Below are 144,179 nucleotides of genomic sequence, written 5' to 3'. Positions count from 1 at the left end.
GTATTTTAATTTCTTGGGTTTGACAAATAAACCCCCAGTTTTCCAGGAGAGATCTGTTTGTGCGTGATTTGTTAGAGTATATCCTATCAAAATATTCTAAGGCCAATGTCAACAATCCTCGAGTTTACGAGACGCTGAGTTTACAAGACAAGGTCTGTGGGAGAATCTGGAGAGCTGCCTCTTTGTGGAGGACCCTGAAAGATGGGTGTTCCCAGCTTTGTCAGCCCCGTTTTTGTTAGTCCCCCCACACACAAAAAAGCACCCAGGATCATAAATTTAAAGCTACAAGGAAAGTCAGAGGTCATCTCATCCAACCCTCTCCTTTTATGGGTGAGGAAACTGAAGCCCATGGTAGGAGGTACCAAAGACACTTTTAACACAGATCCTTAACTCTAGAGTCAGAAGCCTTTTCATTGTGCCACACTGTCACTTCCAATACAAACACCCAGCTTGCAAATTATCATCACCAAAGCAAAACACTGGGATGCCTCCCCCTTCCTCCAAGTACCACTCAAAATCTCCAGTGTTGACTCCTTTTGCCCTTCAAGGCTGAATTTGAACTCGACATCCATCATAGCTTGATTTCACCTGGATACAAATGTTGAGAAGAAGTGATTAGGTTTAGGGACACAGTAATCAACATTTAACTTAGAGGTCTATAGCCCATGGGAACTGCTCTGGCCACGGCATCCCATAGACAGTGACTAAGATGGCTGAAATTTCAATTCTGAGATCTGAAGGCAAACTGTCTGAAAGGATCCTATTGTCTATGATTAAATACAGGAGAAACAGAATTGAAACAGGAGGGGGACCTTCTTTCCCAAACCTTGGAAAAGGGCTGCTTGGATTTAGAACTATAATAATAATAATAACAATAATAATAATAATAATAAACATTTATTAAATGCCTAACATGTGCTAGGTACCATATATCATAATAAATTATGATGATGATATTATATGATTAATAATTGTTTATATTATATAATATATAATATAATTAATGATTATTTATATAATATATAATTATATATAATTAATGATTATTTATATATTATATAATTATATGTTATCTTTATTATAATACTATTATAGGTAATATATTCTATTTAATGATGATGATTAGTATTTTTATAGAATTATAAGGCTTTTGAAGGACTTTACAAATATCTAATTTTATGTGACAACTATGTATCAAAAGTTACTAAACTCTGCGTACCCATTGACACAACAATGCCACTGCTAGGTCTATAACCCAAAGAGATCATAGAAAGAGGATAAGGACCCATATATACAAAAATATTTTTAGCAACAGTTTTTTTAGTAACAAAGAATTAGAAACTAAAGGGGTATCTATCAAATGGGGAATGGCTGAACGAAGAGGCACAGTGCAGAGAGCCCTAAGAAGAGAGTTAGGAAGACCTGAGTTCAAATCTAGCTTCAGGCACTTACTAGCTATATGACCCTGGACAAGTCACTTAACCTCTGTCTCAGTTTCCTCAACTGTAAAATGGGGATCATAACAGCACCAACCTCCCAGAGTTGTTTTGAGGATCAAATAAGATGATACAGAGCAGGAACTTAATAAATGCTTGTTTCCTTTCTTTTTACACAAATGTAACGGAATACTATTGTGCTCAAAGAAATCATAAAAAAAAGATGGTTTCAGAGAAACCTGGGAAGACTTGTATGAACTGATGCTGAGCAAAGTTGAGCAGAACCAAGAGGATATTTTTTGCAATAAAAACAACATTGTAGAGGCAAGCAACTTTGAAAGACTTAAGAACTCTGATGAATGTAATTACCAACTATGATTCGAGGGGACCATCGGTAAACATGTTTGACTTTTGTCCTGCCGTTGTAGAGCGCTTGGAGCTTGGTCAGGCATCCAAGACGCCAATGTCATCAACTGCATCCTGGGCCATCATCAGTAGTCCTGACTTGTGTCTTGCCACTGGACTTTAATGACTCTGGAAGAGAGAGTGAGGCTAATGACTTTTAGAAGCTCTGCCTCACTTAAATCCAATTCTCTCACGAGTCAATACATCACCCTGTGATGTCATTGGTCCTCTTCAAAAACGACGGACAAACAACAGAATAGATTATTATTAAAGTTCCAAATCTAAGCAGCCCTTTCCCAGGGGCTTTTAGAATGAGAAGTTTGTTTAAAACTCCTGTTTATTCTAGATTTCAGTATTCCAGGCATCGTTTTTACAGGACCATAATTTTCTGTTGCATTCAGTCTCTATTACTTGCCCTTGCTTCTATCTTCCACCAGGTATAACTGAGTTGACTAAGGGGTTCCTCATGTGACCACATCCTCTTTAAACAACTCTATCTTTTCTTCCTCATTAGAATATTTTAGAATTGGAAGGAACCTCAAAAGAAATCATTTTATAGTTAACCTTTTGTGGTTTTCTATTTCCAAGCGTGAAGATTATTCTCCTTAGCAGAAAAAACAGTAGCAAAATGATAATCAAATATTTGTCTTCTCTCTGTTGTCCCATAGCATTATACCATCCACCCTGAGCAGTCCTATTCTTTCATCTTTCTCTTGCCCCCAACATATCTAACAAAGTCCTTTTATTCTTAGCATTCATTTAAAACTTCTGTTCATTCTAGGTTTTTGGTATTCCTGACATTATTCTTACAGAACCTTAATTTTCTTTTGTATTCACTCTCTGTTACTTGCCCTTGCTTCCATCTTCTATCACATATAACATCTGAGTTGATTAAAGTGTTCCCTATGCAGTCACATCCTCTTTAAGCAATTCCATCTCTTCTTCCTCATTAGAATAATTTGTGGGGATGGAGAAGTCCAGAGAACAAGTTTCACCAGGAGGTCACAAACATTACTACTTCAACTCTGGGTCAGTCATTTTCAAGACACTGATTTTCAAGGTAGTCTTTTCAAAGGAAGAATCTAATGGAGAGTGTTTCAAAAAAAAAAGAAAGAAAAACATCAGGGAAAAAGAAACAGAGAAGACATTGACATAGAAGAACCCTTCAACCTACTTTCTCATATTCATAAATCTAAGGTATTATTATCAACATCGGTTTTATTATTATTTATATAATGACCAATGTATTAGAAGAACTGACATATTCATATTAACATTTTCTTGATAAATGAACACAGAAGATAAAAGGAAGTTGCAGTCAAATGTAAGGATGGCCCCCTCGAGGAGACGAAGGTGTGGACAAAGCTGATTTCGCTGATCACCCAAAGGTAATAAGAAACATCATTTCATGGGACACTTGGTTATCTTGTCTTGCAATGCTCATGATAAACATACAGGAAAAAACACCATGAAGATAACTGTAGCTTAGGCACGAATATCTGGTATAGAGGATGGAAAAGTGAATAAAACGAATGATGAACTTGACAAGGTTCTCTAAACCAAGATAGCATGTATTTTGATATTCAATGATTTCAATGCAGAGATGGACACAGGGGAAAATGACAACTAGAATGTTAGAAAATATGAATCAGGTTTCAATGGAAGAGGCCAAAGGCTTATAGGCTACTCTAAAATCTCATACCTATATATAAGGAATGCTTTCTTCAAGATTAGATCAAGAATCAGGTGTAAGACATAATCAATATTGAAAAATATCCCCCAAAATGAAATTTACTCTATCTTAACAACAGGAAACAACTGCCAGAATCATAACAGAAATCAGCTTTCCAGTGGGTAAACCATTAACTAGTTTCGATTGGAGATCAAAATCAATTATTATATTTTAAAAATGGACAAAGATAAGAAGGCACCATACAGTAACAGCAATATTGTTCAAAGAACAACTGTGAACGACTAAGTTGTTTTGAATATTAAAAATACTGAAATCAATTACAAAGGAAAATGTTATCCACCTCCAGAGAAAGAACTGAGAAGTATGCTTACTATGGGTTTTTTTTTGTGTGTGTATATATATATATATGTATGTATGTATATGTATATGTATACACACATATATGTGTATATATGTATGTGTGTATATATGTATGTATTATGTATATACATGTGTATACACACATATATGTATATGTGTGTGTATATATGCATATATGTGTATATGTATATATATGTGAATGCATTTATACACACACACACACACACACATACTTGTGTCAAATGTTGGCCTCCTCTGGTTTGGGGATCAGAAGGAGGAAAACAGTTCAGAACTTAAAATGTAACCCCCAAAATTAAATTAAAAAGAAAGAAAAGAGAAAAAAAAATTTAAAGATAAGAAGGCATTGAACGTAGTTGTGACAGTTTCAACTTTACCTATCCAAGAAAACCACCAATCCTGAAAAAATGAGAAAAGGCAAAGATAAAGACTGATTATCACCATTTCCTACAGAAGATTAATAAATGGAAGGAGCCCAGAAACCACATCAGTCAGCAAACACTTGATCTGTTTCCTTAGGCAAAAGACACGGCAGCCAAAGGCAACACCAGTTTAGAACATAAACTCATTGGTGAAATACAGCAGATGAAGATGATAGATTACAAGCGGCACTACCTCAAGAAAACAGTAAAAAACAGAGGAGAGAAAAACACACCTATGTGAATCTTGGCATCAGACCCAAATAATATCGTTCCAAGAGTATTTATAAATGAAATTGGAAGGGTAACAAATAGATGGAAAATGGAACAAATCTACTAGCATTTCTATAACAATTCATTCTTATAATAAATGCCAGTGGAACAACCACATTTGGACTCTTAACAACTTCATCCTCGATACTCTATATGGGAAAGTAGAAAGGAGATACAGAAGTTATGATACGGTCCCTACCATCAGGGAGCTTACCTTCTCTGGGGAGGTACTCCAGTCATCCCGATGAATATCTGGCCACTGGACTCAGATAGCTCTGGAGGAGACAGTGAGGCTGGTGACCTTGCACAGCCCTCCCTCACTCAAATCAAAGTCAACTGCAAGTCGTGTCATCATTTCCCTGATGTCATGGTCCTCTTCAAGAAAGGACAAATACAACAACAACAACAAATGTGTAAGAATTCAATATAGCTTATTTCCCAGTTTCTTATTGTTCTGCATCAGAGGTTCTCAACTTATTGGTCTCAAGACCCCTTTAAATCTTAAAAATTATTGAGGACACCCCCCCCTTAAAGAGCTTTTGTTTATGTGGGTTATATCTATGAATATAACCTGCAGAATCTTTTAGAAATTAAAACATCTTGGTATTATTATGAAAAAAGTTTTGCATTGCTGGGCCCCATGAAAGGGTCTCAGAGACCCCGGGCCATCCTTTGAGAATTGTTGTTTTACATTATGGCTTGATCAGAGGCAGAACTACGAAGTAGGCAGAATTTGTCTCTGGTACCTTCGCTTTCACTCCTGTGCCTTCTCCCCCATCATTAAATGAGCACCCCAGTTCTTCCAAGTGTCCTGGGATCCTTCTAGACAAAGGAGGCATAAAAAACTTGCTCAAAGGGAGATATTAGTGACCGAATGCATTACCTTTCCCTTAGGCATCTTAAAAGAGGAGCCCTAAACAGGACAATGCTTAATCTAAAGGAATGGATCTCTAAGAGTGACATTTCAAACATCAATGAGAATCATAGATTGGATTTAAGTCTGAGACAGACCTTTGAGATCATGTAGTCCAGGTACTCATGAATTTTTTTGATATTGTAAACCCCTTTGGCAGTCTGGGGAAGCCTATGGACTCCTCGGGTAATGTTTTTAAGTGTATAAAATAAGATTCATAGGATTATAAAGGAAGCCAATGATATTGAAATAAAGATGTGTTTTTTTTCCCTATCGAAGTTCATGGACCCCCTTGAAAACTATCCATGGACCAGACTTCTAGTTAAGAAACCTTAATCTAGACCATTTCATAGGTGGGGAAACTGAGACCCAGAAAAAATTACAGTAAGTGATCTGCCCAAGGTCAAACTGCTAGTGTCAGAGTTAGGATCTGAACTCAGGTCCTCTGGCTCCAAATGAGGTACTTTTTTCTGCCACAGCATGATTTTGAAGCAATGAGCCCTTCCTGGATCTACTCAAATCCCAGCAATGTGAGATCAGTCCTGACTCTTCATGGCACATAGACCACATAAGACTCACAGTTTCATAATGCTTATTTTAAGACATTTAAAACACAGAACCACCAGGTGTTGGAGCTAGAAGCACCCCTGGAGATCATTCAGTCTAACTCTATCATTTAAGGTACCATACACAACTTCTGATACTATTGATGTTTCTTGCTCTTTGCTGATGTCTCATTAAAAATGGCCTCGTTTATAGGATTGGGGGTTCTCTTGAAATGGCAAATAAAAGCAAGTGGGAGTTGAGGAATACTTGCCACCCCATCCCAAGTATTTTTCCAGACTGAAAATATTGGACAACAGATGGGGGGGGCGGTGAATTCAAAACAGAGTATACACCAATTGTATGGGTGGGGAGGAGGGTCAAACAACTTCTGTGGTTTACCAAACAAATTCCCAAAAGGCCAAATTAATGGGGAGAGCTTTAGGGGCTTGGCTAGGGATGGGTTTAGTGCTGCCCTTCAGTGATATCACTAAGGGGCCTTTTATGCTTCAGGTTAGGCCACCAGGCATCTTCCCAAATGGTCTCTGCAGTAATTGCTCCCAAGTACCACAGGCCACATTATGTAGCACCAGTGCTGAGAAGGAGCAAAATCCAGGTGTGTGCCTCCAGGTGCGTACCAATACAGGTGGGTACCAATGCAGATGTGTACATAGTGGGCAGGTGAGGTCCAAAAAGTTGGCAGAGTCAGGTGAACACTGGAAAGCTATCACCAACATCGTAGAATGCCCTACGTACAGAAGAAGGCTTTAGAAATGAGTACACAGGAGAGTTCTCAATGACAGGCTATATAGGATCATGAGATACAGGTCTAGAAGAGACTTTTATAATCTAGGGCTTAGATCATAGGCCAGCCTTCTCATTTCACGCATAAGAAAACTGACAATCAAAGAAAGTGAGACTCAAAGATTGCTCAAGTAGGAAGGAATAGGTAGGAAGCCAGCACTGGAATCCGGGACCTTCAACCTCAAATTCAGGGTTCACTCTGTGACACTCCCCTTGGTGGCCTCACGCTCCCCCTTGCCTGGAAACAGCCAGGCCTGGCTTACTTCCAGCACTTGGCACTTTCTGTCCAGTTCCTTGCCACTCTGGGACCAATGAATACTGGGGCAGCTCTTTGATGCCAAACCGAAGGCCAAGGGGCCAAGCACCCTAGCCCCACGTCCTCTTCCTCCTGCCCCCTCTATCGATGATATGCTCAGAATTGCCATTCCCTGCCCTCCAGGCCACAGTGACAGAGATAAACTTTGGCACTGGGTTTGAATCTCCTAGACAGGGCCCCCTTCTTCACCCTGCCCCAACCCCCAGAGGAACAATTTACCTTTCGGAGCAGGTCCAAGATATTAATTAAGATAAATCTACCTCAATTTTGAGATTCTCTTATCATGTAATTTATCAAAATTATGTTAATTATTTCTGTAGGGCAGCAAAATTATTACCTCTTCCGTGTCTGATTTGTATTAATATTCATAATTTAATAATTCAGCATCCTGGCCATCTGGTTCGGGGAGCACCGATCCTTCCTCTCCCTCTGTCTGAGCCAGAACATCTCAGGCTCTCCCGGCTGGCCCACTCCAGTCAAGAGGGTCCCCCATGGCTGGCTCAGGAAGCAAAGCCACAATCCTCCTTTCTTTCACTCCTCTCCCCACTTCTCCTTCCTTTCTTCCTCTCCATCCTCTTCCTTTCTGTCCTCCTCTCCATCTTCCTCCTTTCTTCCCTCCTCCTTTCTTTCCTCCTCTCCATCCTCCTCCTTTCTTTCCTCCCTCCTCCTTTCTTTCCTCCCTCCTCCTTTCTTTCTTTTTCTCCTCCCTCCCCCTTTCTTTCCTCCTCTCCACCCTCCTTTCTTCCTCTCCCCACTTCTCCTTTCTTTCCTCCTCTCCATCCTCCTCCTTTCTTCCTCTCCACCCTCCTCCTTTCTTTCCTCCTTCCCTCTTTCTTTCCTCCTCTCCTCCCTCCCCCTTTCCTTCCTCCTTCCCTCTTTCTTTCCTCCTCTCCTCCCTCCCCCTTTCCTTCCTCCTCTCCACCGTCCTCCTTTCTTTCCTCCCTCCCCCTTTCTTTCCTCCTCTCCTCCCTCCCCCTTTCCTTCCTCCTCTCCACCGTCCTCCTTTCTTTCCTCCTTCCCCCTTTCTTTCCTCCTCTCCATCCTCCCCCTTTCCTTCCTCCTCTCCACCCTCCTCCTTTCTTTCCTCCCTCCCCCTTTCTTTCCTCCTCTCCTCCCTCCCCCTTTCCTTCCTCCTCTCCACCCTCCTCCTTTCTTTCCTCCTTCCCTCTTTCTTTCCTCCTCTCCTCCCTCCCCCTTTCCTTCCTCCTCTCCACCGTCCTCCTTTCTTTCCTCCCTCCCCCTTTCTTTCCTCCTCTCCTCCCTCCCCCTTTCCTTCCTCCTCTCCACCCTCCTCCTTTCTTTCCTCCTTCCCCCTTTCTTTCCTCCTCTCCTCCCTCCCCCTTTCTTTCCTCCTCTCCACCGTCCTCCTTTCTTTCCTCCCTCCTCCTTTCTTTCTTTTTCTCCTCCCTCCCCCTTTCTTTCCTCCTCTCCACCCTCCTTTCTTCCTCTCCCCACTTCTCCTTTCTTTCCTTCTCTCCACCCTCCTCCTTTCTTTCCTCCTTCCCCCTTTCTTTCCTCCTCTCCTCCCTCCCCCTTTCCTTCCTCCTCTCCACCCTCCTCCTTTCTTTCCTCCTCCTTTCTTCCTCCTTCCCCCTTTCTTTCCTCCTCTCCTCCCCCATCTCTCCCTCTGCCGCCCCTCTGCTCCCATTGGAAAGCCCGAGGGGGCGGGGAGAGCTCCCTGCACCTGTAGGATGGGCTTCCACCTCCTCCCACCCGCTCACCTTTGCAACGAGCAACACCCCATGCACACGCACACACACGCGCGCACACACACGCGCACACACTGAGCTTGGCAGGTGAGTGGAGCTGAATTGACATTTTCCACACTTTGTGATTTTTACACTGTAATTTGACATAATTAATGCCTACATTACTGTTGATAATTTAGCTAGTTAATTAAACTCCGAGGAGATAATTAAGGAGAGGCTACTGCTTGGATTGCTAATTGTTTTTGTCATTATTTCAGGGGGCCGACAGCTGCCGGCTGAGTCATCCTGTTTTGTCAGCTGACGGGTCATGTGACGGCAGGGGTCCCCGAGGCCCCCCAGCTCAGGCTGGGCTCGGGTGGAGCTGCCCCGCCGGTCCGCTCCGGGTTGTGGGCAGCAGCGCACGATCTCCCTGCGTGCTGCGGCCGCTGCTGCGGGACCGTCCGCTGGGAGGGCGCCCGGGCCTCTGCGCGCTCAGGCGGGCTCTCTGGCCTCCCCTGGAGGTGAGCCCCGCGAACTGCAGTGTGCCTGGACCGGGGAACCGGGGAGGCTCACCTTTGAGACACACCTGCGGGTGTGAGGTGTAAGAGAGCGAGAGAGTTAGGGTTTGTCAGCACGCCCCCGTGCCCCGAATGACGTCCTGAAGCCCGAGCTCCTTAATCAGACATCTCACCTTGCAGGGGATCCTCTCGCCAAACCCCTCCGTTTTACAGATGAGGGGACCGACGCCCCAGAGAGCCTGAGTGCCTTGTGCAAGGTCACCCAGGTAGACGTCTGCAAAGACTGGACTTGATCCCGTGCCCTTTGCCTGCTAAACCACCGTTCTTTCCACCTCACCCAGGCCGTATTTTGTGCAAGCCTGGCCTAATTAGTGGAAAGAGTGCTAGATCTGGAGTCAGGAGACCTGGTTCTTTGGGCCCTCGGAAAGATTACTAACCCTTTCCAGCCCCAGTCTCCTTATCTGCAAAACGACAGAGGTGGACTAGATGCCCTCCGAGGTCCTCTAAATCTATGACTTTCAGCTCTAAATCTGTGACAGATTTTTTTTAAAGATCTCACTGAGGATCAGAGCTGCAGAGAGCCAGCTGGTGTAGGTAGGGAGCCCTGGATTCGGAATCAGGAAAGTCCGGTTCAAATCCCTGCCCTGCTGCTCACGAGCTGAATGACTTTAAGAAGTCTGCATCTATCTCTCCGGACCTTCGACACCTCCAACTAAAGGCACTGGGTTAGGGGGTCTCCCTGGTTCCATCTCACTCAAAGTCATATAACTTCTACACCCCCGTTAAGACATGAGACGGGATGGAAGAAACCCCTGGTAGAGCCATAGCTATATTCACTCCTGGACAAATTGGCCCTTAAAGAAAATCTTAAGATTTCAAAATTGCTGAAAATTATAGGAGAAAAAGAAAGGAGACATACGTATAATACATATTGGTGTACTTTTCCATATATGTGGAATACATATTTCTATACATATGCATTTACATGTGCATGCCATTCATATATGTGTATTCTGCACATATATACATTCCATATATGTGTGTATATGCACACATATATGACATATTTTGCAGTGGTGTTTTCCAGTCGTGTCAGACTCTTCATGACCCCATTTGGGGTTTTCTTGGCAAAGACACTAGAGTGGTTTGCCATTTCCTTCTCCAGCTCGTTTTACAGATGAGGAAACTGAGGCAAACAGGATTAAGTGACTTGCCCAGAGTCACACAGGGAGTGTCTGAGGCCAGATTTGAACTCAGGTATGTGTGAGTGTGTGTATATGTTTATATACACACATGCATATACATGTAAAATTACACTAGTCAATTCCTAGCTATATCTCACTTTCCACTGTCCACATGGTGGCAGGTACCTCGATTACAAGTGTTAGATTTGGAGGAAATAAATAGCCACGCGCATTAATAATAATAACTTATATAGCATTTAGGATTTGCAAAACACTTTACATACATTATCTCATTTAATCCTCACAACAGCTCTGAGAGATAGAATCTGCTGTTATGTCCATTTTTAAGGATGAGGCAACAGAGTCTGACAGGTCAAGTGACTTGCCCGGGGTCACACAGCTAAGGAGACATATATACTAAACAATAATGCTGGTACATACAATAGCTTAAATCCCTCTGGGCTCCAAGGTTTTCAAAGCACTTTCTTCATGCTATCCCTAGGAGGTAGGTAGTACGGATATTATCCCCATTTTTACAGTTAAAGAAACTGAGGCACAGAAAAATGAAACAGTTTGTTCAAGGTCATACTGGTAAGGGATAAACTTGTGAAACTCAAACTTATAAAATGCAGGCAAATATGGAAGAGAAAAAGATAAACATTCATTTCCTGGAGAAATCTTAGAACAGGGAGGCCACAACCAATTTTTTTTCTTTTTTCTTTTTTTTTGACATTTAAAATGGTCTTGAGACAATGGGAAGGGCTAGATGACATCTGGAAGCTCCTTAACAGGCTTAGAATTCCAAAGAACTATTTTAGGCTGGAGGAAGTTCACTTCATCTTCAAGGCACTACCAAGTGCAGCCCAAACCCAACTAAAATGTAATTGGTAAATACTTAACAAAATAAATAAAACTACAATGCAACATAGGTAATAACACATTTAAAACTAAGTCTATATGCCACATGCAGGGATACCTATGTTTGGATTTTTTATTGTTCAATCGTGTCCAGCTTTCCTTGACCCCATTTGGGGTTTTCTGGGCAAAGATACTAGAGTAATTTGCCATTTCCTCCTCCAGCTCATTTTACTAATGAGGAAACTGAAGCAAACAGGGTGAAGTGACTTGCCCAGGGTCACACAGCTAGTGTCTGAGGTCAGATTTGAATTCCTGATTCCAAGCCCAATACTCTACCCACTTTGCCACCTTGCTGGATGGTGGGCCCCCATTTCTCTTTGATTTTGACATCACTGATCTGGACAACAGGCTCTGGAAAGGTGGAGGTCTTCTGTATTGTAGATCTTTGTTGAATGAATGCTGCCTCCAATCTCTGATGAACTTCCTATGAGCTGTCCTTCACACCATTATCAAACTAGTCTTCCTAATAAATTTCTTATCAAGTACCTGAGTAACTTTAGGCAAGTCACTTAATCTCTTCTGCCCTTTCTTTCCTTATCTATAAAATGAGGGAGTTGGATCTGGTAGCCTTTAAAGTCTCTTCCAACTTTAAAGCTATGATCCTATGAATATTGCTCCTGCTCAAAAACCTTCATTAGCTCCCTATCACCTACAATATAAAGCAGAAATGTTTAATCCTAGGTTTCAAAGCCCTCTATCATCTGATTCCACTTTCCCTTTGTAGCCTTTTTTGATTCTAATTCATTCACAAAACCTATACCAGTGGTGTCAAACTCAAATAAAAACAGGGACCATTAATCCATATATAAAGATCCTTCCGGGCCCTATATTGGTTTAGCTTTAAATATATCATATCATCTATATTTTTTTGTATTTTTATTTATTTTGTTAAATATTTCCCAATTACATTTTCATTCGATTCAGGCCACCCTGGGGAATGTTGCCAACCCTATATTTGACACTTCTAGTCTTCACTGCAGCCCAACTATAGGGGTAGTCATAACCCTCTTCTGCCCCGTGTATCCCTCCCTTGTATGGGCAACAAGAGATTCCCTCCACATCTCTGCCTCTTGAAATACTTCTCTTCCTGCAAGGTCCAGCTCTGCTGTCACCTTACCCATAAAACTTTCCATGAGGATGCGTCCACTTCCACCCCCACCTCATTAAAGTTATATCTCATTCCAAAATTTTTTCATATTTTCTAATTAAATTTTCAAATTCAAATTTGCCTGAATTCTTGTTTGCACTTATTACATCCTTATATCGCACTAACTGACTTACATATCTAATCTTCCTTTTTAGATTTTAAGCACCTTGAGGGCAGGGACTACATTCTATTTTTAAGCCAGTCCTGTGGTTTTACAGGAATAGGAAACTTTCTCAAAGTAAATCAGCACTGACTTAAAGTCTAAGAGAATTGCCTGTGGCACTGAGAGGTTAAATAGCTATCATTTTTTTCATCTTTATAGCCCCAATCCTAGGACTTACAAAGTAAGCATATAATTTTTTTTCTTGTTAAACTAAACTAAATCCAGTTGAACAAAATATCCCATACTAATGGAAGAAAGAATAATCCCCAAATAATAAATCCATTAGTCAACTAATGCTATTAATTGAGCCCTTACTGTGTACTAGGTACTTTGGGTGCACAAGAGACTATATAGTTCCTACCCTCAAGGAGTTTACATGTATTTGGGAAATTAAGACATGCATGAAAGGTAATTGACAAATGAAAGGCAATTACCAACTAAAGGGAACGTAGGCAAAGTGCCAAATGAGTGGTGCAGCTAATAAGGCGTATCGTTGGGGATTGGGGAAGAAGAGAGATCATTATGGACAGGGAAAATTTCATGGAGGTTGTGTGGTTTGGGTTGAGCCTGGAAGGATGGATGACATTTGAATAGGGGGGCACCTGGGTTAGAGGAAAAGGTGTATTTGTATCCATTTATGTAGCATGACTGGATAGGTAGCAAATGGATAATTATATCCATTCGTGTAGCATGTTAAGGTTGTACGAAGCTCTTAACTCACCGCAACCCTCTGGGATAAGTATTCTCTTCATCCTAATAACTAACGTTCACAGGATTGAAAGGACTTAGTTCATAAAGATTAGACCCAGAACTCGAACCCAGGTCTTTCCACCACACAATACTTCTTTAGCAAAAGCAGAGGGATAAAAAGTACAAGCCATGGCTGGGGATAACAGGTCGAAGCAGAGTGTTGAGTGTCAAGGAGCTGGGGAGAGATAAAGGCTGCAAAAGTAGGCGTCAAGTTATAGAGGACCTTGAATATAAAAGCAACCATATAGACTGAAATCAAAGATGACAGATAATCCGAAAGAAATAGAAGCCCAAATTTCATTACAACAAAAAAAAATCTCCATATAACAAAAGGGTGGGTAACCTTCCATTAATGACCTTGCCCCTTATTTCAAACAATGGTCAATATATGAACATCCAAACAAAATAAAAGAACAAGGACAGGCTAGAGAAGTGCTGTCTTCTAGCTAGAGATGTGCTGTTCAAAACAGCAAAAGAGCTAATTGTTAAATTTTCACTTTAAGCATTTACACCTTGGAAATTAGCAATAGCTACAAATGGAGGCTTGATTTATTGTTTTGTTGATTGTCTAACCTTAGGAAAATGATGGAGAAAATGCCAATAATGCAGATTAAATTTACAAGTGTGTCCTGAGTATATTTATTTTCCCCCAGAGAGCCAATTCTTAAATATTTACCAGTATGAGAAACTCCCAGCCATAAACAACAGTGACCATGGCTTCCAGCAGAGAGACGAGAAAAAAGCGGCATCCATTGGGTCTTCTCCTGGCACCTCAGTTTTTCTATCCAGTCAATGAGAAATTTAACCCATGACTCCATTGGAGCCTTTCTGGGACCTTTTTAATGGAACACCTTCTGCCAGCCCTTCCCCCACCTCAGCATGGTGATCCCCGAAGAGGCACAGATAAAGGCTGAATTAACCCTGTCAGTGGGTTGTAAGAATGTAGAATCATAGATTCAGAGCTGGTAGAGATTTTAGAGGACATTTTAGTCCAACCCCTTCATTTTACAGGTGAGGAAACCGAGGTCACTTGCCCAAGGTCACCCATATAGTTAGTCAGTAAGAGAGCCAGTATTTCAACCCAGATGTCCTGACTGCAAATTTATTGTTCTTTTCACTGTAACACTCTGATAGCTCCTGGGATTGTAGAACTCAACCACTTAGAACTTACCTCAAACCGGGGGAACATCGTACACAGTAACAGCAACATTGTGCAAAGATTAGCTAGGAATGACTAAGCCCTTCTCAGCACTACGGTGATCCAAGACAATTCCAAAGGACTCATGATGGAAAATGCCATCCCCATCCAGAGAAAGAACTATGGAGTCTGAATGCAGACTGAAGCAGACTATTTTCACTTTCTTTGTTTTTTTTTTTTAGTGTTTTTTGTTCTTTTGTCCTGTTTCTTTCTTCCCAACATGACTAAAGTGGAAATATATTTTACATGATTGCACATGTATAACCTATATCAGATTGCTCACCATCTTGGGGAGGGGGGAGAAGAGGGAAAAAAAATTGGAACTCAAAATCTTATAAAAAATGAATATTGAAAATTGTCTTTACATGTAATTGGAAAAAATAAAATACCATTTGGAAAGAAAGAAACAAACAGCTTTGTGTAGTAGCCAAGAAATGAAACAAAGTAGATGGTCATTGGTTAGGGAATGTAATAGAATATTATAACACTGTAAATAATGATAATGAATATGAAGAATACAGAGAAGAATTAGAAGACTTACATGAACTGATGCAAAGGGAAGTAAGCAGAAAAAAATGCACAGTGACTGCAACAGTAAATTAAAAGAATGACAACAACATTGAATGTTGTGATGATAATATCCAAGCTTGGCCTCAAGTAAGAAAGGAAACAAATATTTATCAAGTATCTATGGTGTCAGGCAGTGTGCTAAGCACTTTACAAATATTATCTCATTTGATCTTCACAACAACCCTGAGAGGAAGGTGTTGCTGTTATCCCCATTTTACAGTTGAGGAAACTGAGTCAGACCAAGGTTAAGTGACTTGCCCGGGGTCACACACACAGCTAGTAAGTATCTAAGACAGTATTTGAACTCAGGAAGATGAGTTTTCCTTAATTCAGACCAGCACTCTATCCACTGCACCACCCAGCTGCCCCATAGTAGACACTTAATAAGTGTTTATTGACTGACTATCTCCCCCTGCTCTAATCCATCATCCATTTAGCCACCAAAGTGATTTTCCTAATGTGCAGGTCCCATCATGTCACCTCCCCCAACTCAAGAAACTCCAATGGCTCTCTATTGTCTCCAGGATCAAATACAAAATTCTCTGTTTGGAATTTGGAAATTTGCTCTTCATAGCCTAGCACCCCCTCCTACCTTCTCAGTTTTCTTACTTACCCCACCCACCCACCATGCATACTCTTTGATCTATCAACCCTGGCTTCTGGGCTGTTCTACAAACAAGGCATTCCATCTCTTGGCTCAAGGCATTGTCTCTACCTGTTCCCCATGTCTGAGATCCCCTCCCTCCTCCTCTCTGACTGCTGACCTTCCTGACTTCCTTTAAGTCAATCCCTCTTAATTCTAATGCCTTCCCTCTGTTATTTCCTATTTATTTTATATGCAACTTTCTTTGTATTTATTTGTTTGTAAGTTGTCTCCTTCATTAGATTGTAAGCTCCTTGAGGTCAGTGACTGTCTTTTGCCCTTTTTTGGTATCCCTATCACTTAGCACAGTGCCTGACACATAGTAGGTGCTTAATAAATGTTTATTGATTGACTGACTGTTTAAACTTAAGATCCTGTGACTTTAAGTGGCAAAGCCAAGACTCAAAACAAGATCTTCTGACATCAAGTTGGGTACTCTATCTGTTATCCCATGACCTCCCTGAATCAACAGTCCAGCTACATCATAATTAACTCCCTCCTATTCTAGTGGGAAGAGTATCTGGAGAGAGGCTAATTCAAGCATCCTTATTCATCACCTCACATGTCAACATGATCTGAGGGTGGTGAAGAAGACAAAATATTCAAATCTCAAATTAATTTCTCAAAGGATGACTGTGGGAAGGGGCAAGAAGCTATTTAGAGCATAGGAGTCCCAGGTCTGGCATTGTACCACCTAAGGGGAAGAGGTATCATAAGATCCAGTTCTTAGAATCAGAACTTAAGTCCCATCTCCCCCCACCCATCCCATCCAAGTCCACCCACCTCTCTCCCTCAGCAGCTTCCAGCACTACCACCACCACCACCACCCTCACCCTGGATCACCATTGATTTTTAAAAGAAGGATGACAGGTAGAAATGACTAAAGACAAATTTGATCATTGACCAAATCAATCATAGCTTTGTGTAATGAAAAGAACTCTGGGATTGGAATCAGAAGACTGGGCTGGAGGCCAATCCTGTCATTTCCTAGTTGTGTGACCATGAACAAATTATTTCTCCTCTACGAGTCTCAGTTGCCTTATTTGTAAAATGAGGGAGTTGTACCAGATGATCTCAAACATCCTTTCCAGCTCTAATGGTCTATGAATTATCATTTTTAAGAGTCAGAAACCATTTCAAAGTTATAATTCCACTTATTAATCCAACAGTGTATTACAAAACAATCAATACTAAGAGTACTGGAGAATAACAAAACAAAATGCTACATGAGATCAAAGGGAGAGAGTTGTTACCACCTAGGCAGATTAACAAAATAGAAAATAAATACATAAAGTATTTAAACTTATTTCCCAGAACCCCAGACTCCGAGTTTGTATAACAACTAGAATTTATATAGTACTTTAAGATTTGCAAAATCAAAAAATATTATCTCATTCAAGACTCGTAGCAGTGCTATGAGTTATTTGCTATTATTATCCCCATTTTACAGATGAGGAAACTGAGTCATAAAACAGTTAAGTGACTTGTCCAAGGTCACACAGATAATGAGTATCTGAGGCAGGATTTTAACTTAGAACTTCCTGACTCCAGGTCCAGTACTCTACCCACTACACCACATGAACCTGGTACATCTTGAAGTCTTCTCCAAAAATCCTATTTCCTTGGTTTATTTTTCTTCCGCCCAGAATATTCTCCAAGAAGTCTGTAGTGTGATTCATAGCGAGGTTTCTATGATGTAGGTAAAAAACACCCAGCTTCTCTGCAAGCATTTAAGGTAACAATGCATATCCAGTATTGGACAGCCTTTCTTATACCGCAGAGATTAAAATAAAATAAAATAATTTAGTATAGCATAAAATGAAAAATGACTGACTAGAACATAAACAGTCAATCTAATTCTTTTCCCTAGGGTGAATCCTACCCCTTCCCTCTCTCCCACCCCCCCAAAATTTCTACAGTTTTTCAAACTTGTGGTACCATCCTATGGTTTAGTCCCATCAAAAGGGAAATGAAATTGGAATTGCTGGAGAGGCAACCCCCCCTTTCCCACTAGTGTTCAGGTTGTTGCATATATATATACATATACATATACATATACATATACATATACATATACATATACATATACATATACATATACATATACATATACATATACATATACATATACACACATATATAGGATTACAAAGGAAACCAATTATATTGAAATGTGACAATTATCAAAATACTAAAAAATAAAAAACTAGCCCCAACTGTTCACCTCTTTATTGCTCCTCCAGCTCCAGGGCCATAGGCTCAATACTCAGTGTGAGAATTCCTGATATTTCTCCAGAAGTCTAGAGTTCAGAAATTTCTACCAATTGGACACATGGCTCTTTCTTCCATGGTTGCCATTTTATGAGTGCAGTGTTTAGTTAAAGATCCATCGCATCTGCACCCAACTGACCTCTCCATTAGCTGCCATTTCTGGGACTGAGAGGGAATGCCAAGTCTCTGAAGGGTTGTGCCGATGAAGAGGCCTCATCTCCTCACACACACTCACCCCAGGACTGAAAGTCTGTGCTCAAGTCTCTGTTCTCAGATCTCCCCACAAACGTCTGCAGGTATGATTTTTGTATATAAAATTTATATATAAATTTTATAGATAAAGCCAGTGCAGAGAGGTGGTTCTAACCACCCAACCGCCCAGGCAATCACAATCATCCTCATTCATTGAGAACTAGCCATTCCTCTGCAATGTGATGTAGTGGACAGGGCTCTGACATTATAGTCAGGAAGACCTCCATCCAGATCTTATCTCAACATGTACCAGTTGTATGACTATGGGCAATCCACCAAATGTCCCTGAATCTGTCTCCTTATTTGTAAACTATGGGTGATAATAAATGTAGCACCTACCTCACCAAGTTCTTGTGAGACTCAATCATAAAAGTGAAATACTACAGTTATGATTATTTTCAGTGAAATGGGAATGATTGGTCAATAGGTATGATGCCAAGGAGAGGGCATCAATCCTCTCAGGTGCCAATGGCTATGTCCCCATAGGAAGATATACTTAAACTGCCAATAAAATTTTACTTCTCTATAAATTTGTCAAGTTTGCAATTCTATTAAGATGGAAGCATTTGACTGTATAGATAAGTACCATAACCATTTAAATAATTTAATATAAAACTTCATTTTGTATCCAAAGTACAGTAAAACTTTTTAAACCAAAATATTCATGAAACGTGGCATTATGGGTAATTACATTTTTCTACATAGCTGAGATTGAACAGAAAACCCTTTTTGTTCCAAGCCTGCCTGTTGAAAAATCTCCAAAATGCATTAGCTTTCTTTCTGGCTTCCGTGTCTTTGTTCATTATTGTTTGGGATTTGAGCAAATTGTTTCCATCTCCAATTGAAGGCCTTGGAGATAATGAATGGGGAGGTTTGGAACTCTGGGAATTTGAATCTTCCATCATCAGCTGTATCATCTGGAATGTCTTTCCCTCTCCTTTTGTAATTAAACAAATCGTATCCTTTGAGGTCCCCCTGAAGTCCTATATTCTCTGTGAAGCCTCTATCAAGTACTCTGATCCACAGGGATGAGTCCTTTAGTGAGACCAGCCTTGTGAATACAACTGAATCTTTTTTCTGATTTAATTAATTCCAATTCAATAAGTATTTATAGAGCATCTATTATGTGCCAAGCACCTTGCTAGGCTTTGAAGATATAAAGACAAAAATGAAATAGTCCCTCCCTTCAAGAAGCTTACATATACTACTGGAGGCAACACAAAATATATACAAAGTGAATGCAAATTATTTTCAACAGGAAGGAACAGATTACAAATCTGAGGATCAGCTGCAGAGAGATTTCAATTGAACTTATGGGAGCAGATGAGATCACAAAGAGAGAGATTTTAGCATGCAGATAGGGAAGGGAACTCAGAGTTCATGCAGTACAGGAGTTCTTAGCTTTTTTTGTGGCATAGACCCATTTAGTAAAGCCTGAGAAGCCCTTCTCGGAATGATATTTTTAAATGCGTAAAATAAATACCTAGGATTACCAAGGCAACCGATTATATCGAAATGCTAAATATCAAAATATTAGGAAATAAAAAACTAGCTCATAGACTCCATGTTAAGATCCCCGATAAAGTGACTAGATGCTAGTCCAACCCCCTCATTTTACAAATGAAGAAACTGAGACCCAGGGAGATGATGAAACTTCCCCCAAATCACACAAGTAGTAAATAGGCAGAGGGGTAAGCCAGATGTTCACAATGCTGACCCTGAGAACCTGTAAGAGCCTCAATCATTAATTATTAGGGACTGAGACTAGGTGAGGGCAGCTAGGTGGTACAGTGGACAGACTACACAGCCTGGAGTCAGGAAGACTCATCTTCATGAATTCCAATCAGGCCTCGGACACTCAGTAGCTGTGTGGCCCTGGTCCAGTCACCTAGTCCTGTGTGCCTCAGTTTCCTCATCTGGAAAATGAGCTGGAAGAGGAAATGGCAAACTACTCCAGTATCTTTGCCAAGAAAACCCCAAATGAGGTCACAAAGAGTCAAATGATAACACAACTATGAGACTAGATGAATCAATTACGGAGGATTTATGGAGTATTTACAGTTGTGTTCTGCCAGGTACCAGTTCCTGCCTTCAAGGAGTTTACAGTCTAGTTTAAGGGACAATATGAACACACAAAAAAGAAGTAGCAAACAGTAGAAAACAGGCTGCTAAACTGCACAGATATTAGCACTATTAGTGCTCAGGGAAAAGCTTCATCATTGAGGACAAGAGCAGTCAGGGAAGGCTTTGGAGAGGAGACTCGAGCTGGACCCAAGCAGACGGGTTGGAGTCATCCAGTTTGGTAGCACAGCAGGAAAGCAATGCAAGGGAACTTGGAGAACACTGGGAAGTTCCTCCTGTGCTTCTGATTTATTCGTGGCTATAATCAGCCTGGGCACTGAGAGAAATGGGCTTTGCTGGTGGTAGACCCTTTGATCTTGAGACTGGCCCTGTGAGTCTTCCCTTGTTGCAAAATGAAACAATTATCGGAGAGTGGGAAAAGGGTCTAAGAAGGCCTGAGCAGGGACTCTAGGCCAGGACTTGTTAAGCTTTTTCCACTTAAGACCCTTCTTTGGGTTTCAACAATGTTTGTTGGCTTTGTGTGGCCTTAGGGCATATGCAGTGTAAAGTGCTAATGCTTTGTGTTTAGAACAACGCTGCAGTGAAGTTGCGATGCAACATGAGCAAGGGCTACCAGAAACACCTGGGATTCATTACACATTTGATTTTTAATTAATTTTTGGTCATTGTGTGTTCAGAAAACTTTTACTGTTGCCAAACCTTTTGTGACCCCACATGGGGTTGCTACCCACAGTTTAAGAAAAGCTGCTCTAGGCCACGGCGGTCTGTGAGTTTTCAGTTGGCTTTTGTACCCTAATATGCAGCTGCTCCTCTGTGGAATGCTCTAGGCAGACAAACTGAGACCTGGGAAAGAACTGAATTTAGAAAGGGCAAGGTTCCCCATTGCATCCTGGGCCATCACCAGCATCTTGACCTTTGTCCTGCCACTGGACTTCAGTGGGTCTGGAGGAGAGAGTGAAGCTGAGGACTTTGTACAGCTCCGCCTCACATATCCAAATCACTCAAAAATCGATGGTATTGGTCCTCTTCAAGAATGAAGGACCAATAACAACAAGAACAAGGTAGGACGTATGGTACAGTGGGAGGAGCCTTGTCTGAGTGAGCAGATCTGCCTTCCTTCAAGACTAAGCTTGAAAAAGAAAGAAAAAAAGGCAGCTCGGTAAAACTAACCAACAGATCGGTAAAGTCTGACAGTGTTCCCCTACTTCTGTAAGGAAGGGAGGCCCATCTTCTCATTAGGGCCCGGCTTGACTTCTTCAAGTCCCACTGTAAGCAAGGTGGATTTTAGTGTGTGTAAAGTGGATTTTTGCTATTATTTCTTAGAATTCAGTTTCCCAGGATCCATAGCCATAAGAATCTCTTGCTCCCGTTTTTTGGATATGAGTTCCCACAATTATGGTTGAAAACATCTCCATCACGCTTGTGTAATGCTATATAATGATAAATAACATAAACATTTGTGCTTAAATTGTAAACATCCACAGTGACTGCGCAGTGAGATACAGGGATGAGATGATATAAACTTGTGAGACTATTGTTGGCATAATGCCTTCTTTGTCTGCTGCCCTATAAAGCAGGTGGGCACTGGTCAGTGAATGGGGAGGCTTTAGGGTTGAATTCACAAGCTGGAATGCTGTGTGTGCCTTGATTGGCCCCCATCAAGGCTTGGGGGGCGGGGAATATGTGTTTGCCTCAACTGGCCCCCATTGAGGCTTGAGGGGATTTAGGGGAATGCATAAGTTGTGCCTGTCTCAATTGACCCCCTCTAGATGTAGGGGTAGTTTCCCGCCCCCACTCCTTCTCACCAGTCCCTTCGAGAAGGGTGATTAAGGAATGCTATAGGAGTTGTGCTCCCATTACCAGAAACCCTTAAGAGAAGACTAGACTAGAATAAAGTAAGATTATTAACCCCTTTGGAGCTCTCTTTCCTGTCCGGCCAGACCAAGAGTGAACTTGTGCTAGCAGCCCCCCTGTGTGCTACTGTTATCTGTTTGTATCCCCCTTCTATAAGAAGTCTTTCTCAGTCTTGCTAACTTTAGTTAGCCTTCCCTCTGAGACTGCCCCCAATTTATCCTGTCTGTATCTTGTTTGCGGATAGTTGTTTGCATATTGTCTTCCCCATTAGATTGTGAGCTCCTTGAGGGCAGGGACTGTTTTTTGCCTCTGTTTCCCCATCACTTAGCACAGTGCCTGGCACATAGCAGTAGGAAATGCTAGTTAACTGATTGACTGACTGGCTATAGGACCTTAGGTAAATCCCCAGACTTCATTGGACCTTCTCTTCATAGTTTCCTTCTCTTGAGAAAATTGAAATATATGAACTCCAAAGGTCTTTTCCAACACTAAAATTCCAATACTGGAGTTCTATGTATATCTGCTCCTTTCTTCTTCCTCTCTCCAGGAAATCTGGGCTGGAACTGGTTGAAAAGTTTGGGAAAGTTTTCCCACTGGTTGGGAAATGGGAAAGAAAGAAAAAGAAAGGAAAGAAGGAAGGAAGGAGGGAGGGAGGGAGGAATGGAAGGAAGGAAGGAAGGAGGGAGGGAGGGAAGGAAAGAAAAAGAAGGAAAGAGGAAGGAAGAGAGAGGAAGAAAAAACATGATGGCTAGATAATAAAATGGTGATCCATGAATGTACTAGAATATTACTGTGCTCTAAGAAATTATCTTTTTTAATAATTCAGAGAAGTATGGGAAGAAGTATGTGAAAGAAAACAAACAAAAAAACAATATACATATTGCAATATTATGCATACACATACTATAATCTGTTCTGTTTTGTTTTTATCCAGCCTGGCCCTCATGAGAAAATATGCCTCCCTTCTTTGCAGAAGTAGGGGACTATATGTGTTGAACACTGTCAGATTCTACTGATGTGTTGATAAGTTTTACTGAGTTGGCTTTTTTTGTTTTTCTTTTTTATCCTATGTTACAAGGGATGACTCCCTGGGTAGGGAAGGGAAAGAAATATATTTAGATATAAAAGTGATGTCATTCAGTCATTACTTCAGTTGTTTTCGACTCTTCGTGACCCCATTTGGAGTATTCTTGGCAAAGATACTGGAGTGGTTTGTCATTTCCTTCTCCATCTCATTTTATAGGAGCTGAGGAACTGAGGCAAACACGGTTATGCAACTTGCCCAGGGTCACCCAGCTAGTAGTGTCTGAAGCTGGATTTGAACTCAGGAAGATAAGTCTTCCTGACTCCGGACCCAGCACTCTATCAACTGTGCCACAAAAGTGATGTAAAAACAATTATCTATCTATATATCTATCTTGTGTATATGTGTATTGAGGATCATTTAATACCATTTGATTTCATTTTTTGTAATTTCAGTAAGGGCCAGAGCCTGAATTAATGATCAACTAGAAGAAGAGCTGAACCTAAGTTTCTTTGTTCTCTGAAGTTTACTCAGAGAATACCTTTTCCTCTGTCAACAAGGCCACATCGGGCTGACCTAAGAACATTCTTTTCCCTATTAGCCATTAAAGGACAAGACCCGAATCCCGAGAAACTATCTTGCTTAATATTTTATGGGAATATACTATGTTATGGAATGTTAATGGCAAATTAAACACAGAAACGCTGGGTTGTAGTTTCAACTGACCCTTGTCAACACTCTTATCTTATTGTATTTACAACTTATTCCATTAAGGAAAATCCTTGTCTTGTATCATGGTTAAACATACATGGGGATCATAAAATTGAGTAACCCAGGTATGCTGAATTGCAACTGTTCTAAAATGTATTTAAGTTTTCCCATTCTTTTGTTGAGCAGTCAGATTTTGTCAGGCTCCATACATGCATGTATGTCCGCTAACTTAAGGGAATAAATGAATAAGTAATATAAATTTTTCTGTCACCTAGCTTGTTTGCCTCCTTTAACCAAACTCTCAGGTCGACAGTATACATACACATGTATATGTATATGTACATGTGCATATAATTTATATTAAACATTACATTGTGTTATATTTAATTATATTTATTGGCATTGATTATTACATTAAATTATATTAAATATATATAAATAACAGTTTGGGGCCTTGCTCAGGGAGAATACCCAAGAGGAAACCCCCAAATTTGACTTTAGATCATAAAGTCAGCCAAAGCTAAAGTTTCTGAGTTCTTTGTCCTGGAGGCCAGGTCTGTATCTGAAATAGAAGTATTAAAGAAGAGTAGGAAAGTATTCCAGGTGGGAAGCATTCAAAGTAAAGGTACAGTTCCTCTCAACAACCCTGAGAAATGGGTGCTATTATTATCCCCATTTTACCGCAGAGGAAATTGAAATTCAGAAAGGTTAGGTGATTTGACCTGAGTCACACAGATTGTAAGTGTCTGAAGCAGGATTTGAACTCAGGTCTTCCTGAATCCAGGCTCAGGGCACTACCCACTACACCACCTAGAACTTCTAGGTAAGAGAGATAAAATACAAACTCCTCTTGGCATTTGAAGCCTTGTCAGTAAGGTGAATTTTAGTGTAAGTAAGGTAGATTTTAGTGTGTGTAAAGTGGATTTTTATTATTATTTCTCAGAGTTCAGTTTCCCAGGATACATGGCCATAACAACCTCAGTTTCCCAGGATCTGCGGCCATAACAATCTCTGTTTCCCAGGTGTTAGGTATGAGTTCCCAGGCTCATGGTTCAAAACATCTCCACCACACTTGCACAGCAATATATAAGGATGAATAATATAAACATGTGTGCTGAAGCTGTAAGCATCCACTGCGACTGCGCAGTGAGATATAGGGATGAGGTGATGTAAACTTGTGAGGCTGTTGATGGCAATATGCCTTCTTTGTCTGATGCCCTATGAAATAGGTGGTAAGTGGTCAGTGGGTTGGGAAACCTTTATGGTTGAATGCACAAGCTGGAATGCTGTGTGCCTTGACTGGCCCCCATCAAGGCTTGGGAGAGAGGAATCTGTGTTTCCCTCAACCAGCCCCCATTGAGGCTTGAGGGGATTTAGGGGAACCCTTTAGGGTTGAATGCACAAGTTGTTCCTGTCTTGACTGGCCCCCTCTAGATGTAGGGGAGTGCCCCGCCTCCTTCTCAGCGGCACATGGGAGAAGGGTGATTAGGGAATACTGTAGGAGTTTGTGGTGCTTCCATTATCAGCCATACTGTGTTAGAGAAGACTAGACTAGAATAAAGTGTATTATTAACCCCTCTGAAGCTGTCTTTCCTGTCTGACCAGATCAAGAGTGAACCTGTTAGAGGCTGGAGTCCAAGCCTCCAGTGCCTCCCGCGTGTTATTTGTCTAACAAGCCCTTATCAATCTGACCCTGCTTCTATTTCCAACTTACATCTATTATTCCTCCGCACACTCAGTGTTCCAGCCAAACCATGCTACTTAGTGTTCCCTGCATAAAACATTCCATTTCCCATCTCCAAGGCTTTGCCCAGGCTGCTGGCCCCCATACCTGGTGTGCTGTTCATTCTCATCTAAGCCCCTTGAAATCCCTAAACTCCTTTAAGCCTGCGTTCCTGATCCCTTCCCTTGTCAGGGCTCTCTCTGCCTAGAGATGGCTCCGCGTTTGCATTGTGTGTGTGTGTGTCTATACACACACATATATATTATTGATTTATCTGTTTACATGTTGTTTACTCCCATTAGGATCTAAGCTCACTGAGGGCAGGGACTTCGTGGTTTTGTTTTTGTATCCCCAGTTCCAGGCCTGGCACACAGTAGGTGACTAAGAAAGGCTTCCTAAATTTAACTTAATAAATAGGCTGGAAAGAAGTAGAAGTGGGGAAGGTTGAGGGAACGGTGACAACAATGTTAGGGCCTGGAGGATCCCCAAATCCCCAATAAATGTCCCAGTAGCACCAGGCCTGGAGTCAGGAAGTTGTTGTTCAGTCATGTCTGACTCTTTATGACCCCATTTGGGATTTTCTTACCATTTATTTCTCCAGCTCATTTTACAGATAAGGAAACAAGGCAAATGGGGATAAAATGACTTACCTAGGGTCACACATGTAGCAAGTGTTTGAAGCTGGATTTGAACTCAGGAAGATGAGTCTTCCCAACTAAAGGCTCAGCATTCTATCCGCTAAGCCAGGTAGCAACCCTAAGGGCATCAGGAAGACCTGGGTTTAACTGTTTACTTCAGTTTCGTCATCTGTAAAATAAAGATAATAATAACACTTATCTCCTGAGATAGTTGTGACAATCAGATGAGATCATAATTGTAAGCCCTTAGCATAGTGCCTGGCACATAGTAGGTGCTACATAAAAATATGAGCTATTATAAGTCAGGATTGTTAGAAGGTGAAGAGAACACCCAGAAGAGGAGGCACAGCACCCAGGCAGGGCTCAGGTATCTCCTCTCAAACTGCAGAAAGAGCAACACCTACTCCTCCATCCCCTACCCCAATGCACAGCAAGAGCAGGACGAGAAGAGCATCCAGAAAGCCCATGGTTGAGCAAGAGAAAGGATCAGGGCAGCACCTGGGAAGCAAAACACATGGGATCTTACAGAAGGTCTGCTACCAACACAACCAGCAACATCTGGGGCCAGTCAGGCTCATTGCCAGGGAGGGAGACAGCTCTGTTTTGGATCTGTGCACAGAGAAGCAGCCAAGGCCAGAACCCCAGGTGAATCACTGGGAGCTGGATCCCAAACCCAGAAATTGCTGGGGTCTAATCTTAGCCACCCACATCCAGCACTAAGCAGGGCCTGCCTGCTTCATCTGAGAGAGAGAGAGAGAGAGAGAGAGAGAGAGAGAGAGAGAGAGAGAGCAGAGTACAATCCAAACACAAAGCCTTGAGACTGAGGCTGGAGACAGGAGTGAGTAACTAGTCAAAAATGGAGGTCCAAGAAAGCCACGGAAGAATTTAGACTATCGGCAATAAGGAGGCATGGTAGGTTCTTGGGAAGGAAGGGAACTTGATCAGAACTGTGCATTAAGAAAATGAATCTGACAGTCCATGCAAAATGAATTGAGAGTAGGAGAGGAGATGAAGACATAATAGCAGTGGAGAGATTAGTGGGCAGGATGCCTTCTAGGAGAGAGATGATGAAGGCATGAACCAATGTGGGGGCAATTCAGGAGACTGGATCTAATGGCTACTGAGCCCATCTGGGTATATTAGGCACCAGTTAAAGGAACCCATTAATCTCAGATTGAATGTATCAACATAGATGCAACCTTGAAATCTTTGGATTGATGGACACTGACTGGGATGTAGAGAAACAATGCACGTGCCATCTCATGTGGTCTGGGATGCAGGAATGTTTTTATGGTAATATTTGTCTCTACTCCCCACCTACTTTAAGTAGATGCTTCTTGAGAACAGAACCATCACACTCTCCTTATTCAGTGGCTCTCCATTGTACTCTAGAGAGTCAAACACACTCAGGGAAGGAAGCTCTGGTGATACTTCTGATCACCTTAAATGTCTCTCTGTCACCTTTGGGACAAAGTCCAAACTGTTTAGGATGGTATAAAAGAATCTTCCTCCTCCTCCTGACCCCCTCAAAATCTACACACACACACACACACACACACACACACACACACACACACACACAGCCTGGTACTTGTCTCAGAGAGGGAAAAAAGAGGAAGAGAAGGAAAGAATTTGAAACTCAAAATTTTAAAAAAACAAATGTTAAAAATTGTTTGCAAATAGGAAAAAATAAAATATTATTTTTAAAAAATGTTTAAATTTGGTACTATCCTAACTTTTCAGGCATATCCAAACTGATCTGCCACTTAGCAGTCCTCAAGCTTACTTATGGTTTCCCAGACTGCAGCTTTGTAAATTTGCCCCACTTGGAATGCCTATCCTGGTCTTTTGCCCTTCTTTGAATCTCATCTATTTCCAAGCCAAGTTCTAGTCTCATCTCTTCTATGAAGCCATCCCTGGCCACCTCCTGCCACCATGATCTCTTCCTCCTCCAAATTCCTAGCCACCTGCTGTCCAAGTCACTCATTTTGGCCCCTCCTGTACCCTTAATTTTTTTTAATTAAAGAGCATTTATTTTCTCTCCCTCCCACTCACCCACCCACCTCCTATTGAGAAAGAAACAAAAAAAATCCTTCTAACAAATATACAGTCAAGCAAAACAAATTCCCACATTGACTATGTCCAAGATTGTACGTGTCCTTCCACACCAAGAGCCCATTCGCTCTATGTCAGGAGGTGCATTTAATTTGATTACAAAAAACATTTCAGTGACTCTGTGTGCAGGGTACTATGATAGGCATTGGAGCCACAAAGACAGCAAAAAATGGTCTCTGTCCTCAAGAATCTTATATTCTACTGGTAGGGGGAGGGATACACAGATAGATGAATACTGGATAATACGAGGAGAGGGCACCAACAATAGGGGTTGGGGAGGTACCGAAGGAGACATCCTCGAGGAGGGCCCATCAGAGTTGACACACATTGCCTTGTGTTGTTATTTACTTTTTTTGTATATGGATGTGTTGTATCCCAGGTAGATCATAAGTACCTAGAGGTGGGGATGTTGGCTTACTCATCTTGGTATTTTCCCAGTGCTTTGCTCAATAAATGTGGATTGATTGATAGAAGATTATCAATTATCCTCCTGGTTGGCTGAGTATCTCTCCAAGCTCTCCCAGCACCCCTGAGCTAGCCTCATCATGCTCACCCTTCCCAGGCCCATCACGGTCTCCTTCTTTCTTTTCCTTCTCATCCTCTGCCACATGCTCGGAGTAGAGTCAAATGTGGATAGATAAGGATGGAGAAGGGACAAGCAGCACATTAGGTGGAAGGAGAGCCTGGCTCCTCCAGGCCAGATAACACCATAAATAATCAATCAATCTTTGCTTGATCCTTAAGTGCTTGATGTATCCTCCAACAAATTGAATCACCTCCTCTACCAGGAAGTTCTCTCTTGTAAATAAATGAGAACAGAAATGGCCCATATTGAAAAATAATGTTGTTAAAGCTGCTGATTAAGTTTTACACAAGCATATGAGAGCAAACTAAAAGGTTTTAGCTTTTTAATTTAAGAAATGAGGAATATGATATAATTTCAATTTGTGATGAGATAAGATGTTCTCGATATTGTGGTTTCAATTGGATTACATCCTAATGTACTTTATAAAGTGTCAGGCTAGCTGCAGATTAAGGTATGTGTGTAATATTCTTTATTAACAATTTAATGGACTGGCTTTCACTCTATCTATCTTAATCAGTGTTTCTAGCCCACCTGGGAGGCCTCGTTAGTGCAGAACCTGAAACTCCAACCTGATGAAAGAGGGAACAGAATGATCCATCAGTGTCAGGGATGAGAGGGGGGCATCATAGCTTGGGCCCAACGCTGATGGCTACGACATCACCTCCAGCTTCTGGCAGCTGAGTCTGCGTCTCATAGAGTGAGGATTCCCAGCAAGGGTTCAAGGCCTTTCTTCATGCTCATCCCCAGGCCTGCTTATAGGATCATAGATTTAGACCCGGAAGGGACGGGAGAGATCACTGAATACAAGATCCTCATCTTAGAGATAAGGGAACAGAGGCCAGCGGAGGTTAAATGACTTGCCGCGGGTCATGCAGCTAGTAAGTTTCTGAGGTAGTATTCATGCTCACCAGCTTTGATTGGTATATGGGAGCACAGCTAAAGGAGGAAGAATGGGAACTAGGAGATACAGTTGTTGGAGGAAAATTGGCCTTCAGAAGGTGCTGTCCTTCATGGGAGTCCTTTTCAAGGTGCTAGAGACTAGAGAGGATAACAAAGAGATTCAGTGGCTAAGAAAGGGCTTAGGATCATAGATCTAGAATTGGAAGTAGTCAAGTCTAACGGCTTCATTTTACAGATAAGGAAATTGAGACTCAGAGTGATTAGGTTGCTCAAGGTCACATAGGTAGTACCCATCAGAAGCAGGATTTGAACCCAGGTTTTAGTGCTCTTTCACTTATACCAGCAGTAGCCTTGAACCATGAAAGAGAGCACAGGATTTAGAGATGTAAGAATAGAATCAATAATTGTCCCCACCACTAACTATGTGTATGACCTTGGGAAAGACACTTCTATCCCTTGGAAACTCTCAGATTCCTCATGTGTAAAATGAAGAGACTGGGCTAAATAAGCCTAAGGTTCTTTCCACCTCTAAATTCTATGATCTTCTGAGAAAAAAGAAAGGACCCATCTGTACAAAAGTATTTATAGTATCTCTTTTTGTGGTGGCAAAGAAGTGGAAACTAAGAAGGTATGCATCCATCGAGGAATGGTTGAAAAAATTATAGAATGCAATGGAATAATGTTGTACCATGAAAAAGGAGTGTATGGGGTGCTCTGGGAGGACCCACACCTCTGGTATGAGGGCTTCATAAGCTCTTTTCAGGGCTGCTCAGCCACCTTTGGTGTCCACCTTTCACCCAACTCTCACCTGTGGCTCCAAGAAGCTATAGCACACAGGGCCATACCCCAGTAGAACAACAATGCTGCTTGCAGCTACTGTGGCTGTGCAAGGCCAAATACCAGCACACAGGAGGGCTGCTAGCACAGGTTCTTTGATCTGCTTTTCTAAGGAAAGCAACTTTAAAGGGTTAGCAATCTCACTTTAATTAAACATACATACATCATTCACTTAGCTCAGGGGGAAAAGTTAGCACCCTGAACTTCAGAGAGAATACAAACAGAAATTACAAGCAGAGATTATATAAACAGAGCAAAATAGCACAAATCAACAGACAGGCTTCTGTCTGTCTGACCATAACAATACATACACAGTTACCAGAGAGAGAAGCACCAACACCTGGGTTTTCAAAGCCAGGGGCTCCTTAACAGCTACCCAGAGTCTCCATACCAACAGTCTTTCAATGAGTGAACCCCCAAAGCAAAACCTCACCTCCCGCAGTTCTGAGAGTTCTCTATTCTCAATTCATGATTCTGAGTTCAATGGCTATCCTCTGGGTATGCATACCATTTTCCAGGCCCCGAAGGCTTCATACCTATCAAGGGCTCAATGCCTCTCATGACCTAATTAGCAAAAGGGTGCCGGCCTTCCTACAAACAAAGGCAAGACTCAATCAAAGGTACTTGATTGCCTTAGTGCCGAGAAGCACTCCCAAAGAAAAAACAGTAAAAAGCCCCACTTTGCTTCCCTTTACACCCAGTAAACCATCTTGGCAGAAGATTGGCTAAACCAGGTTAAGGGTAACCGAGGGGTCTCACACCCATCAGTGAGTTAGGGGGAGCGTCTACCCTAAGCACATGAAGACTTCCCCCAGACGAGAACAATTTGCTCCAATGGCCAAGAAGGTAGCAAAAGCAGGGATTGTGGAGCACTTAGAAATTATTAAGAAATCAAAGATGCCAAGGTTATCCACTGCATCCCAGGCCATCTCCAGTCATCTTGACTTTTGTCCTAACACTAGACTTGGATGACTCTGGAAGACGGTGAGTCTGAAGATTGTGTAATTCTGCTTCACTTAAATATAATTCATGCTTGAGCCAAGACATTACCCATGATCCTATTGGTCCTCTTCCAAAACGAAACACAAACAACAACTATAAGAAATCATGAAAGGAACAATTTCAGAGGAATTTGGGAAGACTTGTATGAACTGACACGCAGGGAAGTGAATAGAACCAGGAAAACACTTTTTAACAATAGCAACAATATTACAGACCCAAACAACTTTAAAAGACTTAAGAACTTTGACCAATTAAATGGTCAAAGGATTCCAGGATTCCAGAGGACTGATAAAGTAATGTGCCACCCAATTCCTGACAGAGAGGTTATGGATTCAAGGCACAGAATAAGCCATACATTTTTGGACATAGCCAGTGAGGGAATTTATTTTGCTTGGCTTTGCATACTTATTATAAGGGTTTTGTTTTTCTTTCTTTTTTTAATGGGGAGTGGGAAGAGGGTGGGGAATTGGGAAAGGGATAAAATAAATGTTTGTTAATTGAAAAAATACAATAAAAATTTTAAAAGAACATCAAATGATCTATGATCTAGAGGCCTAGATTAATATAATTCAAGATAATAAGAAGCAAAGTAAAGCATGGCAAATTAAAACAGTCACAGTGTCAAGGGAGACAAGAAGCAAAGCAGTAACAGAGATAGTTCTTCATAAATTATTGTCTCAGAGTTTATGAGGTCTTGTATTTTAGGTAGCTCAGAATTAAAGGTTGACTATGCCCTTGGGGTTGGGGGGTTGGTTCACCAACTAGTTATGGTGGGTTCTTACTTCCCTTAGAAAAAAGTCTTATGAGTAAGTCCAGGTGTCTTCATTGTTCTTGTCTGAAACCAAATGGAAGGCTTCACAGAGTGGTCCAGAACTGTAGGGAGTCCCCAGGAGGCCAGATCTTTGTTTTTTCCTTTGAAGACTCTCCCCTGGAAGGTTCTCTTCTGAGCATAAAGTCACAACAGAATGTTTTCTCTCTCAATTTTTGAAAGTAATTTTTGCAGCATAGGTGTTAATTGTTCTTTAAACATCTGATAAAATTCATCTGTAAATCCATCTGGACCAAGTTTCTACTCTGCCTCTCCCCAATTCCTTTACTGCTAATTCAATTTTCTTTTCTGAAAATGGATTGTATAAGAACTCTCTTTCATGTTGTTATAATTTGGCTATTTTATATTTTGTATTTACAGTTTATTTGTATTTAGATTTTTATAATCCTGAATTTCTTTTAAATTTTCAGTTTTGCTGGCATATAATTATATACCATTGTAAGTGCTGAAGCATCATAGATTTAGATCTGCCAAGCACCTTAGGTTTTCTAGTACAGTAGTGCCAAATTCAAATTGAAATGAATCTCTACAGGCAGCATATTGACTTAGAAAACAACAAATTAACATCATCTATGTTGTATTGTGTTCTTATTTATTTCATTAGACATTTCTCAATTACATTTTAATTGGGTTAATGCCTCACTAGGGAGGAATCCTGATTTGGACACCTCTGATCTGGGAGATGGAAGAGGAAGCATCTCACCCATAAAGGTGGGATGACTTGACCAAGGTCACATGGGAAATATTTGGCAAATGGGGAATTTGAACTCCAATCCTTCGGCTCCATGACTAGAATTCCTTCCATGGTATCCTACTGCTCTTCTTCACTCAGGGTTCTCTGAACCTGAGGTAGAATCTGAAAACCTCTGGAAATGGGAGACAGATCCTAGGAACAGAGGCAGAGCTGGAATAGATCAATGATGATGATTGATAGCAATGATACCTATCTCTTGTATCGTGCTTTAAAGTTTGCAAAACACTTTACGAATATTATCTCCTTTGACCCACACAAGCAACCCTGTGAGATAGGTGCTATTATTCTCCCATTTTACAGATGGAGAAACAGAGGCAGACAGAAGTTAAGTGATTTGCCCAAAGTCCCACAGACAATAAGTGTCTGAGGTTAGATTTGAATGATGGTCTGCCTGACTCTGGGTCCAGCTGTACTATCTAGCTGCCTACTGTGGTACCGTGTAATCCAAATCCTCATTTTGAAAAGAAAGAAACAGAGACCCAGAAAGGTGGTTGTCGTTGGTGGTGGTGGTGGTGTTCCTTCATTTTCAAAAAGGACCAGTGACATCATAGGGTGATGTCTTGACGTGTGTAAATTGGATTTAAGTGAGGCAGAGTTGCACAAAGTCATCTCTCTCTTACAGAGTCATTGACGTCCAGTGGCAGAACAAAAGTCAGGACCACTGGTGATGGCCTGGGATGGTTATGACTTGCCTGAAACCATACCAGATAGTAAACATGGAGATGAGATTTGAATGTGGGACCCTTACCACCTCTGATTCTAGCTCTCTCTCTCTCTCTCTCTCTCTCTCTCTCTCTGTCTGTCTCTCTCTCTCCCCCTTCTTTTTATTGTAATAAGAATTTGGCTAGCAACTACTGTGGCTACGTAAAACCAACAACAACCAGCACACAGAAGGCTGCTAACACAGGTTCTTTGATCTGCTTTACTAAGGAAAGTAACGTTAAGGGGCTAACAATCTTACTTTAATCACGCATACAAATATAACTCACACAGTTTAGGAGGAAAAGCCAGCAACCTGGACTTCAGAGCAAATAAAAACAAATTACAAACGTACACAATATAAACAGACTAAATCACAATTCGTAGTTACCAGGAAAGCATCAACATGTAGATAGATAAGCCAGGGAGCTCTTAACAACAGCTTGCCCAGAGTCCCACGCCACTCTTCGAGTGACTGAGAGCCCCAAGGGAGACCGCCAACCTCTGGGTCAAAGGTTCAGGGTCAAAGGTGACCTAAAAGCATCACAAACATGTAACTTAAACCCACGTGGCCTAAAAGCTTCTGACATCACAAATATGTGACTCAGATCCATGTAAACTAGGCTTTTCCTTGTGGCAAGGAGGTCATCAAAGACTCCTAATTTAGTCAAAGAAACAAAGGGCAAGCTCTTCAAGGGCACTTGATTAAATAAGTGCTAAAAGCCCACCTTAATTACTGATACATTTATATAGACATTGTTTGTGAAAATGTTAAAAAAAAAGAGTGGGTAAACATATGATTCTAAAGAGTATAGTGGAACAAGGAATATAGGAGTATGAAGTGAAGGAAATTGAAGGAAGAAGAGCCCCTGAGTTCCAAATACAATAAACTCTGTAATCCACAGTTTCATAAACTGCAAAGAATTTTCCAAATCACAAGCATCATAATTAATGCTATTTCGGAATTATTGAAATTGTTAGGCTCATCTTCAAGTCAAGCAACAAGCATCCGTTAAACACCTAGATTTTCTTGGAGCCAAGGTGAGAGTTTGATGACGAGCGAGCGGACGTCAAAGGTGGAGGGAGCATTTGTTCCAATGGCCCTGAAGGTGGCTGAAACAGGGGCTGGGGGGCCCTTAGAGCCTGGTCAGACGCCAAAGACACCAAGGTCACCCACCATATCCTGGGCCGTTGCCAGTCTTCTTGACTTTTGTCTTGCCACTGGACTTCAATGCTTCCAGAAGAGAGGATGAGGCTGATGACTTTGCACAATTCTTCCTCACTTAAATCCGATTCACGTGCAAGTCAAGACATCACCCCGTGCTGTCATCGGTCTCCTTCGAAAATGAGGGATGAGAAACTTCAACGGTCCGTGCTAGACACTGTGCTAGAGGATGGGGATAAAAAGATGGGCAAAAAACATTCCCCACACCCAAGGAACTTACAGTCTAAGGGAGAGACGGCATTCAATTCAATTCAGTAAACGTTTATTATAGCAAGCGATTGTCTATGATGCGCCGGGTACTGTGCTGAGCCCTGGGAAGCAGAAAGAGGCAAAAGACAGTCCCTGTTCCCAGGAAGCTTACAATCCAGTGGGAGAAACAACGTATCAGCTATGTACAAACAAACATCAGATAGGATTTGTCATAGAGGGGAAAACACCAGCATGAAGGAGCACCAGAACAGGCTTTTTGCAGAAGGGTGGATTTTAGGAGACATGAAGGAAACAGGGGAAGCCAAGAGGCAGAGACGAGGGGGAAGAGCCATTCCAGGCACGGAGGACAGTCAGTGAAAACGCTCAGAGTGGAGACGAGGAACAGCAAAGAGGCCAGTGTGACTGGATCACAGAGTGGAGAGTAGTAAGGTACAAGAAGACTAGAAAGGTGGGAAGGGACCAGCTTATTAAGAGATTTAAAAGAGGGGCAGCTAGGTGGCGCAGTGAATAGAGCTCTGGCCCTGGAGTCAGGAGGACCTGAATTCAAATCCAGCCTCAGACACTTGACACACTTACTAGCCGTGTGACCTTGGGCAAGTCACTTAACCCCAATTGCCCTGCCTTCCCCTCTCAACCAAAAAAAAAAAAGGAGAGATTTAAAAGAGGTAGCCTTCACCACTAACACATCAACTCACTACCCAACTCCATGGGATAATAGCTATGGGGAATAATAACCATAAGCGACGTTTATATAGTACTTTGATGATGGTGAAGTATTCTGTACACATGACTCATTGGATACTGAAAACAACCCTTTAGTTATTATTCCTGCCTGTAAATGGGAGGTAGGAGAGAAGCAGCTAGGCGGCTCAGTGGATAGAGCACTGGGCCTGGAGTCAGGAAGACCCAGGTTCAAATACAGCTCCAGACGCCTTCTAGCTATGTGACCCTGGGCAAGTCACTTAACCTCCATTTGCCTTAACCTACTGGAGAAGGAAAGGCCAAACTACTCTATTATCTTTGCCAAGAAAACCCCCTGAACAGTATGGTCTGTGGGGTCACGAGGAGTTGGACATAACCGAACAACTGAACAAAGACAGAGGAGCAGGGAGCAGCTTAGTCAATAGAGGATGTAATGGCGGCAGCTTCTTTTCTGGGGCCAATGCTTAAGCTCTTACTCTACCCCCGGTAGTCGCCTGATAAGTGTTTGTTGATTGACTGCTCCTGACAGAGGAACCCAGGATGTCGTCCACCCCAGCTGGCATATTAATTAAGCAGGTAAAATGGCAGAGATAGGATATAGAAAAGAAAGTGAACAGATGTCCCAAGATGGAGCCAGGAAATGGATATAATAACTCACATTTATATGACATTTTAACATTTATAAAACTCTTTCCTCACATAATCCTAGGAGGTAGATAGCGCAAATATCATTATCCAATTTTACAAATGAAGAAACCAAGGCACAGAGAGATTTGGGTTTCTCTGCCTTGCCTTTCTCTCTCCCATTAATTTGCATGGGAGCCTCCCCCACCCCACCCCACCCCCCAAAAAATCTCAGGCTTGAGAAAAACTGAGAAAAGGGAGTTCAGACACAGAGAGCTTTGGGCAGTTTGCTGGACTGTTGCGATTTTTTCAAATTTGTCTTTAAATACGGGGTTCTTAACCCTATTGTATTATGGATGGCAGTCTGGTGGAGCCTATTGACCTCTTCTTGAAATAATGTTTTAAAATAATTGAAGGAAATGCTTAAATTTCAGTAAAATGTTAATGAAAATAAAGATAAGTTTTTTTCCTATCCAAGTTCACAGACACCTCCCCACTTTGCACACCGCCCCCCAGAAATTTACCCATGGATCTCTTCTGTGGACCCCAAGTTAAGAATCTTTGCACTGAAACTAATTGTTCAAATGCTAATCTGCACATTGAATTTCCAAGAATTTCTGACCATACGCTATAGTGCAGCTTCTGAAATAACCCCCTACCCCTCACAATCGGGAAGTGAAGCTTAAAAAAATACTGAAAGCCTGTAGAGACTACATAGCTAGCTACTGACTGGCAGCTCTATGTCCTGTAAACAACTCCCCAGAGTGTGGAATCTCCTTTTGGAGAGGAAACACCTATTATAGCCAAGATTCTGAAAACCAACAGAACTTCCCTTATATGGAGAAAAAAAGGAACCAAACCACTGCAGGTTTTCTCCTAGTCCAGTGAGTACATCATCTGTGAAGATTCTGTCTTTCAAAAACATCTGTAATATAAGCTTCTGGTCCTTTAACAAAAAGATAGAAGTGAGACCTCACTCTTCCTCTTGGGGAAAAGATTGCCCATCAACTAAGGATTCTAGCTGAAGCCAGAAAGTAGAAGCAGAAAGAAAACTGCAACTAGAATTCCCAGAGGCATAATGCCTGGCACTGAATAGCAGTGACCAGCGGACAAGTTCACCAGACTACCCCTACCCATCAATGACTCACGAGGCTCTTATTAATGGATCGGTATGTGCCAGGCACTGAGCCATGTTCTGGGGATACAAGTTCAAAGAATGAAATAATTCCTACTCACGAGCAACAATCATGAAAACTAGAAGGAAGCAGCGGCCAGCAGCCAGGGGACCCTGTTTTATTAGGTAAATGAGTTGCCCCTCCACGTCTACTCTGGCAACCCATTTTCCTATAAATGTACTCCTCCCTGCTTACTCCCTACCCGTATCTGCTATTGATGGTAAGTATTTTATGGACTAGTACGTCCCAAGTCATTGAAGAAAATGTTCTATTGCTTCTGTTTTTATAATGCTATTTCAATAAATACCTTATCCTTGAACTAATTGAATGATATAACCAGTCCTCTGGCTGACTACTAACACATCAAAAGCTTATGAGCTGTTTTTGAGCATGTGCAAACCTATGGAATACTTTGAATCAGGGGGAAATTTGTCTTGGGGGGGAGGGTCTCACATATGAATTGAGAGAAGGGGGTTCTCCAGGTGCTCCTGGGGGAAAATTAGTGGCATATTACAACACCAGAAGAATATGAAGAATTCAGAGAAATAGAACAGGATTTACATGCAACAATGAAGAATGAATAGAAGATCCAGGAGAATATATACATATATATGTAGGTTTGTATATATACTCCAATAACATCAATGAAAGTACTACCAAAAGGTATTTGAATTCAGAATAATTGTAATGACCCAAAGAACAAATGATAAAACAAATATCTCTTGGTAGAGAAGTGGGGGACTATAGGTACAGAACATCACATACATTTTGATAATTTTTCAGTCAGTTTTGCTTAACTATTTTTCTTTGTTATGAAGGTAGGATTCAATACAGAGGAAGTGGTATATTGGGAAATAACTGTGATCTAAAAATAAAAGATAGCAAAAAAAACATTTTTACCAAGATAGTGATGGTGGTGGATGAGATATCAGAGCTCACCTCCAACCCCCCAGTTACCCCTTTTTAAATAGGTAGGAGCCGTGAGCTGTACTGACCAGTCCTCCCTTTTGGTCCTGCCCAGCCTGCTTCCCCCCTTCCCAATTTCCCCCCTGCTGTCCACTTTTCCATTCAGGACACACATAGTTCTATCTGCCTCCCTCCTCACTACTTTTCCATTCAGCACTTGTTGAGGTCCATGATGCAGGCAGCTTGTGGTTGGGAGAAACAGGCTCCTTTTAAATCCTCCAGTTCCTACCCCTTGGATGCCCATCTCTCCGCAAAGGGGGCCTGGCCAGAAGGGGCTGCAGGTGCTTAGAAAGTGGGGGGAGGAGTGCCCAAATGAAGTTGTTTGCGGCTTTTGCTGCCATCCCTGGAATTATTTACAGCTGCAGGCGGTATTAAACTATGTCGAGCAAGTGTCCTCATTTACATGCTAATTCATTTATACCCTCTGGATTGATTTCTCCAATTCATTTTCAACCCACTAACTCTTCTGATATGAATTATATTAACACCTCCAGAATGGCAGTGGGGGAACTCACTGGAGCTATAGACTTCTTTCTGCCCTTCATCCTATCCTACTCATTTCCCTTGTCTTCCCATCTGGAGAGCCCCTCCCTGGGTCTCTTATCTCCCAGGAGACCCCTGGGACAAGTCTAAAATTATAATAACAGCTCACATTTATATAGTGCTTTAAGGTTTACAATGTGCTTTCCTCTCAAGAACCTTGTGAAGTAGGAGATCGCAGATATTTAGACCTCCATTTTACAGACGAATAAACTGAAGACCAGAAGGGGTAAGGGACTTGTCCATGGTTACTTAGGTAGTAGCTAGTTAGGTAGCTGGGACTTGAACCCAGGTCCTTTGACTTTTGATCTAGAATTCTTTTGAGTAACTTACACTTTCTAGTAATAAATGACAAATATTTACTATTATAATGGGAAACAGTGTGATATTGTAGAAACAATCAGTAATCAGGGGACCTGGGTTCCACTTCCCTGTCTATGTCTCACGTTCCTCAGTTATCCAGTAAGGAAGCTTTGCTTATGTTTGAGGAAGAATTGCAGCAGGGGTATGTGTGGGAGCCAGTGAGAAAACTGATTGTTAAATTTTCAATGTAAACATTTATACCTCCAAAATTGGTAAATATGACTAATCAGGGATTGATTTCTTATTCTGTTGATTATCTAGATTTAAGAAAGTGATGAAGAAAATTTAATAATGCAGGTTAAACTTAAAAGTGTGTCCTGCCTACATTCTTTCTCCAGAGAGCTGGTTGTTAAACATTTATCCATGCAGCCATGGATGGAGGGGAGATTTGTTACCTAAGTGGCAAAATGTTAGGGATGATGGGACCATAGAGGCAACATAGCATAGTGCCTACAGTGCTGATCGCAGAGTTAGAAAGACTAAGTGGAACTCTAGAGTCAGAGGTCCTGGGTTCAAATCCTGCCAGGGGCAGGGTACTAGCTGTATGACTTTGAGCATTCCCAGGACCTTAGTTTCCTCATTTGCAGTGTGAAAGGTAAGAGTAGATAACCTTTCCATTCTAAATTTATGATCCTTCCCCTGAACCTCTAGTTGTCTCAAAATCCTATGTGGCAAGGGCATCCCCCACATGCAGCATGGGGGTATCATTGCATGGCTTGAAGGGAGGTAGAATAGACATCTCCAGCCTCTTCTTCCCCCAACACTTGCCCAACGGAGACTTTAATTCCCACCAGGAGGGAAAGCAAAAGGTTAGAGCAAGAAACTTGGCCACTTTGCTCTCCTCTGAGAGAGAGGGTACCAAGCTAGAATTACACCTGTTACATCTAAATATGACTAGGGGATGTGACTTTCGGGTTCAAGCCAAACTTCTGATCTCAGTTTCGTTAACGGGAAAAGGAACAGGACCCTAATTTTACATCCAAGGCTTAACTCTCTTCCCACCAAATACCAGTTCCACAATGAACACGTGTAGCAAATAGCAAAGAAAACCATTTGTTCAAGCTGATAGGAAAACGATAATCAGAGAAAGCACCCATATGAGAATATACGCCCCACAATCCAGAGTGAAGGAGCTCTCCCCTTAGGAGCGAGATAACTCAGCTCAGCCAAGAGAGAGTCTCAGATCTCGCCCAAGGGGAACTTCCCTGAAATCTCTAGCGTAGTAAGCCAGGGATAGAGACATGATGGTGATTGCCAGCTCCTCTCATTTCAGCTTCTTCCCAAAGTCTTATTTTCCCTTCGGCAACCTGAAGTAGGGTTGGCACTATCCATCTTGTCAAAGCTGGAAACCAGACACTCCCTAAGTGACTAAAGAACCTAAAGAGACTGAAAAGACTTGAAGAGCATGGCCATATCCTCTCTTCTGTTCTTGCCAACTCAATCCTGACCCTCACTCAGATGGAGCACCTATCTCTACCAACGAGGAGACTCCCATACCAATAGAGTGGAGACTCAGGTTACACACGTACACTTGTATAGGTTAGGACGTGCATCAGTAAAAGGTGTTCCTGCCTTATCCCATGATGGTATCCTTCATATTCTCCGGAAGCATTCCTGCTTCAAAAACACAGACTCTGCTTACAGACTCTGGAAGATTTTCCTAACAAATAGTGGGGCAAAGAACAGGTATGAAAATGAGCCATCTTCATGGGTCTGGGCTCCAACACCATAAAGCAAACCATACCCCAAGATAGAAGCAGATCAGGAACAAAGTGCAGACTAGAGTACAGATTTGGAGTTCAAGGATCTGAGTTCAGTTCCCAGCTCTGTCAATGATCCCACGGATGACCTTAGGTCAGTTACCTAGCATCTTTGGACTTCCATATCCTCATGCAAAAAGAGGAAGTCTGGACTAGATGCCTTCCAAGATTCTCTTCCCATTCTAATCTATGATCTGATGAGATTGGTACCCAAGACCCGTTTCAAGAAAGGGGATAGAGGAATGGTTGGAGGAGTCTGAGAAGTGCCACATTGGGTACTCAGCCCAGGCACAAATTCCAAATATCTGAAAATACTGGTTGATATCATGGTGTACTTCGGAAATCAGGGTTTATTGGCCAGAGATCTTCCCATTCGATCTAATTCAAGAAGCATTTATTAAGGTCCTACCAAATTCCAGGCACCATGTTAGGTGATAGAGACAGAGGTAGGTACTGGACTTATGGTTTCATTTATCTAGGGGTCTCCTTAATGAGAAAATAAGTGCCAGTGCTCACTTTCTTTGTAATTTATAGTCTTAGAGAATGGTCTAGAGCACTGAGAAGCAAACTAAACAGTTCCTTTGATAAAGGAGCCTGAGATCAAAAGGATCACAGGCAAGGGTAGGCTGGTAAGTGTTTAACAATTGGCTTTCAAAAAATGTATTCATGCCATACTTTTATGTTTAATCTGCATTATTAACATTTTCTTAAGTCTGGACAGTCAGCAGAACAATAAATGGCATTTGCCGATTTCTAAGGTGTTCACACTGAAAATTTAACAAGCAGGTTGGAGCTGGCTCCAGCACACCCTGACACAGGGCAAGGGGGGATGGGAAGAGTACAGATTCATTGTGATTCATCAGTCTTTCTAGTGAGCAATTCCTGCCCACATACAAAGCAAGCTCATTGCTTTTTCCCCTTGATATACTCCCTGAAAAAGGAAAATGGCCAATATTGGAGAGGCTGTAGGAAAATAGGCATATCGATGAACTGTTGGTTGAACTATGAATTGGTTCAGCCATTCTGGAAAATAATTGGGAACAATACCCCAAAGGTTATTAAACTACATACCTTTCAACCTAGTGATACTATTACTCTCTAAAAGGCCTAATGCCTAAGCCCCAAAGAAAGAGGAAAAAGGCCTATGCATACAAATATATTTATATCAGCTCAGTGGTGGCAAAGAAATGGAAATTAAAGAGCTGTCCAACAGTTGGAGAATGACTGAACAAACTATGGTATCTGAACGAAATGGAATACTATTGTGCCACATGACAAAAGGGAAGGTTTCAGAGAAACTTGGGAAGACTTGTATTAACTGTTGCAAAGCAAAGCAAGTGGAACCAGGAAAGTAATGTTTAAAAAACAACAGTATTGTAGATATAAAAAACTTTGAAAGACTTAAAAACTTTGATTAATGCAATGACCAACTTTAATTCCAGAGGATTGATGATGAAGCATGATACTCCTATCTCTGGACAGAGAGAAGCTAGACTCCAGATGTGAAGGAAACAAATGTTTTGGGACATGGCCAACATGAGAATCTATTTTGTTTGTGCATATTTTTATGGGGGGGTTGTTTTTATTTTTTTTAGTTGGGAGAGAGAAAATAAATGCTTGTTGGTTGCCAAAAAAGAAAGGAAGAGAGAAGGAAGGAGAGAGAGGAAAGAAAGAAAAGGAAGAAAGAAGGAAGGAAGGGAGGGAGGAAGGAAGGAAGGAAGGAAGGAACGAACGAAGGAAGGAAGGAGGAGGGAGAGAGAGAGAGAGGGAAGGGGGAAGGAAGGAAGGAAGGAAGGAAGGAAGGAAGGAAGGAAGGAAGGGAGGGAGGGGGGAAGGAAGGAAGGAAAAAAGGAAGGAAGGAAGGAAGGGAGGGGGGAAGGAAGGAAGGAAGGGAGGGAGGAAGGAAGGAAAAAGGGAGGGAGGGAGGAAAGAAAAGAAAGAGAAAAGAAAAGAAGGAGGGAGGGAGAAATGTGATCTATGTGTATTTTTAAAAAGAAATAAATAAATAAAGGGGGAAAAAAAGATTCCCTGCTTCCTCAGACTCTGGTTCCTATTGACCCTGAATCCTACCTCATCACTTCAAGGCTATTTGTTCATACCTGAGAAAAGTGTTAGAGGGTGGGATTGGGGACAGAATTTGATTAAGTTACTCAACTTTTATACTTTGGCTGGTCTCATTTTCACCTCCCTGGCACTAACTTAAAATCACTTTGACCCTATGGACTCTAGGAACTTTAAAATTAGATTTACTGCTGTGAAGTACATTGCCCTCTTGGGCTCAGCAAATGCCACAGTCCATTTGTGGAGACCTAAGGTACTCCATGACAAAAGAACAAGCCCCCTTCCACCCGTCTTTCTGGAGCTGAGCCCTGCCCACAGGCTTCATCAGCATCTTGTAGAAAAGGGTCCTGATGCCTGGAGCACCTTTGTAGGTAGCCCAGGCAAGGTCTCCCAGGGCAGGACTGAAGGTGTTGTAGGATTAGCTCCTGGAAAGCCATGGCTACATCCACCTGGGTCAACATCTTTGGATTCAGAAGGCCTAGGTCTGAATACTGTTTTTTGTTCTTAATACTCAGTTTAGGAAGGATATTGATGAGCTAGCGAGTTCTAGCGGAAGGCAACCAAGATTGTGAAGGGCTTTGGATCTGTGCTGTAAGAGATTGAGGTGAAGGTCCTGGGGCAGGGGGCAGGATATGTTTAAACTGGAGGAGAGTAGCCACAGAGGGGACGGGTAAGCTGTGGAAGGAGAGTGTCCTCACTGACTGACTTGGGAAGGCTTGGCAGCCTCCATCCAAAATCATGTAACCTCCCTGGCCGCAGTTTCCTCATCTGTAAAATTAGGAGGTGGGGCTAGGTAGCCTCTGAGGTCCCTTCCAGCTCAAAAATCTATATTTGAATTACAATATCAGAGAATTCAAAGGAACAAAAAACCCTGGAGTCAACCAGTCCAAATCCTTCATTTTTATGGCCAAAGAAACTGGGGCCCATAGAGGTTAAATGAGTTAAGTCCCAACAAGTCAGTGAGCCCACATTCACAGAATCGCAGAATTTTAGGATTCCATTGCCCAAAAAGAATCCACTTCAACACAGCCAATGAACGGTCATCCATCTTCTGCCTGAAGACCTCCAGTGAGAAATCCACCAGTACAGTTTAAAAAAATAATTAAAATTTTTAAAAAATTAGTATTAAGAAAAGAGGATCGGCTCTGAAGTCCGAATCCTTGGGTGTAAATCCTGCTTTTGTTGTTTACTTATCTCTATGATCTGGAACAAATGACTTAATTTCTCTAGGTTTTCTCATCTGTAAAATGAAGGGGTTGAACTAAATGACTTTTAGGGATCCATCCAACTTTCAGCCTCTGATCCTATTACGACCCCCTAGAGCAGCCCACCCTCCTTATGGATGAAGCTCTGTTAGGAAGTTATCTTTGACATAGTTTAGATTGTCCTCTTACTGCTTCCACCCATTGCTTCTACTTCTTCCCTCTAAGGGCCAAACAGAAGTAATCTAAACCTTCCTTTGCATGACAGCCCTTCACATACTTTAAGGCATCCTCTGTGTTTATTAAAGTCCTCCCTGAGTGGTTGAGAGTGAGTATAACCATTCCTCCTAGCATCCCTATAAATACTACCTCTCTAAGGCTGGTGAGCATTGACACCAGCCCCTTTTACCCGTAGTGGGGTCGAGGGCCCAAATTATTCATCCAAGCTCCCTGTTGTTGTTTTTGTTGAGTCATTTTTCAGTAGTGACCCCATTTGGGGTTTTCTTGGCAAAGATACTGGAGTAGTTTGCCATTTCCTTCTCCAGCTCATTTTACAAACAGGGTAAAGTGACTTTCCCAGGGTCACACAGCTAGGAAATGCCTCAGGCCACACTTGAACTCAGGAAGATGAGTCCTCCTGATTCCGGGTCCTACGCTCTACCCACTGTGCTGGCCATAAGCTCCCTATGGCCCTCTACAACCTAAGCCCAAATTTACTTTCCAGCCTTATAGCAAGCATTGATAAAGCTCTTTAATTATACACAGATCTTCACATGTTATCTCAGCTGATCCGCACAACAACCCCGTGATGTAGGAGCTATGATCATCCCCATTTTACAGATAAGGAGCTGAGGCTGAGAGAGGTTCATTGATTTGTCCGAAGCCACACAGCTACTAAATATCTGAGAATCATTTAACCTTTGGCCCCAAAAATCTTCAATAAAATCCTCCTTTTCAGCAAAACTGGGCTACACACCACTGCCATCCAAAATACATGGCGGATTTTCACCTCCAAGCCTAGAAAGGCCTTGTTCCCTCTTCTCTGCTTATGTAGGTATTACCCATCCTGAAAATCCCACGTCCCCTAGGAAGCCTTTCCTGATCCACCCCATCGACACTAAGCTCTTCCTTCTCCCATAGTACTCACTGTCTGTACTGCTCACTTAGCACTTAGCACAGGCAGCCTTGTATCATCTTTTATAGACGGTAGGATTTTAGGATTAGAAGGGACCCTCGAGGTTACCAGTCCAACCCTTTCATTTGACAGGTGAGGAACCTGAGACCAAGAAAGTCAATCAGCAAGTCACCAAGTGTGTATTAAGCACTATGGGATATATGGGGTGTTCAGGGAGGACTAACACCTCTGCTGTGAGGGCTCGCTGAGCCCTTTTCAGGGCTGCTCAGCCACCTTTCGTGTCTGTCTTTCACCCGACTCTCACCTGTGGCTCCAAGAAGCTGTAGCATGTGCAGCAGCCACACCTCAATAAACCCTCTTGGCAGATGGGCTAAACCAGGTTGAGGGTAACAGACAGGCCTCTAGCCCATTGGTGAGTTACCCCAAGCATGTGAAAACTTCCTCCAGAGGAATGGGCAGGTGAGAACAGATGAGTTTGTTCCAATGGCCATGAAGAAGGGTGAAGCAGGCACTGTGGAGTGCTTGAGCTTGGTCAGACATTGAAGACAACAAGATCATCCTGGGCCATCACCAATAGTCCTGACTTTTGTCCCACCACTGGACCTCAGTGACTCTGGAAGAGAGAGTGAGGCTGATGACTTTGTGCAACTCTGCCTCAGTTCAATCCAGTTCATGCTTGAGTCAAAACATCACCCTACAATGTCATTGGTCTTCTTTGAAAATGAAGACAACCAACAACAATTAAGCACCATGTGCCAGGAACTGCCCTCGGTACTGAGAAAGGCAAAAACACTGTCACTGCCCTGAAGGACCTCTCATTCTAACATTCTAATGGAGCAGACAACTTATAAATAAGCCTAGACGTATGAAATATATAGAGATTAGAGAGATGATTGGGGCCAGTGGGGGAGACTATGGAAAGTAGAAAGGGCTTCCTAAAAAGGTGGGATTTGAGCTGAATCTTAAAGGAACCCGGGAAAGGTAAGAGCCAGAGCTGAGGGGACAGAGCATTCCAGACATGAGAAGCAGTCAATGAAAAGGAATGGACATGTAGTTTGAGATTGTTAGATGACTTCTTAGGTATATGTACTATCTCCCATTTATACTAAACTTTATTTATACTATATTTTGTTTATACTATGCTATCTTTCTTTATACTAAAAGCTTTTTAAGGACAATGGAGCATATCTTCATCTTTGTATCTCTAGTAGTAGCCAGTATGCACTCCAATGAATGAATGAATGAACAAACATTGAATAAGTTTTGGGGATACAAATGAAAAAGCAAAACAGTGCCTGTTCTTATGGAACTTACATTCTAACAGGGGGAGGCATCTTATATAGGAGGTTTCATCTGCGAGGCATTTGGATAGGTCCAGTGGTCCAGCCAAGTAGGGGGAATGTATCTTCTTTAAGGTCATTTCCATCGATAAACCCACATCCATGTCTGAAGTTGAACCATTTGACAGTACCAAAAACTCTGGTGAAGAGAGCTCCTTTTCTGGGTCTTCAATAGGCATGGCTGCTGAGGGGTGAAGGCACCTCAGAGACAGGTACCAGGTTGCCCCCCTAGATGATGGTTACTGTGATTGGGCTGGAAACAGGACCTATGGTCTGTAGGATACTTTGAACCTCAGGCTGACCTGCCCAATGGTGGCAGTTGGTCAGAGTTTTTGTGTTGTAAGCCTGGGTCTTTTGTCTTTTAGAACACTATATTCCAAAATCCCCTCTCATTTGTGGTAGAAGCTATCAGGTCCTATATAATCTTAACTATGATTCTCTATGAGGATTGCTTCCCCCCATAATGGTGTGGGGCAAGACAGACTGGAAGCAGGGATGGTGGCCTGAGGGAGTGGGATACCACTATTCCAGGTGCTTTGGGTCTCAAGATTCTGATCTGTCTCCACCAGGGTCTGAGGCAAGACGATGGTCAAGGTGATTGTGGTGGCTTGAACTTCCTGGCACATGCTACTTCCTGCCTCTCTCAGGATTCCTTGCTATTTCAGTAAATGTTTATTGAATGAATGAATTGATGAATCGATGTATCAGTGAATGAAGCAATAGCAGAATCAGACAAGTGGTAGTTTAATTACTTAACCCTAGTCCCACACTGTTGCTTGACCACCTCCTTCCATGTTTACTGATACCCATTCTCAGGAAATAGCTTTTCCCTCTGTCAGCCAGCAATCCAGTTGTCTCTGAGTGGAATCATAACTGCTCCTGACATTTGAAAAGGCCTAGTGCATAGACGGAGCAGGTAGCCACCTAAATAATAGGATTTGAGAGTTGTGGAAAGGTCCACCATAATTCTTCCACCATGTTGACATGTTGCCTGAAATTAATAACTGTTAAGCTTCTCCTCGGGATTGAGGTCTTGGGTCTCTTGAAGCCAAGATGCAAATGTATTGTCTATTATAACACACAGTAACACTCCACTATGAGCTACCAAGGAATCTTGCATTCATTTCCCAAGTTGGTGGAAGGCAGGAGGTAGACCTTAATGGGGGAAGGAGAGGAGACAAAGGAAACTCTGTCTGGGTAGATGAAGGACTTCATATCCTCCCCTCCATCTCCCCACGGCAGGTCTGAAAAGGACAAAGAAACAGAAAATAATGAGAGACTAGAAGAGTGAGGAAGGGAAAAAGGACCTGGAGCACTGGGCAGAGAAGTCAGCCAAGAGAGGCACCAGGACACTAAAGACACATATAACCTAGTTCCCAGTTTTGTCTCAAGCGAGCCTGAGCCAGGCCCTCCTAATGCTGGCCCTAGGCTAGATGGGCTGGATAGGCAAGATGGTGGGGAAGAAGGAAGGCTCCAGAGCTACTTTAGAATAGCTCCAAGGTCAGACACCTTCTACCTGGGGAACAGGAGACATCAGCGTCCTTACTGCCCTGGGACCAGGACCCTGGGAGGCTGAGCTCTGGGGTAGAAAGACCAGGAGCTGCATGATGAAAGTCTGTTTTTCTTTGTGTTCACAGAGAATCACTCTGAGAAGCCCCTTGTTTATTCAGAGCCGTTAATGATCCGTCAGCAATTACCTCTGAGATTGTAATTAAAGGGAGCAGCAGCAGAGAGAAAGTGAGACTGAGAGGGAGGGAGGGAAACCACCATGAAGGGAGGGAAAGTGAAAGATGCAGAAGAAAAAAGAAGAGACAGTGATGGAGAGAGGAAGAAGAAGAGGAGGGGGGAGCAGGAAGCAGAGATAGATGGATAGAAAATGCTAGAAAGAGAGATTGAAAAGGTAAGAAACAGAGACAGAGAAGGAAGAGAAGGAAGAAAGAGATAGGGTCAGAAACTGAGTGGAGAGTTAGAAAATAAGAGAGAGACAGATGGATAGAAATACCAAGATAGAGGGATAGAAAGGGAAGAAGGAAGGAAGGAAGGAAGGAAGGAAGGAAGGAAGGAAGGAGGGAAGGAGGGAAGGAAGGAAGGAAGGAAGGAGGAAGGAAGGAAGGAAGGAAAGAAGGAAGGAAGGAAGGAAGGAAGGAAGGAAGGAAAGAAGGAAGGAAGGAAGGAAGGAAGGAGGAAGGAAGGAAGGAGGAAGGAAGGAAGGAAGGAAGGAAGGAAGGAAGGAAGGAAGGAAGGAAAGAAGGAAGGAAGGAAGGGAGGAAGGAAGGGAGGAAGGAAGGAAGGAAGGAAGGAAGGAGGGAAGGAGGGAAGGAAGGAAGGAAGGAGGAAAGGGAAGGAAGGAAGGAAGGAGGGAAGGAGGGAAGGAAGGAAGGAAGGAGGAAAGGAAGGAAGGAAGGAAGGAAGGAAGGAAGGAAGGAGGGAAGGAATAGCTACATGGCACAGCTTAAGAGAAGGCCAAGAAGGTGGTTGATTAGATGAAGTAGATATTTGAACTGGGGAAATAAGTGACTAAATAAATGGGGAGTTAGGAGATCTAAGTTCTGGTCTCAATTCTCTCACTAATAGTTGTGTGCCCTTTACCCCTTTATGGGTCTCATTTTTCTCATCTGTAAAATGAAGAGGTTGGATTATTGAATCTGTAATCTATGTATGTAATCTATAAAGCTATACTTCATGCAATCCACTTCACAAGGTAAGAAATGCGCTTTGTAAATCTTAAAAAGCTAGAGAAGTATGAGCTATTATAATTATCACAATTCTAATATCTCACGTAAAATATTTTAAAGAAAAGTCCGGCCTTTTGGCCTGATCAGCTGTAGGACAGAAACACATGTGGCCTGAAAAACTGTTTGTCTAGCAACATCAAGAGGAGAGGGGTCCCCCAGGAAAGGTCCATGGTGTTCAGAAAGCCACAGGGTGAGAACCTTGGATAGAGTAGAAGTGACCAGTACAACCAGTGTTCATACCAGACTATCCCATCTACTCAAGGGCTTTGAGGCTACTAACACGCTGTCCTAAGACATCAAAGAGGACCCTAGACATCCAATGCTCTGAACCTCAAAGATCCAGGAGGGCCTAACCCTTGGAGGTGGAGATCAGTTCAGGAACCCAAAGGACCCAGGGTGAGACCATGCATTGGCAATGACTCCATTCAAAAGCACAGCAGGGAATAGAGCCTGGCCCTGGCATAAAGCCTCAGTTAGAGAATTAAAGCTTGAGACAACCACTAACCAAGGTTATTGTAGATCTAGAGATCCCCCAAAGGAAGGCTAGTAACCCTGAAACAATGCAAGCAGAAGTTCAAAGGAAAACAGATTTTCCACAAAGGTTACAAGAATATCTACAAGAAATGAAGCAAGAAATTTTTTTTAATTAAATAAAAGCTTTGGAGGAAAGAATTAGGAGAAAAAGTAACTTAGAAGAGAAAGTCATGAAACTTATCAAAGTAACAGATTTCCTGATAATTGGACCATGCCCAATAGAAATCAATGACTCCATGAGACAATAAGAAATGACAAAACAAAATTAAAATACTGAAAAAAGAAAAGAAAAAATGTAAGACAGCTGATATATTTTTTAAAACTTACTTTGAAAACAGGTCAAGGAGAGAGTATTTAAAACTCATTGACTTCCTGAAATTCATAATAGAAATAACCAGGATACTATTAAAAATCATAAATAAAAACTGCCCAAATCTATCAACACCAAAGAGTAAAACAGAAAGATTCCACTAATCACCTTTTGAAAGAAAACTAGAAAGGAAAAGTCCTGGGGCAGCTAGGTGGTGCAGCGAGTAGAGCGCCGGCCCTGGAGTTAGGAGGACCTGAGTTCAAATCTGGTCTCAGGCACTTGACACATATACTAGCTGTGTGATCTTGGGCAAGTCACTTAACCCCAACTGCCCTGCCAAAAAACCAAAAACAAAAGGAAAAGTCCTTTAGCCAAATAGCCAAAATCTAGACCCTTTCACAACAACAAAAAAAAAACTACAATAAGCAACCAGAAAGAAGCAGTTCAAGTGCAAAAGAACCCAGTCAGGATTACACAGGACCTGACAGCTTCTACCACAAATGAGAGGGGATTTTGGAATATGGTACTCTAAAAGACAAAGGACCCAGGCTTACAACTAAGAGTGCTTTATCCTGCAAAGCAGAATACAATTCTACAGATTTGAAGATTTTCAAACATTCTGATGAAGGGATCATAGCTGAGTAGAAACTCTGAAATACAAATGCAAGAGCCAAGAAAAACCTAGAAAGGTAAATTTGTTCGAACAATTGGAAGGAACTATATTATTATGTACTGCCAATATTCTGATAGAAGTAGAAGAAACAACTGTCCCTTCAGAACCTTAACATCTTCAAAGTATACTGACAGAGAAGGATTTAAAACACACACACACACACACACACACACACACACACTGAGAAGCTGGAGAAGGGGGGCATGGATTGGATCTGTCTTGAGGGCTTGAAGAGAAAAAAGAAAAGGGATACGCTTGAGTAGAAATGAGGAAGAAGGAAATATAACTTGCATTTCTCTTAATTGGGGTGTGTGAGAAGAAGAGTATACAAATATGAAGGAAGAGGTAGGGCATTTAATGAAACTCACTCCTCTGAAACAAGGAAGGAGGAATGAACTCTCAAACAAAGAGTTTGGTGTAGAAATACTATAAACTCAACAAAGAAGTAAGTGGATATTGGGTAGAGCAAGATGGAGGATAACATGCAGAAAGATAATAGTTGCCAAGAAAATAAACTTCCTGATTCTGAAGGGAGAAATTAAAAGGAAAAACAAAGAATAAAAAACTAAGGAGCTATCAGCTGAAACATGGCTGAACAAATTGTGGCATATGAATGTAATGGAATATTAAGTAAGAAATTGAAAAGAGCTAATTTCATAGATTCCTGGGTAGAAGTTCTGATACTGAGTGAAGTGAACAGAACCAGGAAACCAATATTTATAATAATAGAAACATTTTAAAGACCAAGAACTTTGAAAAACTGAAGAGCTCTGATCAATGCAGTGACCAGCCATGTCTCCTGTTAGCATGTTAGCTATCAACTGGCAGAGAAGTGACAGACTCAAGGTGCAGAAAGAGATACACATTTTTGGTCACAGCCGTTTCATGGATATATTTTGCTTGTGTGTTACAAGAATTTTTTTTCTCTCAGTATTTAATTGGGAGATGGGAGTTGGTCAAGAGGGGGAGTTAGCAATAGGGATGCCCCCCAAAAAGGACAAGCCAATGAAATATTTCCAAAAATGCACAGAAGGAAATATAAAGATGTTCAGAAAGAAGCATAAATAGGATAGTTTTGAAAATTACATGGGTTTTAGCATATACTTTTTTTAAGTAAGCATATAGAGATTTACAACTTCATGTGTAGTCCTCTTTTTGAGTTCTGATGATTGCATCTCCTTCTTACCTATTGCCACGATAGGAATCCTCCCACCACCACCATCTCTATCTTCTAGTACTCTGTATGTGTTGTTTTCTCCTATTAGAACTTAACCTCTTCAAGGGTAGAGATAGTCTGACTTGCTTGTATTTGTGTATTCAACCCAATACCTATTACCTAGTAAGCATTTAATGAATGCTTAACCATCTATATATATGGAAACATAGAAATGCTTATTTTTTATGTTTATATTTAAAATAAAAAATGATTTTTAAAAAGAAAATTAAGATGATTAAAAAACACACAAGAGAATTTTTATTAAAGGTTCCTACATCCTGGGGCAGATAAAGTAGCACAATGGATAGAGGACTGAGTCTGAAGTCAGGAAGACTCATCTTCCTAAGTTCAAATCTTGCCTCAGACACTTACCAGTTGTGTGACCCTGGGCAAGTCACTTAACCCTGTTTGCCTCAGTTCCTCATGAGTAAAATGAGCTGGAGAAGGAAATGGCAAACCACTCCAGTATCTCTGCCAAGAAAACCCCAAATGGGGTCACAGAGAGTTGCACATGACTGAAATGACTAAACAATCCTATACCAATGAAATCACAGGTCTAGACTAAAAAAATTCTTTATGAGAATTGCCTTTATCTAAAGAGAATGTTCTTGATGGAAAATATGAAAACCCTACAGGCAGGTTTTTACATAATTGATTGAAAGGCACAGCAAATACAAGATCATAGTAGTATAGATCAATAGATGGAAGGGACCTCAGGGACCATCTAGTCCAAGTCCCTCATTTTAGAGATGAGGAAACTGAGGCCCAGAGAAGTTACACAACTTCTCATAAGAAGAAGTAAAAATCAGAAGCCAGATTTGAGAAACACAAGAAAGAAATCAAATCCATAAAGGATGCCATGACCCAGATTTGAGATGTGGTTGTATGGACAATCCAGTGCCTATGTCTGGAACAGGAACTGCAGTTGGAGAAGAGTTGAGTACAGAATTAAATAAGAAGAGGAGGATGAGTTGGATTACATTTGGGAAATCATACAAAGTTGTCTGTGTTTCAAAGGCAACATGGCACCATCGGTAGAACCTCAACCGAGGTTTTATGAGAGTGAGGAACACACAGAATGAACAAATATGGATGGCCTTTGTCTGCAGCATTGGAGGGAAGTGGCTTCAATGAAATCACTCATCCTTTGAAGTAGGGAACTGTCAAATATTCTATGATTCTGGGTTCTAATTGGTTAACCCTTAACAGCGGACAGTTTTCCAGAATCCAAACCACAACAAAGTTAAAATAGCCAAATATTTTAAAAAATTCTTCTGCCCAATACTAATTGATGTTTAAAATAATAGCAGGTCCCATGATGGTTATAAAAGAAACTTCTCATATTAGCTCATTTTGATTCAACTCCATGAGGTAGTTAGTATACATGTAAAGTTATCCCAATTTTACAGATGAAAAAATTGAGGTTCAGAAAAGTTAGTCACTTTCCAAGGAAATGGCAAACCACTCCAGTATCTTTGCCAAGAAGATCCCAAATGGAAAAGAACCTACACGTACAAAAAATATTTATAGCAGCTCTTCTTGTGGTGGCCAAGAACTGGAAATTGAGGGGATGCCCCTCAACTGGGCAATGGCTGAACAAGTTGTGGTATATGAAGCTAATGGAATACAATTGTGCTATAAGAAATGACGGGCAGGCAGACTTCAGGAAAACCTGGAAAGACTTAGAGGAACTGAAGGGCTCAAAACCAAATCTGTGTAATGGATAAAGAACTGGATTTGGAGTCAAGAAGACCCAGGTTCAAATCCAACCTCAGACACTTGTGTAGCATGAGAACCTGAGGTAGTCAGCTAACTTCTCTTTACCTTATTTCTTCATCTGGGAAATGAGTGGATTGGAGCAGGTGGTCTCTAAAGTCTCTTCCCAATGATCCTATGATCTCCAGACATCCAAAGCTGAATAGAACAATAACCCTAAAGCTCTGTGTCATCCTGAAGTGTCCACTTAATTGGCAAAGTTCTTGATAATAATAAGTTTTATACAGTGTTGATTATATGCCCCCTTGCTAAGTGCTTTATAATTATTATCCCATTATCTTGTAACAGCACTGGGAGACAGATGCTATCACTATCCCCATTTTACAGACTAGGCTTGGGCCAATCAGAGAGCCAGAGTGATTTAAGGCATGGTCCTTAAAAAAGAAATCTAGGGGCAGCTAGGTGGTGCAGTGAGTAGAGCACTGGCTCTGGAGTCAGGAGGACCTGAGTTCAAATCTGGTCTCAGACACTTGACATATTCACTAGCTGTGTGACCTTGGGAAAGTCACTTAACCCCAATTGCCCTGCCTTCCCCCCTCCAAAAATTAAAAAAAAAAATTAACAAAAGAAAAGAAATCTAGCCCAGATGGCTCCAAAGGAGAGTGTGAAGCTGGTGACTTTGCACAGCCCTCCCTCACTTAAATCCAATTCACTTACAAGTCATGGCAAATGGCATCCCCTTCCTGATATCACGGTCCTCTTTGAGAATGAAGGACAAACAACAATGAAGGAACAACGAATGAACAGACGAAGAAGCTGAAGCAAGCAAGCGGTCAAGTGGCTTGCCCAGAGTCACACAGCTAGTAAGTTTCTGAGGTCAAATATAAACTCAGATCTTCCTAACTCTAGGCCCTGCACTCTATCCACTGCACTACCTAGCCGCCCCATCTTGATTTAGTTTTAATGTTGCACATTTGCTAGTCTTCTAATTATTTGAAAAAAAATTTCAATGTTCAACATGAGCTATAGAGGATGACCCTCAGTTAACCAGAATATTCAATTAACCCCATTCTCCTATTTCCTGACCTTCCTAGATAAATTGGAGTTACTGGATATTTATTTTAAAACAGATTTCTATGAATGTGCCAGACAGACAGACAGGACTTCGGAGAACTGTGTTCAATTCTGAGGGCTTTGATTGCCATCTTCGTACAATCGTAATAGCAGGCATTTACGTAATGCTTTAAAGTTTACAAAGCCCTTTACAAACATTATTTCATTTTATCTTCACAGAAACTCCAGGATTGTAGGTGCAATTACTATCCTTATTTTACGGATGAGGAAATTGAGGCATATGGAGGTTTAAGTGACTTACCCAGTAAGTGCTAGTAACTGTCAGCTCCTTTTGACTCAGGTTTGGGGTTCTATCCATCGCTGCCTTTGTTTCCCAACAGCCTAGCACAGTACCTGGCACATAGTAGGTGCTTTATAAATGTTTGCCATATTGAATCGAATACAATCAAGCACTAGGATAAATCATAAAAACAGGAAGTGCTTTAAGAGTTCAGATTTAAAGACAGAACAGGGACTTTAGCCATGAGGGAAGGTTATCTAAAGAAGGTAGGATTTGAGTGTATCGTTCCCCTATTTGGAATAAACTTCCTTCGTATCTCTGCCCATGATATTCTCCTCTTCCTTCAATAATAAAAAATAATAACTCACATTTATACGTCGATTTAAAGTTTACTACCCGCATCTTTCCCCTGCCTTAATAAAAGGCCAATATCACTCGCCTTCTAGGTTTACAAAACTTCCTCCTTGGGAGAGCTTTTATTGGAGGCTACAGGACAGTTCTTAAACCCACGACACCAAAGAGCTGGACGATTCAGGAAAAAATATTCACGTGCTTCATCCACATCTTGGCTGCCAATCAGCTTGGCTGAGCTGAACAGATGTTACGCCCTCCTTGACAGAGCTAGGCTAGGTCTTTTGTGGGAGCGGGATACTGAATTACTTACAACCCAGAGTTCCCCTCTAGGACCAGGATTTTATGATTACCTGAAGCAAATGGTGGTTACTGTTTGTCCTTCTTTCTTGAAGAGGACTGTGGCATCATGAATCAGATGAAGAATAATAGAATATAGCAACCTTTACAAAGATGGCGCTCCTAACCCACCATCAACAGAATGTGTACTTTGAAGGTTCTTCTAATAACTGTGATTTACTGTGGAGTCACCCAAACCTTCTCACCTGTTCCACCTTGTATCTAAGAGTGTGCATTGGCTGGTGTTAGAGATTTCTCAAAATAAGAATAGCTTAATTATTCATATTACTATTATCTATTACTATTACTATCTATTACTATATTATTATTATATTACTTTATTCTTATTATTATCCATTACTTATATAGGGCTTGGTAGAAAGAAACCAGGAAGACCTGGTTTCAAGTCTCACATCTGACAAATACTGCCTCTGCTGCCCTGGATAAGGGTATCCTTGGAGCACCCCAGCAGCTAAGACTTTAAATTGCAAAATACTGGAAGATTAGCATCGGTAGAAGGTGTTTTCTTCCAATGAAATCCCAGCTCCAGACCACCCATCTGGTTAGCTAGCTTTATGTACATACATTACCTCATTTGGATCCCACAACAACCTGTGAGGTAGGTACTACAAGTATTAGCCTCATTTTACAGCTGAGAAAACTTGGAGATTAAATGACTTGTGTGGGGGTGGGGGGAAGAAACAGAGAGACAGAAAGAGAGACAGAGAGAGACACACACACATAGAGATGTAGAGATAGAGAGAGGCAGACAGAGCAACAGAGACAGACAGAGACAGAGAAACAGAGATAGAGGAGAGAGAAAGAGAGAAGAGAGAGAAAGAGGAGAGAGAAAAAGAGAGAGAACAGAAAACAGTCTGAGAAAGAGAGAAGAAAGAATGAGAGACAGAGAAAGAGAGAGGAAAGACAGAGAGAGGGAGACAGAGATAGAGGCAGAGAGAGAGCAAAAGACAGAGAAACAAAGATAGAGGAGAGAGAAATTGAGAGAAGAGAAAGAGGAGAGAGAAAAAAACCAGAAAAACAGACTGAGAAAGAGGGGAGAAAGAGTGAGAGAGACAGAGAGAGAGGAAAGACAGAGAGAGAGAGAAATAGACACAGAGAAAAAGAAACAGAGAAAGAGAGTAAAGAGAGAGACAGAAAGACAGACAGACAGAGGAAAGAGAGAAAAGAGAAGGAGAGAAAGGAAAGAGAGAGAGAAACAGACACAGAGAGAAGAGACAGAAAGACACATAGAGAGAGAGAATTTTGACATGTGATTTCATTGATGTGTGGAATTTCCAATAAAGAAAATCCCCTCTATCTAACATACCTTCACTCTAAACATCTTCTTGACTGGTCTTTCTGCTGCTGGAAGAACTCCCACCCAGAGGCTGAGTTGTCCAGATGGATGAAAGTCCACTATGTTTAGTTGGCCTCTTCCTTCCCCAGCCATCTTTCTTCTATGACACACACTTAGTCCACTCCACCACTTTCTACCTCTTGCTCTAGGAACAGTAGTCAAATCAACACAACCATAGCTTCAGGAAAAAGGCCTTTAATCAACTGCACTATGGTTTCATTGACCATCCCTGTGACTTCACAGTCCAAAAGCCCTTCTCTAGTCTCTACTCTCCTGAATGTGTTCTCTTCCCAGATTAGAATATAAATTTATTAAGGTCAGGTCCCATATATCTTGTGTATTTTTGTCCCCAGTCGGTTCCTGGTACATAGGCAATCACTTAATAAATTTTTTTTCATTCATTCATTCATGCCATTTCATTCATTCATTCACTCATTCATTCGTTCCAATTCATTCCAATTACACAGTAATTAGTGGAGTCAAGATTTGAACCCAAGGGTTCTGTCTCCAGTGGTAAGGGAAGCATCATAGTCCATCTGAGAGGGAGAAGTAGGTCCCTCATCAGGTGCTATTAACTCTAAATTAGGTGAACCAAGCATCTCAACACAGCAAAGAAAGAAGGGAATGATTAGTGCTGTAGTGCCATAAAAGAATTAAGCTGGAGACATTGAATGAGACAGGGCATAATTCCCACACCTCCTGCTCCCATTATAGTGTTTGCCATGAACTTCACTGGGCACCTCTCTGACTATGCAGGCAGTGTGGTTCAGTGGAAAGAGAACTAAATTTAGAGTCAGAAGACCTGGGTTCAAACCTTGACTCTAGTGCTTCCCACCTCACTTAAGGTCTCTGGTCCTCAGTTTCTTTATCTGTAAAATGAGAAGGTTGCACTAAATGGCCTCTGAGATGGCTTCTACCTCTAGTTACATGGTCATGTGACTCTAAACCACTGTAGCAAACATGATTATTTAGCCTTTTAAATTCATGTCCATGTCTCTAGGTGTATCATGTCTCTCACAACCTACTAATTGCCACCCTCCCAACTTTTGGGGCACTTTTCCCTTCTCTTCCCAGAAAGAGTCAGAACAGAGGTAGTTCTCAAGGCTGGTACCATCATCCTCAGACCAGAGACCACGAAACTATGCCCCCATGGGCGGCTGTATTTGTTTATTCTCTCAAGAAGGCATAGAGGGCAGAATCAAGCTACCTTGCTGAAGAAAAGCCCCACGTGGCAGGTGGAAGGAAGAATGCAGCTGGAACCTACCGATGCTGAAATATCGATTTCCTCCTTTGTCTGGTCCAGACAGGAGTGCAGGGAATTCTGGGTGAGGTCCCTTCCCATCCAATGTCACACTGCGTCTGGTTTTCAATAACGTGCCTTGGATGTTTCCCCTCCCCCATCATAGAATGCAAGCTCCTTGAGGGCAGGAATACTTTGTTTTGATATCCCTAGTGTTTATGCAATGCCTGGCACATAGTAAGTGCTTTATATATGCCTGTTGATTGACTGAATGATATATGGACAAGGAGACTGTTGAGGACCTAGCCTAGAACGTTTACCCCTGGACTTTCTGTCTATCACTGTTGTGAAAAGTCTCTTCCCCTCTGCCCCTCAAACAGACAAAAAAGGCAGGTTTTAAAAGTCCCCTGAGTCCTTGTCAAGATATCTCATCTCTCTGGGTTATTCTGCAAAACTTTGTGGAGCAATGTGGTGTAATATCAATTAAGTTGGGACTTCCTTACTGTTTTAAAATGATTAATTAAGTGTCTTTGATGCCCATACCCCTATGTATTAGGTGCTAAGCCTATGTGGGCACGAAGCCCTCAGGGTCCTAAGGGGAGTTGCTAAGACCAGAGCCAATAGTAGGAGCCTGAGTTCTGGTCCCTCAGATGATGTTTGATGACAGCTAAAGAGTGTATAAAAAGAGAGAACAGAGCTATTTGCTTGGGGGCTCTCACTCCTGGAGGCGCAGGACTCTGGGCAGCTCACCCAGATGTTGATAGTTTCTTGGTAATTATGAATTGTATTTGGTCTATTTATGAATGTATGTTTGTAATTTGTTTGTATTTGCTCTGAAGTTCAGGGTGCTGGTTTTTTCCCCTGAACTAAGAGAATGATATCCGTATGTTGGATTGAAATAAGATTGTTAACCCCTTAACGTTGCTTTCCTTAGCAGAGCAGATCAAAAGAACCTGTGCTGGAAGCATCTTTGTTGTTGGGCTTGTGTTGGTCTTTCACCCTCACAACAGCTGCTAGCCGGATTGTTGCAGCACGTGGTCAGCACTCTCCTGAGAAATACGAGGATCCAAGACAATTCCAAAAGGACTCATGATGAAAAATGCTCTCCACCTCCAGAGAGAGAGAACCGATGGAGTCTGAATGCACGCTATTTTTCACTTTATTTTTTTCATGGTTTTTCCCCCTTTGGGTCTGTGTCTTCTTTCACCTCATGACTAATATGGAAATATATTTTGCATGATTGAACATTTATAACCTATATCAAACTGCTTAGGAAGGGAGAGGTGAAAGAAGGAGGGAGAAAATTTGGATCTCAAAATTTATTTAAAATGAAAGTTAAAAATTATCTTTACATATAATTGAGGGGGGGAATAAAATATTCTTTAAAAAAACGTAGTCAGCACCAACCCTCCTGTCAATTACGGGGAGGATTTAGGGGTCGTTGATTTCCTTTTCTACCCCTAGCAGAACCTCATTCAGAGAATGAAGCCCAGAAGGGGTTTGAGACATAATTCAAGGCCCATTTTGTTTATGACACATTGACCAACTACTTTAACTCCTACTGGTTTGTTCCAGCTGTGGGGTCTCTTCAGTACTAGGACTTCCAGAATATTTTGTCCTACACAGTATTACTGGTGCATGGCTATGTGTCTCATCTCCCTCTAGACCATAAGGTTCCTCAAAGACTATTCTATGCTCCTCTTGTATCTCTGTAATGGCAAGCAAAGTGGGACTTTTTGCTGTTTTTTTCTGTTGTAGTATTTCTCAGCACTAAGGTAATCAAGTGCTTTTGATTGAGCCTTGCCTTTGTTTGAATCAAGAGTCTTTGATGACCTGCTTAATTCACAAGAAAGCCTAAGTCACGTGAGTTTGAGTCACATGGTTGTGACACCCTCTGTGGGCTGACCCTAAAGAAGTGTATATATACTCCGAGTGTATATATACTCATTTTGCTTTGGCGGGGGGGGTCACTCATTGAAAGAGTTTTGGTGTGATTTGGGCCAGATGAGACTCTGGGTAGCCGTTAAGGAGCCCCCAGCTTTGAAAACCCAGATGTTGCTGCTTTTCTCTCTAGTAACTATGTATGTACGTGATGGTCAGACAGCTAGAAGCCCTGTCTATTTATTTGTGTTATTTTCCCTGCTTGTAATTTCTGTTTGTATTTTCTCTGAAGTTCAGGGGGCTGATTTTTTCCCCTGAACTAAGTGAAGGATATATGTATATTTAAGTAAAGTAAGATTGTTAACTCCTTTAACGTTGCTTTCCTCTAGAAAAGCAGATCAAAGAAACTGTGCTAGCAGCCCTCCTGTGTGCCGGCGTTGCTGGTCTTACACCTCCACAGCAGCTACAAGCCACATTGCTGTTACAGTCTCCTAGTGCCCAGCACAGTGACTTATACCTATTAGACATTTGTCCATTGATTGGTACCTACAGGGCAAGAGGAAGAGCGTTACAGCTGCCCAAGGTGTCCCCATTTGTGGACCTCAGGTGGGATCTGAAGCAGGATTTGAACTTGGGTCTTCTTGACTCTCGGGCCTTCTTGCCTTGAGGCCTCCCAGACCAGTCTCTGGACTCCAGTTCTAGCATCCTTTCTTACCACACCCATCTTTATCTAGAAGAAAGTCAAAACAAATGTAGAGAAACTCCAACCAACTGAAGAGTACACAAGTGTGGGCCACAGGATTCCTGAGTTCCAACTAGGAGCTTAAAGATATGAAACTTCAGAACTCCAAGATATCGTAGGCTAGTCCAACTCTCCCCATATGACAGATAGGGAAACTGAGATCCAGAGAGGAAAAGTGATATGGGTAAAATCACACAGCAAGTTGATGGTTCATCATAGGTCTTGAATGGGGTGGGAGGTGAGGAGGGGGTATATCTTGTTGGAAGGACTTGCAGACTGAGAGAGAAACTTTGCCTATTTTGAATTCTGACCAAGCCAGAGGCTAGAATGTGGGTTGCCTGAGGCCCTAATGCACCAATTCTTAAAGGTCACAGCTGCTGAATAGCCATTCATTCATTCAATACACATATGTTGCTCACATTTATTAGTAAGCTCCTGAGGACAGGGACTGTTCATTTCTGTCTTTTTGTCCCTCGTGCCTGGCTCATCAGCCAAGCATTAAGCGCCTACCCAGTGTCAGGCACTATAATAGGTGCTGGCAAAACAAAAACAAAAATAAATACAGTCCCTGCCCTCAGGGCAGCTAGGTGGTGCAGAGGATAGATCACTGGGCTTGGAATCAGGACGACTCATGTTCATAAGTTCCAGCCTCAGACACACACTAGCTGTATGACCCTGGACAAATCACTTAGTCCTCTTTGCCTCAGTTTCCTTATTTGTAAAATGAGCTAAAGAAGGAAATGAATGGCAAAACACTCCTGAATCTTTGCCAAGAAAACCCCAAATGGGGCCGTGAAGAGCAGGATACAAATGAAACGACTGAACAACAACTCTAACCTTAGGGAGCGGGGGCGGTATGCCACTTGTACACAGATAAGTCAAGTGAATTTGAAGAGGAAGAGAGCTCAACAGCAGTGGAGTATGAGGGAAGCCTTCCTGTAGGTGGTGGCCCTTGAGCTGAAACTAAAAGGGCAGAGACAAAAAGGGAGATCATTCTAGGGACGAGGGACAACCACTCATTGACCTCTTTGTGTCTGAATATATATATTCTCCTGAGACTGTGCCCACAGATGCAATAGAGAGCATGGAGGCTGGAAATAGCTACCCAATTGATATAAGAGCATCAGGTTTGGGTTTGGTTTTTGCTTTTTGGTTTTGCCCCATTGATCGGACCTGAGGTAAACTTTGTATTTCCACAGGTGGTGCAGTGGACAGAGCCCTGGAACTGGAGTCAGAAAGACCTGAGTTCAAATCCCACCTCAGACACTTACAAACACTGTGTGACCCTGGGCAAGTCACTTAGCCTCTCCCTGACTCAGTTTCCTTAACTATAAAATGGGGATAATGCTGGCACTTACCTCCCAGAGTCATTGGGAGCATCGAATGGAATAATATTTGTAAAGTTCCTGGTGAAGTGCCTGGCACACAGTAGGCATTTAATTAATGTTTGTTCCTTTCCTCCAGTAGTGCCTCCTACTGTGTCCTCTGCAAGCAGAAAGGGGCTAACTAATACATATTTGCTGAATGGAATTATCTCTCCTCTAGACTTGGAACCTCTTCTTTTCAAACCTTTTTGTACCCACACATCCCAGACCTCCCACAAAGCACTATTTTAGCATCTCTCCTATTATATACTATTTCACATTAATGTTATTTATATGTGTATCCTAGCCTCCCCGCTGGACTTTAAGTGCCATGAAGACAGGCATTTATGTAAGCTTTGTGTCTCCCCCAGTCTACCACAGTGCTCTGCACAAAGAAGGTGCTTCATTAATATGTGTTTAATTTAATTAAGTAAATTGATTTAAGCCCCAGCTCTGTTTGTTCCCCTCCTCCAGACAGGAACAGATGGTATAGCAGAAATTATGGCAGATTTTGGAGTCTTCAGACCTGGGTTTGAATCCTATCTCTGTTCTTTACTATTCTAGGTCACTTTGGGCAAGTCACAAACTCTCTGTGGTCCTCAACATCGCTATGTGGTCTATAATTTTGATGGCTTCTAAGATCCCTTCCAGCTCAGAATCTATGACCTTCAGATCTCCCTGGCTAAGTCCAGCTCATGCTGCCAGTTCCCTTGGCCACAAGACTTTGTACTTAATGCATTTGGTGTTGTTCAGTCCTTTCGGTCACGTCCAACTCTTTGTGACTCCATTTGGGGTTTTCTTGGCAAAGATACTGGAGTGGTTTGCTGTTTCTTTCTCCAGCTCATTTTGTGGCTGGGGTTTGTCCTTCATTGTCGAAGAGGACCATGACATCAGGAAGGCGATGCCATGACTTGCAAGTGAATTGGATTTAAGTGAGGGAGGGTTGTACAAGGTCACCAGCCTCACTTTCTCCTCCAGAGCCAGGGTCCAGGGGCCAGATATAGATAAGGATGACTGGAGATGGGCCCAGGATACAATGGGAGACTTTGGCCTTTTTCCTCCAGCTCATTTTACAGATGAGGAAACCGAGGCAAACAGGATTTAAGTAACTTGCCCAGAATCATATGCTTAGTAAGTATCTGAGGCTGGATTTGAACTCTGGTCTTCCTGACTCCAGGCCTGGCACTCTATCCACTGTGCCACCCAGCTGCCATACTTAACGCATTCTCTGTACCATTTACTCTGGTTTGTTTGTTCAGATTGCAAAGTCCTTGAGGGCAGGGGCCGTGCCTTCTTGTTTTCTTATAGTTCCCCCCACCAGCTAATTACTGGGCTGTTTACACAGTAGGAACTCCACAGCTCATGGGGGACAAGATCAAATGTTTTGCTAGCAGCCTCCAAAGTTGGCCCCATTCTCAGCCTCCTGGAGCACGAAGTCGTCCAACCAGGGCTAGCCATAAGGTCACCCTAGAGTTATTGGAGCCTGGGTTACATTACTTTTTGGTGGCTATCCCACTTTTAGGGTCCCCCTAACACATGGCACCCCAGATCAGGCCCATAGTATGCATCACTTGCCTTAAACTCAGTACCCATAATGCCCTTCCCGTGCTCAGCTGGGGCTTGCAACGATTGTCCCATGGGGGCAGGCAAGGAGCGGGAGGGATCAAACACAGCGCACAGCTGGGCAGGCTGGGCCACTGGATTACTTCCCAGCAAGCTGGATTAATTAAACCACCAGGCTTCAGGTTTGGGAAGGAGAGCTCTGCTTCCACCTGGTGATGAAAACGTGGTACTACAATAATAATTATTGTTTCTTTAATCACATGGCCCTAACTCTTCAAGATTTACATCCTTCTGATCTCTGTGATAGTCAAAGTGTTAACTTCATTTAATAGTTGGAAACAAAAGATCAGAAAGTGGAAGTGACTTGCCTAAGAGTACACAGCTAGTAAGAATCCAAGCTGGGCCAGATTCATAAATCACAGGATCGTAGATTTAGAGATAAAAGGGACTTTTGTGGTCATAGAAGCCACCCCTCTCATTTTACACATGAGGAAATTAAGGCAATAGAAATTAAATGGCTAGCCAACGGTCACATAGCTAGTAAGTATCTGAGACAGGTTTTGAACTCAGATCTTCTTGACTCTAGAGCAACTAGTGGCACGGTGGATGGAGTTTAAGGCCTGAAGTCAAAAAGACTCATCCTCCTGAATTCAAATCTGATCTCGGACACTTACTAGCTGTGTGACTGTGGGCAAGTCACTTCACCCTGTTTGCCTCAGTTTCCTCATCTGTAAAATGAGCTGGAGAAGGAAATGGCAAACCACTCCAGTATCTCTGCTAAGAAAACCCCAAATGGGGTCACAAAGAGTCAGACATGACTGAAAAACAAACAATTCTTGACTCTAGGTCCAGTGTTCCAATGTCTATACCTTCTAGCTGCCTCCCAGACCAATCTCTGGACTCCAGAGCCAACACTCTTTCTAGCACCATGCTGTTTCTGTGTCTCTCCACAATCCTACATTCTTCCTCAGAATGAATCACAAAAGCAATGGGTGCACACACTAGCCTGTCCCCCGAAGTACAAAATTGGCTTGCCCAAAGGTACTCCAAGAATAGATGGTCGAGACAAGGCTTGAACCCAGATCTTTTCATTCCAAGACCAGTGTCCTTCCCTGGCGTTCTAATATGAAGAGTCCCTCATAGTCTGAGAACTGCACTGTCTCCTGGCTAATATCAGAGCAGGCAGGAGTAGCTTGACAAATGGAACCTCTGTCTTAAATGGAGTCAAACAGGGCCGTGTCCCAGCAAAGCAGCCCTCCTTTTTTTATTATTATTAACAATTCAGTACTAGGCATTAGAGCAACTGATGCATGTCCTCCTTCCATAACAAACAGGAAGACAAGAATCCTCCTTTATGCTGATGAAATGGCTTTATTGCCTTAAATTAGGTGTGGTTTTAAGAAGCAGTCGGAAATGCAGACTGTCCCTATCAGAATTACAATTTCCTACTTGGGTTTCCAAGTAGCAAATTATTATGCTGGCTAGAATAGTCAACAGATTTACAGCCTCCACCATCACCACCATCATCACAGATAATAATAACCAGCACGCCTAATATTTATATAGTGTTCTGTGTAGCTCCTCAAAGCACTTTCAAGTACATTATCTTATCCACCCCTTCCTACCTTGACAAGTGGGTTGTTGTTGATACAGTCTGTGTCCAATACTTCATGACCCTATGGACCATACTGTTGTCCATGGGGTTTTCTTGGCAAAAATACTGGAGTGGTTTGCTGTTTCTTTCTCCAGTGGAAAAAGGCAAATAGAGGTTAGGTGGGTTGGGGAAGGTATTTTTGTGCCCACCTGAGATGAGAAACCCGAAGCTCAGAGAGATTTAACAATTTGAGGTCACACAACTGGTAGGTGACAACATGAGGATCATAAGGATCATAGGATTTATAACCGGGAAGAACCTTTTCTCTAGCCTAACCTGCTCATTTCTAAAAATGAGGAAACTGAGGCCCAGAGAGTTAAGTGATTTTTCCCCCAGGTCACAAAGAAGCAAAGTCAGATTCAACATGAGGCTGTTTCAACTCAAGGTCTTCTGACTTCCATTAATTACACCAAACCTAAGCTGGACACTGTACTGGGTAGGCATTTGCATAAGCCAAACCTGTGACTTCATCTGTACAGGAAACTCAGGGTGAGGTATAGGGAGCTCCATCAATGGACATTAGCAACTGTTTGCAAATTATAGTTTGAAAGAGTTGCCTGGGGGTGCTGATGGGTTTAAGTGACTTACCCAAGGTCATAGGAGACGGATTTGTCAGAGGCAGACCTTGTTTCCGAAGTTGGCTCGCTATCCACTAAGCAATACTGCCTCTCATTATGGAATTTCAATGACCAGTCCCAAATATCCCCTTCCAAAAGGTCAATTCACTCAACTGAGGGCAAATTTTGTGGCTAACTCCTCATGGGTCTACCAGGATGCTTCTTCCTTCTTAAAATAAGATTTTAAATCAGATTTAAAATCTGATTACCAGAGGCTATCCATCCAGAGCCACAATGAGGCAGTCAACTGGCAATACCAACCCTAAAAACATTCAAGCTAAAGTTGTCTCTTCCATGTTACTCTGGGGAGAACTTTAAAGACTCAATCTCAGTAGTGCCAATACTTAAGAAAAGTCAAATCTCTTTGCTAAACAAACAAACAAAAAATCCAATGTTGCTTCCATGCAGGCCCCCATACTGATCATGGCCAGGATGTTCTATCCAGGTGAGAACAGAAGTCTGGTTTTTTAACTTTCACAACTAAACTTTCACAAAATCAACTTTGCCAACCCTCACACCTGTTCCCTAACTTTATGGCCCTCGATTTAGCCAAAACTACAGACTGTGGAGTCAGAGTCATAAAATTGTCATGCTTGGGAGGAGACTTAGACATCACCCAGGAAAGGCAAGGGAAGGGGGTATATAGTGAAAGTAAAATGGACCGATGAAGGGCTGCAGTACAGCCTGCAACACTCCCAAGTGCCACTACAGCCTGATCAAAATGGAATTGGGAAGTATTTCCCAAAATAAAGAACAGTATAATAGAGTTGTTGTTAATAAAGAACAATAAAAGAGTTCTCCTCCTTCGCCTTCTCCTTTTCCTTCTTTTCCTTCTTCTCCTTCTCCTCCTCCTCCTTCTTCTCCTCCTCCTCCTCCCCCTCCTCCTCCCCCCTTCCACTCCTTCTCCTGTCATTCAGTCATGTCCAATTCTTTGTGACCTTGTGGACCATAGCACGACAGACCCTTCAGACCTGAGGGGCTCATCTTCTTATGTCCTACCTTTTAGCATTTTAATACTGTCCATTGGGTTTTCTTGGCAAAGATACTGGATCAGTCTGTCATTTCCCTCTCCAGTGGACCCCCTCTTGTCAGAACTCTCTGCTATGACCTGTCCGTTTTGGGTAACCCTGTCCAGTGTAGCTCACAGTTTCATTAAGCTATGTAAGCCCCTCCACCACGACAAGGCAGGGAGGGGATCCAGGAGGGGATGAGAGAACATTGGTAATGTCAATATGAACATAGATAATGTTAATATAAGGCAGCTAGGTGGCATGTGGGCTAAAGCTCTGGGCCTAGAGTCAGGAAGACCTGAGTTCAAATGTGACCTCAGACACTACCTGTGTGACCTTGGGCAAGTCATTTAACCCTGTTTGCCTCAGTTGCCTTATTTGTAAAATGAGCTGGAGAAGAAAATAGCAAACCACTCCAGTATCTTTGACAAGAAAATCCCAAATGGGGTCACAAAGAGTCAGACACAACTGAAACAGCTAAACAGTAAGAGTGTTAATATGTGGTTCTTTAAGTAAACATGTAGCCCATAGGGATCCTCATACATGGTTCGGTGGTCCCCTCTCTATTAGAGTTTGACAGCACTGCACTGGATGACAAACCATGACTTCAGAGGACTAAGGAGTCTAACTCCGGTCAGAGAGGTAGCAGACTACGGGGGCATAGCATGGCATACATTGTCAGACACAGCAAAAGGGCCGCCACTTTTTGTTTTGTTTTGTTTCGTTTAATTGGACTTCTTTGTGTTATAAAGGCATCATAGTAAGGAATATAAAGCACTGATATAAATGTGAGCCTTGAATATTATTACCCCTTGTCACACAGGGAGCGGTTGGCAAGTTGTCATTCACTTGCTTTTCAATTGTCTCCAATTCTTCGTGACCCCCTTTGGAGTTTTCTTGGCTGAGACACCGGAATGGTTTGCCATCTCCTTTTCCATCTCATTTTACAGATGAGGAAACTGAGGCAAACAGACTTAAGTGACTGGACCAGGGTCACACAGCTAGTAGGCGTCTGAGGCGATGAGTCTTCCTGATTCCAGGTCCGGTGCTCTGTCTACTGCACCCCCTAGCTGCCCCACAGTTGGCAAGGCTGGATGTCAAATCCAGCGCTCCTAACCCCAATCCAGCGCTCATTCCACCCTGCCGCCCTGTTTATTAGCACTGCAGGGATATTGGAGAGGCAAACTCTTAGAGAGCTCTGCTTTGGATCTGGTCGAGAATTGGCCGGCCCAACATCTGCCCCAATTTCACGCAAGCCATAGCAGCAGCGGCAGCAGCAACAGTGGGGGCAGCAGCATTTATACAGCATTTTAAGGTTTGCTAACCACTTTACATGTTTACATTCTTTGATCTTCACAGGTGTTATTATTATAAGCACTTTTCTGACGAGGAAATTGAGGCCAACCGAATTTAAATAACTACAAAAAAATAATATTGATAGTTATGATAGCTACAACAGTGCATTGAGGTTTGCAAATCACTATTCATATATATATATATATATACATACATATATACACACACGCATTTATGTGTGTCTGAATGTATATATGTGCATTGTTTGTCTCTATTCTCTGGGTCTCTATCTCTATGTATCTTTATCTCTGTTTCCTCATGTATAAAATACAGATAATAGCATCTACTATCCAGGATCATTGTGAGGACCAAAGGAGATATTATATATATAATATACTGTACTATATACTATAATATACTATATATACACATATGTGCATTTATTTTATTAATTCACCAATAAATATGAAAACTAAAATATCTCTCCTTTTATATTTCAAATTCATTTAACACATACACTTTTAAAATAAATTATATATGCATCCATATACATATATATGTATATGTATATACAATTTCCTTTGGTCCTCACAAGAATCCTGGGTGGTAGGTGCTGTTACCCACATTTTACATGTGAGAAGACAGAAACAGAGAAACACAGACAGAAAAAAAAAAACACAGAAAGAGATATGGAGACACAAACAGAAACAGAGATACAGAAACAGACTGAGCGACAGAGACAGAGAGAAAAAGAAACAGACAGACAGGGACTGAGGTTTGGGTCAGCTTACTTTACTGAGGCCATACGGGACCTCACTAAACACATGAAGATTTGGCCTCAGCTGGCCCTAGAGCTCTTTGGGCACGGATTACAAGGGCCCTGCCAGTATTTTTTCAGCCCACCAGCCTTTGATGTATAGAAGACCTCTCCTATGAGGTGTGATTTGGGCTGGGTCAGTGTGAAGCATGCCCCCAAGCCCCTTTGATATCAGTGGGGCCCACAGCATTCCTTAAAATGCAGGAAGCTGGGGCTTGGAACTAGCTGGAAACAGGATAGGGCTGTTAGTTTCTATTGTGGTAGTGAAAATCTTGGGGGATTTAGAGTTGGAGGAACTCAGTTCAAATGCTAATTCTGCTACTTACCGTGTGACCTTGGTCACTGAATCTCTTTGGGACTCAGTTTGTCATCTGTAAAATGGGAAGGGAGTCCCACCAGGTTGCTGCCAATGTTCCCCCAGCTCTATAGCTATGATCCATTATGGTTTATGAACTGTTATCGTTTAATACATATTTCTAGTCTTAAGTTTCTTGTAACCATCAGTCCCTTGAAATTAGAACCCTAGCAATGACTAGTTGGTCCACAGGACTAATAATACTCTTCATTTTACAGATAAGGAAACTGAGGCCAAAAAAGACTAAGTGACTTGTCCAAGGTCACACAGATAGGTAGCAAAGCCAGAGTCTAAAGCCAGGTTCTCTGATTCCAAATCCAACACTCTAATATCCTACCTCTCTGTCTCCCCCTATCCACACCACCAAAAGAAATCAAAACCTCTGAACTAGAGGATCTCCAGACCTCCCCAGAAATGCCTTCCCCAAGTAGCGATGCAATGGAAAAGAGTGTGAGAAGAGTATCTCTGTCTTTTGAGAAACAAGAGCATTTAGTCTCATTGTGAGCTCTTGTCCCTTTCAACATGAACCCAGTCAAATCTGGCCTCTGGAACGCTTACCCCAGTGGACACATTTGCCTGTTCTCTCCCTTCTGAAAACGAAATGAATGTAACTGTTATGCCCTCTTCCTCCCAAGTTGGCAGGAACTCTGAGAGCTAAATTTCCATCCCAGCTGTCATAATTGACTCATTTCAGGTGCCTAGGAGATTCTGCTCCCTTTAGACGGACCCTGTTCTGTTTTCTCCAGGACTTGCTGCTCTGGGTTTCATTGCTAAGCAGCTTCCAAGTCTTCCCGGAAGAAGACAGGGCATAAATCTTAAACAAATTAACTAATCTTGCGGGGGTGGAGGATGGAGCAGTAGGGAACAACTTGGTGAGTTCTATAACCCTGATCCCTCAGAGCCTCATTCCTCGGCAACAGGGTGAAGGTAAATACCCGTGTGGCTAAAAACAGTTGTTCTCCTGGAGAGACCTCGGGGACCATAACTAGACCCTAGAACCCTCCTTCCTACAAATGGTGCTAGTTAGTGCTGCCATGGGAACCTGATATCTTTCTATTTTAACCTCACATTTGTTTTCTGCAATATTTCCAAAACACCTTCACATACATGATACAATATGCCTCACTTGATCATCACACTAACCCCAAATCCTCTAATATCCCACCTCTCCATCTCCTCCTACTCAACCTAGACCACCAAAAGAAATCAAAACCTCTGAACTATAGGATCTCCGAACCTCCCCAGAAATGCCTTCCCTGAGTAGGTCCCATAAAAACTTAGGAGCGGTCAGGTTTGATGACTTTCCCAAGGTTAGAGCATTCAGGTACTAGGACCCAGATCCTCTGATTCATAGGTTTCATCCTGAATTAGCGACTGCCTAGAAGTCATGGGCATGGCAGGGCAGGAAAAGATGGAGAGAGAGAGAGAGGGAGAGAGACAGAGAGAGAGAGAGAGAGAGAGAGAGAGAGAGAGAGAGAGAAAAGAGAGGAAGCCAGATTGGGATCAGTTGGTTTTTATTATGATGATGCCATAGAAGACCTCACTTAAAGGCAGGAGGGTTTGGCCTTCTCTGGCCCTGGAGTCTCTGGTTCTACTTGAAGGCCAGGAGGTCTCTGCCTCCCCAGAGTGAACCGGCCACAGGGTTCCCCCTCCTAAAGAGTCAGCGTTTGGGGCCCTCTATCCCTCGGTCTCTTGCTTCCCATTGTGGGAGGTGACGAGCTTATCGCCCTCTGACAAGTCCTGGATTCCACATTGTCTCTTGTCTTTTCCATCCTAGATAGCGGGTGAGGCTGCCAGGATGGATGGAGTTAGGGGATGGAGATGCCGAATCCCCCCATCTGCTTTGGCTGTGTCCTTGGAGAGTGGGAGCCATCACTCTGACGTTTTGCTCTTATTTTTCTGCTTCCAAATCTTGGATATACGGGACTTGGGCTTCTTCTTCTCTGCTCCATCCTTCTGGAGGTCTACAAGGAAGAGAGGGGAAACAGAGTTCAGTTCTCGGCCAGCCAGACCCTCACCTACCCAGAGCACAAATACACAAAGTAGGCAGCTGAGTATATGCCCATTTCACAGATATGAGTCCAATACGCTCAAAACTGAGGGCTAAAGGGACACCAAGGTCATAAAGATAGTAGAGCTAAGATGTGAACCTGAGTCGTCTGGTCCCAGATCTAGTATTCCTTGCCTTAAGTTTTCCAGCCTGTAAACCTTGGCTCACACCATTCCCTCCAACTCCTTTCTCATCTGTAAAATGGGATAATAACAGCACCCACCTCCCAAAATTGTTCTGAGAATGAAAGGGGACAAGAATTAGAAAGCACTTAGTGCAGTGTCTGGTACATAGCAAGCACTATATAAATGTTGCTATTTTTTTAGGACTCAGTCAGGGTTAAGTGACTTGCCCAGGGTCACACAACTAGTAAGGGCTATTAATTATTAATTTTAAATTATCCAAATCCTTAAAGCCTGGTTGTTTTTTTAAATCTTCTTCCAGAAGGTCTTTTCCCTGACTATCCCAATTCTTTATCTATCTCTCTCCATAACAGCTGCCTGATCCACACATTCAGGCTTTGTTATACCCTGCCCAACGTGACTGGTTTTCTTTTCATGTTAGACTAGTTTTACCCCCTTCACTATAAAGCAACGTGAGGGCTAGGACTTTTAACTTTTATTTGTCTGTATTTCCCCATGGGGCCTAACAGGGCCTTGAAAACATAATGCCAAAGTCAACATTAGCTCATTTGACATGACTCTCTACCTTGTCCTCCTGGATTCTTTCCTCTCAAGGTTTACATGACACTGCTCTCTCCTGGTTGTACTCTTACCTTTCTGACCATTTCTTCTTTTTCAGGTTCCTCTGATGGCCCATCATTCATTTCACTCTCCCCAACCTTCAGTGCTCCCCAAATTTCTGTCCTAGATCCCCTTCTCTTCTCCCTCTACAGTCTTTATTGGTGACCTCATCAGCATCCATGGGTTGAACTCTCACGTCTATGCAGAGGTCTCCCAAATCCATATATCCAGCCCCAGTCTCTTCCCTGAGTTTCAGTCTCACATCACAAACCACACATTGGACATTTCAAATTGGGTGTCCTGGAGACACTGTATTTCACTGCATAATTGTCACCACCACATAACTGTTGCACCCTGGCTTTTTTTTTTCAATCCAAAAATTAGTTTATAATCTTTCATCACATAATTGTCACATGGTATCATTCTGTTAGTTAAGCTGCTTAAAAAGGTAAACAGAGCAGCAACGTATTCACCAGTGGCATATGGATTCGCATTTATCTCTCACGCATTGCGAGCCACTAGCCTAGAATTCTCAGCCCACATGCATTGTTAGTATTCAATTTTAATGTATATTCACAAGTATTCTGTACATCCTAATCTTGCACCAAAAACAGTTTAGTAATAAATGATTTTTAAGTAACAGGACACAATTTTTTAAAGCTTCACATAATGGTCACATCCTACTTTTTTGCAAAAAAATTTGGCATAAAATCTTCGATGATTATGCAGTTTAACTCAACATATCAGAAACAACTCTGCATCATCTTCTGCATGGAGTCTTTCCTGGTCCCCCTCAACCATGGGTACCCTCTCTCCCAAACTACCTTATATACGTTTGTAGTTATTCATTTGTGTTCTACATATGTTTATATGTATTTGTTGTCTCCTCCATTAGATGTAAGGTCCTAGAGGGTAGAGATTGTTTCATTCTTTGTACTTGTATCCCCAGTACCTGGTACAGTGCCCTCATGTTCAGTCCAGTTGTTTTTCAGTCATGTCCAACTCTTCCTGACCCCATGTGGGGTTTTCTCAGCAGAGATACTGGAGTCGTTTGCCATTTCTTTCTCCAGTTCAATTTACAGATGAGGAAACTGAGGCAAACAGGGTTAAGTGACTTGCCCAGTCACATGGCTAGTAAGTTTCTGAGGTCAGATTTGAACTCAGGAAGATGAGTCTTTCTGACTCCAGGCCCAGTGCCCTATCCAACGTGCCACCTAGCTGCTCTTCTAATGAAATTAGGAGGGCTTTGTGACCCACAAAGAGTTTGTGAATTCAATACAGTAATAGATTTGAAAGTGATAAAGAGAAGTAACTGTTTTTGAAAGATATCCTAATTCAGACCAGGAATGTACAAACAGAAATAGCTGCTACGATCTCCTGATAATAAGATCGTTACTGATAGAACTCTAAATTATTTTGTTACAATTACTAGAATGCTGAATTCAATCTGGGGCTACAGAATCTAAAGAAGAATATGGAGTAGGTGTTTAATAAGTGCTTGATGGTTGACCGATTTGCTGATTAACTGATTTGATTTTCTCGGTGGTCACAGGGCTGTATCAGCAAAGCTAAAGTCAATTGGGATGCAAATTTTGACTGGTTAGCTTCCCTCTGCTTCTGGGCCTTCACTGGCCCACAGCCCTAATCTGAGCAAATGGTCCATCAAGTAAACCAGGGAAGAGTGTGAAGCCAAAATGGTGGCCTATGGCTGAACCAACATGGCGGATCAAGGGAAAGGCACAGCCAACACCCTAGTGCCTTTGATTTCCTTCCTTCCTATTTTCTCCAACAGGTTGTTCTTACCAATCCCTCTCCCTCTCTCTTCTGTCTCCTTTCCTGCTGTCTACCAACATGGCCAAGTCTGCCTCCAAACTTAAAAAACCCTCACTAGAGCCTACCATGACCATAAGCTACCATTCTATAACTCTTCCCGTAAAATTTCTTGGAAAAAGCATCTACCCTAAGGGCCTCCACCTTCTCTTCTTACTCTCTTCTAAACCCTCTGATAGCTGATTTCCATCCTCATCATTCAACTGAAACTGCTTTCTGCAAAGTTATCAATGATCTCCTAATTGCCAGATCTAACAGTCTCTTCTCTAGCTTAACCCTTCTCCTGCACTCAACACTCTTGTTCTCACTCTATTCATGGATACTTTCCCCTCTCCGTGTTATATCATGACTCTGTTCTCTGTTGGCTGTCTCCTCTCATCTGACTGTTCCTTCTCAGTCTCTTTCACTAGGTCTTCATCTATGTCATGCCTACTAACCATGGGGGTCCCCCAGTGTTCCATCCTGGGCCTTCCTCTCTTTTCTCGTTAAGCTCTCTTACTTGCTGATCTCATCAGCTCCCATGGGGTCACTTTCCATCTCTATGCAGATAATTCCTAGATCTATTTATCCATCCCTGGTTTCCATTTTGACCTCTAGAACTACATCACTAACTGTCCATTGGTCATTTCAAACTAATTGTCCCATAGGCATCTCAAACTCAACATGTACAAAACTGAACTCGTTATTTTTCCTTCAAAACCCTCCCCCCTTATGAACTTGCTTATTACTGTCAAGAGGACCAGCATCCCATCAGTCCCCCTGATTCTCAACCTTGGTGTCATCTTCAACTCCTCTCTTACCCCACAAATCCAATCAGTCACCAATTTCTTTCTTCTCAACATCTCTCACATGTGTGCCCTTCTTACCACTCATACAGACACCACCCTGGGTCAGCCTCTCATCGACTCTTGCTTAGACTACTGCAATAGCCTTTTAACTGGGTCTCTCCACCTCAAGTTTCTCTCTATTCCAGCCCTTCCTCCACTCAGCGGCCAGAGCAATTTCCCTAAAGTGTAGGTTGACCATGTCATCCCCCTCCTCAATAAACTCTCCCAGCAATCAGTTAGCTGCTGGATCAATTATTAAATGCTTTGTTTCAGGTTGTTGACAACCTGGTCCTTTCCTACTTTTCCAATCTTCTTCTATTTTACTTCCCTCTGCACTATCCACCACACAGCCAAAATAGTCTTCTTGCCGTTTCTCAGATATGACATTCTATCTCTTTTCCAGATCTTTGCATTGGCCTAGAATGCCTAGAATGTTCTCTCCCAACTTTAGACTCTTGGAATCCTTGGTTTCCTTTAAGACTCAGCCCAAGTACCACCTCCTCCAGGCCATTCCTAATACCCCCTAATACTCCTCTAAGGCTTCATTCCATCTACTCAGTATTTCTCTCATACGTTGGTGTACACATGTAGTTTTCCTCATTAGAATGTAAACTCCTTGAGGGTGGGGGCTGTTTTTGCTTTTTTAAGTGCTTGCTGATTGAATGATTGACAAGAGATTTTTCTTGGACAAGGAAGTGGCATCAGACATTCCAATTTCATCAACACTTCCATGGTTCTCCTTGACTAACTTATCCAACCTGATGACTGCTTCAGACTTCGTTTCTTCCCACCCCCTAATCTGAAGTGGCATTCTTAGTGGATTTTAAAATGGCCTCTGATTCACTCCCTCAGATCATAGTTTGGTCCTCCCTGCTAACTCCAATCTTTTCCCAAGAGGGATCTACCCTCAGGCCCTGCTTCCTTCATAAAGGTCAGATGATCTTAAGCATATATAGCTCACCTAGTTTCTGGATCATGTCCTGGATCACCTGGTCCTCCTCCTGCTCCCTGAAAAGAGAAAGGAATGAGTTTACAAGGGCAGGTAAATGTCAATAGACAGGTCCCTACAACATCCCCATGTCTGGACATGGCTCTGACACCCAGATGCCCTCTATAAGACTCCACTATGACCAGGTAAGTGACCAGTCATATGCCCCTGCCCAGCCCACTGGACATTTGAGGCAGGAAGATGCCAGCTCTAGCCTTGGCATCCACAACTACTGGGAGCAGCCCTGGGCTGGGTGATTAGAACTGGTTAACTATACTTGTCAGTTTTACAAAGATAAAAGGAAATTAAACCAAAACAAACAGGAAACACACACATAAAAACCCCTCCAACAATGCATTTACTGGCAGAAGAAACTAGCAACTCACAAATGACCCCCTTGGCCATTCTAAGAGAGGTCGGGGGCCAAGTGGTGCATTTTCCTCACAGTTAGTACAAATCGGCTGATGTATTAGCTGACTATGTTTTTAAAGGAGTCTATGGAGAAATATTAAAACCAGAAGAAAAAAATCTCGCCGAATTAACCTCTCACCCCAGATTCCCCCCTCCCCTTTCCCAGGAGACAGGGAAGTAGAATCCAGCAAAAACAGGGCTTCCTCTCTTAGACATGGAGAGCCCTTCCTCATATCAGAGAGGGGGAGGGAGGGGTGGCAGGGGGAGGCGGACCTTGGGAAGGGGCTGAGAACAAGGAGATGATGATTTCCTGTCCACATACTTCCCTACCCCCACCCCAGACTGGCCTGGCTACTTCTGACAAGTAGTTTTTCTCAATCCCTTTCCCATGGCCTGTCAATGGGTCTGGTTCTGCCATTGTCCCAGTTACCAAGGCTAGAAGCCTGGGAGTCTATCAATGTGGTTCCTCCCCGCCCCTCACAGCCAATCAGTCACAAAGTTCTATCCTTTTGTTCTTTTTCAGCATCTGTCAGCTGCATCCCTTCCCCCCATTATTTGCAATTTGCTCCTGGCCCTCACTTCCCTGTACCTGCATTATTCCTACAATAGCCTTCAGACTGGCTTGCTGCTTTTAGTCCACATCACACATTGTGATCATCAGTTCATCTTCTCTAGCTTCCTTGATGTCACTCACCAGCTCAAAAGCATGCAAAGGCTCCCTATCACCCTTCAATTCACTTCAGCACCGTCTATTTGCATAATCTGGTCTAGATATCTATAACTATAGACACATACACACTTGATATGGGCAAGCTTTAAAGATTGCTCATTCCCCTGCATGTCATAATGTGTTCTGAGGAAAACAAGGTTAAACATCTTCACTTCTTACATCAAGCTTTGTTACCATGGGTAAGTCATTTAACCTCTCCACCTCAGTTTCCTCATCTGTATAACGGGAATACTGAACGTAGTATTTGCTTCATAGGGATTTTAAGGATCGGATGAAATAATGTAGATAAACGAGGGGTGGCATGAAGTAGTGGAAAGACCACCAACAACTTCAAACAGCACTTGTGATATTCGGGAAGAACTGTGTTCAAATCCAACCTCAGGTACTTACTAGCCGTGAGAGCCAGCATATGTCACTTAACCATCTACCCCAGTTTCCTCAACTAGAAAGTGGATCGTCCAAGTCTCCTCTCTTTTGTTTCTACCCCCCTCCCCTTGGCCACATCCTAACCTGATCCGATCCTCATCCAGACAGTCCACGATGTCACTGCGATCATTCACCGTGTTCACATACTGCTCCAGAAGCTCCTGCTCCCTTTTCTTCTCCTTTAGTGTCTTCATTGACTCTGTAGGTTTAAAAACAGCAATGGCCCAGCCTGCCCTGCCTACTCTGTGTTTCCTAAGGTGAGTAAGCCAGCCCTTATCAAGCGGTTAGTCCCTCCTTCTCCTGCAGGTGGCAGCATCTCTTCTTCTGTCTGATGGTAGCATGGATGCCAGGTAACTGGGAGTCCATGACAAAACAGCCTTCCAAAGCCACAGAATCCTATAATCTTAAGAGCTGGAAGGGACCCCAAAGGCCAGCTAATTCAACCTCTATTGCTGGAAAGATTAAGACCTCTTGACTCGGGAGCTGAGGGTATTTTAAATGCTTTCAGCTAAGTAACAGAGACCTCAGAATGGTGTGGAGGGAAGCACTCAGGATGAGCTTCATCAATTTGGGCTCAGTTTCTTTATCTATAAAACAAGGGGTCTTCAAGGTTCCATCTGGCTTTAAATCTTGCGATCTAGCTGCTAAGGTGAGAAGACTCCAGAGACCATGAGCAGGAGCTGGGTAGCCTAGAGAAGATGTGAGGGTGATAGCATTTCCAGGGCTACCATAGGGAAAAGGGATCAGACTTGTTCTGCTCCTCAAAAATAGAACTAGTAGCAATGAGTAGAGGTTGTTTAGAGACAGACTTAGGCTTGATAGAAGGAAGAACTTTCTAAAATTTAGAGCTATCCAAATTGGAATGTGCCACACTTAGAGGTACTGGGTTTTCCCTTCCTGAAGGTTTCAGGCAGACCCTAGATAACCGCTTCTCCCTGGACTCTGGACGCTGCTCTCTTGTTCAGATGATTGGGGATTAGACAGCCTTTGGGGTCCCTTCTAACTCTCACAGGGGTGGGGAACCTGTGATCTCAAGGACACTTGGATTCAGTAAAAGGGCCACACTTGAGGACCTAGAGGGCCACATGTTTGGATTATGTCAAAGGGCCGCACTTGAGGACCCAGAGGGCCACACGTGGCCTCAAGGCCATAGATTCCCCACTCCTGCATCTAAGATATTTTGCTTCTTCAATTCCATTCCAACTGTGATATTCTCTGATTCTATAAATTCGACATTGTTTTTTAAAATTTTTTTAAAGCATTGCAATCTTGTTTTTAAGTCACCTTCACTTCTAGATACCCCTCCTCCCTCAACTACTGAGAGAACCATGCCTTGTAACAAAAAAAAAAGAGAGATAAAGAGAGTTCAGCAAAACTAACCAGCACTTCAACTGATCTGATAGCATGCACATTATTTCACACCACTATGATTCTAAGAGGATCCCTCCAGCAATGATTTCGGGATTTCACAGCAGGAGGTTTCTCTACATGGGGTACAGGAAGGCTAAAAAGCCTGGTCATCTACTTACCTGGTTTTTCCAACAAGCGGCGAAGTTCACCAGCAATATCAAACTGTATCTCCTCCAGACGCTGCTCCTTGGCCCTGGGAAAATCCAACAAAGAAGCAGGTTCCATAACTGAGCTCAGAGTGACCTGGGCCTTACCCTTCCCACCCATCTCAGAGTTAAGGTCATCAGGAAATGCTGTTCTCTTACTATTTAAAAACATCTTCCCCAACAACAGCCCAGCTCTGCCCCTCTCTTTCAGGAGGAGGTCCCCTGCTCAATCTCCGACCCCAAGGGCATGGGGGTACAAGCAGAGGGTTATGTGCCCTCCTTCCAGCTCACATCAGTCATGGGGTGGAGGTGAGGGGCAGGGGGCTAAGGATTCAAGTGACACTCACTTGTACATCAGCTCCGACTCCTGCCTCAACAGCAGCTGCTTCTCGTGAATGAGTTTGAACCATTCTACCATGAGGGCATCTTCAGAGTCATCTAGACAACAAGAAGGGAGCATAGGTAGTCTTAGACCAACATAGTCTGGTGCCAAAGGTGACCAGGAAGGACCCCACTGGGAATTAGGTTCAGGTGAGGCACTCAATGTTTCCACTGTCCCCTGTCCACCTTTGGCTCAAACAGGGAGAATGTCAATGAAGACTGCTCTTCTGTACACCTAACTAAAACCAGATATCTAAACCTCTGGGTTTTAGGGTCCCTGCCTTGGCATAGTTCACAGGTAATGCACCATAGACCTCCCAGCCAAAGCAGCTTCTTCTAACCCATCTTGTCTAGTGGTCCTTTAAAGCTTCTGAGCAGTGGAAGCCCCTCCCTTTGCCCAAACCTTTCTTTCCCTCAAGGGAAAGAACCAGAGCGGCACGGGAAGATGGAACCTGAGATACAGATTGCCAGAAAGTGAAGCAGGGGACACATTTCAAGGTCCAAGGCTAGGGTGGGGAGAGGGAATCAGGGAGACCAAACAAGGGTGCCTAGAGTATCAAACGTTGGCTCCCAAACCACAAAGAGTAATACCAAATAGAGTTAGGTGAGAAATTAGAAACCAAAGCCTGGATCACAAGTCAGAACAAGGGTAACTCAGAGGCGGTATGGATCAGAATGCCAGGTCAGTGGTTGGCCCGATATTGAAAAGCTGGGCTTCCCTTCTTGCTACTCTTCGTAGGAAGAGTGACTAGGTCAGTCTGCCTCCCAGCAGGTGGGAGTGGTTAGCAGGTAGCTCCACCCAAGGAAACACACCTGGCAGCAGCCCATCCTTGACCCCACCAACCCTATTCCACTCTCTTCCCACTGGAGCTTGGAGCCCTCCTGCTGACTTACCTCCCTCAGCTTCCCTAAGCTTTTTCTCTAGGTCTATGCCTTTCAGTTCTAAAAAGTCCAGCTCTCTCTCAATGTCCTGAATCTTCTTCTGGATCTCTTCCTCTGACATATAGTCAGGGTGGAGCTAAGAGGCAGAAACAGAGAGGAGGAAGGTGATTACAAGGAAAGGTGGCATAGCGTAACCAGACTTGGAGTCAGGAAGAACTTGGTTCAAATCCTGCCTCCGACCCTTGCCATCTGCATGAGCCAGGGTAAATCACTTAATCTCTCTAAGCCTCAGTTTAGGTTGGACTTGATAGCCTATAAAGTTCTCTCCAGCTCTAAATCTATGATCCTATGACCATGGCTCTGCCCCCACCTCCACCCCCCAAATAACCATTCATCTCCTAAATAATACAAAGTGTGGAGGGGATTCAATTTAATTTACCACACCTTTATAAGTACCTACTATGTGCCCTCCCCTCATTCCCAATGTGAAAAAAAAATAATGCCAAGCCCAGTCCTTTCCCTACAGCCATAGTTCCTTCCATTTGCCCCTTCATGATCCTCCTTCCTCCCTGCCCCATCCCTTCCCCCAACCCCCAACCCCCAACCAAGAATTCTCCTGTTAATTACTTCTCTTTCCAAACATACCTTGACTGGAGATTTCACCTCCTTGTTTGGTGAGGTGGAGAAGCTTGGTGGATTGCTGGGCCTTTCTGAAAAGGAAGCAAAACCCACCAAAACCTTCAACAAAGTGAGACTTGCTCTCTATCACTCCATCTCCCGACGTCAAGTATTTCCATAACTGTCCCCCATGCCTGGAATTCTCTCCCTCCTTATCTCTGGCTTCCTTCAACTCCCAGAGAAAATCCTCCAAAATTCACAGGGTTCAAATAGCCCCCTGGTAGCCTGGGTCACATTCATTCCTCTCCCCGCTTCCCTTAACCAGTTATTTACTCAACCAACCCCTCAGGCCCTGACTGCAATTTCTAATGTTCTTTGTATAGGGTCTGAGCCCTCTCAGTGAGCAAATAGGACCACAAAGATACCCTATGAGAATGTCACAAGGTTTCCATGCCTACAAACATTAAATGACTCATGAAACTTTCCATTAATCTTTGGGTTATTTCCCTTGGGGAAAAACCAAAGGGTTAAGGGGGAGAAGAAAGGAAAAGCATTAGGAAGATTGAGGAAGGGGAATGGAAGGAGGAAGAGGCTTGGACCCCCACTACAGGCAGGGAAAACCTCAAGCTGACCTGGCTTGTGGAGCCGACTGGGCTTCTCTGGAGGGATGGACTCTTCCTGCTTCTCCTCAGCCTTCATCCAGTTGTCAGAAACATCCAGGTTGGAGGGTATCAAGAGTTTCTTCCGGCCTGCTGGTAAAGCAGTTGAAGCTACATAGAGAAGGAAGAGACAGACAGACAGGGAGTGATGAAGGCCAGGTGGATTTCTAGTTCTATTTGGGGCCATATCATCCTCAGCCCTGATTTCCAAAGCAAATCTTAATCCACAGGATTAAATGCATACTGGAATTCATCTTCCTTTATTCCTCAACCACACAGATTTTTGAGTAGTTCTAATCACCAACCACCCCAAACCTAAATCACAGACCCCTAGGAGTGGAGTTGAGAAGAACTCTGAACCCCAAGATTTAGGGTTTGTTGGACTGGATAGTATCTTTTTCAGTAGTGGGGATGGGTTTGCATTTAACCGTCCATACTCTCACCTAGTCTCCATACCCCTAACTAAGTAAAGCAGCAGGCAGCATGAGAACTTTGCTGTAAAAATCAGTCATGAGAACGGAGTTTGGATCTTGGCTCTGACAACCTGTGCGACCCCAGTCAAGTCCCTTAATCTCTCTAGTCCTCATTTTCTTCATCCGCAAAATAAAGAAGTTGACCTTAGATGGTCTCCAAGGTCCCTCCCAGGTCTAGATCAGTGATCCAAGGACCCTAGGAATATATAAACAGTCAGGAAGATTAAACTGGGGCCAAAGCACCTAAGCCAGTGCTCAAAGCTGGGAAGGAGAGAGGCTGGTGAGGAGGAAGGCAAGCTAAAATGAATGAATGAGTGCATAAAAGAAATGAGCAAATAAATAAATGGGCAAATAATTAAACAAGCAAATGAATAATTAAATAGATAAATAAGTGAATCAATGAATGAATGAATGAATGGACAGATAAAATAATAGCAGCTTAGATTGCTGAATCACTTTATAGTTTAAAAATTACTTTCACAACAACTCTTATTATTCCTAATTAGCAGAAAAGGACACAAAGACTCAATGTTAGAGCTGGAATGGACCCCCTCCTTTTACAGATGAGGAAGAGGAGGCTCAGAGACTTGCCGGTAAGTGGAGGAACTCGGATTTGATCCCGGGTCTTCCTGATTCCAATAATAATGATAGTAATAGCTAACACTTATATAGCCCTTACTATGTGCCAGGCTCTGGGCTTTATAATTGTTATCTCGTTTGATCCTTACAACAACCCTGGGAGGTAGGGGCTATTACTATCCCCATGTTACAGATGAGGAAATGGAGGTAAATAGAGGTTTGCCCAAGGTCTCACAGCTCATATCTGAGGCTGGATTTGAACTCAGGTCTTCCTGCCTCATGCCTGGTGCTTTATCCGCTGGGACTCAGGTCCCAACATTCCATCCCCAATGACACATTACCTCTAACATGAAATGACTTGCCGGATCACACAACTATGTTGGAGCTGTCGCTCAAATCCAGGCAGCTTACTCCAAGGTAAGCATTCTCTCCACTGTACCATGCTGCTGCCTCTCAGGGAACAAAGAATGTTCTCATGTTTGAGAAGCAGAGCTAAGGGAAAGGAAGACTGCCACAAAATCCGTGGCAGCTCTCCAAAATCAACCTCTTTATTCAGTCATTTCAGTTGTGTCTGACTCTCCATGACCCCATTTTGGTGTTTTCTTGGCAAAGATACTGGAACAGTTTGCCATTTCCTTCTCCAGCTCATTTGACAGGGGAAGAAACTGAGGTACACAGGGTTAAGTGACTTGCCCAGGGTCACACAGCTAGTAAGTGTCTGAGGCCAGATTTGAACTCAGAAAGATGAGGCCCAGCACTCTATCTACTATGGCACCACCTAGCTGCCTAGAAGAAAGGAAGACTGCCATACAACCTGTTACAGTTCCCAAAAGGCAGCCTCTACTACCCAAATACTAAGGCTCATCTTCTACTGGGAAGTCAACCCAACCACTCTAAATGTTTCTCCTGTGCCTCAATTTAGGATCATCCTGTATTGAGTTTTTTTTCTCAAGTCATCAAAGCCAAGGCCTGAAAGCCCAATCTAAAAAAAATCAGTGATATCTCTAAAAAGAAAACTAACGGGGGAAAGGACGTGAGGAAAAGAGGCAAAGCAGAAATATCAGCCCCAGCCAGGAGCCTCCCACACTTTTCTGCACGGCTTCATTAAGGAAGGTTTCAAATAAAAAGTATACCACTTTAAGAAGTATACGTGCACACACATAAGAACACACAGAGAAACACAGCACATAAGAATTTAGGCATTGAAAAACATGCACACACAAAGAAGCACACAGTACACACAGATACACACATGCAAACATGTACACATTGAAGTACGCACACATGTAAGGATTCAAAGACATAGAAATGAATGAATGAATTGAAAAAGCATAGAAAAATACATGTGGAGGACTGGAACTACAAAATGACTGCATTACTTTTTAAAAAAAAATTATCTGCTCAAACATTTTCATAGCAGCATTATATATAATTTCAAAAACCAAAAGAAAATAAAATTAGAAACAATTCAAATGTCTAGAAAGAGGGGAAAAGTCCAATAAATTGTGGTATATTAATATAATGGAATATTGTAATACAATTAAGATGAGAAAGTATGAGATATCAGAGGATTGGGAAAAGACATCAGTGAAATAATACAAAGTGGAAAAACACTAAATTCCATTCCAAAAGAATGAAATTTATCATAACTAGGATTGGAAAATAAAAGGTACAGAGGAAAAGGGGCTAGCTTCCACATCCTACAACCTGGGTTCACAGCCTCTACTTACTGACCGAGGGAAAATCACTTTACCTCCCCGGCCTTCATTTCCCAATCTGTAAAATGAGGGGGTTGGACTAGAAATAGCCTCAGAGGTCTATAGCAGCTCTAAATCTATGCTCCCATGAAAAAATGAATGAGAATGAATGGACAAAGAATCTTGCTGGCTGAGGAACTAGCAAAGCCTTATGATACGTGATGTACCTAAATTAATTTAAATGTAAATAGTTATTAAGCAAGTTGCTTGGATCATACAGGATGTCCTAAAAGTCTTAGTGTGATCGTAAGCTATTAAAACTATTTAGGCTATTAAAATTGCACTAAGATTTTTGGGACACCCTGGATAAACAAAAGTAGCTAAGCAGCCCAGTGGGGCCTGGAATCAGGAAGATTCATCTTCCCTAGTTCAAATCCAGCCTCAGACACTTACTAGCTGTATGACCCTGGGCAAGTTACTTCACCCTGTTTGCCTCAGTTTCCTCGTCTGTAAAATGAGCTAGAGAAAGAAATGGCAAACCATTCCATTATCTTTGCCAAGAAAACCCAAATGGGGTCACGAAGAGTTGGACACAACTGAAAACAACTAAATAACAAGAAAATGTAGACAAAGAAACTTATTTAATAATTTTTTTTTACATTCAAATTAATTAATTTAAGATTTAATGGCTTAAAACTGCACTAAGATTTTTAGGACACCTTGGATTATTGCTTAATGTTAAGATTCTAATAAATTATTTTTAAGTAGCCATTGTTGAATGTTAATTCCTATTTCACTATTTTCATGAAAATATTTATTTTATTTATTCAGATTCTAAAAACCGCACATGGAAAGACTCCATGTCTCCAATACACACATATGACACACACAAAAAAACCTCACCCACATACAGCAATGAAAACACATTCACCAACATTAGAAGACAGAAAAAATACTCTAATGAAGGAGTATACACCCACTTACACACACACACACACACACACACACACACACACAAAAACAGCTCTTATTCCTTCTAGAAAACACCTTTTCCCTTTAGTCACGCTTGAGTTTTTCAAAATTAAGAAATAACCTAAGACTCCTGTAACATAAGCTGTTACCCACAAGCCAGGACCCGCCTCAGCCCTCAGGGCTTCCTCCGACCCCCCCACACTAGACAGAATTGCACACAAACCCGGAAAAAAACCAACTTAAGGAAAGGCCTGAGTCAAACAGGGCCCTGTAAGGGAATGCCTGGGGCCAGAGACTTTTCTCCACACCAGATCATTTCAAGTACTATTTATTCGCCAGTGGTCCTTGGTTATACCCCCTTGCCATTGAGTTATTACAGAAAGAAGGCACTTAACGAATCCTTGCTGAGCTATACAACCTGGAGGTTTTTACAAGTGAAGGGATGGGTTTGCCCTGAGCCATACATACCTTCTCACCCAGTCCCCCTACCCCGCCCCCCACCCAGGGATGGGTGACAGAGCTTTGTGAGATACTCGGTTAAGGTTCTGGTTCTAAGTCCATACAACCAAGTATGACCTTGGACATGTCACTTAACCCTGCGGGCCTCAGTTTACTCATCTGTGAAATGTAGGCATTGAACAACATGGTCTTTAAGGCTCCTTTTAGCCCTAAATCTAGTGATCTTTAGAGCCAATTTCTTAATGGTTGAAAAGTACCTCTCCTTCTCCAGTCCTTTCCCTACCAAACTACCTTGCATTTAAATAATAATAATAGTTAACCGTTATATATACAGTTATCTCATTTGATCCTCACAATAAACTGGGGAGGTAGGTACTATTATTAGCCCCATTTTACACATGAGGAAAATGAGGCAAACAGGGTTGCATGACTTGCCCAGGGTCACACAGTTAGTAAATGTCTGAGGCCATATCTGAATTCAGGTCTTCCTGACTCCAGGCCATTGCCACCTAGCTGGAAGGGTTCTGTAAACCAGGCAATGGGGATGAAAAACTGATTCTGAGCAAGGAAGCGAATATGCCTTTAGCAGAGCAGGGATCATTGGCAGGGTCAACAGCAAGCGCTGGCCCAAACTACTGGAGGAGAAGGCAAAAGAAATAGCATCCTTCGACACGGCCCTCCAGAAGATGCTGGATCCTGGACCCCAGCTATGACGGACTAAATGCTAATACCTAGGATTGCCAAAGCCCGTCCTGGCCCAGCCATGGCTGGGGGGAAGGTGGTACTTGTTGGGATGATAGCCGTTCTTTCCCCCTCTAATTAAAGGGAAAATCACAAGAAACCACCTCCTATTCTTTCTAGAAAACACCTTTTCCCTTTAGTCACGCTTGAGTTTTTCAAAATTAAGTAATAGCCTAAGATTCCTGTAACATAAGCTGCTACCCACAAGCCAGGGCCGGCCTCAGCTCTCAGGGCTTCCTCCGACCTCCCCCACACTAGGTAGAATAGCACACAAGCCCTGATAATACTTACCTACGGGGCCAGGGACTGGACCCTGGCTATTATTGGGAAAGGTGCTGGCTGAAGCAGGGGTTCTGTCCTTCAGGGCCGGGCTCAGGGTGATCCGTACACCCACGGAGGAATTTTCCAAAGGCTTTTTGGGAACAGCCGGCTCCTTGGTCTCTATGAGAGCTGCCCTTTGCTTTGTCTCTGGAAGCCTGATAGGATGAGATGAGATGAGAGTAGGAAAGAAGGGACGTATGTTCCCCTATCTTCTCCCATGATTCTCATTCTGTCTCTGTTTCTTTCTCTCGGTCCCTCTGCCTCTCACATACATGTGTGTGAGCACATGTGCACACACACGAGCATGCGCACACACACACGAGCATGCACACACACACACACACACACACACACACACACATACACATACACACGCACACGCGCACAGCACTGACCCTCCCACTTACCCAGGAATACACCTCCCTTTTCAATAGACCCATTTCCCAAACCACTATGTGCAAATTAAAATGTTCTAATTCGATTTTGCTGCAAATGCACCACAAACCTGCTGCTTAAAGTGTAGGAGAAGAATTCTGGGTCAAGTGGAGAATTGATCTTTAACATGAATAATCATCCCCTGATTCATTTGCTTTGTAAGTCTAGAACTTTGTATCATGTACTAGGTATCCCCAAAGTGGAGCTCTCCTGAAGCAGCCACAATGATGACTATTAATATTCATAGAGTACTTTGAGCACTTGCAGAGCTCAAGTACGTTTACAAACCGTGTAACATTTGCTACATACGTGTATATAATGTGTAATATTGTAATGTAACGTGTAATAATATAAAATATGTATATAATAACACATACATAGACACACACACATTTTTAGCCCATTTTAGCCTTACTACAACCCTAGGAGGTAGGGGCTATTATTACCCCATTTTACAGGAGGAAACTGAGGCTGAAAGTGAAGTGACTTGCCTGGGTCCCACAGCTAAGAAGTTCCTGAGTCTTCCTGACTCCAGGTTCCCATACCCCAACCACATTGCCACCTAGGGGACACGTTGACTCCCCCCGCCCCTGGTGCTATCAGGTCTGTTCTTTACCCAAAGGAAAAGAATCTTGTTCTGCGTCCTAGAGCTGTGTTTTTCCCCCTCTACTCATTCTCCTTTTTCACACACACACACACACACACACACACACACACACACACACACACACAGACCTCCCTATGCTGGGCCTACTGAGCCTTTCCTGTGGATTTCTATGCTAAGCCTTCCCCCAGCAAAAACATACACCTTATAGACCTCCAAGCCCTTTGTCTGTTCAGCTCAGGTATGCACATACAAGTATACAAAGATAAGGTATGGGTACGTAGACACAAACACATATGCAGGTAAATGCAGCTACGCAGAGGCAAAGACGGGCAAACATATGTGTGTACATAAGTACATAGACAGGTGCACAGTCAACCTCCGGGTGTGCGTCTTACACATAGTAGGTACTGAATAAATTGTGTATACGCATGTATTGTGCACATCCGATCACGTTATAAATGTGCCTGCCTACGTATATGCACATTACAATTTGTACCTGTGTGTCAGACAAGTAAATCAAGATGCATAAACATGTGTCCCACTATGTACAGTAACTTTGCATGGATGGAATTACAGGCCATAGGTATGCACATGCTGGACACATGGATGCCCTCCCATTTTCATAAAATACAAATGAGCACATTTGTATGCACTCATGCATTGGTAAACACGTGTCGCTCACTCATATACGTGTGCAGACATTCATGCATACAAAGGTACCCTATGTATAGACAGGAGCAGAGCTTTGTCTTTTATCACTTTGTCACAGGGTACTTTGGAGTTTCTGTCCCTGGCACTTAGTAGGCTCATAACAGGTCACTGAGTTACTCACTTGTCCACTAAAGATGTTTTCTCCACGGGCTTTAGTTTGGATCGCCAACCTGCAGGACCTTCTAGCTGGTTTTCAGTAGAGCTGGCAGCCTGACCTAGGAGCAAGAACACCAAATGAAAACACCTGGAAGGGCTGAGTACTAGGCCCCCCCACCCCCCCGGGCCCTACTATGGAAAGGGATTTTCACTCAGGACTCAGAACCCAACAGTAGCCGCTCAGGACCAGCCCAGCTCCGCTTTACAGAATTCGAGATGGACAAAGTTGCCATCCTGGGCCTGCTCCCTTCTCTGCAAACTGAGAGGCTGCTCTAGAAGGCCCCTCTGATTTCTAACATCCTGTGATTCTCTGGAAATGCCTTGCTCTCCCTGGTAAAGAGAAGCAAAGAAAATAATATTAATAACTAATATTTATACAGAACTTACTATGCACCAGACGCTGTGCTTCATAATTATTATCTAATTGGACCCTCACAAGCCCCCCAGCAGATGGCGCTGTTCTTATTCCTACTTTACAGATAAGGAAATCGAGGCAAACACAGGTTAAGTGACTTGCCCAGGGTCACAGGGCTAAGAAGTGTCTGAAGCCAAATTTGAACTCCAGGCCCAGCACTGCACCAAATCCAAAGATGCTGTGTACCCAATAAACCCTCTCATCTTACAGCTAAAGAAACCGAGGCATAGGGACTTGACACTTACTAGCTGTGTGACCTTGGGCAAGTCACTTAACCCCAATTGCTCTGCCTTGCCCCCTACAAAAATAAAAAAATTTTAAAAAATAAAAAATAGCTAGCATCATACTATTTTCACCTTTTTTGTTTTTTCTTTCTTATGGCCTTTCCTTCTTGTCCTGACTCTTCTTTCACAACATGACTAATGTGGAAATAGGTACATGTATAACCTATATCGGACTGCTTGCAGTCTTGGGAAGGGAGGGAGGGAGAAAAAAATTTGGAACTCAAAATCTTATAAAAGTGAATGCAGAAAACTATCTTTACATACAATTGGAAAAAATGGAAATAGGGAAAAAAATTGCTAGCATTTATATGGGCTGTCCCAAAAATCTTAGTAAAGCTTTCAACTGTGCTAAAAATTTGTGGGAAGCCCCATACAACTCTTCAGGGTTTGCCAGGTCCTTTATACAGATCAGCAGAGCAATAGCTAATGGTGGCATGTCATGGATCATGACAGGCCAGTGGGGAAGATATTCAGTGGGAAAAGGGGTCCTTCCAGGAGTCCTTCAAATCGCACCACGTAGGTGACCAGCTAAACCCCATTCACTGCGTCACTCATCTGCCAACTTGACTCCCCACTAAAGTCATCTGTGCGAAGGCAGGATGGGAGGTTTATAGAGCACTCCGCTTTGTGCCCCCAGCTGGTCAAATACCATTCTGAGCACACCTCAGTCAGTCTGTCAATTACCATTTATTAAGTGTCTGCTAAGTGCCAGGGGCCATGCTAAGAACAAAGGATTTAAAAATAAAATTTTTAAAAAAGGCAAAAGAAGTCCCTTCTCTAAAGGAGCTCACAGTTAGCCTATGCTAACTTAGTAAGTTGAGAAGGAAATAAATTCCGGATTTTGCTGACTCTGGTATAATAATGTAGAGAAAGGGGATAGTGGGAAGTAGTCTAACACTACAACACAATGAAAACATACCGTCAGAAAGGAAATGAGGTTAGTCTGAGTTGTTTTTGATGAATAGTCCACAATGACTCATCTCTACCTGGATGTGCTACCACTACCTCCAATTCAGCAGATCCAAAACTAAAATCATCTTTTTCTGAGGCAGCAGATAGAGTGCAGGACTTGGTGCCAGGAAGATCTGAGTTCAAATCCTACCCTGGACTCTTACTAGTTGTGTGACCCTGGGCATCAGTTCCCTCATTTGTTAAGTGAGAATAATAGTAGCGCCTACCTCTCAGAGTTATTGTGGGGACCAGATGAAACACCATTTGTGAAAACGTTTTGCTGACCTTAAAGAAATGCAAGCTGTAATAATAACCATTGCCATTATAACTTTCTCTCCCTACTTCCTAATTTCATTAACATTTACACTCTCATCCTCGAGCCATCTGACTTTTCACTCCTTATCACTCATCATGTCCAAACAGCAGTCCAGGCTTGTTGACAACCTCTTCAACATCGATTACATCAGCCCCCTCCTCTCAGCTCTCACTACTGCCATCACAGTTCAGGTCCTCATCCAAAGGACAATAGGCACTGCCTCTTCACCGGTCTCTCTATCACCAGGCTGGACCCCTCTCCAATACATCCCCTTTAGACTGATAACTGAGTAATCTTCCCCATGCACAGATCATCAGATCATAAATTAAGAGATGAATGGGACCTTAGAAGCCAATGAGTCCAACTTTTCCATGAGCAAGAGAAGGAGATTGAAGCCCAGAAAAGTTAATTACTTTGTTCAGGTTCCCACAGGTAATAAAGTAGCAGAGTCAGCCAAATCCAGTAGGGTTCCCACTGCCCCATGATTTGGCTCAGAGGGACTTAAGTGGCTTATTACCCATGTTAACATATCTAGGGTCAGAGCCAGGAGTAAGTGTCCTGAATCCAAGTCCAACACTGTTTCCATTCTGTGGAAAACCTATCTTCTGGACTGTCTGTCCTTCACACATGGCACTGGATCTCTCATCTCCGTGTTTTTGCACTGGCCAGCCCTGCTTCCTGTAAATCTCTACCTCAAAGAATCCTTTACTTCCTTCAAAATATACCATTGATATGAAGCCTTTCCTGATCCCCCTCACCCCCTACCACTAGTAAACTCTTTCCCTAATTACTTTGTAGTTGTTGTCCAGTCATTTCAGTTGTGTCTGACTCTTCGTGACCCCATTTGGGGTTTTCTTGGCAGAGATACTGGAGTGATTTGCCATTTCCTTCTCCAGCTCATTTTACAAATAAGGAAACTGAGTCAAACAGGGTTAAGTGACTTGCCCAGGGTCACACAGCTAACAAGTGTCTGAGGTTGGATTTGAACTCAGAAAGATGAATCTTTCCACTGATTCTGCATATGTTTGTACATGAACATGTTATGTCCCCTGATGGCGTAGTAGATCCTGGAGAGCAGAGACTGTTCCATTTTTTTTTCTTTGTATTTCTAGCAACTGACACATAGTAGGTGCTTAAGAAGTACCTGTTTATTGACTGACCAATTGATTGATTGATCTTGGGCAAAACCAGCTGTTATGTTCTGTGTAGATCATTAAAAGGAAGGTGAGGCTTGTGGGTGTGGCTGGCTAGCCCCTGGACATATTCCATGTGGGCCCAGAGGCTTTGCTGTTTGCACTTCTGTTGGCACAGCCAGAGGAGTGGTGGTGGGTGTGTCCCTGTGGTGGGGGCAGTATTTGTTCATCATGCCTATGCTGCCTTCCTTCAGGGAGATGGTCCCTCTTCACTCAAGGTACAGGGCTGTGGCCCAGGACCAGTGAAAGCCGTGCCCCAGAAGAACATTCTCTGAATCACCCCTGTGCCTTTAGGGACTGCTTGTACCAGCAAGAGTGGGACTCTGACAATCAGAAATTAAGGGACTCTGCGGTAATATTTCAAAACACAAGAATAAAGGGAGCCAAATAATATTGTGAGAGAATAATACTTCAGAGCAACCTAACAAAAGAGGGAGGGGAGGGCAGACAGGGGAGCCTCACCGTGTGCCACTGAGGTGTCTGGCTTCTGTCTGGTACTTATGAGCTCATTGCCCCGACGAGAGAAGGCGGGGCTCTTCCTTGCTGTTTGGGGTGATGCTGGTGCAGAAACCTTGCTCTGGGATGAGAGCTCCGTCACTAGGCCAGGGCGGGATGATGCAGGCTCTGGCTTTGTCTTGGGGGTCCCTCTCGGCCCTTCAGTTTTGGGATCTGGTGTCAGAGCATAGGAAGGGGTAGGAGATGACCTGGTGGAAGCAATAAGGCATGGAGGGAGTCACAGGAAAGGTCTCTGGGACCCTGCCAGGTCCTTCTCTCAAAGCTTTTCATTGTTAGTCAGTCCTCAAGGATCCACACTCATGGAAGGAAGCAGAGACAATGAAATCACAAATCAAAGACTTAGGCTGGTTCTCTGTTGTTATGGGGAGGAGTTTTGATGTGGTTCAACTGATTACTTTGCCAATTATAATAGGGTAAGTTGATTCATTCATTTGGGTCTGCACCCCTCAGCACACACCAACTGATGGTTTCAGGCAGAGGCTCAGAAACAGGCTGGGGGGCAAGCAGGGAGAAGCCAACCTGGGGTTAAAAATATACCATGATAATCCACATATGGCAAATCCACATGCAAATAACCAAGAGCTGGCTGCAACTGAGGGTATGTTTATTGAGCATCCACACGGATGAATGAATGAACTTTTAAAGCTTTGTTTGAGTTACTATTTGTACTTAATAAAAATTGTATTTCTAAAAAAAAAAAAAAAAAAAAAAAAAAAAACATATACACACACAGATACACCACCTGCAAGGATGGCCAAGCCTGTCGGAAAGTAAGATCGGAGGTGCCCTGGGGATAACACCCCTTGGGGGTCTAAATAGTCCAGGCTTTAGGAGGTGGGAGAATAAAATAGGAACCAAACATATCTTAGACTTCTCAAGCTGGATATTGGTCTGTTGTTTCTTAATCTTCCCTCTTTCAAAATGCAAATCTTCCCTTCTTCTCACCTGAAGGACAAGAGCATTGGGGCCTTACTGAGACTCATTAAGGAATACCACACTGGGCACAAAAGTATTTATAGCAGCTCTTTATTTTGTGATGGCAAAGAACAGGAAACTAAGGGGGTGCCCATAAGTGGGAGAAAGGCTGGACAAAGTATGGTATGTGAATGGGATGGAATGCTATTGTGCCCTCAGTAACAATGACAGGGATGGTTTCAGAGAAATCTTGAGAAGGTTTGTATGTACCAAATGAGGATTGAAACAGTTTACACGTGACCAACAAAATTGTGAAACTGAACAACTTCGAAAGACTTAAGAACTCTGACCAAGCAATGACCAACCATGATTCCAAAGGACCAGTGATGAAAAATTCTACCTACCTCCTGACAAAGACATGGCAGACTCAATATGGAAAATGAGATGCACGTTTTTGGACATGGCCAATGTGAGAATTTGTTTTGCTTGACTATGCATATTTGTTACAAGAGTTTTGCTTTTCTTTTTTTTCTCAGTACAAGGAAGGGAGGTAGGAGGTAGAGAAAATAAATGCTTGCAAGTTGAAAAAAAAATATTTTAATCTAATTTAAAAAACTACCCATTGATCCCAAAGGACGATCCAACTTAGCAAGATTGAAACTCCAAACTGTGGGCTTTTCCATATCCCAGGGATATTGACCCAGATCTTCCAGGTCTTCTGGATACCACCATGGTAGTCAAACACCAGACGGTGTTGGGACCATCTTTTGTCTTTCATTCAGGCTCTTAACTGTCTGTACAAACCCAGTCCCTTCCACTCTAAAAATCACCTTACATGCCATTTTGCATGCTATCTCTGTCATGTATGCCATAGGTTTTCAACTTCTGGCTTTCATAAACACATAGTGTTCTCTCCATATGTAATAGGAGAGAAAATGGCTCCTTAACATTTTTTTGTGTTCATGGACCCCTTTGGTAGTCTGATAAAATCTATGGACTCCCTTCTCTGAATGATATTTTTAAATGCACAAAATAAAATACACAGGCTTACCCCTCCAAAAAATCAATTACATTGAAATAATTAAGAAAATATTAATTTTTTAACGGTGGTTGGACCCCAGATAAAGAATCTATGATCTAGAGCACATGCGAGGAAAATTCTTCTTACCTGTTAGGGCCCTGGGCAGCAGTGCCCTCCTGACCATTTGAAGCAAAACCTGGTCCTATCTTAATGTTCTTCACAAGGAAGTCTCGAGCCTTGTCCTTTGTGCTGTCCCGTGTAGACTGAACAGGAGCAGGTGTTTTCCCAGCTGCTTGGATTGAAGTGAAAGTCAGACCATACTCCTTGGAAGCTGGGGGTTTGTTAGCTGAGGTCCCAGAAGACTGGAAGAACTTTTCCCGGGCTTGCTGCGTCTTGGACACCGATGAAGTCCAGCTACTGGGGCTTGAGTCTGCTTTGTACTGAGAAGCTGCTGCAGAAGAGTTTGATTGGTTTTGAGGAGCTGCACGGAAGTCTGATTTGATCCGAGAAGTGGTGCTCTGGGTTGCTGCTGGAGAGTCTGATTTGCTCAGAGGAGATGTGCGTGGGCTCTGAGGTGTCACACTAAAACTTAATTTACCCTGAGGAGAAGTCGTGTGAATATCTAATTTGTTCAGAGCAGGGGTCGTAGGTGGGTCTGATTTTCTTTGAGCAGATGACCACCCCACGGGGGAGTTATTGGTAACACTAACGGGTTTGCTGCTGGCTGGAGAAGAGTTCTGGGCAAGTCGGTTGAGGAAGGAGTTTGATGGGGTATTAGTGCTGGATGTTGACTTCTGGAGGGCCAAGTTGTTGGGGCTGAGGGACTTTGTTGCACTATGTCCCACAGAAGATGGGCTCCATCCAGATGACTGGACAAAACCCTTGGCAGAAGAATTGGTAACAGGATCTCTGCCTGACTGGTTGGTTTTCTGCCCAGCCTCTCTTGGTTTGTCTGGTTCTCGGGCCCTCCAGGACACACCAGGGGATGTGGTATCCATTGGAACGGGGTTGGTCCGGCTTGGATACCCAGCTGCTGGCTGCTTTCGATCTGTGCTAGGGGACTTAGAGTTTGGGGTGGAAGCTTTGGTGTGGTGGTTCGTGCAGACAAAGACACCGGGTTCCCCTGTGGACTTGTAGGTACCTGAGTGGAGCGTGTTGGAACACTGTTTGCATCTAGGGATATAAGAGAGATCATTAGGGGAAGAAAGTCCCCCAACAACCTAAGCTTGTAAGCTGCCATCTTGAAGCATCCACTCCAACCAACCCATCACCTCCAACCAATCCATCAACATGTGTTCCATGACCACCTGCTACTGTGCTAAGTTTCTTGGGGGAGATAAGAATATAAAGAAGACTGACTCCCTGTGGCTGTAGCCATCTGACTTGCTTAGTGCAGTACCACCTAGACACTTTTAAAAATTAGAATGACCAACACCAAACCTGTCACATCCTTGAAAAGATGTAAGATATATGAGGAGACCGCCTCTAAAAATGAAAGATCTTACTCTCACACCACTCTTCCCTGCCCCCCAGCAACCCAGAAGGCACATCATTCCTCCGCTCAAGGATTTTCTGTGACTCCCTATTACCCACAGTCATATTCAAACTCCTCTGTCTGGCACTCGCCTTTCATAATCTGTCACAACCTGCTTTTCCAGACTCATCTCATGTCACTCTATGTACTACATGCTCTAGCTTAATTGGTTTATTCTCTGAGTTTTCATACCTCCATCCATGCCTTTGCTTATCTCTCTCCCTGTGCCTAGAATAGCCTTCTCTCCCCTCTTGGTCTGATGAATCCAATCCATCTTTTTAAACCCAACTCAATGCCACCTTCTGCATGGAGCCTTCCTAGATAGCCATAACCTTTTCCCTCTAACCTTACATAGCATGTTTTAAAATTAATTAATTAATTTAGTTTTATTTTTAGTTTACAACATTCAGTTCCTCAAGTTTTTGAGTTTCAAATTTTCTCCCCCTCCCCACTCAAGATGGCACGCAATCCAATATAGGTTCTACATGTACCTTCACACTAAACATATTTTCACGGCAGTCAAGTTTACATATCACTTTTCAAAATTCTAGTGCCCTGACCAAATATCAGTTATCTTGTTCTCCTACTCGATGGCATAAGGATATATACTGTGTCTTTTCTAGACTTTTTATCTCTCTCTATGCCTAAAAAAGTGTTCTGCACAAAGTCAGAGCTTGATAAATACTGGTTGAATTGGACAAGTTGGTTCATTCGTGCACATCCTAAATCTCACTGTCCCTGCCCCAAAGGCTCCCTCATGTCCTGGCTTCACCATACCAGACATTCCACCCCCAGAACCTCGCTATGTGAAGTGTCCATGGTACCAAGTGACCATCCCCAGGAAGGCTTTGGGGGAAAGGGAACAGACAGGAGGAGTCAGAGGAGTCTAAGCTGGGCTAAATGGAGAGGAACTTTTCTAGCAGCCTGCTTCTGACATTTACTACCTATGCAACCTTGGGAAAGTCACTAAACTTTACTGGGGCTCAGCTTCCCAAGGAAGAGACTATATACTAGATGGGCTCTGAGATTCCTTCCAGCCACATGATTAAGATTCTATGTATCTTCTGTACCAGTAGGTCATAGGCTCCTGCTTCTAATCCTATAGATGGCTGATCCAGAAGCTGCAATCCAAACCTGGGAATAAACTATGACAAAACCTCAATTAACCAGAACCTGACAGTCCAAAATCCTCAGTTAACTAGGTTCCTGCCCTCCAATGGTATTCTACTTTTAAAAGAATCCTATGATATGAACAGGCAGTTTTCAGAGGAAGAAATTAAAGATATCTGCAGGCATATGAAAAAATGCTTGAAATCACTACTGATTAGAGAAATCAAAACAACTCTTAGGTACCACATCTCTCCTGTCAGATTGGCTAAAATGACAAAACGGGAAAATGATAAATGCTGGAGAGGATGTGGGAAAATTGGAGCACTGTTACACTGCTGGTGGAGTTGTGAACTGATCCAGCCATTCTGGAGAGCAATTTGGAACTATGCCCAAAGGGCTATAAAAATGTTCATACTCTTTGACCCAGCAATACCACTTTTAGAGTTGTATCCCAAAGAAATCACACAAGTGGGAAAAGGACCCATATGTACAAAAATATTTATAGTGGCTCTCTTTGTAGTAGCAAAGAATTGGAAATCAAGGGGATGCCCATCAATTGGGGAATGGCTGAACAAGCTGTGTTATATGAAGGTAATGGAATACTATTGTGTAATAAGAAATGGGGATGATACGGACTTCATAACAACCTGGAAAAAACTACACAATATAATGCTGAGTGAGCAGAGCAGAGCTAGGAGAACATTATACACACCCACAGATATATGGATTCTGTGATGACTAACCCTGACAGACTTTGCTCTTCTCAGCAACACAAGGTGCAAAGACAACTCCAAAGGACTCATGATGGAGAGAGCTATCTACATCCAGAGAAAGAACTATGGAGTTTGAATGCAGATTGAAGCACACTTCATGCTCGCCTTTTTTTTCCCTTTTTTTTTTCTCTTTTGCTTTTGTTTTTGGGTTTTGTTTTGTTTTGTTTTGTTTTTTTGGTTCTGTTTCCTCTTTCTCACAATTCATTCCATTGGTCATAATTCTTCTTCACAACTTTACCAGTGTGTTATACATAGAAGATATATCGGATTCCAAGCCATCTTGGGGAGGGAGGTGGGGAGGCAGGGCAGAAAACCTGGAACTCAAAATTATGTAGAACCAAGTGTTGTAAACTAAAAATAAAAACTCTCAAAAAAAAAGAAAATGACATAAGTATGCTTTTGCAAATGATGGTATACAGCAGAACACAGCTTTATAATCACATGATGGAATGACAGGTATAGAGAATACAGTATTCTATTGTGCTTGTAGGTGGTTGGATATAAAATCCAAACAAACCAAAAAAATCTGATGGAGTAGAGAAAAATGTCAAATTTCAGAGGGTACTACTCCAAAAAGGCACTTCTCAAAGATATTAAAATTTTATGATATTCCTCAAAAAAAAAGAATCCTATGGCAAGAAAACACACCTATATAAAGGATTTAGTTTTAGTTTGGGTTTCTGGTTTTTTTTGAAAGGCACTCGGGGTCTAGTGACTTGCCCAGGTTTACACGACTAAGTGTCTGAGGCCAGATTTGAACTCAGGTCTTCCAGATTTCCAGGGCTAGTGTGCCATCTAGCTGCCCCAATGTTTTTTTGGTTTGTTTTTGGTGTTTTTTTTTTAACTCAATATCATGTAATGTCAGAGGTGGAAAGGGACCTTAGAAATCATTTAATGCAATAATTTCCACTTCGGGGCTGAAGAGTTTTTACAAATCCATAAATAAGCAAACTTACTTCCTATAGCGTGAATAATTTCTCTCTCTCCCTCTCTCTCTCACATACACACACTTTTTATTTTTAGCAATAAGTAGATGCTGTCATCAGTAAGTCACAAACTCCGTTGAAAGAGTTACTGAAACATACATGGTAACTTTTGGTCATTGCCCATAGTCTCAGTCAATAGACATTAACTACTCTCAGATAGGAGTTCCACTAAATTTTTTTAGATTAAATTTTTTTTTTAATTTTATGTCAAGGTTGGGAACCATTGACTTCATCAGACCCCCTACAGAGAGAGAAACTAAAGCTCAGAGAGAAATGATTCTCCCAAAGACCACAAAGCTAGTTAGTGGCAAAGCCAGGTCTGACACCCATTCCAGAGTTCTTTTACCATGGGATGTTCTGGGTTCAGTCTTACTTATTGTTCTTCAGTTGTGTCTGATTCTTTATGACCCCATTTGGGGTCTTCTTGGCAAAGATACTGTAGTGGTTTGCCATTTCTTCTTCCAGTTCATTTTATAGTTGAAGGAAGTGAGGCAAACAGGGTTAAATGACTTGCCCAGGGTCACACAGTAAGTGTCTGAGCCAGATTTAAATTTAGGAAGATGAGTCTTCCTTATTCCAGGCCCAGTGCTCTATCCACTGTACCACCTAGGTTCAGACTACCTTCAGCCCAATCTCCCAAACCATCACCTTCTCCAATCCTCATTAAGGGTCACCAACATTCAGAATAAGGGCCCTGAGCCTTTGTCACATTCTTAAATATCAATTTATGTTTAATAGAATATTTCACTAAGACAGGAGCAGCTCCTCACAAATTTTAGAAATCTTATAAACAGGCTTTGACATTAACCTTCAAAAATGCAATTGATGAGAATCCCCAATCCCAGGGGATTCCTGATTAATCAAGGTCTGACAGTACTTGGGTTAAGCTGATGAGCCAAGGGACCAGGAGGTGAGTTTCTAAGCTCCTCTACCAGCCACTGTGATTAGGTAGAAAAGCACTTAGACCTAGATATAGCAGCAAACTTGGAGTCAGGAAGACCTGAGTTCAAATCCTGCCTCAGACAATTACTGGCTTTTTTACCCCAGGCAAGTAATATAAACTTCCTCAGCTTCCCTTTCCACATCTGTAACATGGGGATAAAAATAAAGCCTACCTCCAAGGTTCCTTTTAAGATCAAGTTAAATTAGCTAATCTAAGCAAATCACTTTGCAAAACTTAAAGCGCTCTATATAACATTTGTTAACCATCATTCGTGTGACCTTTGGTTTTCTCAATCTGTAAAGTGAAAATCAGGCAGCCAAGGGGTGCCGTGGATAAAGTGCTGGTCCTGGACTTCCTGAGTTCAAAGCTGGCCTCAGACTGGCTGGGTGACCCTGGGCAAGTCACTTCACCCCATTTGCCTCAGTTTCCTCATCTGTAAAATGAAATGGAGAAGGAAATGGCAAACCACTCCAGCACCTCTGCCAAGAAAACCCCAAATGGGGCCACAGAGAGTTGGACATGACTGAACAACAGAGCGCTGGTGATAACAACTGTACCACTTACTTCCCAGGGTTGTGATAAAAGGAAAACCTTTTGAAAAACTGAAATCACAGAAGAAACATAGGTTAATGTTGTTTGAACTAGATGACCAATCCAGTCTCTTCTGCTTCTCAGTGTACGGAACTATAAAACTCTCTGCTTCCTGGCAGATACTGACAGGAGGGGTAAAAGGGACCTACCTGAAACAATTCCTGTGGTAGAGCTTCCCATCGACCAGGTGTCTCTGCACCAGGTGCACATGTTTCTTGCAGATAGCACAGATACTGCTCCTGGAGCCCCGGGGGCTTTCACTGCCCGTGGAGACCTGGCCCTAAGGGAGATGGAGACAGAGCCCATCAGGTCAGCCTCAAGAGCCTGGCAGGGAGCAGAACCCAGACTCAAAGGTTGTTACTGGGAGGGGTAGAAAACACATAGCAAGAGAGGGCAAACCAAATTCGTATCCAGCACTGTCCTGGGCCCAAATTCTTTGCTCTGTGCGTTATTAGGTCTGCAGCCTGGGACAGGCCATCTCCGCTTCCCCAGTAGGCTATCAGCCTTAAGCAACCCGTTTTGGTAATTTGCTCCAGTAAATTATGCTACTATTAATGCCCTTTGAACTTTGCTCTCCATATCTAAGTGGCCCAGAAAATTCTAATAATGGTCTGGCTCGGTTATCTCTCCACCCATCAAAGCCCTCCTTTTCACTTAGTGGCTAGAGGATAAAAAGAATTTGGCCTTTGTAAGGATTTATCAGCAATAAAAAATGCCACACCCAGACTGATCCTGAGGGGGAGGGACCACTTACTTCTCCTAGACTCATTCCTCATTAATGGTCAAACAGAAACCTACAGGCATATGTCTCAACCAGTTATAACTGTGATATAGCACTGAATTTGCATAGGGTGACATAGGTCATAAGGGGGGAAGAGCCAGGATACTTACAGGTTTTGCTGGCAAGAATTCCGTCACCGTGCTCTTCCCTTGGACAATGGGGTTTGTTCGGACTGGAGACAGTGGCTGCACAGGGGCTGGGGAAGCAGGCTTGACAGGCTGTGGAGTGACTTTCTTCCCCACAGGCTCTTCACTCGAGTCTGAAGGAGGCCTCTTCACTCCAGCCATGCCCCCGACTAGAAACCCAAAGAACAGATGAGGGCCAGTAGAATCTGCTCCCAAGTCACCACCACCACCAAGAGGCAACAGGGCTACGCCTGTGCTTTCCCCTTAAAACCTACGGGCCAAACTCCCCTTCTGCCTGAACTAGATTAAAATGTAATTGGGAAACATTTAGCAAAATAAATAACTGTGTAATATGACATAGATAATGTTCATTTGTGGTTTCCTAAGTTAATATGTGGCCCACCCGGATCAGTTTCTATTTGAGTTTGACTCCAGAGCCTTAGACAGGGGCTTTCCCAAAGAAGGGGTTCACTGCTCCCCAAAATTTTCCATCTCTGAACTTGCCAGGGCAGACTGAAACAAACTTGAGGGGCATTCTTCTGACTCCCCTCACCCTCAGCCATCCTCTGACCCAGACATCCACACAAAACATTAGATCCACATGCTGAGATGTCACAGGTAAGATTCTTAGAGGCAGTGTGCTGCGATGGAAAGAACACTGTATTTGGAGTCAGGGATCCGAGGTTCAAATCCTGGCTCTGACCCTTATTAGCTACATCAGCACGGCGAAATCACTTCCTCCTTCTGGGCCTCACTTCTCCATAAAATGAATGGGCTTGATTTTATGATGTGTAAGACTCCTTCCAGATCCAACACCTATTAATTATCTTGTGGTTGTTCGGGCATTTCAGTAGTGTCTCACTCTTCGTGACTCCATTTGGGGTTTTCTTGGCAAAGATACTGGGGTGGTTTACCATTTCTTTTTACAGATGAGGAAACTGAGGCAAACAAGGTTAAGTGACTTGTCCAGGGTCACACAGCTAGTATCCGAGGAAGGATCAGTCTTCCTGACCCCAAGTCCAGCACTCTATCCACTACACACACACACCAATAGGCCACCGTGCAGGATAGGGGGTAGATAATTATTATGTAATAGTAATAATTAGTGAATGATGCTGACATAAAACACAGAGCACCCCCGCTAGAGGAGTGATCAGATACTTATTCTAGAATCCTGCCTCTCCCTGCTCAATTTGATCCACAGGAATAAGTATTTACTGAGCCCTTACCACGGGCTCAGCGCTGTGCTAGGTACTAGGAAATGAGGTTCTAGGTACTGCGGAAGTGCCAGATGTCAAGGATAGACGATAAATTCAGAGGCAGAATAACCAAGGGAGAGGGCCTGTGTTCCAGACCCACCTCTGACGCGGGTTACTCTTACGGCTGCAGACAAGTCGCTTGGCCTCTTTGAGAGCAGAGTTTCCTGTCTGTAAGGGATATGGGCGTGGACCCGTGCCATGGGGGTGTTGAAGGGAAAACACTCGTAAAAGGACAAACGGGTACAGAAATGTGAGATGTTTGGTGCTAGTCTGGTCCAGAGAAGGGAGAGTTTGCTGGGGGCTGGAATGATCACAGAAGGCTTCTTGGAAGAGATGGGCCATTAACCGGACCTTGAAGTATAGGTTCAATTTGAATGAGAAAAGGGAAAAGATGAAGGGGAAAAATAAGCTCAAGTGTAGGGGGCAGCTAGGTGGCACAGTAGATAGAGCACCAAGCCCAGAGTCAGGAGGACCTGAATTCAAATCCAGCCACAGATATTTAGTAGCTGTGTGACCCTGAGTCAGTCACTCCCCCCGTTTGCCTCAGTTTCCTCATCTGTAAAATGAGCCGGAGAAGGAAATGGTAAATCACTCCAGTTATCTTTGCCAAGAAAACTCCAGATGGGATCACAGAGAGCTGGCCGTGACTGAAAGGCCTGAACGACAAAAAGAAATGTGCTAGGCACTGTGCTAAGTTCTTTAAAAGTATCGCCTATTCCTGGATACTAGCTGAAACACATCCATACCAGCAGGTCTCCCTCCTCCCGCTATTGTGGTCATAAATACCCTGAAGCAGTTTGGGACACCCCCACCTCCAGTGCAAAACTGGCTGAGCAGATTGAAGAAATCCAGAATGTCATCCCACCAAAGACCTACTGGATTCATTAAGGGCTAAGCAGTGACACATTAATCTGCCATCAAAGGGTCTGGATGAATAAATCCAGGGGAACATTTGTTCATAGAGAAGTGAAAAATGAGGGAGGAGAGAAAGGAGTGATAGGAAGATAGAGGAGAAAGATGTGAAGGCAAGGGACAGAAGAGCAAGACAGACAGACATTCAGGAGTGTAATCAACATTCAGAGATATAAAGAAACATAGAGGTCATCCAACCCAACCCATTTTCTAGGGTCATCGAGGCAAAACACTAGACCGATAGCTAGGAGTCCATGGAAGGTCTTTAGACTCCAAAGCCAATGCCCTCTCCACTCCACCAACCTGCTTCTTGCAAACACATTTGCTAGGGGAATGGGGAATTCCCATTGCATTGAAGGAGCTCAGCCACCAAGAAGGGCTCACAGTGAATTGCACAAAGCCTCTTTAGTCTGGACCAAAGAATCAGACTGTGGCCCTGCTCCCTCCTCCCCCCAAACTCCAAAGGCTCAGCCTCAGATCTTCTCAAGTCAGCTCTTAGTGGTCTAGCAAAGATCAGGCCCTAGGAAAGATCACAGAGGAGCATAAAGGATCATAGATCTAGAGTGCAGAGTGGACCTTAGGGGTCACTGAGTTCCAACCCACTCCACTGAAGACCAGAAAAGTTAAGTCACTTGACAAGGTTGCACAGCTAGTAAGTGTCTAAGGTAAAAAATGAACCCCAAGTCTTCCCTGACTCCCAAGACCAGTGTCCTATCTAATGCCTATAATTAAGGGGCCAGAGGACAGGGGACTTAGAGTTTGGATAACACAGAACTGTCTACAGAGGGTGAGCCTTTGGTCTACATCCCCACAACAGTGAAAACACACAATGGGTCACAGAGGTCCCAAAGAGGGGATTTTTCTATTTAACTACAATAAAGAAAAATAGATTTCCTCAGGGCTGGAAGAGTGGGGAGCAGGGGTGGGCGGGGGGGAATAAACTAAAAGAAAATGGAAGGAGGAGGGAACACAGAGGCTGGCACAATTCCCAGAGTCACTGTGAGTTTTGAACGGGAATTTCTAAACCTCAGATTAGGAATGTGGCAAAGGGAGGCAGGGAGGGACTTGCTAATAAAAGGCTGAGCCCAGCAGAGCCAGAGAGGAAATCATGGGTGACTGGAGCACAACAGCGGATGAAATAGAAGCTTTGGGAAAGGTCATGCTACTTGGGGTGAGGGGGATCTGAGGACTCTGATCTGCCTTGTTCTGAGAGCCCAGCCCCTCCTGCCAGGCACCCCTCATGCACCCTATCTAGACCGGGTATCACCTCCCCATCCGTGGTTAGACTAGGGCTCCCTCTTAAAAAGCAAAGGAGTTGGCAAGAACTCCTTCGGAGCTGGGTCTTGAAGGACTTGTCTCAGAAGTCCCCAAAGCAGAGTTTCCGTGCCCCTAACACAGCCGCAGGCTTCGTTGGCCCAATAATAATAACAACAAACATTTATATAGCTTTTTGAGGTTTTCCAAGTGCTTTTACATATGTTTTCTGAGTGGATCTTCACAACAATCCTGTGAAACGGGCGCTATTCTTACCCCCATTTTACAGATAGGAAAGTAAGACTGAGATAAGTGACCTCTAAGTGGCATGGTCACACAGCTGATAAATGTCTGAGGCAGAATTTGAACTCCGATCTTCCTGACTCCGAGTCCGGCATGCCTAGCTGCTTGAGCGCCTGTTGTATGGGATAAATGCACTCCTCTCAGTAAGAGAGAGGGAAGGCAGGGTTATTGGGGGATCGCATGAGACAGTAATTGTAAAGCATCTGGCACGGTGCCTGGCACATAGAAAGCACCACATAAATGTTAGTTATTATTACTGCTGTTATAACTATTAGCTGATGAAACTGAGGCAGACAGGGATGGATGCCTTGTCCAGGTGGGTGTCCAGGGCTGGATTTGAGCTTAGGTCTTCCTGGCTCCAGTTCCAGAGTTATCTACTGCATCACCAGCCACCATCGTTGTGGTGGTGGTGGTTGTGGTTGTTGTCATTTTTTTATTAACTGTTTGCAAACCAGAGAGAAAGAGAGGGAGGGGCGGAGGGGCAAAGAACTGGACAATCCATTCATTCATTGTTTAAACTTTTGTTGTTGTGTTTGTCCTTCATTTTAGAAGAGGACTATGACATCAGGGAAATGATGACATGACTTGCAGTTGACTTTGACTTGAATGAGGGAGGGCTGTGCAAGGTCACCAACCTCACCTTCTCCTCCAGAGCCATCTGGGTCCAGTGGCCAGATATTCATCAGGATGACTGGAGATAGCACAAGATGCAGTGGGAGACCCTGGCCCTTTTAGGCTGGGGTCTTTTCGGGTTCTCAATTTGAATGAGGTAATACCCACTCAGTGAATAGGCCTCTTTAAGAAGTGAGTCAAGGGATGACCCCTTTATTTAAAAAAAAAAATCAAATTGGGAGGGGAGGACCCTCAGGATTGCTGGCCAAAAGAGAAATGGTTACAATTTACATTCACTCTGAGCAAAGAGGGTCCCTAAAACAGTCATTAAATGGTGCTTGAGCCCCCTATTGTGGTCCAATCTATGAGCTCCAGAGTGAATTGGATTGAAGGTTTGGTCTTTGAGAAAGAAATCTAGCCAATAAACCCCAAGTGAACTAGGCAACTTTTAGCCATCAAAATTTGCCTTCCTTTGGAGACGAAAGGGAAATGGAGAGGGAGAGGACAAGCTGAGTTACCCAACTGGCCGAGCCTCCATTCAGGCAGCTCAGACTACTCACAGGTTGCGTTTGTCCTTCGTTCTCGAAGAGGACTGTGACATCAGAGAGGTGATGCCATGACACACAATGGGGTGATAAACAAGAAGACTGTTTTGTGCATTCTTGCTTCAAGTAGAGAAATTGGACCTTCTATAATTGGGGAATGGATTGGACTTCATCTGCTTGGCCCCAGAGAGCAGAACTATGACCAGTGTTAGAAGTTACTCACTTATCTCGAAAACCCAATGAGCTGCCTCATACAATAGGGAGCGTCCTATCCCTGGAAGTCTATGGAGAGAGGCTATCCATTAGATTATGGGCTCCTTGAGCACAGGGTCTGTCTTTCCTTTTACTCGTATTTGTATCTCTGGTGTTTAGCACAGTGCCTAGTACATGGTAAATGCTGCATGATCAGGGAGGCTGGTTTTAATATGAACTCCTAGGGGGCAGCTAGGTGGCACAGTGAGTAGAGCACCGGACCTGGAGTCAGGAGGACCCGAGTTCAAATCCAACCTCAGACACTTGACACGTACTAGCTGAGCCTCAGACACTTGACACGTGTACTATCTGTGTGACCTTGGGCAAGTCACTTAACCCCAATTGCCTTGCCTTCCCCCCTCCAAAAAAACAAAAAAATCAATATGAATCCATACTCATAACCCTACACTAGAGTTATTGAGGAGTGGCAAATAGATATTAGATATAATTCTAACCCAGTTAGAATTAACTGCAGCTAGGTGGTACAGTGGATAGAGGATCAGGCCTGGAGTCAGAAGACACATCTTCCTGAGTTCAAATCTGGCCTGCCTCAGACACTTACTAGCAGTGTGACCCTGGGTAAGTCATTTAACCCTGTTTGCCTCAGTTTCCTCATCTGGAAAATGAGCTGGAGAAGGAAATGGCACAAACCACTCCAGTATTGGGGTCATAAAGAGTCAGAAACCATTGAAATGACTGAACAACAACTAACCCAGTACCCCTTTCGGACAGCGACCCTGAGTTTCCCATTCACCAGCTAGGCTGCTGGAGGTACCAGCAAGACCCTCTTCCTTCTTTCCACAGAGGTGAGGCAGACACCCCAAGTCCCATCTATTCATGCCATCTACCAGGCACGTCTTTATACATCTAAAACAGTCACTCTCCTACTACTCCATCTTTTATACACAAAGTTGCTTAGGAAGCATAGATGAGGTGAAGAAAAGTTGTTGAATTAAAAAACTCAACCAGCTTCCTCTCTAGGGTTTCTCCCAAAACAAGAAAATAAGCAGCCCCGCCCCACGGCTGTGGGAAAGGTACTGAGGAAGAAGGTGACAGAAGACTGACTACTCACTGGGTGACCGGCCGTGGAAATAATTGTAATACTGGGAGACATAAGTCAGGATGCTCAATCGATCGGGCACCTTGAGAGCCACCATATCTTCCGCATCCAGCAGGGCTGGTATCCCCAGCTGCTCCTCAGCCACCCGGAAGGCCTATATAACAGATGGGAAGGAAGACAAAGGCATAAGACACCTATTAGACGAGACAGGTGATCACCCCTCAGGGCACTTCAGCCCGATGGCTAAAGATGGGCAAGAGAATAGGAAACGTTGCTATCTCTGTCTCATTCTCCTCTCTACCTACTCTTGCTTCCAAAGGCTATATAAGCTTTCCTCAATTGCCTAAGCCCACCATGATCTTTTCTCCACAAATCTATAGGACTTAGCGTCCATAACACATCACATCAAAACTTCATGGTACGTGATTTTGTGTTGTCCATCTCATCTGGGAATTCCCTAGATCGATGATGTCACAGGTGCAATCCCCATCCGTAGTCTCATACCACCTGACAGTGAAAGGGACCACCAGGAGACTGCCCTTTGAACGCAGGCAGGTAAATTTCTAAACAATTCCAAACAGATGGGAAGGGGGAAGAGGACAAGAAGAGCTGTCAATGTTATCTAGCACCAGTCTTGATCCTAACAACATGACCTGAGAGTTTTAGACATTTTTGGCCTAACAGTTGAATAATTCGAATATGAAAGAAAGGGAAGGGATAGAAATTGAAGAATAATCTCCCAAAATGTCCCTTGATTTTTTTTTTTGGCTCACTGAGTGATTTTACAAACACAGATCAATGTCCTAACAGCTCTTTTTTTGGCACTGGGCTAAAGACACATTCTTTCTCAACACGATTCCTTATATGGTCGGTAATTGCCCGGAATAGCTTCTCTGAAAGAGGGAGATGCATGCTCCCAATAACCCCAAGAGAACCTTCTCACTCACAAAGCAACCACGTCAAACAGCTCAATATGACAAAAATGACCCAAAGCCTCTTCTATTCCCACTCTCCCTCCTCCCTAATGCCACTCTACACTCCACCTGGAAGCCCTTTCTGGAGCCACCCAGTGTAGACAGCGAAATGAATTATGTTCTCATAACTGGAGTGGTGGAGAAAGACACAGATTAGAAGGCCCTGGGGTGTATGAGAAGGGAAGAAAGACAGGAGGAAGGACAGGCTGGGAGACACAGATGCCTTCATTCACCAGACTGACTACTTAGTGGATTTCAAAGGCAAGAGCTGTCAAGCCAGGCAACTCAGAAGGGAGAACCAAGTGGGTCATCCCTGAGGTCTCTCTCTCTCTCTCTCTGTGTCCCTGTCTCTTTCTCTCTGTCTCTCTCTGTCTCTCTCCCTCTCTCTCTCTGTCTCTCTCCTTGAAGGCAAAAACTGTCTCTCCTTTCGCTTATCTGTTTCTCCAGCGCTGAGCACAATGCCTGGCACATGGTAAGTGTGTAGTAGATGTTTGTTACCTGCATGATCAGGAAGCAGGTTTCATTCTGAACCCAGACTCATACCCCTACACTAACATGATTTAAGGTCTCTCTCTCTCCCCACCCACCCCCAGCCCTGCTAACCAGACACCCTCCAGTCTCTGGACTCCTTCCTGCTACTATCAGGCCCCAGTATTCCAAACAGAGCTTATCTGTCCAGTGGGAAAGAAAGGAAATTTCCAGACTTGACCCGCAGGGGCTGGTGTTGCCTAGAACTCGTGCTGGGGAGAGACCCAGATAAGGCTTAAGGCCCAGTCCAGAGAAGAGCAAGGAGATTACATAAGAAGGTAAAGGGAATAAGGGTGAAGAAATAAAGCCTGGGCAGGATCTTCTTTCTTCCCATCCCAAGGACAATGACAAAACAGCCCCAGAGTCCTGAGACACTGAGCTGATCTTGCAAGGGTTATTTATTAAAGGCAGGGCTTTGTTTACCTTTCTCTCTGGCCTCCACCTCCCAGTCCTTTTACCTTTCTCTCTGGCCTCCACCTCCTCCAATCTCCTGTCCTCACTCCCTGATCATCACCCAACTTCTGCCCTATGCCTCTCTCTCCCTCTCCTCTCCCACATTCTCCCCTTTTTCCCCACTATTGCCCACATTCTCTATAATGCTGTTGGAAGCCTCAGACTCTGATGTCCTAGGCTCAAATTCATTTGCTCTTCTTATCCATATATACAGTGGGGAAGGAACAAGAAGAGGGCATGTAACCAAGAGCAGGAAGAACACCTCAATAGGGAAGGGGGAAATACCCATGAAAGAGAAAAACAGCCTGCGTAAAACTCCTTTCATAGCTCCCCATGAACACTATTAATTACAAGCATTCACATAAGACAAGGAAGCAGTATAATAGTGAGGAGAGCTGAGTTTGGGGTCAGAGATTTGGAGCTGAAATCCCAGTTCCTCATTTATTACCAGTGTAACATTGGACAAGTCACTGGGTGTCTCTAGGCCTGTTTTCTCATCTGCAAAATGCTCTATGAGTCTATAATCTATATCTATATCTATATCTATATATATATATATAGATATATATATCTATATGAGTCTATAATCTATATATCTATATGAGTCTATAATCTATAATCTATATGTGGTCCTTTGATCGTCTTCTATAGAGTCATTCTGGGAAATACCATTGACCAGAGTCTCTGGTGATAGATTCATAGAACTTGGAGGGGGTGAGGGGGGGAAGGAAGGAAGGAAGGAAGGAAGGAAGGAAGGAAGGAAGGAAGGAAGGAAGGAAGGAAGGAAGGAAGGAGAGAAAGAAGAAGGAAGAAGAAGAAGAAGAAGAAGAAGAAGAAGAAGAAGAAGAAGAAGAAGAAGAAGAAGAAGAAGAGGAAAGAAAGAAGAAGGAGGAGGAGGAGTCTGTTAAAGGTGAGGGAAGGCAGAGGATGTTGATAAGGAGAGAAAGAGTAAAAAATGTCGTTGGTCTCTGAAAGGAAGTTTGGGGAGTGGGAGAGAGGTCCTGTCCAGGCCTGCTCTGGCTCTGGGTCAGCACGGGCCAGATTGGTCCTGGAGAGTGGAGCAGCTGAAGTCCATCAAAGCAGACACTGGCTCTCTCTGGAGTCAGCCCACGCTCCCAGCAGATGGGTGGTCTGAGCTTCTGCGGCAGCCTAGGCCAGAGGAGAGGCTGCTCCCAAGGGAGCCCCATTCCTTTCTCCCACCTGCTTCCCCTGATTCAACCCCAACACCACCTCACCGGAACCCTCCCCACCCTCAGGAACTCTGGGGGAACTGGAAAGTCTGGCTGGCACCTAAACAGAGGGAAACAGGCTGAGAGGAATGAGGGGCAGAAAAGATTAACAACCCAAGCAGTCTGTGACATGAGGCTGGGGTGAGAGTCTATTTTTCTTCTCAGAGAAAACAGTAAAGATTTTTTTTCCCAGACATTTTTAGGCAGGAGCTCTGACCACGACCTCACTTCTTAGTTCAGAAACACCTTTCTCAGCCTCAATTTGTTCATCTACAAAACATCAACAATTCTCCACAGGATGGCAAGGCCCTTAAGAAGGCTCCTAAAAAAAAAGTGAGGTAGTTTACAAAACCAGGTGCTACCAATGTATTTTAAGCACTGATTCACAACTTCCTTAATGACATAAAATATTAGTGGGGGAACTGGAAACGGAAGGAAAACCAAGAAGGAGTCAGCTATCTGAGTAAGAATATGGATGGAAATGGGAAGGCTCCAAGATTCAGTCTGACCTCAGCTATGCAGAACTAAAGACTGAGACATGCCCCTTCTCCCACCATGATAACGCCTCAAGGGGACAGAGCCTGGTCGCTGAAAGCCAGAGAGAGAACATGGAGGAATGTAGCCCTTACCAGCTTGTTGTTTTCATAAATATTTTCTTTTCTGAGGGTGCTGAAGTCTCTGAAAGAGAAAAACAACACAAGGTAAAGTTCCAAGCAGCTTGGCGTAGCTTTCTACAAGACTCTTCAGCCTCCCCCTTCCATCCTGCCCCCCACCCTGCTGCAAACATTGCCCACCACCCCTCAGGTAGACCCCTAAAAGAGTGGGGGGCAGATCAGAAAGCAAGGCCACAGCAACCTTGTTTGCCCAAGTGAGGATTAGAGCATTGGAAAAAAAATAATCGTGGTAATCTTTGACATGTACAAAGCACTCTATGGTTTCACAAGGTGTGTCTATAACCCCATTGATCCTTGGCACGACCCCAAGAGAAACTAAATTTCAGAGAAGTTGAAAGACCAAGGTCACTCAGCTAGGAAGAAGTGAAACTGGAGCTTCCTTCCACCAGGTCTTCTGACCCAGGTGGCCCATCCAACACATCAGGCTGCCTCCCAAACAGGTCTGGGCACCGAGTCTTCCCCATCTTCTCTCTGGGGCACGAACCCAGGTCACCTCAGAGCAATGAACCCCAGAAGCTACATAGTCAACCTGGTGGAGCTCAGCCCATCCTCTGAGCTAACAGCCTTCAGCAACTGTGGCGGCAGCAACAAAACCCACACAGATACAAGAGGGGACCAAGCTAAACAAGCAGCCTGGCCTCTGAGGAGCTCACAAGTCTCACACACAACAGCAAATCATACAAGAGGTCATAAGTCATTCAGCATGGCATTAGAGTGGCAAAGAACCTTAGGGATGCCCTGGGCCGGGGAACCATGTGACTCCCACTGTGCTGCTGGGACTAGATTAAAATGGAATTGGGAAATGTTTAACAAAATAAATAAAAATACAATACAACATAGATAACATTAATTTGTGGTTTCCTAACTTAATATATGGCAGGGATTCTTTTCTACTTGAGTTTGGCACCAGGATCCCTTAATTTTTCATTTTATTCCTAACCTGGAGTCAGGGAGACCTGAGTTTGAATGCTGCTTCTTCCACTAGCTGTGTGATGCTAGTCACACATGGGACTACGTGACAAGTCACTTAACCTGTCTCGTCCCTCACTTAACCTTCCTCATTTGTAAAATGGGGCCGATAATAATAGCACCTACTTCATAGGGATACTATGAGAATCAAAAGAGATAACATTTGTATACCACTTAGCAAACCCTAAAGCGCTGTGTAAATGCTTTCCACGCTGTTGCTGTTCAGTCATTTCAGTTGTGTCCGACTCTTCGCGACCCCATGTGGGGTTTTCTTGGCAAAGATACTGGAGTGGTTTGCCATTTCCTTCTCCAGCTCATTTTACAGATAAGGAAACTGAGGCAAACAGGGTTAACTGACTTGCCCAGGGTCACACAGCTAGTAAATGTCTGAGCCAGATTTAAACTCAGGAAGATGAGTCTTCCTGATGCCAGGTCTGGTGCTCTATCCACTGTGCCGCCGAGCTGCCCAAACCACAACATAGTCACTTCCTAATAACTCCTTCCCACTCCTTCCACAGAGAAAACCATTATACAAAGATGAACAAGATATGGTTATCATATATGTATAATATATTATATGTACCATGAATTATATATTATATATTAATAAATATTGCTATATATTACACATGCATATTCAGTCGTTTCAGTTGTGTCCAATTCTTTGTGACCCCATTTGGGGTTTTCTTGGCAAAGATACTGGAGTGGTTTGCCATTTCCTTCTCCAGCTCGTTTTACAGAAGAGGAAACTGAGGCAAAGAGGGTCAAGTGACTTGCTCAGGGTCATACAGCTAGTAAGCATCTGAGGCTAGATTTGAACTCAGGAAGTTAACTCTAGTCTAGGCTTTCCGTCCACTGCACCACCCAGCTGCCCCTGTAAACGCTATTAATTATAATTATCATCATTATCATTATCATTACTGGAGAGAAAACCAAAGCCTGGACAGGTTAAGCGTCTCACCCAAGGTCACAGACAGTAAAGTGGAAAGTCAAGTTTCAAATCCACTATCTAAGACACCCAGAATAACTTGACAATGTTGGGTCAAAAGGTGAAAGATTAATTCCGGTTCACTTTGATTCCCCCACTGCACACAGCAGCTCTCTGAGTCAGCATGGAATGTGGATGGAATACTGGCTTTGAACTCAAGGAGACCCGGATTTAAACCCTGCTTCAGACCTTTGCTAGCTACCTGCCCCTGGTCAACTCACTCACCTCTTAGCTTCAGTGTTTGAATTGATAGCATCTAAAGTCCCTTCCAGCCCTAAATCTATGACCCTATAATCTCTCACTTCCCCATGGACAATCAGCCAAATTGCGAAGAGATCAGAGGAGTGTTTTATCGGAGGGAAGCTAGGATTCCTGGGTTCTTGGCTCAGTTATCTGGCCAGCCTGGGGTCAGGTAGATACTTAACCCCAGGCTGATCAACCAGCCAAAGACAAAATCCAGAATTTCCAGGGTCATTGAAAAAGGTTGAACGATATGTTTTCCTTTTCAAAATGTTAATAACTCATTTTTCATGATAATGAATAAAACGGGCAAATTTTTATTTTAGATGTGAATTTCCCTAAGGAGCAATATCCTTACAAAGTTCATAGCATTACTTTTCATTGCAGTACCAATACAACATAGGAAGGCTTCCTAGAGTGCCGCACCCCCACCTCCCCTCCCCCTTCCCCCTTTCCTTCTCCTTCCCCCCCCAAACTGTGAGGTTCTGAAGGCCCCAGGCCTGTCCACTCCAGAGTAAACTTGTCTGTGCCTCATTCCACACTTAAACCCTTCCTGAGGATGTCAGGGACATGATGATATTGGCTGCCTTCCTGCTTGGGCTGGAGGGGCAGATGGCAAAGCACTGTGGGATCCTTGGGAACAGGCAATAAAGGGCATTTGTGATGCCAGCAGCTTACAGTGGGAGGGGGAAGACGAAGCTAGAATGAGATCAAATTTGAATTCAGGTCTTTCGGACTCCAGGTCCACTGCTCTATCCACTGAGCCATAGGTAGGTTGATTGATTAATTCAGGGAAGGGCCAGGCCAAGCCAGCAAAGAATAGAGTTTGATTTTAAATAAAATAAAACTTTATTTTAAAATGTGAAAAAAAAACCATTCTTAGTTCTCAAGCCATATAAAAACAGGGGGTCTTGGCCCTTCCTTACTTGCAGCTATCGTAATTAATAAAACACAAATTCATTTAAACATGTTACTGAGTTTCTCATAGTAGCTCATGCATTTTCACAATAAATAGCAATTATTAACTCTTATCAGATGGAGGCCCACAATTTTTTTATTTTAAAAGGCGGGGGCAGGGGTCAACATCCTCATAAAGTTTGGGAGTCACCGGGACAGACTAAATCAGTACATGCTGGTGCTGACTTGGGAGCAAGGTTAGCCTTCATTCCAATCCTCTCCTTGGGAGTAGGACCACACCCCCGGCTAGGGTGTCACAGCAAGTGAAAGCGACTGCCCCAGATAGAAAACCCATAATACCCAGCATCTGGGTGCTCCATAAATACCCTCCTCAGGCATTACTTCAACAATACAAAATCTTCAAAAAGCACCGAGGCGGAACGGGAACTTGGATCTTAACCATCTGATCATCACCACACCCACCTGCAGAAACACAAGGACCCACAAATGGGTGCAGGACTCCACCCGCACCCCCTCCAAGGTTCACAGTCCCACAAAGAGGCCCCCCCACACCGCTGCATCCAGGTGTTTCCTTTCCAAGGGTCTCCAGCTGTTTTTCCAACAATGAGAGATGTCAAGGTCACAACTGCCCACTAGAAAGGGGAAGAAAGCCGGGAATGACCTCAGAGGCCATCTAGTCTAATGTTTTGTTTTTTTTTGTTTTTTTTTTTGCAGATCAGGAAACTGAGACCCAGAGAGATTAAATGATTTTCCCAAGGTTGCACAAGTAACAGGTGTCAGAGGTAGGATTTGAACCCCGGTCCTCTGACTTCTGAGGCAATTAGGGGGTCCAGTGGATGGAGCCCTAGTTCAAATCTGGCCTCAAACACTTGCTAACCATATGATCCTGGGCAAGTCACTTCACCCTGTTTGCCTCAGTTTCCTCATGTGGAAAATGAGCTGGAGAAGGAAATAAAAAAACCACTCCAGTATCTCTGCCTAGAAAACCCCACGGGCAAAGTCCATGGGGTCACAAAGAGTCAGACTCAACTGAACAAATGAACAACAGCCTCTGACTTTGGAGCGCCCACTTTCACTCCTGTTCCATGGTGCCTCCAATCTCAGGTTCTTCTCTTTCCCCCAGAGCAATAAATGGATTTGGATTAATGAAGTTCTTCCAGGGTATCAGGTAATAATCGCAGTATAGAAATATATGTTACATAATATACTACACATTAGTATAGTAGAAAGATCAGGTAGGTGGCACAGTGGATAGAGAGCCAGCCCTGGAGTCAGGAGGACCTGAGTACAAATCAAGCCTCAGACACTCACTAGCTGTGTGACCCTGGCAAGTCACTTACCCCTGTTTGCCTCAGTTTCCTCAGCTGTAAAATGAGCTGGAGAAGGAAATGGCAAATCATTCCTGTATCTTTGCCAAGAAAACCCCAAATGGGGTCACAAAGAGTCAGATCTGACTGAACAATAACAGTAGAAAAAGCATTTGTTTAGCCCCTCTGGGCCTCGGTTTGCCCGTTTGTAAAATGAAGGGGTCAGATTAGATGATCTCTAAGGTCCTTTTCTGTCTTTAATCCGCTGAATCCCATAAGGCTTGCAAAGCTCTCCACTGCTCACTACCTACCAATGGCACCTCACAAGACATCTTCCTTCCACGGACCCAAGTACCCTCAGCTTTAAAATGAAGGCTTTAGACTAGTTGATCTTTAACATTAGAAGGCCCAAGATACATGAACCGAAGCAGTGTATTTTTTTTATCCACAAGGCAAAGAAAACAGAGCTAGAAGGATATTTTTTTTATTTGTACGAATTTTGTGTCACTTGATATACCTGGTCTTTCTAATTAAGGTCCCTTGCTGCTATAAATACTATGATGAGGTGGGTAAGTGGCACAGTAGATAGAGTTCTAGACCTGGAGTAGGAAAACCTGAGTGCAAGCATCTGGCTTCTGACATTCACTAGCTGTGTGACCCTGGGCAAGTCATTCACCTTGGTCTGAGGTTTTCTGATCTCCAAGTTCTCTCACCTATAAGAAGGGGACAATAATAGTGCCTACCTCTCGGGGTTGTTCTGAGGATAAAATCAGATAATGTTTTGAGAGCACCTTGTAAATGCTAGCTATTATGATGAGGATGGCAATTAAACAGCATTAACAGCACTTTATGGTCTGCCCAGTGTTTTATATGTGTTATCTAACTGGAGAGAGAGGGAAGGGCTGTTATCATCCTCATTTTACAGACGAGGAAAATCAAGGCCAAGAGACTTGCCTACAGTCACATGCTATCTGAGGGAGGTCACATCTGAACTCAGTTCCTCCTGCTTCAGGTCCAGAACTCTACCCACTATACACCTCACTGCCTGATAAAATCGCTTACCCTCTCCTCACCTCAGTTTCCTCATCCGTAAAGTGAGGGTTTGGCCTGGATGATCAGTACCCCTTCTGGCTCTGAATCTGCTGGTTCCATGATTCTAGACCTTGGCATTTGGAGAGATAAGGGTAGTCACCGATGGGAGTTGGGTGTCTGTGTGCCTGGGAGGGAGGGATGGAGAGGGATAAGGAGTGAAGGCTTAAACGCTGGGAATAAAAGATAAAAGTACTAGGGATAGGGGGCAGCTGGGTGGTGCAGTGAGTGGAGCACTGGCCCTGGAGTCAGGAGGACCTGAGTTCAAATGCGGCCTCAGATACTTGACACACTAGCTGTGTAACCTTAGGCAAGTCACTTAACCCCAACTGCCCTGCCTTCCTCCCTCCAAAAAAAAAAAAGTGCTAGGAATAGGGGCTAACTACTAAAGATGGGAGCTAAATACTACCAAGGGTTGGAGGCTGAGTATTAAGGATAAAGAAATAGATATTAAAGATGAAGGGCTAAGGTTCTACTAGAGAGTAAGGGATGAGGACTAAAATACTAAGGGTGAAGGATTAAGGTTCTAGGGATGAGAGGTCAAGTTCTGAGGATGGGAATGAAGGGACAGAGGCTTTGTTTCTCGGATGAGATTTGAAAGGCATGGCCAGTAATATAATCCTGCCATAGGCCTGCAACATGTAGGCAGGATTCTGCTATGCTAGGCACCACTGCATTAATTAAAAAAAAAACACTGTGAGGACAAAGTTTCTTCCTCGATTTTTTATTAGTATAGCTGAGGAAAGACAGGTGACTTTTCAGCAAAAAGAAGCAACCTCAACCAGCCCAACTATGTGAACACACACTGGATAGAAGAGACTCCTAGGATTGCTGTGGTGTTGGGTGTGTTCTTCTATGCTCTCCTGCCTTGTAGGATAAGGCCTTCTGGGCAGGGGAGATCAGGAGCCGAGTGGAGGGAGGAGGCTGGGACACAATCTTCTCACATATTCTTAAACATTCTTAATTCTTCTTAAATGTTGTTCTTAATTCTTAAGCAACATTCTTAAATGTTGTTCTTAATTCTTTTTTAATATATATTTTACTTTTTTCCCCAATTCTTGTTCTTAAATTCTCAAACATTCTTAAATGTTGTTCTTAACTTTTTTAAAATATTTTTCCCAATTGTTATTCTTAATTCTTAAACAACATTCTTAAATGTCGTTGTTAATTTTTTAATATATATTTTATTTTTTTCCCTAACTGTTGTTATTAAATTCTTAAACAACATTCTTAAATGTTGCTCAGAATTTAGGTGTTCTGCTCAACAAGTATCCCCTGCCTTCCCTTTACTGACCCAAATCCCAAATAGTTTTCAAGGACCAACTTAAGTCTGTCTTCTCTTGGAAGCCTTCTTTCACTAAAAAAGAGAAATTTTCCTTCTTGGCTTGATCTCTTGTTAGCTCTAAGCTCATATAGCCTTCCTTGACTGCACCATTGTATTTAGTATGTGACAATAACTTTTGATCATGAGAAGGTCCCTCCCTTCCCAGTCATCTCAGCTAATCCCCTTATTTAACCTAGGAGGGAAATGATTTCCAGAGAAATGGAGTGACTAACCTGCAGCCACACAGCTCTTAGGCAGAAAAGCAGGGACTGGAACTGAGGTATCTTCTTTCCACTCTGACACGCTTTCTCTAATTTCCTGCTGAAGGTTCTAACAATTTGAGTGCACAAGACCAACCTGCATGAGCCTGAGGTTGAGGAAACAGTTGTATGTACAGTGCTGACAGAAAGGGCTAAAGGTACGCAATCACTGAAGACATCAGCAAGGACCAGAGCCATGAGGGAGAAGGTGAAGATTCCGCCAAGCCTTGCCTGACTACAGTGATTTTCACTGCAAAGGCCTTAGAGAGAAGGCTTGGTGTTCAGATCCAACTCAAGGGTCCCCCACCCATCCTTGTCTGGCATTCAGCCTCCATGGGACCACAGGAAATACCACACTGAGTCAGAGCCAGCATTCTCCTTTCCAGACTTCCGCTGCTCTTAGGTCGCAAGGGCATGCCATGGAAGGACATGGTTGTCTTCCCCAACTTCACACTGAAAAATGAGGTTCACTCTAGTTTCTCTTACTATCGGTGATACCTCTTTCATTTAGAAACTTTGGATTCTGTTCACCACAATGATCCAAAAATTTGCCACCCCTAGATATAGGCTGCAATCCTTAAATAAGATTTTCTAGGATGAAAAATACAGTTGTACGCCAAAAAAATAACACCAATTAAAGGCAATCCTCCAGTTTTATGTGGTAATGGTGTGATATTCAGACCAACAGAATACAGAATGCCATGAGTTATCACCCACTGGATGAAGTAAGAATTCTTCTGATTTTATCTTAACTATCTGGCTCAAATGCCAAAAGGGTACTTATGCATTTAAATATTTCAGGGTTTGGTGCCCAGATCTATGTTTGACTTCAATATTCATGATCCTGAGGATCAATGTCAGCTAAGAAGGAGGCCTTTTCCTGTCCTTGATCCTGTTCTGGTCAACATTTTTATAAATGACTTTGATGAAGGCAGAGCGACTATACTTATAACATTTGCAGATAACAAGTCTCTGGGAGGAACAGCTAACATATTAAGTGGCAGAGTACAGAACCAATAGTATTTTGATAGACTGGAAAGGTAGGGTGAAGTTTACAAGATGAAACTGAATAAAGCTCTAAGTCAATTCAACAAATACTTATTAATCCCTTACTAGGAACTAAGATGCTATTGCTGTTTGTTGTAGGTCAGTCATTTTTCAGCTGTGTCTGACTCTTTATGACCCCATTTGGGGTTTTCTTCGCAAAGATCCTGAAGTGGTTTACCATTTCCTTCTCTAGCTCATTTTATAGATGAGAAAACCGAGGCAGAGTTAAGTGACTTGCACAGGGTCACACAGCTGGTAAGACTGAGGCTGGATTTGAACTCAGGAAGGTGACTCCAAGCTCCACACTCAATCCACTGCCCCACCTAACTGCCTCTGAGAAAGATACAAAATCTAGTTCCTGCCTTGGACTTTGCATTCTCATAGAGATAAATGTCAAGTTCTGTTGTCGGGTTCAAAAAATCAACTACCAAAGATGAAGTTACAGCCTAATAATTTTCAGCTGAACATCATCAATCAATCAACAAGCACATTTTAAGCACCTGCTATGTTCCAGACACTGTGCTTAGGTATGGGGATATAAGCACAAAGAATGATACAAGTCCTATTGGCAAGGAGCTCATATTCTGGTGGAGGAAGCAACACATACATGTAAAACTATACATGGGGCAGCTAGAAGGCACAATAGACAGAACATCAGACCTGGAGTCAGGAGGACCTGAGTTCAAATCCAATATGAGCCACTTACTAGCTATGTGACCTTGTCACACAGTCACTTAACCCCAACTGTCTCAAAAAAAAGATATTAAAAAAACTAAATACATCAGAAATGTAAAGTCAGTTACTATAAATACACACAAAGTAGTTTGGGAGGGAGGGCACCAGCATTTAGGATGATCAGGAAAGACTTCACGAAAAAGTTTGTAAGCTGGATCCTGAAGGAAGAAAGGAACTCTGAGGTGAAGGTAAGGGGGGAGGGGACATGCATTTATTAAGCACCTACTATGTGCAGGGACTTAACAAATATTAAGGAGGGAGTACATTCCAGGCATAGGGGACAACCAGTTCAAAGGCCCAGAAATGCAAAATGGAGTTTTATGGAATAAAGAAGGTTCTGGATCACAGAACGAAGGAGGGAGAATAACGTCCAATGAAGCTGGTAAAGGTAAGTTCAGACCAGGTTGTATAGGATTTTAAAAGCCAAACGGAGTTTACATTTTGTCCTAGAAGCAAGAGGAAACTGGAGGTGATTAAGCAGAAGAGTCACGTGGTAAGTTCTGTCTTTAAGGAATATTACTTTAGCAGTAGTGTGTAGGATGGTCTAGAGTGGGGAGAAACTTGGGGAGGGGGAACTAATTAGGAGGTTGGTACAATAATAGGTAAGAGGAGATGAAGGCCTAAATAAAAGTGGTAACCATGGGAGTAGGGAGAAGGAGTCAGATTCAAGAGCTGTTGGGAAGCTTAGAAATGTCAAGGTTTGACAAGTGATTAGATATATGGGGTGAGGAACAGTCCAAGACAATGCCAAGGTCATGAACCAGGGAGAGTGAAAGGATGGCAGTGCCTTCTACAGAAACAGGGATGTTTGGGAAAAAGAAGAGGGCAAGGGAGTTCAATTTGGGACATAGTGAGCTTAAGATGTCTCTGAGACATTCAGTTTGAAATAGCCAATGGGCAATTGGTGATGTAGGACTGAAACTCAGGGGAGAGACTGGGGCTGGATATATAAATCTGGGAGTTATCTAGATAGAGATGATAGTTAAATTCATGAGAGTTGATGAGGTTAGCAAGAAAGAAAATGTAGTGGGAGAAAAGAAAAGAGCCTAGGACCAAAGTTTGGGAAATACCTCCAATTAGGAAGCATGATATGGCTGATAAATCTACAAAGGGGACTCTGAAAGAGTGACTAGGGAGGAGATAAACCAAGAGAAAGAGTAGGTAACATCATTAAAAACAGCCACCACCACCACCAGAAAAGAGAAAGAATCCAGGAAGAGAGAATAGTCAACAGTGCAAAATGCAAGAGAGAAGTCAAAAAAGAATTAAGACTGAGAAAAGATCATCACGCAGTCCATCACTCAACTAACATTTATTAAGTACCTACAATGTTCCAGGCACTGGGGGTACAAAGAAGGCCAAAAATAATAATATTCATAGTAATTATCTCTGCTCTCAAGGAGTTCACAGTCTAATAGGAGAATAAAATACAAACTATGTACAAACAAGATACAGGATAAATTGAAGATAATCCCAGAGGGAAGGCACTGAGTTTAAGAAGGACAGATAACTAAGAGATTATTTGTAACTTTGGAGGAATTTCCATTAAATCATGAAATAAGAAGCCAGATTGCAAGGGGAGAGGAGAGGAAGTAGAGTCAGAGAGAACAGACAATTTTTCCAAGGAGTTTGTCTGAAAAGAGATAGAGGGAAGCTTAAGGCTATGCTGGGTCTACCGAAAGTTTCTTAAGGATGGTGAAGATTTAGACTATTTGAGTCAGTAAGGAAGGAGCCAGGCAGCTAGGTGGTACAGTAGATAGTGCTGGAGTCAAGAAGATTCATCTTCCTGAGTTCAAGTCCTGCCTCAGACACACTAACTCTGTGACCCTGGGCAAATCATTTTACTCTGTCTGCCTCAGTTTCTTCATCTGTAAAATGAGATGGAGAAGGAAATAGCAAACCACTCCAGTATCTTTGCCAAGAAAATCCCAAATGGGGTCAGGAAGAGTTGGACACAACCGAAAATAAGGAAGCAACCAGCTGATAGTGAGAATGTTTGTTTAAGGCATGTTTAAGGCATAACTGAGGATTCGGACTGCTGGAAGGGATGAGATCAAATGTATGTACAAGGGGTCAACCATGGCAAGGAGAAGGGCTACCTTTTTGTCAGAGACCGGGGAAAAGGAGATGATGCCATGGATTTTTTTGAGATGAAAAAAATTGGAAAAGAGGGAACTCCCATTGAAGGGTGTCAAATTTCTCAGTAGAGTCTGCAAAGTCTTAAGCTAAGGTGGGGGAGGAGGGGTGAGAATGGGGGGAACCAGAGTGTCAGAGGCTTGAGAAGCAAAGAAAGGTTTAGAATACTTTCTGGTGAAAATACCTATCAAAGATATACAAAAAAGGAAGTAGCCCACTAATAGGAGTAGGTTTCCTTATCACTGGAGGTCTTCAGGCAGAGGCTGACTGACCAGTTGTTGGGGATATTGTAGATGTGACTGTAGATAGATAGACAGATAGATAAATAGACAAACAGACAGAAGGACAGATAGATGGCTAGAAAGATAGATTAGATAGATTAGATAAATAGATGGATAGATGGATAGATGGATGGATGGATGGATGGATGGATGTAAGAGTGGACCATGGAGGCCTCTGTCAACTCCACATTTCTTGGTTACGTGATTCCCATCACATCCTTTGCAAACTAGGCAGTGCATTTGCTTCACCTCTCTGGGCCTGAGCCTTCCCATCTGTAAAATGAGTGACTTGGAAGCTGTCTCAGATCCCTCGCAGTTCTTACATACTGGGATCCTGTGACTGACTAGGTCTAATTACTACCGTCTGTCCTTTTGTAGCTGCTCTCCAGCTCTCAAATCATTGCTTTTCTGGACCATTTCTAATCCTACTCTATGGAGGGATCCTTACTCTGAGGTCTGTGAACTTATTTCTTAAAAATGCCATAACCCTATTTCAATATAATTAGTTTCCTTTGTAATCTTACATATTTTATCTTATGCACTTAAAAACATTATTCTGAGAAGAGAATATAGGCTTCCCCAAACTGCCAAAGGACACTCAAAAAAGGTTAAGAAGTCACCTACACTCCTGAACTCTAAAAGCATTCCAGGTGCAAATACACAGTTGTTTCATATAAGGGGATAATAATGCTTTCTATTTTGCTTCCAAATAAAACTCATTCATTCATCAAGCATTTTCCCCCATTCATTCATTCATTCTGCAACTAATTACAGAGCACCTACTATGTGCTCAGCACCCTGTCAGGCAAATGCCCGGCAAGGAAAGCTTAAGCAACCTCGATTCCCGTCAGCATGGTGAGCAGGCACCCCCTCTCTGCCTGCCAAGTTTCTCTTGCTCTGACTGTAGCCCCTTATGGCCACGCACAAACATCTGTTGAGAAATGAGAGCCAGCAGCTGCTCACAGATCTCCAGTCCCAACCACCTCTCACTAACCAGCCCTGGGGCTCCTGGGGATTTTATACCCACTTCCAAATTCCTGGAGTGCTGACCTCACGCTGCTTTATAGCTTGGAACAAAATCCAACCACTAAGGGGGCAGAAGGTTGTGGGGGGGGGGGCGGGGAGTGTTCGAAGGGGAGGGGGAGGGTACTACCAAGGGAAGGAAAAGTGCTTCATCAAAACCTTCCCACTCTGGCTTCTCTACCACATCTGGAGTTAATCCCACAGAGAGAAAGAGAGTAAGCAACCCCTCTGCTCACACACCACACTCCAGTGGATGGTTGCAAGACAGAGAAAAAGTGAGATGCAAAAAAAGACAAAAGGAGACAGAGACACAGAAAGAGAGACACAAAAACGTAAAGAAATTGATGCACAAAATCAAACACAGAGAAAGAAACCAAAGGAGACAGATATACACTCAATCAACAAGTCTTGATTAAGTTCCTACTATATGCAAGACACTAGGCGCTAGGATGGAAATAAAATTAGACAGAAACACAAAGAAAGAGAGACAGAGACCAAGAAACACGTGTGAGAGATAAAGAGAAGCAGAAAAAGTTATTTTATCTAGGAAAGAGTCGCTCCATTCATTGATGCCACGTCTACAGAAGAAAAAAACTGGAGCCTTCTGCCTCCAGGGAGTCAACTACAGAGATGTATCCCTCCTCTTCTGGACTTCCTCAGCCACCCAGAAAACTCTGGCATGATTAGAAGAGCAGGGCCTCTGCTGTGGGGGCTCAAAACAGGGCTGCTGGATCTGGTTCCCTCATCCTAAAAGGGTTAGGTGAAAGTGGGAAGTATTGAAAGAAAAGGGACAGAACTGCCCAACGTTGGGACCCCATCTGCACAAAAGTGCCCGAGACTGCTGGAAGGAGCTTCTCCTATTTCCCAATAGTCCCTTCACTGCAGCCTGAGCCAGGGGAAAACCCAAGAACGTCCAGACTTTTTTTCTCTTGTGGTGAAAAAAGCTGGAAAATTGACCAGGGCTTCTCCTCTCCCAAGGGAGAGAGAGTTCAAGTTGTCACCCCAAGGGGCATCTTCACATTGGGGTCTCAACACGTGGGCTGCCCGACACCAACTGGTTAGGAGAAGAAAAAATGTTCATTCCCCTCCATGTGCTTTCTGGAAAGAAAACAACAGGAAGGGGAAAAGGTCATTGGAGCCGAGTACCCCCCGGCCTCCAGAATAGAAGGCCACTTGGTCCACTCAGCCGTTGGAAGACGGGCTCCAGGCTTCCTGCTAAATGTCTAGTGTCTTTGTGTGGGAAGTGAGGTCAACCACAGTCCCCTCCTTCGCCTCCCCTCCCCACTGTCTCCAGAGCCACCACTTCCAGTGAGTCTTGATGCTTATGCAAAGAAGAGAAATAGTTTTTCATCAGGATACAAGTGAGGTGTCCAAGTAGAAGGCAGACTGGATCTGGCACCACATAGAAAAAAATCCGGCGGCTGCCATCTTGTACTTCTGCCCCTCCCACATCTTTATCCCCCTCTTCCTAGCCCCTGTGGACTCCAAAAGAGGCAAGAGCAGGATTTTGGTTTCCTTGGGCTGGAAGGTTCCACAAAAGATCATCTAGTCTGTCTTCCTGTCTTTAGGCAAAGACAGAGACTCTGAAACTATCGCTCCATGACACAGTTCTAGGAAGTACTTTCTAACATCTCGCCTAAGCCCCTTAAAGCCTTCTTCTCCCCCAAGTTCTCTTCACTCTTGTCTTGCCTTCAGTGAAAGACCTATTCATGTGCCTTCACACGATTTAAGCCCTTTCCTCCCACCTCTTCAATCATCCCTTCTCTAGGCTATAAAAATTCAGCTCCTCCCTCTTCTCTTCCCAAGGAACCAGAGCATGGGGAAAATGCAGAACCCTTTCCTGAAACACTTGAAATTTCTAACTGGCTATTCCAAGGTGGCAGAAGAGTATCTCCAAACATCTGAGGTGCCGAAGTCCCTTTTAAGTGGTTTTAGCACCTTTGCAGCCAAAAGGAAAGCAGTGGGGAGACCCGCCCGGTAAGGGCGTGACCATTTTTTTTCCAGGGCTGTGCTCACCTGGGCTGGCTTGGGAGACAGTCGTCACCATTTAACCTGCACACGTGGGCTGGAGGCTTCCAATCCAGCAAGTTGGAAAGCCCTCAGGCAGGGCTCATTCTCAAGGCTCTTACTCAGTGTTTATGAGCCCTGACACTCCTATACCATCGACCCGTGGGGAAAACCAGTAGGCAGAGGGGAGAGCTTAAGGGCATCAGCCTGGGCCACCAAGAGTATGTTGGCATAGCTCCAGTGTCAGGCTGGAATCATTGGCCTCAGCTCTCATCTTCACTGCCTGACAGTCCCACTCCCCCCCACAAAAAAAATCCCCCATCCTCCCCCTATTCAGAAAGCAGCAATCCAATTTTGTCCCAGCTCCAGGTTCTTCCATTAAAAAAGATATCTCTACCTCCAGCCTCTTCCCTTCTCCCATGCATTCATTCTTCACACAGCTGCCAAAATCATTTTAATGCATATGTCTAACGTCATCATTTCCCTACTCAAAAATCCTTGGGAGCTTCTCCTAGTGCTAATAATGTAAAATGCAAACTCCTAAACCAGGCTCTGAAGATAATCCACATGCTCCAAACTGGAAAACTAGCTGCCACACACACACACACACACACACACACACACACACACACACACACACCTCATCTCTCCTACCTCCATGCATTTGCAAAAGCAGTCCCCCATGCCCAAAACACACTTCCTCCGTCTCTGCCTGATGAAATCCTTCTCTTTCTTCCAGGCTTAGTTAGCTAAGAGGCTTCCATGAAGTCTTTCCTGATTTCACCTTCTCTCGAGCCTAGAAGAAAGTGATCCCACCTTTGTTAAATTTTCCTAGAATACTTAGTTTAATCTCTCCTTTGGAGAGATATGAGTGCATAAAAAAACATTTATTGAGGACCTACTGTGTGCAAAGCACTGCGCTAAGTGCCGGCTTTCCAACCTGCCAAGATCACACTCTCCCTTTTATCACACTTCCTTGTACGTGTTCGTGACCTTTTTTATTTATTTATGTAGTGCTGCAAGATTTACAAATAGCTTTCCTCAGAGGGAACTAGTGCAAGTGTTATGATGCCCATTTTATAAATAAGGAAGTATTGGAGCCCGGATTCCAACCCAGGTCTCTTCTGACTTCAAACAGTCCTTCCGACCACACCTTAAGGGCAGAGGCTGGGTTGTTTTTTTTTCCATCTTGGTATCCCTATCACATAGCATCACAGTGCCACATATGCAGTAAGTGCTTCATAAATGTTTTTTGAATGTGGAGCTCTTTCAGAGGGGCGACCCATGAGGAAAGTTTAGAGGCACAAGAATTATTCCATGGGGCAGAGGGGTGATGACATCGATCTTCAAGGATACATTGAGTTTCTGTTCAAAGATATTCTCCTTTTCCACTGAGGGCAGACCAAGAGGGAATTCGAAGGAAGGTTTTGGAGATTTAACAAAAGGAAGGGCTTCCTCATGGTGAGGTTGTTCGATACTAAAACAGGATGTCTCCCATCCTTCTCCCAGGGGCCTTTAAAAGTAAGAAAGATTATCAGTGTCCCCAGATGGTTCCAGTGTGACTTAGCTTGGGAACAAGGCAACAGACATCAAAAACGCCTCAACTCCCTCCACCCTTAGATCCTCAGCCCTTGTTTCTTTTCTACTTTGTGAATGCTCCTGGACAAAATCTAGAAGGCCAAGCCACCTTCCTTTTGTATCCTACACACTCCTGGGCCAGCTGTTCTCTGTGGGGTAAGCCAGAGCAGACTCAGGGGACATGAACTAAGCGTCAAGACGCACAAAGAGTTGCCTAGTTTTTGGACGTGGCTAATGTGGGAATTTATTTGTCTATATACCTGTGTTAAAAGTGGTTTTTTTTTTTCATTGTAGGAGGGAAGAGAGAAAACAAAATTGCTCATTGAAAAAAATTAATTAAAAAAAACCTAAAGTTGGACTAAGGCAAATAATTCTTCAGGTAAAATAGCACACCACCACCCCCTCCCCGGTCACATCATACAAGTCAAATATATAGAATTTTTTAAACTATTGTCCATCTTTGTGGAATTTTTGAACACTTTCATTAGTGAGGATAGCTGGGAGTTGAATATTCCAAATTGGTATTGGGAGCTTGGCCACCTTGGAGGTTAGGAGAGCACCTGACTCTTGTATTCCCTGAGGTCCTGGTTGAGATGATTGTGGCCAAAGGCAGAGGTGGACTAATGGCTGAACAGCAGGGCCTCAGTACTAACTCTGAGACACACCCGGGTGGAAGGATGTGGAAAGAAAATGGCAACAGTCAGTGCTAAATAAAAACCTAACACTCACATACACATCAACAAGATGAAAAAGTCATCGCTGTCGCCATCATCATCTGTACAAGTTAACAAAGCCTGACCCTCCCCACTCCCACAGACACACACACCCCTCAGGCTGTCTTTCAAGAGTTTCAAAGTGCTTTAATTATGTCACCTAAATAGAAATATTGGGGAAGGAAGAAGAGGAGACAAAGTGTTATTTGCATCCCCTAAGGATGTCCTGGATATGGGTTATACCAGTAGCTTAGAATCTTCCACTTCCCTGCCCTGCCCGGCTTTATAACCCTCCAAGGAGCCTTAAAAAAAAACAATTGCTAATTGAGGGTCACTTCCAGGCCTTCCCCTTCACCACCTGGCCCTAGAAAGGGGACTCCCCCTCAAGGAAGAACAGAGAATGACTCCAAGTCACTCAGCAGGCAACTTACCCCAGCAATGAGGAAAGGACAGATAGCTTGTGACTGAATGAAGCCAAGGGGACCATCGAGGGGCAGACTCCAGGGATCTGAGAAACCCCAATAATTTAGGAGGCTTTGCTGGTGCCTGAAAGAAGATGGAGAGGAGGAAACAGGGAAGCAGCAGGGGAGAGATGAGCACATGTGGTTTGGGAAATTGGCCTAGTAACCCACACAAGCTGGCACACACATGCACACAAAACCCCCACGATGCTCCAAGCAGCAGCAGAGAAGGGAAGCTGGGCAGAACCCAAGGAGCCCAGGAGAAAGCAAAAAGATTCAGCTTGTGCTGTGGTTCTGAACAAAGATGAATATACACCAAAACAAGCCAGGCTGGGCCTTCCTCCCTTTCCCTCACACTGTAAGAGGAATCTGAGGGAATCAGGTAAATTGTCATGGAAAGAAAGGTGAGGGAAGTTCCTGGTATCCACCAGGCAACCCTCCGTCTATCCATTTGGGCTCCCTCTGTAACCACACCAGCAGGGTGAGCAGCTAGACTCCTAGACTATGGAGTTCTAGGTCACTAGCAAAGTGCTTTTGTCCAGCTCTGTCCTCATGAGACACATGGCTCTGTTTCCTTTGTCACTGGGTCACAGGATCAGAGAATGAAACATTGGAAGGGAACTTAGAGGTCATCTAGTCTGACCCCCTAATTTTACAGAGAGGGAAACTAAGACAAAGAAAAGGCAAGTGGCCTGCCTAAAGCCCTTACAGGCAGAAAGTGGCAGAGCTGAGATTCAAACTCAGGTCCTATGACTTGCAGTTCAGGGCACTTCTTGCTTAACAAAATTAGCCCAAGGGATCACAGGACATTACTGTTTTAGTCCCTTTTTATCTCTCAGGCCAAAATATGACATTTCAACATTTTTGAGAGGTCACAGGAACAGAGATGGAAAGGACCACAGACAGTGGCCCTTAGCACAGTGGCTGGTAAGTATGTGCTTAATAAATGTTCATTGAATTGAGTTGAAATGACCTCAGAGGTCCAAACATTCTCATGCAGTCCACAATGACCCTATGTGCCCCGGGACCAGATTAAAATGTAATTGGGAAATATTTAACAAAATAAATAAAAATACAGTAAGGCCAAGATAATATTACATTTTAAAACTAAATCAATATGTCATCCACAGGGTTCATCCTGTGTGGACTAGTGGCCCCTGTTTCTATTTGAGTTTGACACCGCAGGTCTATATTTTACTGAGGAGGAACTCAGGCACAAAGGTAGTCAAGTGACTTGCCCAAGATGACACAGAGGGGAAGAAGACAACACAGGATTTGAACCCAGATCCTCTGACTCCACATTCAGCCGTCCTTGCACCGGACTACATTGCTTGACAGATGTGTGTGTTTGGAGGAATGGAATAAAATCTTAACACCCTGCTGAAAATTACCATTTCAAGGAAGCGGAGCCTAAACAAACACTTTTTTTTTAAGGGCAAAAGCATTCCTCTACACATTTGAAATGTATTTTAGAATAGAAATGACATCTCTGAGCATTTCCAAATCCGCTGTAAGGAAGTTCAGTGCAGGATAGAGAGGAGGGAGCAAAATAAATAAAAGCCATTTTCTGAAAGGGTCTCTTGCCTTTGCCTTCTCTGCAGTGGCAGGAGCCAAAGAACAAGTCTCCACGTGACCAGCCTGGCTTGGGGTGCCAAGGGCCAGTTGACTAGTTACCATTCATTCCCAACTCCTGGGCTTCAGCGGCCGCTACGGTCTTGCTCCAAACGAACTGTACCCCAGGTTTACTACGGCAAGACCACATCCCAGTGTATTCCTGAGCCATATCTTCCTGGCACTTCATTCCCCTATTTCCAAACACCAGAATCGGAACATTTTAAACTACTCTTAGTTGGGCAGTTAACACCTCTGAAGAATTGTTTTTATCCAACCTCCTCCACGCTCAGCATGGCCTTGGCTTCAGCTAAAGAGGGTGGGGAGGCCTCACTGGCTACTCTCTATAGCCCAGGAAACCCAGTGTTTAGCACCACCAGCGGGAATCTAGGCTCTTTCCAAACAAAGCCCTGGAAAACCACCTTCCAGTTCAGATCTTCCCTGAGGCACAATTCTACAAAGGGGTTATGGGTTAAAGTTTTCCTTACTTCAAGCCTAGAGGGGGAAATACTCGGTCCTATTCCTTTCCCAACCCCCTCCCCTTGTCACTGGTGGGGAAACAGGATTCTAGTTTAAGATTTGGGAGTTCCTCACTTCAGCTCAGTATTCAGACCCCGCCCCCCACCCCCCTTCATAGGCCTGACTGGACGGACGGCAATAACCCACTGTCTCCAGAGCTCCTAAAGGAGAGCAAGCTCCGGGCTCCCAGCCAGTCTGGTCTGACGGACCAGTTGTCTCACACTTTGTGCAGAGCCCCATCCCCACCCATACTGAGCCACTCCTGACCTGGCCCGACTGGCTCCTGGGGAAGGAAGGACTTGTCCACCATTCCAGCATCCCTCTATCTCTGGCTCTGGGCAAATCAAAAGTTTGGCCTCAAGACAAAAGAAACTTAAGTTTCTGAAAGGGTGCCGATGCCCGCCTCAGTCATCAGAGGGCAGAGAGAGGAACGAAACATGGGAATGACAACTAGAGATCTGGGGGTCCTAGGGTCAGATAATTCCAGAGAGCAGTGGGGGCAGATGTCAAGAGCCCCAAGAATAGATGCTTTCTGCATTTTTTTTCCAGGAAGGGAGGAGGAGCCTGAACTCCTGGAATCTTTGCCTAGTAGCCCAGCTTCTTGGGCATAATAACTGACCTTTATAGAATCCTTCAAAGTTTTCAAAGCCCTTTACATACACAGCTTCATTTACACCTCAGAAAAAAAATTATGAAGTAGGCATTGACTATAATTGTCCCCATTTTACAGATAAGAAAGCTGAGGTTAAGAAAGGTTGACTAATTTGCCCACATTCACATAATTACTGAGTCCTAGAGAAGGGATTTGGCCCCAGGTTCAGCACCGGTACTCAATCCTCTAACCCTCACCGTTTTTCCAATAGAAATGTATCTAACTGTGGTCACGTACCCCAACCCCCATCCCTTTCTTGGTGGGAGGTCCTGAAACAAAGAGACTTGAGAAACCAGGATGCAGGAAGCTTAGTTTCATTCAAGGTGAAGGCGAGCAGCAGCCCGGACCTGGTCAGGTTGATGCCAACCAACACGTCAGCTAACAGGAGCGGAGCTGTCTGCCCCTGGAAGGTTTCGGGCACCCGCTACTCACATGAGGTCCGGTCTGTGCCGGTGCAGGATGGCGCAGAAGGCCAAGCCGTCCCTGAAGGAGGTGGTCATGTTGGTGATGTTGACCTCGGGGTATCCCTCACACTGCTGTCGGCACCACTGCTGCAGGGCCTTGATGGCCGCCATCCTGAGTCAGGACTGGGAACGAAGCGGGGAAGTGGTGAAGCTCCCAGAGGCGCGGAGGCTGGGGAAGTCCCTCGCAGGCACCCCGCTTCCTGGGTGCAGACCTGGAAAGCCAGAGCACCTCTGGGCAGGGCAGGGAATTCCGGGGAAACTCCAGCTCTGGTCCGCCCTTGCTTGAAAGCCCAGCTCCCAGGCGATCGGTTTCCAGCTCCTTAGTCCACGCAGAGCGACCCCAGGGGCCTCCCTGGAGGAGGGGGCAACGACCCCAGGGATCCAAGCCAGCTGGCTACAGCCAGATCCCGATCCCCGAGAGAAAAGCAAGATTCCGTCCCCTTAGCGGCCACAGCGGCTGGGGAGGGGGGATCGGACGCGTCCGGGAGGGTTGAAAGTCCCGGGCAGTCCCGGGCTTTGGCAGCCACCGGGTTCCTCCCCGGCCCGCCCCCAGCTCCCAGAGGCCAGCCCCTGCTGCTCAGGTCCACTGGCTCCGGGCGGCGCAGTCCCCGCGCCCGGGCAAGCCTGCTCCTCTCGGCTCCTTCCCAGCCCCGCGCCGCCGCGGTGCTGCTCCCCTCGCCCGCCTGCCCGCTGGTCCCCAGCGCTCCGCTAGCCCCGCAGCCTCGCTCCTCTCCTTCCGCCTCTTCAACTCCCCCAGACCGCTGGCCAGCTAGAGAGCCGGCCGCACAGCGCCCGAGCGCACCGCAGCCCCAGCTGCAGAAGGGCCGCGGTCACCCCAACTCGCTCTCGGACAGCAGCTTTCTGGGTGTCCGGGAAGCTCTTGGCCAGATCTGTGGGAAAGAGGAGGCGGGGAAGGAGGAGGCGGAGGGAGGGGACTAGCGAGAGAGGCGGGGCTGGCCAGTGGAAGGTGTGGGGTGGAGGCACCCCATTCCTAGACAGGAAAGTGGGGAATCAGGGGGCTGGCCTAGGCCTAGTGAATAGTCTTGGACAAGTCACTGCCTCACCATGAGCCTCAGTTTCGCCATCTGTAAAGCGAAGGAGTTGGACTAGAGCAACGGTTCATAACCCTTTTTTGTGTCTCGGACCTCTTTGGCAAACTGGTGAACTGTCCGCGGGATAATATTTTTTTTAATGCATAAAATAAAATACGTGGGATTGCAAAGGAAACGAATTCTATTGAAATATAGTTATCAAAACTTTCAAAGAGTTTCACAGGCCCCAGGCCAAGAACTCCAGGTATCCAGATTGATGATTTCTGGGGTCTATCTCCACGCCCAACCCTGCTTTAAAAAGAGAGAGGGAGAGAGGGAGAGGAGAGAGGGAGAGGGGAGAGAGAGGACGCTCCCCCAGCACTAGCTAACTGTGGAGGAAACTAGAGGTCCCTGGATTTCAGGTGAAGCTAAGGGATTTGTAGCAACCTGGCCTAATCATCTTTTCAGAACCGGTGTTTCTAGCCTGTAGGGATCTTTTTGAATCCTGACTCAGCTAAGTATTCAAGCACAGGCTCGATCTCATCTATCCAGCACCCTGTAGAATGGATTCCTATAGTGGATGAGAGATTGAACTAAATGACTTTTAATAACCCTTTCAACTCTAAGATTTTACCGCTTTATAGTGAGCACACAACAAGCCTTTAATTCATTTGGCTACAAAGCCAAAGACTTAATTGAGGGTAACTGATTAATGTCCACTGTGCTGAAATGCTTCTTTGTTTGGTTGTTGAGTCTCCAGCTCATAAGTGACCTGCCTGGGGATCACACAGCTTGTAATTGTCTGAAGTTGAATTGGAACTCAGGTCTTTCTGACACTAGGCCTGGCAATCTATTTACCGATTCTAGCTACCCCTGAAATGCCACAGGATTTTAAAAGACCAACCACAATAATATACATCATTTCCACATGAAATTCTAATTTCTGAGTCTCTTGCTTACCAAACTACAAAAGCTAGAATTTGAATTGGCAGGCAGGGACCAAGGGTCTCAATTACATAATAATTAATAACTACTCATATATATAAGACTTTTTAATTAGAAAGTATTTTGACATTTATGATCTCATCTGATACTCACAAGGACCTAACCTCTGTTAGGCAGATGGTGTAAATGCTATTATTCCAAATTTTCAGGTGAGGATACTAAGGCTTATTAGAAATGGAATGAATTTTCTAAAATTGAAAAACTAGTAAATGATTTGAGACCTAAGACCTCATTTTCTGACTTGGAGTAAATCACAGAATTTCAGAGTTGGAATGAATGTCAGGGATTTTCTACCTCAGGGGTCCTTAACCTGGGGTCTGTGAACCCAGTTTTTTTCTTTATTTTAATATAATTTTTGGAATCCTATGTAGTTTATTTTATGCATTTGAAAACACTATTCCGAGAAGAGATCCAAGAACTTCATCTGACTCCCAAAGGAACCCATGGCACAAAAAAAGGTTAAGAACTTTTGCTGTAGTCCAACCTGTAACTGAATCTCCTTACAAATGGACATCCTGCATCTGATTGAGGATATCCAGGGCAGGGGAACTCACCACTTTCCAAGGTGGCCCCATTGAACTACTTTAATTGTTAAGAGTTTTTTCCCTTGTATCCAGAGGTGTGCTAGCAAGCGTTTAACAATGACTTTGGTGGGGGGGGGGGGGATGTATACACCATACTTTTAAGCTTAATCAGCATTATTAACATTTTTTCTATTACTTTCTTAGACAATCAACAACAGTATAAATCAAGCCCTGATTTGTAGCATTTGCCTACTTCCAAGGTGTGAATGCTCACACTGAAAATTTAACAACCAGCTCTCAGAAAGAATGGGCCCCAGCATATCCCAAATCCACCTCACGAAATCTCCATCCACTGTTCCTGCTTCTTCCCTCTGAGGCCAAAAAGAAGTAAATGTCTCTTCTATGTGACAGCCTTTCAGTTATTTCAAGACAGTTACCATGTATGTCCCTCTCAGATCTCTCCAAATATCCTCAAGTTCCTTCAAGCAATCCTCGTGAGATACTATGTCCAACAATTTCAAGAGAAAACAAGAAAGGGGAGGGGATCTAGGAGAACTTATCCCATTCATTTCCCTTCCCTCACATGAATTTACCTCTGTGGCCAGCTCCTGGGGCAGCTAGCTGGTGGCTAGCTGGTGCAGTGGATAGAGTCAGGAGGACCTGAGTTCAAATCTAGTCGCAGACCCTTCTTAACTGTGTGACCCTGGGCAAGTCATTTAACCCTCTTTGCCTTGATTTCCTCATTTGTAAAATGAACTGGAGAAAGAAATGGCAAACCGTTAGTATCTTTGCCAAGAAAACCACAATTGGGGTTACAAAGAGTCAGACACAAATGAAAAATGACTCAAGAGCAGCTTTTATTTCTTTGAGTCATGGCAAGCAATGTTCAATTTGCATTTGACTTGAACAGACTAACATTCACCTGTTTAAGGCAGGAAGAAATGAAGGGAAATAATCTCTCAAATGTGAGCAACTTGGGGGAGGCCTCAGAACCCTGAAAATACCTCCAAACTCTGACAGAACGCCAAACATTCCACCTCCATCCAGAAGTGAGACCAATTTAATTGCAACAAACAATAAGTAAGTACCTACCAGGCAAAGGAATACAAAGACAAAAACAAAAGAGTCCCTGCCTTCAAGGAGCTTACGTTCTGTCACAGACAACATACACATACCGTCTCCTCTCCATTCCACTCCCCCAGATTATAAATTCCTTTAAGACAGACTGTTTCATTTTCATCTTTACATACACAGTGCCTGTGACACAGTAGGTATTTGAAAAATGCTTATTGTTCATATACTTTTGTGTTTCTATATGTTTATATTATATATACTTGCATATGAGCATATACAAAAATACAGCAAATAATTCAAGGTTCAAGAGGAAAGGAGCTTTTACAATGTGGATCACAGAAGGAGGGTCTTGTGTAGGAAGAGGCGTCTCCCTCTCTAGAAGGATGACCTTTCACTGCACCGAGAAAGAGCAGGCATCACCTTTCTGATATTCTAAGAATGACTGATGAGTGTAACTGTGGGTGAAGAGAAAACCAGTCTCACCAGGATGAAGAAGAAAACACACAGAATAGCTCGATGTTATTTACACTACACCACAATTCAGAAGAAGGCATGGTAACAGCCATAATTTATAAATCGCTTTAAGGTTTGCAAAACCCTTGACATACATTATCTCGTTTGGTTCTTACAAGAACCCTGTGAGAAAGCTGCAATCATTATTCCTTTTACTGTAGAAGACGTACCATCCTCCCAGTCTCTTGGGTTCAAAACAGAGGAGTCATCCAGGATTCTTCACTATCTCTCCACCCCCATATGTAAGATGTTGCCAAGGTCTATCATTTCACCTTTGCAACATCTCTCTGCTTCACCCCTTTCTCTCACCTGGCACTGCCACCACTCTAGGGTCAGCCCTCATCACCTCACACTTGTTCTATTGTAATAGCCCGCTGGTGGGTCTGCCCATCTCAAGGCTTTCCCCACTCCAATCCATTCTCCACTCATCCAGTAAAGTGATTTTCCCAAACACAGGTCTGATTATGTCACCTCCCTCCCTCCCTCCCTCTCTCTCTCTCTCTCTCTCTCTCTCTCTCTCTCTCTCTCTCTCTCTCTCTCTCTCTTTCTCTTTCTCTTTCTCTCTCCCTCCCTCCCCAGTGGCACCCTATTACCTCCAAGGTCAAATTCAAATGCTCTGTTTGGCATTCAGAGCATGTCATAACCTTGCCTGCTCCTACCTTTCCAATCTTCTTACACCTTACTTCCTGATATGCACTCTGTGATCCAAGAAAACTGGCTTCCTGGTTGTTTCATGAACAGAACACCCTGGGCATTTTCTCTAGCCATTCCCCATTCCTGGAATGCTCTCCCTCTTCCACTCCAAATACTGGCATCCGTGGCTTCCTTTAAGTCTCAACTAAAATCCCGCCTTCTACAAGAAGCCTTCTCCAACCCCTCTTAATTCTAGTGCTTTCCCTCTTTTAATTATTTCCTATTTATCCTATATATTGCTTGCTTTATATGTATTTGTTTACATGTTTCTCCCACTAGATTCAAAGCTCCTTGAAGGCAGACATTGTCTTTTGCCTCTTTTTGTAATCCCAGATCTTAGCCCAATGCCTGGCACATGGTAGACACTTAATTAATGTTTATTAATTGATTATAGGAAATTGAGACTGATATCTTTTAAGTGACTTGCTCCAGATGACAAAGATAGTAATCAGCAGCATCAGTGTGTGAACCCAGGTCCCTGTCCCTAAATTTTTTAATTTATTTTGGTAGTACCACTCAGTGGTGTGGTACAAAGAGTACTGAATTTAGAGCCAGAAGATTTAGATTTAGAGCTGGAAGAAACCTGAGGAATCACTATTCCAACTCCTCAAATTTTACAGTCAAAGAAACTGAGGCTCAGGGCTGTTAAGCAACTTATCCAAAATATGCAGATAATAAATGACAAAGACAGGATTTAAACTTGGGCCATGTGATCCAAAATCCAGGGCTCTGCTGTTTTGAGCTATGCTGGGCCAAAAACCCTGGGCTGGAACCCCTGCTCTGCTATGGACTAGGTTGTAAGTATGGTGTTAAGCATTTCAGTTTCCTTCTCAGTTTCCTCATCTATAAAATGAAGCAATGGATGAGTAGTTCCTGTCCAGCTCTTTCCTTCCTTCCTTCCTTCCTTCCTTCCTTCCTTCCTTCCTTCCTTCCTTCCTTCCTTCCTTCCTTTCTTCCTTCCTCCTTCCTTCCTTCCTTCCTTCCTTCTTTCTTTCTTTCTTCCTTCCTTTCTTTCTTTCTTTCCTTCTTTCCTTTCTCTCTCTATTTCTCTGTCTTTTCTTCTGTCTTTCTTATCTTCTTTCTCTCTCTTCTGTTTTTTTCTTTTTTCTCTTCTTTCTTTCTTTCCTGTTAGAGTGAGAGAAGAAGGGTTATTTTTGTTGATTTTAACAGTACACCATTGCCACAGTGGCTAGAGTACCTGACCTGAAGTCAGGAAGACTCATCTTCCTGAGTTCAAATGTGACCTCAGACACTTCCTAGCTGTGTGACCCTGGGCAAGTCACTTCACCCTGTTTGCCTCTGTTTCCTCATCTGTAAAATGAGCTGGAGAAGGAAATGGCAAACTGTTTCAGTATCTCTGCCGAGAAAACCCCAAATGGGGTCAGGAAGAGTTGGACACACCAAAACAGACTGAACAAGAACAATATTTATATAGTTCTTTATCATTTGCAAAGCACTTTACACATTTTCTCTTGATCATCACACCTCTTTGAGGTTTTACAGAGGAAAATGATGAAGCTGATAGAGGTGTGGGACTGGCCCAGAGTCAAACACAGGTGGGATTTGATCTCAGATCTTCTTGACGCCAAGTCCAGCACTCCAGCTACCTGGCTGCCTCCAGCAGAAAGTATGGCCCAAATTCAAGACCCTGTCTTCTCCTTTCCAATCTGACATTCCTTCCAATTGTAACCATTAGGGTTCCTAAGGCAAACATTAGAGTTAAATGGGCTTCTCCAAAAGACAGTAAGATAGTGATCAAGAGAGAATTACGAAACATTGACCCTTCCCCTACCCTCTCCATAAAACCTTTGAGCTTCAGGTGAGAACGCTGATGGTTATTTAAAGGGTTGGAGATAGCATCTGCTGCTGTTCTTCCTAGAAGGAAAGAGCTGGGCTATATAAGATAAACACATGAGTAAAATAGTATCTATTGTAACGAGCATGAATTACATCCTTATCCTCTCCCAGTAATGAGACTATATCCAAGTCATGATGAGGAAGATGCCCCATGCCCTCTGCATGCGAAGGAAGCATGGGGACCTGTGATACAAGAAACAAAGTCTTAGTGAAGTATATGGAAGTTCAAAGTCAGAAACTATTGCTTAAGCAGCTGATATAATAGGAGCCGATGTGGATAGAGTACTTTACATATGTTTTTCCTATTCGATCCTCATAATGATTCTGTGAAGCAGGCATACGATGATTTGGCCATGGTTGCACAGCTGGTACATGAGGAAGGCCGGGCTTAAGCAGGAGTCCCTCCTGCCTCCAGGTTCAGATCTCTTTCCATCCTATCGTGGGGTCTCATCTATTCTATGTAAGGCTCTATAGTAAGAGTAAAGATACAAAGTAAAAAATGACACAATACTTTTCCTCAAGGAGTTTACAATCTGGAAGGAAGGAAGGAAGGAAGGAAAGAAGGAAGGAAGGAAGGAAGGAAGGAAGGAAGGAAGGAAGGAAGGAAGGAAGGAAGAGAAGGAAGGAAGGGAGGGAGGAAAGGATGAAGAAGAAGGGAGAGAGGGAGAACAGAAAGAAGGAGGGAGGGAGAAAAGGAGGAGGAAGGAAGGAAGGAAGGAAGAGAAGGAGGAAGGAAGGAAAGGAAAGAGGGAGAGAGGGAGGAAATAAGCATTTATTAAGTGCTTACTTTGAGCCAGGCACTGTGCTAAAGGCTTGGGATATAAAGCAAAAAAAAATGTCCCTGTCCTTGAGGGCATTCTAATGGCAATGACAGCACACAAAAACAAGTTAGAAAACAGAAGAGGAGGGTGAATGTACCCCATGGGGGCAGGGAGGGTCATGATTTTAAAGTCCAGAGGAAGTCAGGGATTAAACTGGAAGAAGTAGCAGGAATATAGCATGTAGACAAGTAAGTATGATTTCAGTAGAGCAGGGACCATTAGTGATGGGAATAATGGATCCCTCAGAGATCCCTCAGAGAAAAGAAAACTGTGGTTTAACCTTTTTGTGTCGTGGCACTTTGGTGAAACTTTATAGACCTCCTCCTTTCAGAATAATATTTTAAATGCATAAAATGAAATTATAAAAGAAGCCAATTATATTGAAATTATGATATAACTTTTTCCCATCTAAGTTCATGGACCCCCTGAAATCTATCTAAAGATGCTTAGGGGTCTCTGAACCTACATTAAGAACCCTTGAGGTAGGAGTGTAACAAGCACAGAGGAGAAATACAAAGTGAGCTAGGAAAATTTAAGGATGAAGATGACATTTCAGCTAGAAATGGATTAGGAGGGAGAGTGGTTCAAGGAAAACTTCATAGAGGAGATTGTACCTGAGCTTGGCATTGAAGGAAGAGCCAGGTTTAAGCAAGAAGAGAGGAGATGAGAGTGTGTTCCAGGCAAAGGAATAACTTTTGGAGGTCAGTTAACAGCTGATAATCCAGTATGACTGGCATATAGAAGGCATTAAAGAGAATAATTTGAAGTAAAGCTGGAAAGGTAAGTGGGAGCCAGATCGAGAAGGTGTTTAAAAGTCATAAAGAGAGGAGCAGAAGCCAAAAAACCCACTAAATGACAGAGTGAAACAAGTCTCCAGCCCAAGACAGACTGGATGGTCGCTGGGAAGGGTCTATCGCACCATGATGGGAGCAGAGTGCAGCCCAGCTTGGGCAGTGCCTGAAGAGACCAGGCCAGAATAGACCTGATGTAGCAGGCCTCAGGGCACTGAATCACTGGCAGCTGTGGCAGTTTCCAGACTTCTCAACCCATAAATGCCAAAGACAACAGAGCAGGTCAGTGGGAAAACTGTTGGAGTTAGGTAAGAGAAGTTTGCAGTCCAGTCTCAGCCCTGGGGCAGTGGAGGTGTCTACAGCAGTGCCAGCAGCAGCACCCACAGATGGTGGGGGGAATCAAGTGGCTGATCAGAGTGGGAGTACAGGGATCACTTTGCTGGCACTGAGGCAGCATTCTCTTGCTTTGCCCTGCTTGGATCTGGGTCACAGTCCTGGTTGCTGGTCCTTGGGGAAAGAGGAGCACTGGTGTGGCAGAGTTTGTGGTGGCTGAGGAGAGGGATTCCCCCTGGTAGTTACATGGCCGAAAGGAGTGCTTGCACTTACAGACCAAAGCACAGGCCAGGAGAGGAGTAACTCTGAAAACAGCAGCGCAAAACCCCTAAAGCTTGGGACAAAGCACTCTCCACTCTGGAAGCAGTCATACCCTGGCAGAGAGCCAAAAAGTCAAGTAATTGGCTGGGAAAATGAGCAGGCAGCATAAAAGGACTCAGACTATAGAATCTTTCTGTGGTGACAAAGAAGATCAAAACATACAGCCAGAAGAAGTGAACAAATTTGAAGATCCTACATCAAAATCCTCCAAGAAAAATATGAATTGGTCTCAGACCATGGAAGAGCTCAAAAAGAATTTGGAAAGGCAAGTAAGAGAAGTAGAGGAAAAATTGGGAAGAGAAATAAGAGTGATGCAAGAAAAGCATGAAAAATGAGTCAATGACTTGATAAAGGAGACCCAAAAAAATACTGAAGAAAATAACACCTTAAAAATAGACTAACCCAGGGCGGAGCCAAGATAGTCGCATGAAGGCAGAATCTTACCGGAGCTCTCTCACAAGGTCTGTCAGATTCCTATAAAAAAGTGAATTTGAGCAGATTTGAGAGAGTCAGAAACCGTGAGCAGTCTGCGTGGGGAAAATTTCCGAGCCGGGAGAGTCTGAAAGGCCGAAGGCACAAACCTGTAGGCTCAGAGAGTGCTCAGTGCGGAGCTGCTCCAGACCAAAGGGGAGGCAGCTGGCCGGGCAATCCACGTGGGAGACAGGCTGGGAGAAAGCTGGGCGCCCGAAACCGGCAGAGATCCCCAGGCCTCCCAACACAGGACGGCAGTCTGTGGAAGCGACGAGAGGCAATGCAACACCACCGGCCGTGAAACACCTACTCCTGAGGCTTGCAGCCCAAACGTATGAAACGCAGATTCTTGAACTTCCAGGAGGCATAATGTCCAGGTAAATGGCTCTAATCCCTCCCCTCCCCACCCAGAGACTTCCTCGGGGGTAAAAAAAGAACACTGGGACAGAGGAGAAAGTAGTGGGGCTTCAGTGGTCAAATAGTAGAAGTTCATTAGTCCCAGAGGGGCAGAGTCGGCAGGGGTCAATGCCAGGAGTCCAGACGTAATCTTGCTCCCCCAGGGGAAGTGCCAGACATCAGCTCAAACAACAAACAGTTGAGACCATTGCTGAAAAGCAAGTGCTGGAGAGCACCCATAGGGAGTGAGAAGCCAGGGAGCCAGACCCCTCCCCCACACCTCAGGAAACTGAAGGCTATAATTCTAAACTCACAACCCCCAGAATAAGAAAGCTGGGACAGAAAGCCCTGAGGCCCAAAGGTAGAAATTCGTTGTAAAGCCAGGAAAAGGCAAACCAACATGAAGAAGAACACAAAAAAACCAAGGACAATAGATTCTTTTTATGGAGACGGGCAGGATCAAAATACCAATATGGAAGAGAACAGCAATGACATTGTAGATACATCAGATACCTCAAAAGGTAATATGAACTGGTCTCCAGCCCAAAAAGCATTGCTGGAAGAGCTAAAGGAGGATTTTAAAAACCAAATTAGGGAGCTAAAAGAAAATATGGGAAAAAATCCACTGATGAAATCAAGTCCCTAAAGAATAAGATTGGTGAAATGGCTACGGACATACAGAATATAAAGAGAGAAAATGACACCCTGAGAGGTAAAATCACCCAATTGGAAAAGGAGACTCAAAAGCAAAATGAAAACACTAACTCATTAAAAATTAGACTTGAGCAAGTGGAAGCTAATGAATCTATGAGGCACCAAGAAGTATTAAAACAAAACATAAAGAATGAAAAAATAGAAAAAAATGTGAAATATCTGATTGGCAAAACAACTGACCTGGAAAATAGATCCAGGAGAGACAATTTAAGAGTTATTGGACTACCAGAAATCCACGATGAAAAAAAGAGCCTTGACAGTATCTTCGAAGAAATTATCAAAGACAACTGCCCAGAGGTCCTAGAACCAGAGGGCAAAATAGTCATTGAAAGAATTCACTGATCACCCCCTGAAAGAGATCCCAAACTGAAAAAACCAAGAAATATTATAGCCAAATTTCAGAACTATAAACTCAAGGAGAAAGTACTGCAAGCAGCCAAAAAGAAGCAATTCAAATATAGTGGAACTACAGTCAGGATCACGCAGGATCTCTCAGCTTCCACATTAAAAGACAGGAGAAATTGGAATATGATATTCCGAAGGGCAAAGGAACTGGGACTACAACCAAGGATCAACTACCCAGCAAAACTAAGCATAATTTTTCAGGCAAGGTGATGAATATTCAATGAAATAAGGGAATTCCAGACCTTCCTGATGAAAAGGACAGAACTCAATGGAAAATTTGATCTCCAAATACAAAACTCAAGAGAGACATAAAAAAGTAACCGGGGAAAAAACCCCACAAACCTTATTAATCAATAAGGGCAGGGTGTTTGCATCTTTATGTGGGATTATATCATCTTAAGTATGTTTCATATATATATATATATATATATATATATATATATATATATACATACATACATACATACACATATATAAGTCAGTC

The 144,179-nt window shown here is 43.4% G+C and overlaps 1 protein-coding gene across 1 annotated transcript; it reads right to left on the bottom strand.

The window, feature by feature from the left end:
• Window positions 1-72,160: 72,160 nt before the first annotated feature.
• On the bottom strand, window positions 72,161-133,606 carry MICALL2 (MICAL like 2). Its single transcript, XM_036741322.1, has 17 exons — window positions 132,715-133,606; window positions 112,380-112,428; window positions 108,579-108,720; window positions 102,355-102,539; window positions 101,613-101,743; window positions 95,674-96,699; window positions 93,537-93,778; window positions 89,881-89,974; window positions 87,977-88,161; window positions 82,738-82,875; window positions 82,133-82,197; window positions 81,500-81,623; window positions 80,572-80,662; window positions 80,198-80,271; window positions 78,753-78,867; window positions 77,075-77,121; window positions 72,161-72,627 (listed from the first exon to the last, which is right to left on the bottom strand). Exons 1-17 carry the CDS (start codon window positions 132,855-132,857, stop codon window positions 72,536-72,538), a joined length of 2,943 nt encoding a protein of 980 aa, XP_036597217.1. The 5' UTR covers window positions 132,858-133,606; the 3' UTR covers window positions 72,161-72,535.
• Window positions 133,607-144,179: the final 10,573 nt, after the last annotated feature.

Source organism: Trichosurus vulpecula, chromosome 1 (assembly GCF_011100635.1).
Source record: "Trichosurus vulpecula isolate mTriVul1 chromosome 1, mTriVul1.pri, whole genome shotgun sequence".
NCBI classification, from domain to species: Eukaryota; Metazoa; Chordata; class Mammalia; order Diprotodontia; family Phalangeridae; genus Trichosurus; species Trichosurus vulpecula.
The sequence above is the reverse complement of the archived record's forward strand: the minus strand, read 5'-3'. Positions and strand labels throughout refer to the sequence as shown.

Coding starts and splice junctions, on each gene's coding strand:
- MICALL2 (XM_036741322.1), bottom strand. CDS start 132,857: ATGGCGGCCATCAAGGCCCTGCAGCAGTGGTGCCGACAGCAGTGTGAG. Junction 101,744..102,354: donor AATTCTTGCCAGCAAAACCT/GTAAGTATCCTG, acceptor CATCTCCCTTAG/GGCCAGGTCTCCACGGGCAG. Junction 81,624..82,132: donor AGGTGAAATCTCCAGTCAAG/GTATGTTTGGAA, acceptor TCTGCCTCTTAG/CTCCACCCTGACTATATGTC.